This window comes from Tachyglossus aculeatus, chromosome 15, assembly GCF_015852505.1.
Source record: "Tachyglossus aculeatus isolate mTacAcu1 chromosome 15, mTacAcu1.pri, whole genome shotgun sequence".
Taxonomy (NCBI): Eukaryota; Metazoa; Chordata; class Mammalia; order Monotremata; family Tachyglossidae; genus Tachyglossus; species Tachyglossus aculeatus.
Genome location: NC_052080.1, coordinates 7,369,267 through 7,486,310, shown reverse-complemented (window position 1 = coordinate 7,486,310; position 117,044 = coordinate 7,369,267). Strand labels below are relative to the sequence as shown.

The 117,044-nt window shown below is 44.5% G+C and overlaps 1 long non-coding RNA gene across 1 annotated transcript; it reads left to right on the top strand.

The window, feature by feature from the left end:
* Positions 1 to 3,920: 3,920 nt before the first annotated feature.
* LOC119937823 lies at positions 3,921 to 106,611 on the top strand. The gene is made up of 3 exons (XR_005454222.1): positions 3,921 to 4,170; positions 55,126 to 55,299; positions 106,547 to 106,611. It is a non-coding gene; the product is annotated as an uncharacterized LOC119937823 (long non-coding RNA).
* The last annotated feature ends 10,433 nt before the right edge of the window (positions 106,612 to 117,044 follow it).

Here is a 117,044-nt window from a genome sequence, read left to right as displayed (position 1 = left end):
AGAAACGGCTCCATCTTCTGCAGTCTCTAACCAGCTCTCCAATGGAGACATGGCCTGCTTCTAGACTGTGAGCCCACTGTTGGGTAGAGACCGTCTCTAGATGTTGTCAACTTGGACTTCCCAAGCGCTTAGTACAGTGCTCTGCACACAGTAAGCGCTCAATACGATTGAATGAATGGCCCAGGGCAGGCCCGAGCTGCTGCTTCTTTCTATCTGGCTTGCATTGACTCCTGCTGCTGCTCCCAAACAGGGCCCTTGGGACTTTCAGAGTTCTGGACTGTGTATTTCAAGAGGTCCGAACCCCTTAGTTCTGGCTTTAGTTGTTGTAGCATGAACTGGAGGCAAGCAAGTTGCTGTAACATCTGCCGCAGTGTATGGAAGGAATTGACTGGGAACGTGGTGGACCTCATCGAGCTTGAGAAAGGTTGCATTGCAGTGGCGGGAGAACTTCAGCCGGAGTGAGCAGAAGGTATTGCATTTAGAAAAAATGAGCCAAGCTAGATAATAATAATAATGGCATTTATTAAACACTTACTTTGTGCAAAGCACTGTTCTAAGCACTGGGGAGGTTACAAGGTGATCAGGCTGCCCCCCCCGGGGGGCTCACAGTCTTAATCCCCATTTTACAGATGAGGGAACTGAGGCCCAGAGAAGTTAAGCGAGTTGCCCAAAGTCACACAGCTGACAATTGGCCGAGCTGGGATTTGAACCCATGACCTCTGACTCCAAAGCCCGGGCTCTTTCCGCTGAGCCACGCTGCTTCTCAGCCACCACTTAGGCAAGACCTTGTTTTTATTGTTAGCTATGATTTAAAATCGGGAGTTAAGTAGACAGCTCCTGTCAAGTCAGAAATAATAATGGTATTTGTTAAGCGCTTACTATGTGCAAAGCACTGTTCTAAGTGCTGGGGGGGGATACAAGGTGATCAGGTTGTCCCACATGGGGCTCACAGTCATAATCCCTGTTGTCCACCCTAGCCGAGTACTCCAGCAGAATAATAATAATGATGGCATTTATTAAGCGCTTACTATGTGCAAAGCACGGTTCTAAGTGCTGGGGAGGTTACAAGGTGATCAGGTTGTCCCACGGGGGCTCACAGTCTTAGTCCCCATTTTACAGATGAGGTAATTGAGGTCCCGAGAAGTGAAGTGATTTGCCCAAAGTCACACAGCTGACAAGTGGTGGAGCAGGGATTTGAACCCATGACCTCTGATTCCAAAGAGAAGTGAAGTCACGTGCTCCAAGTCACACAGCTGACAGTGGGCGGAGAGGGATTTGAACCCATGACCTCTGACTCCAAAGAGAAGTGACGTCACTTGCCGAAAGTCACACAGCTGACAGTGGTCGGAGAGGGATTTGAACCCATGACTTCTGACTCCAAAGCCCGTGCTCTTTCCATTGAAAGAGCTGCTTCTCAAGCAGAAGTGGCATTGACTGCATTTTCCTTAAAGGCTTAGCATGACCGACTTCATTGTATGCAGGGCTCAACGGCAAGGTATGTGAGGAATAGGCGCCGGCCTGAAGGAAGATTCAGTAACGGAGGAGGGCTGACACTTGAGCAAAGCTGCCTGAGACGACCCCATCCTGTGTGGATGATGTCTCCTGCTAACAACTCCTCACAACAAGGTGCCAGAGTTTCCCTAGCCTGGGAATTCTTTGTGTAGCCCGGATGGGGAACCAGAGAAAAGAAGAGAAGCGGCTGGAATCGGGGCTGTTCGTCACTTGTACCTCTTGGGAGGGGAACTGAACGGGCCAACAGTCAGCTTTTCTATCTCTACTGCTCTGTCTGAACTCAGGTCTCGGAGTCATCATCATCATCAATCGTATTTATTGAGCGCTTACTGTGTGCAGAGCACTGTACTAAGTGGTTGGGAAGTACAAGAGTCATTCTTCCTATCTGCATCACCACCTTGGGTTCTCCAACCCTGCAGCCGATTTACACTGGTTAACTTATTTTTCCCCCTACTTGTCGATAACAGGTCCTTTCAAGTCAGTAATAATAATAATAATGGCATTTGTTAAGCACTTACTATGTGCAAAGCACTGTTCTAAGCGCTGCGGGGGATACAAGGTAATCCCCTTTTAGACCCCCTTTTAGACTGTGAGCCCGCTGTTGGGTAGGGACTGTCTCTATACGTTGCCAACTTGTACTTCCCAAGCGCTTAGTACAGTGCTCTGCACACAGTAAGCGCTCAATAAATACGATTGATGATGATGATACAAGGTAATCAGGTTGTCCCACCTGGGGCTCACAGTCTTAATCCCCCGTTTACAGGTGAGGTAACTGAGGCCCAGTGAAGTGATTTGCCCAAAGTGACACAGCTGACAAGTGGCGGAGCTGGGATTAGAATCCATGACCTCTGGCTTCCAAGCCCGTGCTCTTTCCACTGAGCCAAGCTGCTTCTCTCAGTAACCTGAGGATGTTCAGGAAGGGTGCAGAAAATCTAGAAATAGTTTTGCCACTTGAGTATATAGAATCCAGGTATGTTCCTTCTGATAATACCTGCAGTAGCTGTGGTCATCATCATAGTTAATAATAAGTTAATATGTTATCATCATAGTTAATAATAACAATAATTCTGGTATTTGTTAAGTGCCTACTATGTGCCAACCACAATAAGAGAACTGGAGGAGGTTGTTGCCCACTAGCGGACTTGACATGACTGACTCCATTTTGTGCCTACTGACAGTAATCCTCCATTTTGTGCGGGCCGAGAGAACAACTCCTTTTTGTATTTTAGGCAGGGCTCAACAACAGAGGGTCTTCAGGCCAGTAACAAGTAACACCTGTCTATGCAAGGTCCTAGGGTCGATAACAGATAACTCCCATCTGTACAAGGCTGTGAGAACAGAGGCTAATGAAAACTCACAACCAACCAGTCGGTCCTAATTGGTTCTAATTGGTTCCCTAATCGTATTGCTGTAACTCAATAAAAGAAACAGTGGGAATGGGATGGGGGCTGCTTGTCACTCTACCTCTCTGGGGAGGTGAATGGGCAGGTAGCCACCTTCCTCCTTTCCTGCTCCATCTGAACTCACGTCTCCGAGTCATTTTTCCTATCTGTGTCACCACATTGGGTTCTCAAACCTGCTGCCGATTTACACCGGCGGTTCGGGGCGTTGCAGTCACTCGTACCCCATCGGGGTGAACGGGCTGCTCGCCACTTTCCTACTGCTCTGATCTGTGACTCGTTCTCTCGGAGTCACTCGTCTCTTCATCGACTCAACGAACCCATATGTTAACACTTTTTGTCGATAACAAGGTATAGAGGAGGAAACCAAAATGATCCCAGGAAGCAGCTTTCGTATCGGGGTGGAGTGAAAGGATTGGAATTTTTCAGTTGGTAAAGATGAATGCTGGAAAGGGATATGATTGAAATCAATCACGAAGCCTATGGGTGGGCTGAACGCAGAAAAGTTATTCACCAAGTTCCACAACGGGATGAGAGAAGATACCCACTGAAGCTTGAAGGTGGGAGGCGATAAACCAAAAAAGGGAAGTATCTTGCCTGGGAGTTGCATGATGGTTATTATATTTGTTTAAGTGCTTTCTATATGTCAAACATTGTTCTGAGCCCTGGGGTAGATACAAGTTAATCCAGTTGGACGCATGACCTGTCCTACAGGGGACTCTCAGTCTAAGTAGGAGGGAGATCAGGCTGAGGGAAAAGTTAGAGAATAAATTCACAACCAGGAATTTGCCTACCTGGACCAATGCTCTGACCTGGGATACCATTTCTCCTGCTTTGATATTGTAATCCTAAATGTATTTATTAATCGCATAGTCTTACTTTTTGTCTTCCCAGGAAAGAAATTCCCACTGACCATCTATAAACGGCTCTCATTGTCAGGAAGTGCTTTTAAGGCTTCACCTTACTGTCTTCCTCTAGTCAAAATTCCTTTCTGTTTCTTCAGTGACGACGGAGAACATCAGATTACCTCCACCTGCGTAAGGGAAAAGGAGCAGGTGTTGTCCCTTCAACCTGTTGTTGAAGGGACTCGATTGGGAGGAGCACTGTGCTTCCGTGAGTCTCAAACCTGATGGATCACTGGACCGATGAACAGGCCGTCCTCAGACTCAGCTCACACTTGGGTTCTGAAAACTGCACCTCTTCAAAATATGTCAGAACCAATTTTCCCTGAAGAACAATCTTTCATTCCTGGAATGAGGTCAGTTACCTTACTTCCACCAAAATTGTTTAGAACCCTGGACTTATCAATTAGAGATGGGTAATTTAATTAATTTATTAATTAAATATATTGTCATTTATAGCATCAGAATGTTCACAGAAGGTAAGTGACCATTATTTCATTGAAAGTACAACATATAGAAGTACAACACAAGGACATATTAACCTTTCTTGGTTGAACTTCAAGAAACGTATTCTCCTCACTCCTTCCTTGTCTCCCCCACCCTTCTCTCACTTTCCCTTTTCTCCCCATATTGTGGCTTTAAAAATTGTTTCCAAATTTCTCCTTGGCTCCAATGCCTTGCCCTCACCACTCAAGGCCCCTAGAACTATTGCCCTCATAGGGATTATCGACGAGGCCACTGTGTTGTAAAGCTAAACCAACAGGATGTTCCTTTCGAAACTAGGACTATCCAGCGTTACTTGCTGCGTCTCAAGCCCAGGACTGCCTGTAACTATGTACCAAACCGATGGACATTTTATAGAAAATATGGGGATTTACCTAGTCAGTTTGAAAACTCGACTCCAAGTCACTTAACTTCTCTGTGCCTTAGTTACCTAATCTATAAAATGGGGATGAAGGCTGTAAGCCCCCATGGGACAACCTGATCACCTTGTAACCTTCCCAGTGCTTAGAACAGTGCTTTGCACATAGTAAGTGCTTAATAAATGCCATCATTATTATTAGGTCTGGAATCGCTAATCAAAGAGGTGGCCATTCTTTTCCCACGCCACACACCTCGCCCTTCCCCTCTCTCCGATTTCCTAATTGTGTTTGCTCCCTGCCAAGCCTGAGATCTGGGTATTCAAGTGCTGGCATCTTTCTGGTTGAAGGTTTGAGCCCGGGCAGAGAAAGAGCAAAAAGCGGCATCTCTTTCAGTTCCCTTGGCAGCTCGCTGTGCCAGGAACATCTTAGAAACTTCCTGAAAGGATTCCTGGGGCCCGAAACTGTTGACCTAGTTCCCAGTAAAATGGTCGACTTAGAAGAACTCCTTTCCTAGGCCTTTCAATCCATCCTGTTTTTCATTTGAAACTGGTAAGATGTGGAGAAAATCTACCTTCCTCTCTGACTCTCAGTAGACTGTGCCCACACAGAAGCACCCAGATGAACAGTCGCCCGCCATTCTGACGCAAAAGCTCTAATTCCACTTCTTCGGGGAGGCGGCCTGGCCTAGTTGAAAGAACATGGGCCTGGGAGCAGGAGACTTGGGGTCTAGTCTCAGCTTTGTCACTAGCCTGCTGGGTGATCTCTGAGGCTGTTTCGTCTAAAATGAGGATAAGATATCTGCTGTCCCCTCTTAAACTGTGAGTCTTGTGAGGAACAGGGAATGGGACTGATCTGTATGTCTGGCCCAACAGGGAGCCTATTGCTTTGGTGTCCAGGAAGCACTCAGTAACATAATCAATGGTATTTACTGAGTGCTTACTGTGTGCAGAGCACTGCGACACTTGGGAGAGTATAACACAACAGAGTTGCTAGACACGGTCCCTGCCCACAAGGAGCTTAGTCTAGAAGGAGGGGAAGACGTAAATATAAATGAATAAATTGCAGATATTACAGATAAGTGCTGTGGGACTGAAGGAGGTGTGAATATCAAGATTTTGAAGGCTGCAGATTCAAGTGCATAGGTGATGGAGAAAGGAGAGGGAATAATAATTATAATAATGGTATTTGTTAAGCACGTACTATGTGCCAAGCACTGTTCTAAGCAGTGGGGTAGATATAAAGTCATCAAGGTGTACCACGTGGGGTTCACAGATTTAATCTCCATTTTTACAGATGAAGTAACTGAGGCACAGAGATATTGTGACTTGCCCAAGGTAATACAGCAGACAAGAGGCAGAGTGGGGATTAGAACCCATGTCTTCTGACTCCCAAGCCTGGGCTGTTTCCACTTAGCCACACTGAATTGAGGGCTTAGTTGGGGAAGCCTCTTAGAGGAGATGTGATTTTAATAAGCCCTCTTTGCCTTTTCTTTCTCTCCTTTTTGCGTCACCCTGACTCTCTCCTTTTATTCACCCCCCCCCCAAACACTTACGTACATATACGTAATTTGTTTCTACTAATATCTGTTGCCCACTGTAGACTATAAGCTTGCTGTGGGCGGGTAATGTGTCTGTTACATTGTCCTCTCCCAAGTGCTTAGTACAGTGTTCCGCATGCGGTAAACAAGCGCTCAATAAATACGATTGTTCGATCGATGGCATAAGGCTTGGAAGGTCATCTGTGGGCGGGGAGGGAGTTCCTGGCCAGAGGGAGGATATGGACAAGGGGAGCAAGACAAGATAGGGGAATGGGTAGGTTGTGGTGTTAGCGGAATGAACTGAGCCAGATGGGTTGCATTAGGAAATCAGCAACGTAAAATAAGAGGGGGGGCAAGGGGATTTAGTATTTTCAAGCTGATGGTAAGGAGTTTCTGTTTTTGGGCAACCATTGGAAGTTCTTGAGTGTGAGAGAGAGATGGACGACAATATGAATAGTAGTAATAATGTTAATAAAAAATAACTTTCTCCAAGGCTTGGGAGAGACGTTTGCAGTGTGGCTCATGACAGGTGGAGTTGAGACTTAGAGAAGCAGCTTGACTCAGTGAAAAGAGCCCTGGATTGGGAGTCAGAGGTCATGGGTTCTGATCCTGGCTCCGCCACTTGTCAGCTGTGTGACTTTGGGCAAGGCACTTAACTTCTCTGGGCCTCAATTACTTCATCTTTAAAATGGGAATGAAGATTGTGAGCCCCACGTGGGACAACCTGATCACCTTGTATCCCCCCAGCGCATAGAACAGTGCTTTGCACATAGAACAGTGCTTTGCACATAGAACAGTGCTTTGCACATAGTAAGCACTTAACAAATACCATCATCATTATTATTACTAAGTGCTTAGTACAGTGCTCTGCACACAGTAAGCGCTCAATAAATACGATTGATTTATTATTATTATTGAAGTAAGCGCTCAATAAATACGATTGATTGATTGAGGTTCTGAGTTGGATTGTGTCCTGGCTCCATCTAGTGGAAATTAGCTAATATTGCAAGCTCCTTGATTATTTCACCTCCCAACTTGTATTTTCCTTTTTCCCTCCCCCAGTAAAATGAAGCTCAGTTTAAAGAAAACTTCCTAAATACATCACCGACATTTCCAACGATACACCAATGGGCTGGAGGCAAAATGTGAACATGCCCTCTGGACAGCATAATTCATTCATTCGCTAGTAAGCCCGGTGTGGGCAAGGATTGTCTCTTACTATTACAAAATTCTACTTTCCATTCATTCAATTGTATTTATTGAGGGTTCACTGTGGGCAGAGCACTGTACTAAGCGCTTGGGAAGTACAATTTGGCAATATATAGAGACGGTCCCTACCCAACAGTGGGCTCACAGTCTAAAAGGGGGAGACAGAGAACAAAACCAAACATACTAACAAAATAAAATAAATAGAATAGATATGTACAAGTAAAATAAATAAATAAAAAGAGTAATAAATATGTACAAACATATATACATATATACAGGTGCCGTGGGGAAGGGAAGGAGGTAAGATGAGGGGGATGGAGAGGGGGATGACAGGGAGAAGCTGCTTCATGAAGCAGAAGCCATCATGAGGCCAAAATGAAAGGGTTCCGCTGAAGCAGTAGCAAGCCGAGACTAGATGGTTACAGCTTCATGCCTCCTAAAGATGATTTCTTCCTTTGTCATTGGCAGGCATTGACTGAAAACGTTTGTCTGTGGTGTGTGATGAAACCAATCCAATAATCTCATTTGAACGCCCAACTCCTCCTCTAAACTCCTTGTGGGCAGGGGTCCCATCTACCGACTCTGTTGGCGTGTACCCTCCCGAGCGTTTGGTACGGGGCTCTCTGCATAGCAAGCGAGCGCTAAGTACATAGCAGAGGTGAATCGATAACCATTGCTAGATAAGCAGTGTGGCATGGGGATCGGGCACGGGCCTGGGAGTCACAAGGTTTGCTGCACAGGGATAGAGCATGGGCCAGGGAGTCACAAGCTTTGTTGCCATTTGTCTGCTGCATGGGGACAGGGCATGGGCCTGGGAGTCACAAGCTTTGCTGCCATTTGTCTGATGCATAGGGACAGGGCACGGGCCTGGGAGTCACAAGGTGCTGCCATTTGTCTGCTGCATAGGGACAGGGCATGGGCCTGGGAGTCACAAAAGGTTTGCTGCCATTTGTCTGCTGCATAGGGTTAGGGCACGGGCCTGGGAGTCACAAGGTTTGCTGCCATTTGCCTGCTGCATGGGGTTAGGACACGGGCCTGGGAGTCACAAGGTTTGCTGCATAGGGACAGGGCACGGGCCTGGGAGTCACAAGGTTTGCTGCCATTTGTCTGCTGCATAGGGACAGGGCATGGGTCTGGGAGTAACAAAGCTTTGCTGCCATTTGTCTGCTGCACAGGGATAGAGCATGGGCTGGGGAGTCACAAGGTTTGCTGCCATTTGCCTGCTGCATGGGGTTAGGGCACGGGCCTGGGAGTCACAAGGTTTGCTGCATAGGGACAGGGCACGGGCCTGGGAGTCACAAGGTTTGCTGCCAGTCGTATGCTGCATAGGGACAGGGCATGGGCCTGGGAGTAACAAAGGTTTGCTGCCATTTGTCCAGTGCTCTGCACGTAATAAGTGCTTAATAAATGCCATTATTATCGTCGTTATTCCACCCGGGATCAGCGCCCGTCCCGATGCCTCCCTGTCGGCCCCGGCGCTTGGCACAGAGTGAGCGCTGAACAAACCCCGGGATGATTTGGCGGCGCAGTAAGCGCTTAATAAACACCATTGATTGATTAGCCCCTTCCTTCCTCTCCCCCTCTCCATCCCCCCATCTTACCTCCTTCCCTTCCCCACAGCACCTGTATATATGGATATATGGTTGTACATATTTATTACTCTATTTATTTTACTTGTACATATCTATCCTATTTATTTTATTTTGTTGGTATGTATGGTTTTGTTCTCTGTCTCCCCCTTTTAGACTGTGAGCCCACTGTCGGGTAGGGACTGTCTCTATGTGTTGCCAATTTGTACTTCCCAAGCGCTTAGTACAGTGCTCTGCACATAGTAAGCGCTCAATAAATACGATTGATTGATTGATTGATCTGTCTGCTGCAAAGGGATAGAGCATGGGCCGGGGAGTCACAAGGTTTGCTGCCATTTGTCTGCTGCATAGGGTTAGGACACGGGCTTGGGAGTCACAAGGTTTGCTGCCATTTGCCTGCTGCATAGGGACAGGGCATGGGCCTGGGAGTCACAAAAGGTTTGCTGCCATTTGTCTGCTGCATAGGGACAGGGCACGGGCCTGGGAGTCACAAGGTTTGCTGCCATTTGTCTGCTGCATAGGGACAGGGCACGGGCCTGGGAGTCACAAGGTTTGCTGCCATTTGTATGCTTCATAGGGTTAGGGCACGGGCCTGGGAGTCACAAGGTTTGCTGCCATTTGTCTGCTGCATCGGGACAGGGCACGGGCCTGGGAGTCACAACATTTGCTGCATAGGGACAGGGCACGGGCCTGGGAGTCACAAGGTTTGCTGCCATTTGTCTGCTGCATAGGGACAGGGCAGGGGCCTGGGAGTCACAAGGTTTGCTGCCATTTGTCTGCTGCATAGGGATAGGGCATGGGCCTGGGAGTCATAAGGTTTGCTGCCATTTGCTGCATAGGGACAGGGCACGGGCTTGGGAGTCACAAAAGCTTTGCTGCCATTTGTCTGCTGCATAGGGATAGAGCACGGGCCGGGGAGTCACAAGGTTTGCTGCCATTTGTCTGCTGCATAGGGTTAGGGCATGGGCCTGGGAGTCACAAGGTTTGCTGCCATTTGTCTGCTGCATAGGGACAGGGCACGGGCCTGGGAGTCACAAGGTTTGCTGCCATTTGTGTGCTGCATAGGGACAGGGCAGGGGCCTGGGAGTCACAGAAGGTTTGCTGCCATTTGTCTGCTGCGTAGGGTTAGAGCATGGGCCTGGGAGTCACAAAAGGTTTGCTGCCATTTGTCTGCTGCGTAGGGTTAGAGCACGGGCCTGGGAGTCACAAGGTTTACTGCCATTTGTTCATTTATTCATTCATTCAATCGTGTTTATTGAGCACTGACTGTGCAGAGCACTGTACTAGGCGCTTGGGAAGTATTTGTCCCCTTCCTTCCTGTCCCCCTCGTCCCCCTCTCCATCCCCCACATCTCACATCCTTCCCTTCCCCCCAGCACCTGTATATATGTATATATGTTTGTACATGTTTATTACTCTATTTATTTTACTTGTACATATCTATTCTATTTATTTTATTTTGTTAGTATGTTTGGTTTTGTTCTCTGTCTCCCCCTTTTAGACTGTGAGCCCACTGTTGGGTAGGGACTGTCTCTATATGTTGCCAATTTGTACTTCCCAAGCACTTAGCACAGTACTCTGCACATAGTATGCACTCAATAAATACGATTGATGATGATGATGGGAGTCACAAGGTTTGCTGCCATTTGTCTGCTGCATGGGGTTAGGGCACGGGCCTGGGAGTCACAAGGTTTGCTGCCATTTGTCTGCTGCATAGGGTTAGGGCACAGACCTGGGAGTCACAAGGTTTGCTGCCATTTGTTCATTCATTCAATCGTATTTATTGAGCGCTGACTGTGCAGAGCACTGTACTAGGCGCTTGAGAAGTATTTGTCTGCTGCATAGGGATAGGGAATGGGCTGGGGAGTCACAAGGCTTGCTGCCATTTGTCTGCTGCATGGGGACAGGGCACAGGCCTGGGAGTCACAAGGTTTGCTGCCATTTGCCTGCTGCATGGGGTTAGGACACGGGCCTGGGAGTCACAAGGTTTGCTGCATAGGGACAGGGCACGGGCCTGGGAGTAACAAGGTTTGCTGCCATTTGTCTGCTGCATAGGGTTAGGGCATGGGCCTGGGAGTCACAAGGTTTGCTGCCATTTGTTCATTCATTCAATCGTATTTATTGAGCGCTGACTGTGTGCAGAGCACTTTACTAGGTGCTTGGGAAGTATTTGTCTGCTGCATAGGGATAGGGAATGGGCCTAGGAGTCACAAGGTTTGCTGCCATTTGTTTGCTGCATGGGGACGGCACAGGCCTGGGAGTCACAAGGTTTGCTGCCATTTGTCTGCTGCATGGGGTTAGGGCACGGGCCTGGGAGTCACAAGGTTTGCTGCCATTTGTCTGCTGCATAGGGACAGGGCACGGGCTTGGGAGTCACAAAAGGTTTGCTGCCATTTGTCTGCTGCATAGGGATAGAGCACGGGCCGGGGCGTCAGAAGGTTTGCTGCCATTTGTCTGCTGCATGGGGTTAGGACACGGGCCTGGGAGTCACAAGGTTTGCTGCCATTTGTCTGCTGCATAGGTACAGGGCACGGGCCTGGGAGTCACAAAAGGTTTTATGCCATTTGTCTGCTGCATAGGGATAGAGCACGGGCCGTGGAGTCACAAGGTTTGCTGCCATTTGTCTGCTGCATGGGGTTAGGGCACAGGCTTGGGAGTCACAAAAGGTTTGCTGCCATTTGTCTGCTGCATAGGGACAGGGCACGGGCCTGGGAGTCACAAGGTTTGCTGCCATTTGTCTGCTGCATAGGGACAGGGCAGGGGTCTTGGGGTCACAAGGTTTGCTGCCATTTGTCTGCTGCATAGGGACAGGGCACGGGCCTGGGTGTCACAAAAGGTTTGCTGCCATTTGTCTGCTGCATAGGGTTAGGGCACGGGCCTGGGAGTCACAAGGTTTGCTGCCATTTGTTCTTTTATTCATTCATTCAGTCGTATTTATTGAGCGCTGACTGTGTGCAGAGCACTGTACTAGGCGCTTGGGAAGTATTTGTCCCCTTCCTTCCTCTCCCCCTCGTCCCCCTCTCCATCCCCCACATCTTACATCCTTCCCTTCCCCACAGCACCTGTATATATGTATATATGTTTGTACATATTTATTACTCTATTTATTTATTTTACTTGTACATATCTATTCTATTTATTTTATTTTGTTAGTATGTTTGGTTTTGTTCTCTGTCTCCCCCTTTTAGGCTGTGAGCCCACTGTTGGGTAGGGACTGTCTCTATATGTTGCCAATTTGTACTTCCCAAGCGCTTAGCACAGTGCTCTGCACATAGTATGCGCTCAATAAATATGATTGATGGGAGTCACAAGGTTTGCTGCCATGTGTCTGCTGCATGGGGTTAGGGCACGGGCCTGGGAGTCACAAGGTTTGCTGCCATTTGTCTGCTGCATAGGGATAGGGCACGGGCCTGGGAGTCACAAGGTTTGCTGCCATTTGTCTGCTGCATAGGGTTAGGGCACGGGCCTGGGATTCGCAAGGTTTGCTTCCATTTGTCTGCTGCATAGGGACAGGGTACGGGACTGGGAGTCACAAGGTTTGCTGCCACTTGCCTGCTGCATGGGGTTAGGACACGGGCCTGGGAGTTACAAGGTTTGCTGCATAGGGACAGGGCATGGGCCTGGGAGTCGCAAGGTTTGCTGCCATTTGCTGCATAGGGACAGGGCATGGGCCTGGGAGTCACAAGGTTTGCTGCCATTTGTCTGCTGCATAGGTTAGGGCACGGGCTTGGGAGTCACAAGGTTTGCTGCCATTTGTCTGCTGCATGGGGTTAGGGCAAGGGCCTGGGAGTCACAAGGTTTGCTGCCATTTGTCTGCTGCATGGGGTTAGGACACAGGCTGGGGAGTCACAAGGTTTGCTGCCATTTGTCTGCTGCATAGGGTTAGGGCACAGGCCTGGGAGTCACAAGGTTTGCTGCCATTTGTCTGCTGCATAGGGACAGGGCACAGGCTTGGGAGTCACAGCATTTGCTGCATAGGGACAGGGCACGGGCCTGGGAGTCACAAAAGGTTTCCTGCCATTTGTCTGCTGCATAGGTTAGGGCACGGGCCTGGGAGTCACAAGGTTTGCTGCCATTTGTCTGCTGCATGGGGTTAGGGCACAGGCCTGGGAGTCACAAGGTTTGCTGCCATTTGTCTGCTGCATAGGGACAGGGCACGGGCCCGGGAGTCGCAAGGTTTGCTGCCACTTGTCTGCTGCATGGGGTTAGGACACGGGCCTTGGAGTCACAAGGTTTGCTGCCATTTGTCTGCTGCATGGGGTTAGGACACGGGCTGGGGAGTCACAAGGTTTGCTTCCATTTGTCTGCTTCATAGGTTTAGGGCAGGGGCCTGGGCGTCACAAAGTTTGCTGCCATTTGTCTGCTGCATGGGGTTAGGGCATGGGCCTGGGAGTCACAAGGTTTGCTGCCATTTGTCTGCTGCATAGGGATAAGGCATGGGCCTGGGAGTCACAAGGTTTGCTGCCATTTGTCTGCTGTATTGGGTTAGGGCATGGGCCTGGGAGTCGCAAGGTTTGCTGCCATTTGTCTGCTGCATAGGGACAGGGTATGGGCCTGGGAGTCACAAGGTTTGCTGCCACTTGCCTGCTGCATGGGGTTAGGACACGGGCCTGGGAGTCACAAGGTTTGCTGCATAGGGACAGGGCATGGGCCTGGGAGTCACAAGGTTTGTTGCCATTTGCTGCATAGGGACAGGGCACGGGCCTGGGAGTCACAAAGTTTGCTGCCATTTGTCTGCTGCATAGGGACAGGGCACGGGCACGGGAGTCACAAGGTTTGCTGCCATTTGTCTGCTGCATAGGTTAGGGCACGGGCTTGGGAGTCACAAGGTTTGCTGCCATTTGTCTGCTGCATAGGGATAAGGCACGGGCCTGGGAGTCACAAGGTTTGCTGCCATTTGTCTGCTGTATTGGGTTAGGGCATGGGCCTGGGAGTCGCAAGGTTTGCTGCCATTTGTCTGCTGCATAGGGACAGGGTATGGGCCTGGGAGTCACAAGGTTTGCTGCCACTTGCCTGCTGCATGGGGTTAGGACACGGGCCTGGGAGTCACAAGGTTTGCTGCATAGGGACAGGGCATGGGCCTGGGAGTCACAAGGTTTGCTGCCATTTGCTGCATAGGGACAGGGCACGGGCCTGGGAGTCACAAGGTTTGCTGCCATTTGTCTGCTGCATAGGGACAGGGCACGGGCACGGGAGTCACAAGGTTTGCTGCCATTTGTCTGCTGCATAGGTTAGGGCACGGGCTTGGGAGTCACAAGGTTTGCTGCCATTTGTCTGCTGCATGGGGTTAGGACACGGGCCTGGGAGTCACAAGGTTTGCTGCCATTTGTCTGCTGCATGGGGTTAGGACACGGGCTGGGGAGTCACAAGGTTTGCTGCCATTTGTCTGCTGCATAGGGACAGGGCACGTGCTTGGGAGTCACAACATTTGCTGCATAGGGACAGGGCACGTGCCTGGGAGTCACAAAAGGTTTCCTGCCATTTGTCTGCTGCATAGGTTAGGGCACGGGCCTGGGAGTCACAGGGTTTGCTGCCATTTGTCTGCTGCATGGGGTTAGGGCACAGGCCTGGGAGTCACAAGGTTTGCTGCCATTTGTCTGCTGCATAGGGTTAGGGCAAGGGCCTGGGAGTCACAAGGTTTGCTGCCATTTGTATGCTTCATAGGGTTAGGGCACGGGCCTGGGAGTCACAAGGTTTGCTGCCATTTGTCTGCTGCATCGGGACAGGGCACGGGCCTGGGAGTCACAACATTTGCTGCATAGGGACAGGGCACGGGCCTGGGAGTCACAAGGTTTGCTGCCATTTGTCTGCTGCATAGGGACAGGGCACGGGCCTGGGAGTCACAAGGTTTGCTGCCATTTGTCTGCTGCATAGGGACAGGGCAGGGGCCTGGGAGTCACAAGGTTTGCTGCCATTTGTCTGCTGCATAGGGACAGGGCACGGGCCTGGGAGTCACAACATTTGCTGCATAGGGACAGGGCACAGGCCTGGGAGTCACAAAAGGTTTCCTGCCATTTGTCTGCTGCATAGGGATAGAGCACGGGCCGGGGAGTCACAAGGTTTGCTGCCATTTGTCTGCTGAATGGGGTTAGGAGACGGGCCTGGGAGTCACAACGTTTGCTGCATAGGGACAGGGCACGGGCCTGGGAGTCACAAGGTTTGCTGCCATTTGTCTGCTGCATGGGGACAGGGAAGGGGCCTGGGAGTCACAAGGTTTGCTGCCATTTGTCTGCTACATAGGGTTAGGGCACGGGCCTGGGAGTCACAAGGTTTGCTGCCATTTGCCTGCTGCATAAGGTTAGGGCACAGGCCTGGTAGTCACAAGGTTTGCTGCCATTTGTCTGCTGCATGGGGTTAGGGCACAGGCCTGGGAGTCACAAGGTTTGCTGCCATTTGTTCATTCATTCATTCATTCAATCGTATTTATTGAGCGCTGACTGTGTGCAGAGCACTGTACTAGGCGCTTGGGAAGTATTTATCTGCTGCATAGGGATAGGGCAGGGGCCGGGGAGTCACAAGGTTTGCTGCCATTTGTCTGCTGCATGGGGCTAGGGCACGGGCCTGGGAGTCACAAGGTTTGCTGCCATTTGTCTGCTGCACGGGGTTAGGGCACGGGCCTGGGAGTCACAAAAGGTTTGCTGCCATTTGCCTGCTGCATAGGGTTAGGGCACAGGCCTGGGAGTCACAAGGTTTACTGCCATTTGTTCATTCATTCATTCATTCATTCATTCAATCGTATTTATTGAGCACTGACTGTAGAGCACTGTACTAGGCGCTTGGGAAGTATTTGTCTGCTGCATAGGGACAGGGAACGGGCCGGGGAGTCACAAGGTTTGCTGCCATTTGTCTGCTGCATAGGGACAGGGTACGGGCCTGGGAGTCACAAGGTTTGCTGCCATTTGTCTGCTGCATAGGGATAGGGCACAGGCCTGGGAGTCACAAGGTTTGCTGCCATTTGTCTGCTGCATAGGGACAGGGCACGGGCCGGGTAGTCACAAGGTTTGCTGCCATTTGTCTGCTGCATGGGGTTAGGGCACGGGCCTGGGAGTCACAAGGTTTGCTGCCATTTGTTCATTCATTCAATCGTATTTATTGAGCACTGACTGTGTGCAGAGCACTGTACTTGGCGCTTGGGAAATATTTGTCTGCTGCATAGGGATAGGGCACGGGCCTGGGAGTCACAAGGTTTGCTGCCATTTGTCTGCTGCATAGGGACAGGGCACAGGCCTAGGAGTCACAAAAGGTTTGCTGCCATTTGTCTGCTGCATAGGGATAGAGCACGGGCCGGGGAGTAACAAGGTTTGCTGCCATTTGTCTGCTGCATAGGGACAGGGCACGGGCCTGGGAGTCACAAGGTTTGCTGCCATTTGTCTGCTGCATAGGGACAGGGCACGGGCCTGGGAGTCACAAGGTTTGCTGCCATTTGTCTGCTGCATAGGGACAGGGCAGGGGTCTTGGGGTCACAAGGTTTGCTGCCATTTGTCTGCTGCATAGGGACAGGGCACGGGCCTGGGAGTCACAAAAGGTTTGCTGCCATTTGTCTGCTGCATAGGGACAGGGCACGGGCCTGGGAGTCACAAGGTTTGCTGCCATTTGTCTGCTGCATGGGGTTAGGGCACAGGCCTGGGAGTCACAAGGTTTGCTGCCATTTGTCTGCTGCATAGGGACAGGGCACGGGCCTGGGAGTCACAAAAGGTTTGCTGCCATTTGTCTGCTGCATGGGGTTAGGACACGGGCCTGGGAGTCACAAGGTTTGCTGCCATTTGTCTGCCGCATAGGGATAGGGCACGGGCCTGGGAGTCACAAGGTTTGCTGTCATTTGTTCATTTATTTATTCATTCAATCGTATTTATTGAGCGCTGACTGTGTGCAGAGCACTGTACTAGGCGCTTGGGAAGTATTTGTCCCCTTCCTTCCTCTCCCCCTTGTCCCCCTCTCCATCCCCCCATCTTACCTCCTTCCCTTCCCCACAGCACCTGTATGTATGTATATATGTTTGTACATATTTATCGCTCTATTTATTTATTTATTTTACTTGTACATATCTATTCTATTTATTTTATTTTGTTAGTATGTTTGGTTTTGTTCTCTGTCTCCCCCTTTTAGACTGAGCCCACTGTTGGGTAGGGATTGTCTCTATATGTTGCCAATTTGTACTTCCCAAGCGCTTAGTACAGTGCTCTGAACATAGTATGCGCTCAATAAATACGATTGATGATGATGGGAGTCACAAGGTTTGCTGCCATTTGTCTGCTGCATCGGGTTAGGGCATGGGCCTGGGAGTCACAGGGTTTGCTGCCATTTGTTCATTCATTCATTCAATCGTATTTATTGAGCTCTGACTGTGTGCAGAGCACTGTACTAGGCGCTTGGGAAGTATTTTTCTGCTGCATTAGGGATAGGGCACGGGCCAGGGAGTCACAAGGTTTGCTGCCATTTGTCCGCTGCATGGGGACAGGGCATGGGCCTGGGAGTCACAAGGTTTGCTGCCATTTGTCTGCTGCATAGGGACAGGGCATGGGCCTGGGAGTCACAAGGTTTGCTGCCATTTGTCTGCTGCATAGGGCTAGGGCACGGGCCTGGGAGTCACAAGGTTTGCTGCCATTTGTCAGCTGCATAGGGTTAGGGCACAGGCCTGGGAGTCACAAGGTTTACTGCCATTTGTTCATTCATTCATTCATTCAGTCGTATTTATTGAGCGCTGACTGTCTGCAGAGCACTGTACTAGGCGCTGGGGAAGTATTTGTCTTCTGCATAGTGATAGGGCACAGGCCGGGGAGTCACAAGGTTTGCTGCCATTTGTCTGCTGGGTAGGGACAGGGCACAGGGCTGGGAGTCACAAGGTTTGCTGCCATTTGTCTGCTGCATAGGGTCAGGGCATGGGCCTGGGAGTCACAAAAGGTTTGCTCCCATTTGTCTGCTGCATAGGGATAGAGCATGGGCCGGGGAGTCACAAGGTTTGCTGCCATTTGTCTGCTGCGTAGGGACAGGGCACAGGGCTGGGAGTCACAAGGTTTGCTGCCATTTGTCTGCTGCATAGGGTCAGGGCATGGGCCTGGGAGTCACAAAAGGTTTGCTGCCATTTGTCTGCTGCATAGGGATAGAGCATGGGCCGGGGAGTCACAAGGTTTGCTGCCATTTGTCTGCTGCGTAGGGACAGGGCACAGGGCTGGGAGTCACAAGGTTTGCTGCCATTTGTCTGCTGCATAGGGTCAGGGCATGGGCCTGGGAGTCACAAAAGGTTTGCTGCCATTTGTCTGCTGCATAGGGATAGAGCATGGGCCGGGGAGTCACTAGGTTTGCTGCCATTTGTCTGCTGCGTGGGGTTAGGACACGGGCCTGGAAGTCACAAGGTTTGCTGACATTTGTCTGCTGCGTAGGGACAGGGCAGGGGTCTGGGAGTCACAAGGTTTGCTGCCATTTGTCTGCTGCATAGGGATAGGGCACGGGCCTGGGAGTCACAAGGTTTGCTGCCATTTGTCTGCTGCATGGGGTTAGGGCACAGGCCTAGGAGTCACAAGGTTTGCTGCCATTTGTCTGCTGCATGGGGTTAGGGCACGGGCCTGGTAGTCACAAGGTTTGCTGCCATTTGTCTGCTGCATAGGGTTAGGGCACGGGCCTGGGAGTCTCAAGGTTTGCTGCCATTTGTCTGCTGCATAGGGATAGGGCACGGGCCTGGGAGTCACAAAAGGTTTGCTGCCATTTGCTTGCTGCATAGGGTTAGGGCACAGGCCTGGGAGTCGCAGGGTTTACTGCCATTTGTTCATTCATTCATTCATTCAATCGTTTTGAGCGCTGACTGTGTGCAGAGCACCGTACTAGGCGCTTGGGAAGTATTTGTCTGCTGCATAGGGATAGGGAACGGGCCGGGGAGTCACAAGGTTTGCTGCCATTTGTCTGCTGCATAGGGACAGGGTATGGGCCTGGGAGTCACAAGGTTTGCTGCCATTTGTCTGCTGCATAGGGATAGGGAACGGGCCGGGGAGTCACAAGGTTTGCTGCCATTTGTCTGCTGCATGGGGACAGGGCACAGGCCTGGGAGTCACAAGGTTTGCTGCCATTTGTCTGCTGCATAGGGACAGGGCACAGGCTTGGCAGTCACAAAAGGTTTGCTGCCATTTGTCTGCTGCATAGGGATAGAGCATGGGCTGGGGAGTCACAAGGTTTGCTGCCATTTGTCTGCTGCATAGGGACAGGGCACGGGCCTGGGAGTCACAAGGTTTGCTGCCATTTGTCTGCTGCATAGGGTTAGGGCACGGGCCTGGGAGTTACAATGTTTGCTGCCATTTGTTTGCTGCGTGACCCTGGGCCAGTCACTCTACTCCCCTGTGCCCCAGTTCCCTCACCTGCAAAATGGCACAGAGAAGTGACTTGCCCAAAGTCACACAGCTGACAAGTGGGGGAGATGTGATCAGAACCCACAACCTCTGACTCCCAAGCCCAGGCTCTTTCCACTGATCCACACTGCTTCACCTGCAAAATGGCACAGAGAAGTGACTTGCCCAAAGTCACATAGCTGACGAGTGGTGGAGATGTGATTAGAACCCACGACCTCTGACTCCCAAGCCCAGGCTCTCTCCACTGAGCCACACTGCTTCCCTACTAAACAATAGGAATTGTTTAAAATAACCGTACCATCACCCCGATTTTTTTATTGATATTAAACTTAGTTTGTTCTGCATTTTTAGAAAATAGACATGTTCCTCTGCCTTTTAAGAGTTTATGTTTTTGGATGACTTAATAATAATAATGACATTTATTAAGCGCTTACTAGTGCAAAGCACTGTTCTAAGTGCTGAGGAGGTTACAAGGTGATCAGGTTGTCCCACGGAGGGCTCACAGTCTTCACCCCCATATGACTTATCACACACAAACTGTTTTACATGGAAAGTTACATAATCATGCTTTTAGAACTCCCCCATTTTTCAGAGAGCTTGGATTTATACTGTGGATTTCATATATTTTGTCCTATAAGAAGAGTCTAGTCCTTTCTGTTAGAAGACAGGAATTACATTTTTGATGAACCCCAGATTGGGGAAAACTCATATTAAGATATTCATGCCATATTCCATACGACATTCACGTGCAAGACCGTTCCTTCTGATGCTACGTCATGATGAGTTCAGGAAGATGTACATTGTCAGAGGACTGGCACATTCTAAGAGGACAGACTGAACTGATTTTAAAATGGACTTCCATGTTAATGATTTCATTCAGTCATTCATTCAACTGTATTGAGCGCTTACTGTGTGCAGAGCACTGTACTAAGCGCTTGAAGTACAAGTCGGCAACATATGGAGACGGTCCCTACCCAACAACGGGCTCACAGACAATGAAACAAAACATGTAGACAGGTGTCAATCATCAGAACAAATAGAATTATGGCTATATGTACATCATTAACAAAATAAATAGAATAGTAAATATGTACAAATAAAATAGAGTAATAAATCTATACAAATATATACAAGTGCTGGGGGGAGGGGAAGGAGGTAGGGCAGAGGAGGGGGGATGGGGGGAGGAGGAGAGGAAAAAGGGGGTTCAGTCTGGGAAGGCCTCCTGGAAGAGGTGAGCTCTCAGCCTTGAAGCCGAGGGTGAGGAGTGTTCGCTTGATTTGTAGGTTGACAGCTTTAATGATGGTATTAAGCGCTTGCTATATGCCAACCACTGTGCTAAATGCTGGGGTCAACTCACAATAATCAGATTGGAGAGAGACCTCATCCTACGTGAAGCTCACAGTCTGAGAGGGAGGGAGAACAGGTATTTCAATACCCATTTTACAGATGGGGAAACAAAGGCACAGAGAGGTTAGGTGACTCGTCCCAGGTCACACAGCACAGAGCGGAGAAGCAGAGACTAGAACCTGGGTCTCCCGACACCCAGTCTGGTGCTCTTTCCACTAGGTCACGTTGCTTCCCAGGTTGTGATTGAACCAGCCAAAAGAAAATTAAGAATTGTGTCAATACAGTACAGTGGGGGGCAGCAGCTTGTCATTGTTTAGCTGCTATTCATTCATTCATTCAATTGTATTTATTGAGTGCTTACTGTGTGCAGAGCACTGTACTAAGCGCTTGGGAAGTACAAGTTGGCAACATATAGAGACGGTCCCTACACAACAGTGGGCTCTGCTACTCCAACTTCTTCATTAAGTTCAAATGCAGTTCCGTATGCAGAGCAAGAAAGAGGAATGCAGCCTAATCAATCATATTTATTGAGCACTTATTGTGTGCAGAGCACTGTAGTAAGCACTTGGGAGAATACAATGTAGCAGGGTTGTTAGACACATCCATTGCCCCACAAGGGTTGAATATGTTGCAACTGCTCACTAGATAAGGAAATCTCCTTCCAAACCGGTATTGGTTTGTATACAAACCTGTACACAGATGATAAACTCCTCAAGGCACTCCATAAAACTTGATTGATTGATGTGATAACACACCTCACTGGTAAAAAATTCAGTTATGTTTCATAGTCAAAGTAAATATCCTGTTGCCTAAGACAGAATACAGTCTAAGTACACTGGTATTTGTCATCATATCTTAAATAAGCAGAGTGAATAGTTTTAAAAGCAGGTAGTGTTTCAATATAATTCCATTTTAGTCGCTCCTGGCTGGGGTTCAGGCAGCCTACTAGAGAAGCAGCGTGGCTCAGTGGAAAGAGCACGAACCTGGGAGTCAGAGGTTATGGATTCGAATCCCTGCTCCACCACTTGTCAGCTGTGTGACCTTGCGCAAGCCACTTCTCTTGGCCTCAGTTCCCTTATCTGTAAAATGGGGGTTAAGACTCTGAGCCCCACGTGAGACAACCTGATCACCTTCTATCTCTCCCAGCGCTTAGAACAGTGCTTTGCACATAGTAAGCGCTTAAATACCATTATTATTATTACTGGCACCTTGGGAAGGAGAAAGTACAATCTGGGCCGTCATTCCACCGATTTGTTTAATACTAGAGTAATGACTAGATCGTTGGGGAAACCTTGGCGTAGTTTTAACTCTTGTTCTAAGACTGTGAGTCCCTTTTGGTACAGGGGCTGTGTCTGACCTGATTATCTTGTACTGACCCGAGCAGTTAGAAAAGTGCTTGACACATAGCATGTGCTTAACAAATACCATAATAAAATCAAACAAGATAAACTTTAAACAAGATCGGGAGAGATTATCTAGATGCGGGTGTCATACAAGGGAATGAGTGGGAGATCAGGGTACAAGCCATCAATCCATGGCATTTAACAAATACCATAATAAAATCAAACAAGATAAACTCTAAACAAGATCGGGAGGTATTATCTAGATGCGGGTGTCATACAAGGGAATGAATGGGAGATCAGGGTACAAGCCATCAATCCATGGCATTTATTGAGCACTTTCTGTGTGCAGAGCGCTGTACTAAGCGTTTGGGAGAGTACAGTAGAACAGATTTGGTAGACACATTCCCTGCTCCTGTGATAAATTACACCCATTCAGGATATCCCTTGAAGTGTGGGGTTGCTGCTTGGATGAAACTGGCAGGGGCATCTGGTCACAAGGGTTTCATGAGTACAGGCTGGGAGACAAATTAATTTTCTAATTTACCAAGAGCTTGAATGGGGGAGAAGAGAGCTCAGGTGCATGGAGCAAAGATAATCCCAGCTCCATTTCTAAAAGCCCTTTGTAGAATGATAATCCAAGAGCCACTGCAGCCTATATCTACATCATTTTATGGAGCTTTTTTTCTTATGCATTTCGTTCAACTGCCTTATTCTCTTCAGTGGCTAAAAAACATGCCTAAGGTATAAAAAGAGATTTTTCTCTTTCAGAAAACCAAATAGCCTCTTGTATTAAGCAACACCTCGGCTGGGATCGGGGCTGTTTGTCACTCATACCTCTCAGGAGGTGAATGGGCGAGCAGTCAGCCTTCCTACCTCTACTGCTGTATCTGAACGCATGTCTCCGAGTCATTTTTCCTATCTGTATCACCACCTTGGGTTCTCAAACCTTGTGGGGTGATTTACACTGGTTAACATATTTTGCCCCCTACTAGTCAATAACAACCTGAATATAAACCTGTCAGACCGGAGAACTAACTTGTGAAAGCTTTATCAAGAACTTGCTTGGCCAAATACTGTGACATGTTTGGAAACCGCATAATTGGCCTAGAGGAAAGAACATCGGCCATCCCGTGTGATCCGATAATATTATATGTACCCCCAATGCTTGGCGCTGTACTTAAGCACCTAGGGAAGCAGCGATGCTTAGTGGGGAAAAAAAACCTGGGCTTGGCTTGGCTAGAGGACCTGGGCTCTAATTCTGGCTCTACCTCTTGTCTGCTGGCTGATCTTGGGCAAGTCAGTTATTTCTCTGTGCCTCAGTTTCCACAGCTGTAAAATGGGGATTCAATACCTGGTCTCCCTTCTACTTAAACTGTGAGCTTACATGTGGGACAGAAACTGTGTCCAACAGGATTAATTTGTATCTACCCCAGCGCTCAGAACAGTGCTCGACACATAGTAAATGCTTTACGAATGTTGAAATAATAATAATAATAGAAATAATAGTTATTGGTATGATTATCAAATAATACGTGTGGTCTAGTGGCAAGAGCCCGGGCTTGGGAGTCAGAGGACATGGGTTCTAATCCCGGCTCCGCTTGTCTGCTGCGTGACCTTGAGCAAGTCACTTAACTTCTCTGTGCCTGTTACTTCATCTGTAAAATGGGGTTTAAGAACTGTGAGCCCCATCTGGGACAACCTGATTAACTTGCATCTATCCCAGTGCTTAGAACAGTGCTTGGCACCTAGTAAGCATCTAATAAATACCATCATCATCATTGTCATTATTATTGTTTTGTTCCAATGATGGTGAGAACTGAAAATTCCAGTGTCTTAGGACAAGGGACAACCATTGAATCATGAAGGAGTTAGGGTCAAAAGAAAAAAGGAAAACGTTTTTTACAGAACAGATGAGAAATAAATGGAATTTGTTACCAAAGGAAGTTTTGCAGGCCAAACATATTAATGCATTCTTGGAGAAATGGGCTGGAAAGTGACCATCAACTCTTATATTCTCCCAAGTGCTTAGTACAGTGCTGTGCACACAGGAAGTGTTCAAAAAATACCACTGATGATGATGATAACTTCTAGGGATCCATAGTAGCATAATGGAGGGAAAAATTAGAGGTTTTAGAGAAACCTGAACACTTAATTGTTAGACAAGATACTAGGCGGAAGTGACCACTGGTTTGATTCAGTATATTGTTACTTTGTTCTTATGAGATGTGGATTGCAATCAGTCAGTCACTGGCATTTATTGAGCACTTATTGTTTGCAAGTGCAATAGAGTTGGTAGGCGCAGTCCCCTCCCACAAGGAGCTTACAGACTAGAGGTGGAGACAGACATTGAAATAAATCCACATAAGGGCAGTGGCAGGGTATAAGGATATGTACAGAAGTACTCGGGGCTGATGTGACTATCGAGGGTGGAACGGATCTAGGTGCATAGGTGATGCAGGAGGGAGAGGAAGTAGGAGAAATGGGGGCTTCACTGCGGAAGGCCTCAGGAATGAAATGTGATTTTTAGGAAGACATTGAAGGTGGGGAGCGGGGAAGTCTGTTGTATAGGAAAGGGGAGGGAGTTTCTGGCCAGAGGGAGGACCTGGCCAAGAGGTCAGTGACAAGATAGACAAGACTGAGTTACAGCAAATAGGTTGGCATTAGAGGAACGAAACGTGTATCCCGACTGCAACCTTGCTGCAAGGAAGGTTAGTGCTGGGATGTGGATTTTGAAGGTCAGGAAAACACAACCAGGAAATTTAGTACCTTCCCCTCCCTCCCAGAAGGTATTTGGAATTAGCTGGCAGAGTTGGAACTAAATTTTCAGTTCACTGTTAGGTCCTCCCTGCCCCTCTTGCTTGATTTATCCAGTTTCAGTCCCTTGTTATATAAAGCCAGGTTTTTCTGCAAAGGCCAGGTTCTCTCAGTGTACAAACAGTACACTTCCCGTCTGTAAATTATGCTCCCTAGCAAGGGGTAGCAATTTTTCCAGACTCCCTGGTCTGTTTATTACTGCCTCCGGTGATATAAAGCCCCATTGGTCTGAAATAATTAATGCAACCTTCAAAGGTTGCTAGCTTTCAACCATGGAGAATCTGTCACAATTTGCTCTTGAAAATTGTTTATTACTGTTGGTGAGTAATCTCAAGCAAACTTCCAGGATTACCCGTGATTCCTCGGAATGTTTGGTTCACTCTGCCAGGGTCTGATCTTTGGCCATCCCTTATCTTGAGTGGGTCATGTGACTGGGATTGGATCTGGGAACCTGCAGCTGTGATACCAGTGAGAGAGCCCACCCTTTTGCCCTCATCCGGGCAGAATTGGTAGATGTGATTTATTTATTTTACTCGTACATATCTATTCTATATATTTTATTTTGTTAGTATGTTTGGTTTTGTTCTCTGTCTCCCCCTTTTAGACTGTGAGCCCACTGTTGGGTAGGGACTGTCTCTATATGTTGCCAACTTGTACTTCCCAAGTGCTTAGTACAGTGCTCTGCACACAGTAAGCGCTCAATAAATTTGACTGATTGATGTGATCCCTACCCACAAGGAGTTACCAAGGGGCGACAGACATTAAAATAGATTACAGGTACTTCCTTTGACTCCGTGGTTCCTCTCTGAAAAAAATGGCTATAGAAGACCCGAGATTTTGTTTGGTAAAACAAAAGCTTTCCCAAATGGAATTTTAAAAAGTGAACATAAATAGGTGGAATAATTCTCTCATCCATCTTGAGCAGGAACTCTGCAGAGCACTGCACTAAACTTTCGGAAGAGTACCACAGAGTTGATAGACATGATCCTTGCCCTCAAGGAGATTGGAAAACTAGCAGATAAGACAGACACTGAAAGGTACTCATCATATGCAAACAATAATAATAATGATGATGATGGTATTAAGCACTTACTATGTGCCAAGCACTGTTCTAAGCACTGTGAGGGATACATGGATATCAGGTTGTCCCATGGGGGGCATACAGTCTTAATTCCCATTTTATAGATGAGGGACTGAGGCCCAGAGAAGTTAAGTGACTTGCCCAAAGTCACACAGCTGACAAGTGGCAGAGGCGGGATTAGAACCTATGATGCCCATGCTCTTTCCATTGAGCCATTGTGCTTCTTTTAAGCATGTAAGCCATGCTTACAATAATCAACTGTAAGAGGGAACTGTAGGTAATTTTCACATTACCCACAGTTCTCAATTATTCAGGGCCGATTGTCCATCTACCTTGTTGTGATGAGATGTTATTTTGCTCGAGTTGCCCGTTCATTTGTTGAGGAGAGATCATGCTTGTTTGATTCTTTCTGAGTCTCTTTTTCCCCCCTCTGTCTAGGCGGGAGTGTTTCCTCTTTATATCCATCATGTTTGTGCGCGTACTGTTCGCTGGTTGTGACACGATCTTCATTTGGCCTTTAATTAGCTTGGTAGTTGCAGCAGCATTTTAGAATGTAATAGGCTGATCCTCAGCTACTCTTGAGAAGTTCCTTGTGTGCAAACACAGCTGCTGAATAGAGCCTGAGGAGAATAGAATTCATCAGTTTAAAATCGCAGTCATCCCCATGGATCTGAACTGAGAACCTGGACATTTGTTAAAAAAAAAAAAAAAAAGTATCCAAATGAGAAAGCGAGACTTCAGTACTCATGCAGATGCTGATGCGTGTCTGTGAACAAATCAGGCCCATATCAGTACGTTGACTTTTAATTCAATCACTGCTTAGCTGGATTGTGTTTAATTTGATCAAAACCATGAAACCGAATCCTTTGTAATAAGGACCACACAGCTCCTCCTTTATTTTGATGGATTTTAATTACTTTCAGCAGGAGCTATTGGGTAATCCAATTACTGGCTGTAATAAATTTTTCATTTAATTAATAAATCATGCCCAACATGTGAATGAGAGAAGAAAATAGAGGCCCTAGAAGCTTAGAATTTAACTAAAGTACTGCAATTGAAACTAAAGAACTGTCTTCCGGGGTCATGTTGAAAGTGAGTTGCTGATGAGAATCAGGGCTGGAGAAAGCTGGAGACAGGCGAGGGGTGGGGTAACTGGGGTTGACACCTACCCTGGGCTCTAAATTTGGGGATTCCAGGAGGCACTGGAGCCATCTCTCTGGCACTGCCACTGCCACTTTCGTCACCATAAGCCTCCCTAAGTGGATAGGTGTCGGGAAAACCGAGGGAATCTAGAGCCTGGATTCTCATTCATCTTCCCATGCTTGCTGTAGAAAATATCAATAAATTCAAGCAGGGTTTGATTAAATGCATGGACAAGTGGTCTTAAAAAAGAGATGAGAAGCAAACTACTCTTCAGTTGCTTAGCAGACTTTTCGTATTGCTTCACCCTTTTCACATACCAGAAATTTTCCTGTTGTCACTTCCAACTTGGAGTCTTTGTGTAAACAATGCACTCTGAATTTTACCAGTCCTCAGCACAGGATGTCTGGAGAAGCTCTCCTAGTAATTGAGGGGGTGGGGAATTTGCTTAGCCCGACCAAACAGCTTAACAACTTCAACTTTTGCTTGCTTTTTCTCTTCTGAAGAGAAGCTCTGAAAATAGTACTAGCATTAAAGGTCTTTTCCAGGATCTTTGGAAAGTCAAAGGGAGGCTCAGAAACAGTGGAAACAGAGAGTGGCTTAGAAGTGTTAATTCTCAAAGATGCCAAAGTTAGCATTGTTCTTTTTCAGTTTCTATTTCTATTAACGGTGGGTCCAGTTTCACTAGGATGTGACTTTACCCCTAGTCAGTATTAATGCACTAAACAGTCCCCTAGGGATCAGAAAGAGTTAATGCTTATACCAGAGGATCTATTGGAGGGAAAGTTAAGCCCTGGGATAATGAAGCTTAGTAATACTGTGGGTGGGCGTGTATATGTGTAATTATCCTTTTTTTTTTTTTTTTTTTGAAGTTGACAGCACTGGTGATGAGATCCCATCTCGGCTTACAAGGGTGGCTGAAAACACTTGCATCTCTTCCCAAAAGTTTTTGAGATGATAATAATAATGATGATGGCATTTGTTAAGCGCTTACTATGTGCCAAGCACTGTTCTAAGCGCTATGGTAGATACAAGGTAATCAGATTGTCCCATGTGGAGTTAAGCCCTGGGATAATGAAGCTTAGTAATACTGTGGGTGGGTGTGTTTATGTGTAATTATCCTTTTTTTTTTTTTTTTTGGAAGTTGACAGCACTGGTGATGAGATCCCATCTCTGCTTACAAGTGTGGCTGAAAACACTTGCATCTCTTCCCAGAAGTTTTTGAGATAATAATAATAATAATAATGATGATGATGATGATGGCATTTGTTAAGCGCTTACTATGTGCCAAGCACTGTTCTAAGCGCTGGGGTAGATACAAGGTAATCAGATTGTCCCATGTGGAGTTCACCATCTTCATCCCCATTTTACAGATGAGGGAACTGAGGCCCAGAGAAGTTAAGTGACTTGCCAAAGTCACACAGCTGACAAGCGGCGGAGCCGGGATTAGAACCCATGACCTCTGACTCCCAAGTCCGGGCTCTTTCCACTGAGCCACGCTGCTTCTTAGACGTTAAAGCTCCTCTGCATTGTATTGTTCTCTCCCAAGCACTTAGAACAGTGCTCTGCGCACACTAAACACACAATAAATACCATTCATTGAGAGAGTGGGAGAGTTCGTTATGAGTGAATGAGGAGGCAAATTTCAAGGCCTAACCGTCCAGCGGTCTGCTTCTCGCAGGGCTCAGAGTAGAACTCAAGGGAAACAAAAAGTCTCTAGACTGTGAGCTCGTCTCTAGACGGGAGCTCGTTGTGGACAGGAAATGTGTCCATTTATTATTATATTGTACTCTCCCAAGCACTCGGGTCAGTGCTCTGCACTTAGTAAGTGCTCCATAAATACGACTGAAGGAATGAATGAATGAAAGACTTTGAGGGATATAGTGTTCTCAGCTCCTGGGTGTGGATTCCGTTCAGGTTTTCTTCTCTGGCTTGTCAGTCAAACTCATCGATTAAGTAAGAAGTATCATGCACGAGATAACTGGGAAACGATCGCTTGGTGGTTGTTGCGTGTTGATATTTTGAGCTTCAAGGAAATGCCAACTGCTATTGTCTGCTTCTACTGGGCAATCTGGGTTTTCTGCTATTTAAAGTGTTTTTTAACATTTGTGAATATGTTAGCTTAATGATGTAATGCCCTTCCCTTACCCTCCCCAAACTGTTTTTAATTGTAGTCTTATCTCTGATCCTGAATAGAACTCTTTGGGGCAAAACTCTAGTGATCGCAAGCCTCCCTTGAGGTGCTTTGAAAACTTGAATTAGGTACATGCTCTTATGATCCAAAGCCAACCACTAAATGAGCCATCTTCTGAAGTATGAATATGAAGTAGAAACCACTCTACAAAGCAATACAGCTTCACTATGAAAATAGTTCAAAAGCTGAATATGCTGAAGACACTTGGAGATAACCTTTCCTCGAGCTCACATATTCTGTTCTTAATACACCTAAAAACAAATTGACACCAAGGTTGTTCAGAAAAAATCTGAGATGAACTTAGGAGCTGGATGCATTTCTGATTTTAAAGCGTGTCATATGTGACTCTTTGAAGTCCAGTGAGGGGCAGGGCAGTGGCTGATCCTTTGAGTTTGTGCCTTTTATAATTTGCTGTTGTAGGAACACAAGGTTATTTTTTCAAGGTGTCATTAAATCTGTGGCACATAACCTGAAATGACCTGGACTAAAAAGCAATTACCTAACCAGGAGCAAAAGGCATTGATAGGCCCTGGCCCTTACACTGAAAAGGTTTCAGAATGTCATAGGGCATGTGCTTAAAAATAACATATCTATTTTAGAGCTATCTGAAAGCTGGACTTTTCCTGTATTAAAATTTTCTCCCTCATGAAGCCTTTGAATGTGATTCAAGAATAGCACAACAAAAGGGACACTTTGTCCTTTTCTTTGCTAGTTTATTTTGGGCCTTGGTTTGACTGTTCTGCAGTCCTTGGCAACCAGTGTGAATTGATGAACCAGTCAAAATGGAGGAGAGAGAAGAAAAACATTTCATTCGATTAGTGACCAGTCACATTCTTTGGGGGTTGAGATTTGAATTCAATTTGTATTTTGAACAGTCAGGAGTCACTGCAACAAAATACATAGATTTATTGGCCAGTAGGCCACTTTTGATTATGTATGGCCTGATGGTTTAGTTTGTGTATTATCCAGGGCCTTATCCCAGTGCTACTCTACAGATAAAGAGAAAAGAGTTTGAACTCAAATGCCTAATTTTCATGCTGCTTTAATAAGCGGTTTGGAAGGGGAGTCGGTTTAAACTTTGGGCAAAAACGAGATTTTCAGATTATCAGTGGATTGCACAGAACTGCTGTCCCACGTCCGATTAGCCAGATAACCGGATGCTGACAGGCTGCCACCTTCCAGACAAATTCTCCTAGTCTCAGTCTTTTCTTTTAAACAATTTCAACGTCCAGTTGTGCTACCGAAGGAGGCCAGTCCAACTGGGATTCAGTGATCTGAAATGGCCAGTTTCCCAAACGGAGCTAGGACCTCCAAAGCCGAGGGAGTGTCCGTCTCATCTAGCCAAGTTTGGTTTGTTTATCTGAACTTCCGATTATGTGAGCTACCCCAGGACTCAGTTTGGATAATCAAGCCATGTGCCTTGCTTCTGTTGCCTCACTACTCTTGCCACCACACAGTTCGCTGGAGAAGGAGGGAAAGGCCACAGTAGCAACTGCCCCATCTGCAATTGGGAGTGCTCACGCAAGCCCTTAAGGTCGATTCAGGGTGGCCACTCATCCGGTCTTATCCAGGATCATCAGGTTTTAACTGCTCTGTCCCCTGCCCAGTGTTGACGTGCACCTAATCCCTTTGTGTCTGGTATGTTTTTATTTTTTTAAACACCCAGAAGCTATATTTTGCAGTGAATTCCTGCAAAAGAACCTTTTCAAGTGTGTCTTCCTAATAATAATAATAATAATAATTGTAGTGTTTAAGTGCTTAGTGTCTGCCAAACACTCTACTAAGATCTGGGGTAGATACTAGATATTCTGATTCCACATTGGGCTCACAGTCTCAGTAGGAGGGAGAACAGGTATTGAGGGAGAACAGGTATTGAATCCCCATTTTGCAGATGAGAGAACTGAGGCATAGAGAAGTTAAATGACTTGCCTAAGGTCAGTCAGCAGGAAAGTGGCAAAGTCAGGATTAGAACCCAGGGCCTCCAACTCCCAGGACCATGCTCTTTCCATGCTACTTCCTTATGATGTCCCTACTTAAGTCATGTACTTGATGTCACATCTATTGCTTGTGGTGCAAGGACAGGGGAATGCCAGGGATTGAGAGAAGCCCCTTTCTCATTCACCCCAGGCCCCTCACTTTTCAGGGACGAGGACGACAGGAGAGTGAACCTCAGTATTCCCAGGAACTCAGAGTTTCTCAAGACATTTTCTGTCACCTGTGAACTGGATGTTGTGGCTTTATTCTCAGATATCTTGGCAGCCACTGCTAAATAGCTCCCAGTTTTAATTCAAATCCTATTCATATTTTCTCACCTTATGCTAATAAAGATCACTCGTTCCATGTTAAAATAGAACCTGGCCTTTTAGTTCTAATCAAGCTTTGTTGTCAGTTTCCTCCCTCTTTCATTTTCTCAGAATATTACTTGACTTGACCCCAGCTCAGCCCCAAAACCTGATAGGAATTTTGATTTCCATTCCAAAAACCAAACTGCAGACCTGCTTCCCAGCTTTTATTTTTCATCATTCTTTCCTAGCAATTACTAGGAACCTACAATGTGTTTAATGTTGTAGCAGTGTATATGAGGGCCTACACTTCTATAAAGATGCGGTAAATTAAAGAGCATCGCTGTCCTCATGGACACAGAAATCACTGATAACATAAGCAGCATTGGAGAGAATGTTATCAGAACAACATTTTGAAATTACTCGTATCTACGATTTTCCTCCTCCTCCAGCTTTTTGAACTTAATTTTGTCAGCCTGTCTGCCTCGCTAGCTTGTAAGCTCCTTGAAGGCAGGAACCATGTGTTTTTCCCTCTATTACACTCTCCCAGATCCTTAGTTTGGGGCTCTGATTATAACAATAATAATAACAGCAATAATTCTAGTGAAATAACTTGAATTCATCTAATATGTGTGTGGGGAGGTGTCCCTAAATGTTATGTTGCTCATTTTGTCCTCACAACATCCCTGTGAAAAAAGAATAATCAGATATCCCCAGTTTTACAAGTTAGGTAGCTGAAGCACAGAGAGGCCAATATTATTAATTGATTAAGTAATTAGCTTGCGGTCACCCAGTAGGCCAGTGGCAGAACTGGTTCAAGAACCTAGGTCCTCTAACTCCCAGATCCTTGCCTTTTCCTTTAAAATGTATCATCTCATTAGGTGCAGTAAGTACGATCGGGGGAGTGAATGCCTCACTCCCTTCTGTCTCCCCTTCTTCTATTCATCTACCCTTCGATCCCCTCCACACCCTCTGCCATCACTGGGTGTCATGAAGATGGAAGGCACATTTGGGGACTCAGAGCCAATGAGCAGCTTTTGCTGTTCATCCCACCCCAAAACCCACAACGCTTACGTACCTAGCCTGAGACTCTTCCATTTCCTCGATCAGAAATATATTTTAATGTCAGTCTCCCCCATCTCCTCCTAGTCCACCAACTCTGTTGCCGTATACTCTCCCAGGCACTTCGTGCAATGCTCTGCACATAGTAAATGTTCAGTCAGTTGATTGATTGATTTTGTGCTAAGTATGTTATGCTAATTTGTATACATGATGCCCTCTTGGTAAGCAGTGAATGCATCCCATTAATTAGATGATGTATAAAACAGCACAAAATAGAAACCACTGTACTTTGCTCCCAGGGTCAATTAATTAGTGCATATTGTTGGCTGGGCTTTTCCAAAAGTGAACTGTGAGTCATAACTCTCTTCCTGAAGAGTAGACATTAATCGTCCCTCAGCCACAGAAACACTTGGCTAAGCACTATAATAGTCAAACAGACAATAAAGTTCTGTAGCCTAGTAATTATATAGATGAAATTCTGATAAAAGGAGCAGGGCCAATGAGAGGACCCTACTGTGGTGAGAGAGCACAAAGGCACCATCCAATTGCTAAATTACATATGCGGGAAAAGCGTGGTTAGAGAAAGAGCTACTTTGTTTACCATCACTGTGCAAGAGAGGAGTGACATCATCTTTCCATTCAGGAATTTCTCTGTCTTTCCTAATACCTGAGATCACTGGGATCCCACTTCAGGGGAGAAAAATTTCCCTAGTGGTAAAAAAGAAAGTCGGGGGGAGGAAAGCAAGATTTTTAGTGGTTCTCATTTTGTCCTCAGAACATCCCTGTGAAGAAAGAATAATCAGATATCCCCAGTTTTACAAGTGAGGAAGCTGAAGCACAGAGAGGCCAATATTATTAATTGATTAAGTAATTAATCCCCCCGGCCCCACCTCCAACTTTAACGATTTTGACCTCTTCCTCACCTTCCTTCTCTCCTTTTCCATGCCCACTCTGATCCTCGGAGACTTCAACATCCACATGGATATCCCTGGTGACTCCTCTGCCGCCTGCCTTCTATCTCTCCTTGATGCTGCCAACCTCTTGCTTCACCCCACCTCGCCCACTCACCAACTTGGTCACACTCTCGACCTCATCATCTCCTACCGCTGCACTGTCTCCACCCTCACCAACTCTGAAATCCCTCTCTCTGATCATAACCTTCTCACCTGCCTCCTCACTCACAGTCCTTTCCCCTGTAAATCTATATTACTTCCTCACAGAGACCTCCGCTCTCTTGACCCCATCCATCTTTCTGAGCGCCTCACACCCCACCTCGGCTCCCTTTCCTCTCTACCCAATCTTGATGATCAGATTACTGCTCTCAACTCTACCCTCTCTACTCAGCTCGACTCGCTTGCCCTCCTTTCCCTTTAGTGGTTCCATTGCTGGGAGTGCTTAAGCCTAACCTTCATACATGAGCAGGATCTGTAAGTTGAATAGTCATAGGTCTACACACTAGAGGCAAGATGCATACAGATGATGATAATAATTGTAGTTTAGTGCTTGCTATCAATGTGCCAAGCACTCCACTAAGCATTGGGGTAGATAGGGTGTATGCAGGTGGACACAGTCCCTGCCCCACATGGGGCTCACAGGCTAAGTAGAAGGGAGAACAGGTATTTAATTTCTAGTTTACAGATGAGGACACTGAGGCACAGAGAAGTGAATTGATTGCCCATGGTCACACAGCAGGCAAATGGCAGATCTGGGATTAGTTCCTGTAACTCCCAAGCCCGTGCTCTTTCCACTAGGCTCTGCTGCTTCTCCGTTTCTACAGAACGTGTGCTTTCACCAGGCAGCAGCATGGCGTAGTGGCTACAGCCACGGGGAGTCAGAAGGTCATGGGTTCTAATCGCAGCTCTGCCACTTGTCTGCTGTGTGGCCTTGGGTGAGTCACTTCACTTCTCTGGGCCTGTTACCTCATCTTTAAAATGGGGATTGAGTCTGTGAGCCCCATGTGGGACAGGGACTGTGTCCAATTCAATTTGTTTGGATCCACCCCAGTGCTTAGTTTAGTGCTTGACACATAGGAAGTGCTTAACAAATGCTATTATTATTGTTGTTTTTAGGCTTTTTGGGTAGTATACGATTAGGGAACATTCTTCCAATGAGGTTAGCTTGTTTGGACTCGTCATTAAAGAGAATGCGTATTTTTGTCTGCTTATACGTGACACCGGAATGGATGAGAACTGTAGCGTGACTTTTCCTTACCATGACCTTTCCCGAGAGGACAGTACTCACGTTCCAAGAGAACTGGGTGAATCTTCTTCTTTACCTGGGCTTCTACATCATTTCCGTCTCTCTGCTGTTCCTTCAAGAGAACCATCGCCGTCTTTGTTTCCCCTCCGCACAGCTTCCAGATGGTGTGGATGTTGGTTCCCCCTTTGCCAGCCAGATGCTCGCCTACTGTACCGCCTTCCATTGTACATGTCTGGGTGGCACCTGCCTGAAATGGACAGCACCCATCATCAATCGTATTTATTGAGCGCTTACTATGTGCAGAGCACTGTACTAAGCGCTTGTAGTCTTTTATTATGACACCCATGCCATTCAGCCTCTGTTTTGATTATAAATCTTGGTTACTAACTCTAAAGGACATGGTCTAAACGTAGAATCTTAGCTGTCGAAGTAATCATTCTCCAGTCCAGGTAGGGCTGTAGCTAATTTCCCAGATCTCTCAATAATACCACCATACCTAATAATATCATGCCAAAGCAATGGTGAATGAAGGGTCCATGTGAGGTACAGTGAGGAGGTTAGCAGCAGAGGGTGCGGGCTGGGCTGTAGAAGGAGAGAAGGGAGGTGAGGTAGGAGGGGGCGAGGTGATGGAGAGCCTTGAAGCTGAGAGTGAGGAGTTTTTGCTTGATTCGTAGGTTGACAGGCAGCCACTGGAGATTTTTGAGGAGAGGAGTAACATGCCCAGAGCATTTCTTCACAAAGATGATCCGGGCAGCAGCGTGAAGTAAAGACTGAAGTACGGAAAGACAGAAGGATGGGAGCTCAGAGAGGAGGCTGATGCAGTAATCCATTCGTGATAGGATGAGAGATTGAACCAGCAGGGTAGCGGTTTGGATGGAGAGGAAAGGGCGGATCTTGGCGATGTTGCGGAAGTGAGACCAGCAGGTTTTGGTGACGGATTGGATATGTGGGGTGAATGAGAGAACGACACACAGCGCTCAATAAATACGATTGAATGAATGGAAATCCACCCCTTCTATTAGCCTCAAATAGACAAAGGGTTCCCTAGGCCTGGATTTGGTACCAAATTCAGGAAAGCCCGTATGTATGTACGCGCTTTAAGGAATGTCTCTGAATGACTGGCAAAATTTTTCCAATCAGTCAAAGAAAGCTTACCGAGTATAGTTTCATCTAGTTGAAATACTTGTGAACATACAATAGACACAGCCTCCAAGATTGTAGCACTTTCAAGGACAAAGATAAGCAGCCAGGCAGAGTCGTGACTTCTGAGTGGATAGGCCTGTCACAAGAATTTCATTTTGTGGGAGAAGGGGACAAAAATAGATTATCTTTATGACGGACTGAGTTGACCACTGAAAGATTTGTAGGGACAATGGAGAGCAGACGTAACATTTCTGGTTACAGCATAACGCTATTCCATCCCCTTCTAAACTTTAAACTCCTTGAGGGCAAGGATTGTGTCTGCCGTTTCTTATTCCTTTGCACACAGTAAGCGCTCAATAAATGCAACTGTTTGGTTGATTCAGTAGTAGCTTCTAGCACTAGATTCACTTCTGAGGTGGCACTTAGATGCTTGGAAGTCCATCACTACTGAATGGTTTATGTTGCTGGCTCTGGCTTTCATCTGTAAGTACCCTTTCCATAAAGTCATAGTGTTACTTTTACAGTACCTGCTACGCTTACATTTTTTCTGTATCATCATCATCCATTACAGTGGAGGCACCTGCCGTACGGTTGTTACAACATATGGTGTGGTTTGAGCGCAACATAAGTGGTAGTAAAAAAAAGCTATGAAATGTTGATGTAGTCCCTGAGTAAATGATCTTTTGCATATTTGGATCATACAGCCTTCTTCCCTACTAATAAACTGTCAAGCGGAAGCTTGCAAGATTCACATTTGCTCATTTATTTTCCTCTTATTTTTTTTTCCTAATAAAAGACGCTTTCTCTGCTCCCTGGATTACGTTCAGGTTTTCACTTAGGTTGTGGTAGTTTATAACAGTTTGAATCCTTTCCTTTGAGTAAAGCAAAAGGCCACTTTAACCCTCACACCATCTGGAAGCCCATTATTTCAACTTGGGGAATCAAGTGGGCAAGGCCCTTCAGAAAATCACAGTGCTTCTAAGCCTAGTGGGTAGTCTAATTGGACTGTAAGTGGGGCAGAGGGCAGGCAGGCTGCATTGTACAGTCTTCTGAGTCCTGAATGTCCCCCCCATGAGGCCCTGTGTTATTCTAACTCTGGTCCTGGATACTCAAGCTTATTGTTGGGGATCATTCCCTCAGGTTCCCCGAGCAAGAGTGACATGTGGAGTCAGAGGTCATAGGTTCAAATCCCAGCTCTGCCAGTTGTCAGCTGTGTGATTTTGGGCAAGTCACTTCTCTGTGCCTGTTTCCTCATCTGTAAAATGGGGATGAAGACTGTGAGCCCCCAGTGGGACAACCTGATCACCTTGTAACCTCCCCAGCGCTTAGAACAGTGCTTTGTGCATAGTAAGCACTTAATAAATGCCATCATCATTTATTTATTATATGGGCTACAAGTTACCATGCTCAGAAGGGTCACATTTAATTAATCGGTCATATTTATTGAAAGCTTACTCTGTGCAGAACAGTGTACTAAGTGCTCGGGAACGTGCAGTATGACTGAGTTGGTAGACATGTTTCCTGCCCACAACAAGCATGACTCCCCTTGCGGCCTTTATAGCCAACAAAACCTCCTCTTTGCTCTGGCCGGCCTTTGTCATTTTTAGCATGTGTTGGAGATTTCTTCTTGGGATGATTTCCTTTTCCTCCCATAAAAGATTTCTGTTACTTTCCTTTTCTTGGGGCAAGGAGCCCACCTTGCAGCATGGACTAGTGGATTGAGTCCAGGCCTGGAATCAATCGTATTTATTGAGCGCTTACTGTGTGCAAAGCACTGTACTAAGCGCTTGGGAAGTACAAGTTGGCAACATATAGAGACAGTCCCTACCCAACAAGTCAGAAGGACCTGTGTTCTAATCCCGGTTCCGCCACTTGTCTGCCGTGTGACCTTGGGCAAGTCACTCAACCTCTCTGTGCCTCAGCTACCTCAACTGTAAAATGGGGATTAAGACGGTGAACCTCATGTGGGACTGGGACCATGGCCAACCCGACTGGCATGTATCTGTTGGCTTAAGTTTCGGTGCTGGGCAGATAGTAAACACTTAACAAATACCACAATTAGTAATATTATTATTGTTGTTATTTGGCCTCTCATTATTACCCAAAGGCCTTAGCAAGAGAGTAGTGTGTAGATCCCTGAGTATGTTCGGCATGTCTGTGAGCCCCATGTGGAAAACAGACTGTGTCCAACCCGATTACCTTGTATCTACCACAGTGCTTAAAGCACTGTCTGGAACATAGTAAGCACTTAACAAATACCATAAAAAAGCAAAAAAACCCACCCTAAAACAAAGCAGGTTAAGGATGCAGTAAGAGGAAAACTCAGTTCAGTTGCTAGGTGGTGACGAAATAAAATTTGGCAAGGCTTCCTATGGTGTACCTAAAAACTGCGGGGGTCAACAGCTCTTATACGTATCTGTAACTTAATTTTTATACTGATTGTCTCCCCCTCTAGACTGCAAACTCGTGGGCAGGGAATATGTCTCTTTATTGTTATATTGTACTCTCCCAAGTACTTAGTACAGTGCTCTGCACACAGTAAGTGCTCAATAAATATGATTGGGGTTGAATTTTAAATATTAGTCATGAAGGAGAAAAGGGGCATGAGCACGGGCTGAAATGACTTTGAAATTAATTGGTGCCATTTGATCATCATAATCTGTTGAGATAGCATTAGGAAGTGTCGTTCCTAGAAAAACAACCAAAGTGTTGATGAAGATGCTCGAGGATGATACTCTGTCAGGGGAAATAGTCTGCTCTACCTTCTTTGAACATTCATCCTTAACAGCAATTTTTTTTTTCCAAATGTTATTTTGAAATGCATTTCAGGAGAAGGATGTTTGGCCAGGGCGTTTGAATGTGGATTTATGATTCTGTGGGCCACACGGTTAATTTGGCACACATAGCTCATTGCACACAGCAATTAAAAGATTGAGAGTTTTCTGAAAACGTGACCCTGAGGAGTTAAAAGTCTTTCCCAATCTGTAAACATTGTTATTAATATAGGCTTGTTTTCAAAGTATACTTAAGCAATAAGAGAAATAGCCCTTAGTCCTGGTGAAGGCTGCATTTGAAAGGTAACTTGAGTTCTTGGGGAGAAAATTTAATGACTTTATAAGCCTAATTTACAGACATTTACTTGTGTCACAGATTTCATTTCCTGCCCCTTTTCAATAGAGCTCATCTATCCTTTTATCTTGTCAGTTTCCTAACAGATAATCAAAACCCATCATAACATTTAGTCTTAAAACACATATTATTATTATTTTTTATTACACCAAAGTTTTTAGTGGGACCCATTGATCCCCATTCCTACTCTGTCCAGATATACTCATTATCTATACAAAATGTAAATAAGGGCTCTGGACTATGAATAGCTGACCTTTTTACTCTACTCCAAGAATATACGTGGTTAATTCTAAAATGAATGATGAAATAGGGCAGTGAAAATAACTCCATAGGCAGACTAAACTAGTACAGGTTGTTTTGTGATTAATACACAAAAATCCATAGTTTGCCTGTGCAGCAGCATATTTTCCCATCTCAGGACACCCTCTGTGCTTGAGCAAACAGACATTAGATTTTGAAGACTGCTTGAAGCCGATGTGTCTTATTTGTTCACTTCTGAACCACAGTTTTGCCGGAGGCAACGTTTGCAAAGATATCTGGTATGCCAAGGCTTAATCGTTCCTGACCTTACTGCATACGTTCTCAGGCTACCCACTGTTCTACCACTGTTGCCCAATCTCAGGATGAGAGCATTTTAAAATGTAAGCCCAGCTCCTCAGAAATGCACTCTGATTAATCTACCGGGGAGCTCTTCATTTTGCTTTCTCCCTTCAGCCTGTTATGGAATGACTAGTTCAGCAAGGTGATAGGAGGAGACGGCCTTTGGCATCCTGATCGAATATGGGATCCAAGTCGGTGATTAAAAATTGACAAATGGAGGAGGTCAGATTGGAAGAAGCCTCGCAAGTGGTTGGCATGCCAACTTCTCTGTAAATCGTCAGCGGGAAACAACAGGACGTTGTCCCTGTAGGTTTTTTTACTAAAATCACTCATTTTTAAAGCCACAGAAAATGAAGGATTAGTCCAGCCAACTCTCAGTTATTCAGGGACGGATGATCTAGGCCTTAGCTCCTCCTCTTCACTCCTGCTGACTGGTTTTTTACTCAAACCACTATTCACCAGTGCCTTCGCCACACTGTCGGCAGAGGAAATGAAGGAAGGTAAAATTCAAATGGCCACTAAAGTTTTATAGTCCTTCAGTATGGCATGATGCTCAGTGCCCCATTCTGGACAAACTCTTGTCAGTCTCCCCAAAGGCAGGCTGACCTTTTGGATTCCATTCTCCTTCTTTGTTCCTGGATAGTACATTGCCTAAAGTAGCTGAATTCAGTGACAGCATCAAGTCTGTGTGGCTGATTTTTCAGATTGGTTGTTAGGCCATAGTGCTATGCTGACACCAAATCCTGTGAATGTCTCCTTGTGTATGTATCTTGAGAGCACAGTTATCAGCCTATAGCGGTTCCCCAGTGTTTCTCAAAGACTTCTGATGATGCTCCCAACCTATCGAGTTGGAAGAGTTTCCCCGTGGATCAGAAATGAATTCTCACCCCACCTTCTAGATCCCTGATTCTGACCTCAAACCTGATGACATTGGATAGGTTGGGCAGAGTTGGACCTTCCCCCCAGACTTGCTACACTGCAGTGGTGATGAGAAAAGGTTAGACCTTCAACTCCGACTCAGCCAACCATCCCCCATGGAGTAGACGCTTAGGCTGTTGAGGAACTTCTCATGGCTATGTGTTGGCTAAACTGTAATCTCGCAGTGAGCAGGGAATGTGTACGTTTATTGTTTTATGGTATTCTCCCAAGCGCTTAGTATGGTCCTGTGCACACAGTAAGTGCTCAATAAATACGACTGACTGACTGATTGGTCTGTTGATGGGCTCAGCTTCCTTTGTATGGCCTGTGAAAACCGTCAGGTGTGGGCATAGCTCTTTGCTCTTCCCCTGCATCTGTTGTTCTGCAAAGGTCTGATCTGCGGTGCAGGTTTGAAACCTCTTGGTTGTGTTCTTCAGTAGACTAGCCAGAAGGATGGGGAACTGGAAATGAACACGTGGAAGCCAGGGGGGTGGGCAGAATAAATTATCTAAGGACATTGCGAAGCACGGTTTCAGGAAATCGATTTTTGGAGATGACTGCAGCAGACATGCGTGGTAGGTAGCAGGTGGGAGAGAGAAGTGTTTTATGTATTTAGGTCTATGTTAACTTTTATGTTTTCCCCCCTCCCTATGTCAGGAAGAGTGATTTTCACAGCCCACACCTTCACTTCAGCATAGGATCTCTCTATCACTAATGCCATCTTCAGAAATGAAGGATAGTGTGCTCTCTCTTTTTCTCTCATTTTTTATTTTAGGGGCATTTGTTTAGTGCTTATTATGTGCCAGGCACTGTACTAAATCCCAAGTTAGATACAAGCTAATCCAGTTGGATACAGTCCATGACCCACATGGGGCTTATAGTATTCATCTCCATTTTACAGATGAGGTAACTGCAGGGAAATTGTGATTTGCCCAAGGTCACACAGCAAGGTCTAACCCTGGTTGAGCCAGGGTTAGAACACAGGTTCTTATGATTCCCAGGCCGATGCTCTATCCACTAGGCTGTGATTTCTATCTCCATATTTCTCTGGAATTTTGACATTAGGACTTCAGATTCTGTCAGGATTGAATTTTCTGGCTTATTAATGATTTTCAGAGAAACCCAAACCACTGATTTGTATGTTGCAATGATTCTAAATAACGAACCTAAAGATAAGCCATTTATCTTGCCTGAAAAATAACTTTGGTTTGCTAAAGCATTGCGGCAATAAGTGAAGCTCATTTTATTTATTGCATAAGCCATCAGTATAAGTCCTCCGTGCCCTGTAGAATTGTCTGAAGTGAAATTTGGTGCCGAACAAATAGAGCTGCTTTAAAGACTGGGCAAATGCACCAGATCCATCCCACCCCTTCCCCTCTCCTCCCGCTGCAGTATGGCAGTGCTGGGGAAGGAAATGTGCCTCTAACCCCCCTCCAGAAAACAGTACCACCAGTACCTTTAGCTAACCCAGCTTACAAAACCTGGTCACACTGATCTTCTCTCTGAAAAACGATTATCTGTGTGGCTGAGGTAAGAGAAGAAGTAATGTCTGATAGTGACAGGTCGAGGCTGTGGGATCAGGCTGGAGGCTGAAAGCGAAAGAGGGGCCGGGGCAGGAGAGAGAGAATGTTAACTGGGGGACTTGTATGTGGCTAGATTATTAGCCTGTTTGTCTTCCCTCAGAAGGAGAGTAGGGTGGGCCCTGAGATGGGTCCATTACCTCAGAAGGCATAAGCTAGTGTTAGCCTCTTCTTATTATGTTTATCTTATACTACCCACCCAGACTCACTGGGAAAGGGGGAGTTGGCTTCCCTCTTGCTCCAAAATGCTGCTTTCACACCATTGCACTTCCCCATCCCTTTCTTTTAAGTCCATATCATCTGCCTCTTCCACCTACTCCAGATTCTAGTAAGTCATCTATTGCCCCCCAACTCCTTACCATTGGCTTTAAAGCACTCAGTCCCCTTGCCCCCTCCTACTTCACCTTGCTACTCTCCTACAACAACGCAGCTAACATGCTTTGCTCCTCTAATGGCAACCTACTCACTGTTCCCCCATCTTGTGTGTCTCACCACTGACCTCTAACCCACGGCCTGCCTCTGGCCTGGAATACCCTCCAGGCAATTACTCTCCCCACCTTCAAAGCCTTCTTGAAGACACATCTCCTCCAAGAAGCCTTCCCTGACTAAGCCCTCATTTCCTCTTTTCTACTCCCTTCTGCCTCACTCCCTTTATTCACCCCTCCCTCAGCCCTGCAGCACTTCTGTACATATCCGTAATTTATATTTATGTTTGTCTTCTGCTTTGGAATTGAGCTTGTTGTGAGCAGGGAATGTGTCTACTGTCTCCTGTACTCTCCCAAGTGCGTAGTACAGTGTTCTGCAGTAAGCGCTAAGTAAATACGATTGATTGATGTTTATTTAACTGGAGGTGGCCAGGAATGAGTGTCCTTGAGCTCCCAGGAGTTCACCTTCCACTCCAATGACTGTCAGCTGAAGGCAGCTGCTGAGGCCCAGCTTTCCCCCTCAGTGACCTGAGCTGCCTGACTTGGGAGGTGCTTGGAAGTTGCCATGGGAACATGGCTCAAGGTGTGTTGGAGAACAGCAGCTCAACACAACAACCTCCACCTTGGTGTGATGCCTAGCTTGGTGGGGATGGCGGGAAGAGAGGGTGAAGAGGTGGGGGTCTCAGGCCTTATTTTCTTGGTACCGTCAGATTGTGTCCCTTCCCCCGGCATCCAGCTGCAGATTAGGGACTAAATCTATTTGTTCTAGAGAGCCCTCGCATTTGACATCCTCATCCATTCATTCATTCAATTGTATTTATTCAGCACTTACTGTGTGCAGAGCTCTGTACTAAGTGCTTGGGAAGTACAAGTCGGCAACATAGATGATCGCTACCCAACAACGGGCTCACAGTCTAGAAGGGGGAAACAGACAACAAAACAAAGCAAGTGGACAGGTGTCAAGTCATCAGAATAAATAGAAATAAAGCTAGATGCACATCATTAACAAAATAAATAGAATAGTAAATATGTACATCCTCACCACCCTCCTCTTCCAAATTCCTAGGGCCCAAAGGACAACTGTGGGAAAAGCCTTTCACCGGGATCGTGGCCATTAAAGCTGATGAAGTTGATTCTCTGGTGAGACCACATCTTTCCTCTTGAATTCAAATCGCTGACCCCCCTTTTCATGTTCTCTGTTGGCGTTTAAAATTCATTCATTGTAAGAGAGCCAGTAATAGTTCTAGAGAGGCATTTCCATTCACATTTTAATGAATTATAAAGCTCTTTTAAGTCAAGGGTCTGAACTCCCCAGAAAACGCGACATGGGATTTTTCACTTACTGTAATTTTTTTTGAGCTCTGATTATTCAGTTCTGTTTCTTCAAACACACATGTAGAGTGCTGCTTTCTGACACAGTTGGCAGGGATAGTCTCACTTGTAGGATAATTTTCTGTCAAGTGGACATCTTGACACAACTTCAGTGGCAGAATACAGCAGAGAGGATGGCTTTGGTATTGATCTTCTCTAAAGAAAAGTCCTGTAACCATAGAATCATCAGAGATATGTTTGAAAGGCTGAAGGCAACAAGTACTCTACCCTTAACAGGAGGACAAAATGCACAGAATAAAAACATCAAAAAAAAAGGGGGGGGGGAGAGAAAGAGACCTAGCTATAGAGCAACAAAAGTTGTCCTGGTCCAGAGGCTTCCTGTTTACTGTCTTCTCTCTCCCTAATATTGAAAACTTGGAGGTAATGTTGCTCAAATTAAATAAGTATTTCCCTTTTACCATTGGTGGAGAGAAGAACAGTGTTGCCTAGTGGAAAGAGCACAGGCCTGGGAGCCAGAGAACCTGTGTTCTAATCCTGGCTCTTCCAGTTGTCTGCTGTGTGACCTTGGGCAAGTTCCTTGACTTCTCTGTGCCTGTTTCGTCATCTGTAGAATGGGGATTAAATACCTTTCCTCCTTCCTACTTAGACTGCAAGCCTCATGTAGGCTAGGGACTGTGTTCAATTTGATTGACTTGTACCTATCCCAAAGCTTAGAACGGTGCTTGATACACAGTAAGTGCTTAACAAATACCATAATATTAGTGAAAATAATTCTGGGAGTTGATTATTACCATTTTCATGATCACTGGTAAAGGGAGACAGTTGCCCTTTATGTTTGAAGATAGTGCTATGAAGGGTGAAAATTTTAACTGGGGTACATTAATCAGTCAAGCAGTGGTACTTATTGAAGTCCTACTGAGTGCTAAGCATTATACTAAGCACCCTGGAGAGTAGAGCAGAAACAAAGCACACAATCCCTGCTCTTAAGGAGTTTACCAACTAATGGGGAAGGCAGACAAAATGTATAGCAATAATGGGGAAGCAGCGTGGCTCAGTGGAAAGAGCACGGGCTTTGGAGTCAGAGGTCAGGGGTTTAAATCCTGGCTCTGCCAATTGCCAGCTGTGTGACTTCAGGCAAGTCACTCAAATTCTCTGTGCCTCAGTTACCTCATCTGGAAAATGGGGATTAAGACTGTGAGCCCCCTGTGGGACAACATGATCACCTTGTAACCTCCCCAGCGCTTAGAACAGTGCTTTGCACATAGTAAGCGCTTAATAAAAAAAGCACTTGAATGAAGAACAATAGAAGACACGAAAGATTTGCTCAAGGAGCTTACAATAAATCTTTCAGAGAAAGTGGGAGTGGAGTAAATATTGCATTTACAAAATTTCCATTTTAAAGAATGAAAAATAATGAAGGAACTCAAAAAAATAATATCTAAGCAGAGAGTGTCTAAGTGCCTATTGAGCTAATAGGCAAGAGCTGGAAACAGAACTTGGAGCAAGTGTTGTTCCAAGATTTATCTACTAGACTTCTGTAATTATTTAGACTTTTAGATAATTGGCTTACATCCATTCATTGTCATATTTATTGAGCACTTTGTGCAGAGCACTGTACTAAGAGCTTGGGAGAGTGCAATAAAACAATAGGCGGACATAGTCCCTGTGCCCCCAATGAGCCCACAGTCTAGAGGGGGAATCAGACACTAATATAAATAAATTACAAATATGCTGTGGGGCTGGGAGGGGGGATGAATAAAGGGAACAAGTCAGGGTGGCATAGAAGGGAGTGGGAGAGGAGAAGCAGTTCGTGAGATGAGAAACAACTAATTGGGTGGTTTGGAGGGTGGATTCCGAAGGGCTGGGTGATCTGAAAAGATGGTGAGAAAAACCCAATTGATAATAAAGTCTAATAAGAGATAAAGAAAGAGGGGCCAAGCACGCATAAAGTATCTAAATTAATTCATTCATTCAGTCATATTTATTGAGCGCTTATTGTGTGCAGAGCACTGTACTAAGTTGGCAAGATATAGAGATGGTCCCTACCCAACAATGGGCTCACATTTTAGAAGGGGGAGACAGACAACAAAACAAAACATGTGGACAGGTGTCAAGTCATCAGAACAAATAGAAATAAAGCTATATGCACATCATTAACAAAATAAATAGAATAGTAAATGTGTACAAGTGAAATAGTGATAAATCTGTACAAACATATATACAGGTGCTGTGGGGAGGGGAAGGAGGTAGGGCGAGGGGGATGGGGAGGAGGAGAGGAAAAAGGGGGCTCAGTCTGGGATCTAAATGATCAGGTTGATTGATTTTAGGTAATACCAGGGAAACCAAAGAATATTCCATCAAGCATTTCTCCCTTGAAAAATCACATTACAATGTGTAATTAGTTGAAGTTGTGGAGCTGATTTTACTAATCCAAAAGAGCTATTTTTATCCCCTATATAATTCATGATTATATATGAGAAAGACATTAAACTTATATACATGAAGGACCATTCATATTATTTGAAGCAGTCTGCCTATTTTCTTATTAGTCAAACAAATATTTTATTGATTCTTTTGATAGATTTAGCTGACACTGATAATGGGAAGGAAGATGATAAACTAAATCAAATATTGTAAATATAAATTGTATTATCCTCCCATTGTGTGTTACTGGGATATTTATGGCTGACGGTCAAAGAATAACCAGTTCAGTAGGAGAGATAAATTTTATTCCTTAGGCAAAGGAATTCTGAAATAATGAGAATAAATATTGCAATCTTATTTATGCTCATATTCACTAATATTCATTACTTGGAAATATCAGTCCTCAATCTTGGAATCCGGAGCCATTTGCCTGGATTATCTCTTAATGATGAGAGTCCTGGACCTTTTATAGCAGTCACATACAGCATCTTCTGCAGTTTCACCAGCCCCCCTCTTTGAACCAAACTTTACATCAAATGATAGGACAAGAATATCAGTCAAACAAATCAATAAATGGCGTTTACTGAAGTACGCCAACCTACCTGTTTGTCTATCTAGGTGTACACTCCATTCTCCTTCTCCTTATCTCCTTGTAGTTAGATTTGTCAGATTTCAGTTTTCATTGTGTAGGACCGTCGTTCCAGTCTGGACCCACTGAACCAGCATTTGAGCAGAAAGGCAAGGCTTGTGCCATTCAAATGTGGCACTGTTGTATTTCTTCTTTCTTCTTTTTCAACTCCTACCTCTGGCCTATGTTCTGCTGCTCTCTCCAGATAACACCATTGTAGGTTGCTCACACTTGGGATTGGTGTGTGTTTGCAACTGTGCTTGTGTGTATGTGTTTCTGTGTCTGTCTGTGAGAAGCTGACTGCCTTTTGTTTGAGTAATTTTTTGGTAAGTTATTTAAGTCCTTTGCTATGTGCCAGGCATTGTACTAAGCTCTAGGGTAAATACAAGCGAATCAAGATGGACACAGTTCGTGTCCCACATGGGGCTCACAGGATTAATCCCCATTTTATAGATGAGGTAACTGAGTCAGAGAGAAGTGATTTGCCCAAGGTCACATAGCAGACAAGTAGCAGAGCAGGATTAGAACCCAGGTCCTTCTGATTCCAGACCCGTGCTCTATCCACTAGACCGTGTGAAAGAGATAAACCGACGAACATCCTAGCCACTATGGATCCCGAAATCCAGCACAAAACACCCAACAGAGCCCTGTTAGCACTTGGCAAAGCACAGAGTAGGTCAGCCTGGGGGAAGAGTGCCAGAAAAGAGGCTCATCGGAGGGTGAGATCATCCCACTGAAATTGACAAGCAAGTCTCAGTCCAGCAGTGAAGACTTTGGGACTGCTTGCTAATGCCTGAGCCAAGAAATATATTACTCTGCTAGTGGTTTGCACAGTGCCCCTGATCTCTCTCTCGTCCCTGCCAGTTTCGTTCCCGCCAGGTCCCTGGGTGCAGCAAGATAATAGGTGGTAGGGGTGCAGATTTCGTACCCATTTCTGGCCCATATGACCACAGAAAAATGCCAAAGCTGTGCCATAGCATTGCTGACCAATAGCTGGTTTTCTGGGCAACCATCTTCATAGCCACTGTTCTTCACTGCCCATTTTAGCCCGCCTACCACGTAACATGCCTTAGGTGGCTCTTCAGTCAGAAATCTTCATCCCGGAAGCCTCAGCAGTCTTTCCCCTGCACCTTGCTTTTTTTTTGCCCCTCTCCCCCTTCCTCCCCCAAATGGATGCCATTTTGAGAGAGGAAGCAGGATGATTGATAGGCACTATTTAGCCCTCTAAAGATTATGGCCTTTTTGAGTTTGTAATTCATTCAATCATATTTGAGTGCTTACTGTGTGCAGAACACTGTACTAAGCGTTTGGGAAGTACAAGTCGGCAACACATAGAGACGGTCCGTACCCAAAAACGGGCTCACAGAATGTAATCAGATCAGTCAAAGACCCTGTCCCACTTAGGAGTCACAGTGTATCAGGTAGGTAGACCTGGGACTTTATTCTCTTTTTACAGTTGAGGAAACTGAGTCACAGAGGTTAAGTGACTTGCCCAAGATCACACAACAGGCCAGTGACAGGACTAGAACCCAGATGTCCCGACTCTCAATCCTAACCTCTTTCCACTAGGTCACGCTGCCTGTACGTTAAATTTAATGTTTTTTCTTTTTTGAGAAGGAATTTTGGAATATGCAAAAAAAGGCCTCCAGAGTATAACTTAAGGGAGATGCCTTGCAGATTAATAGGATAAAATGATATTTACAGCAAGGTTTTGCTCTTTAGGGAATTTTTAGTAGGTACATAAACACAGAAGCAGAAACAGCTTCTAAGCTGTCTTGGAAACAGATGTAGCAGGTTGTTTTATTTTGATGTTGTCCTAAATATTGAAATGTATTCACGACTTCTACCTTGGATTCTCCAACGAATATTGTGAGGAAGTGATATAGAAGTTCAAAGATTTCCATTCAAATATGCAGTGGCTTTTGTCCCTGAGTAGTGACATTCTCTCTGCTGTCTTTTTCACATCAGCTTCTCCAGGGAAGCAATCTAAAGTAGTAACGAAACAAAGCTTTTTCTCCAGAAGACAAAGGTTTTTTCTCTAGTTTGCAATTTTAAGAAGTAAAGTCTCCTTTTTCAAAACCACACATATCCCACTGTTCTTTTCAGGCTGCAGAATTTCCCTAAATTTCACCTCCTTGGGCACATCTCTTTCACTGCAGTGTTTTTATTACTGGTATTAATAAGCATCCATTCATTCATTCAGTCGTATTTATTGAACACTTACTGTGTGCAGAGCACTGTACTAAGGGCTCGGGAAGTACAAATTGGCAACATATAGAGACGGTCCGTACCCAACAGCGGGATCACAGTCTAGAAGGGGGAGACAGACAACAAAACAAAACATATTAACAAAATAAAATAAATAGAATAAATATGTACAAGTAAAATAGAGTAATAAATACGTACAAACATGTATACATATATACAGGTGCTGTGGGGAAGGGAAGGAGGTAAGGCGGGGGGATGGGGAGGGGAGGAGGGGTAGAGGAAGGAGGGGGCTCAGTCTGGGAAGGCCTCCTGGAGGAGGTGAGCTCTCAGTAGGGCTTTGAAGGGAGGAAGAGAGCTAGCTTGGCAGATATGCGGAGGGAGGGCATTCCAGGCCAGGGGGATGACATGGGCCAGGGGTCGACGGCGGGACAGGCGAGAATGAGGCACAGTGAGGAGAGCCCTAACAATGAACTAAATGGAATTCCCAACCCAAACTGGGCCTGGGAACAGTCTTCATCTCCCTGACTGCAGGATGAATGAAGAAAATCCTGTTATCGACTAGCCAACACTCCACTAAAGAGATTAATCGGGGATTTTCATCTTCAGCACAGTTGAGCCTCTTTCTCTGGCTACTTATACAGAGAGGAGATTGGCTCACTGCCCGAGAGAGGACCTGGGCCTTGCTTGGTTGGTTTACAGTCAAAAGAGGTGACAGGGGAATAACTAACCTAAAGGGAGAGGGAGGGAAGCTTTCCTCAGCCAGGCAGGGCTCTGACCCTCCAGTCAGGAGAGCCCCAGGTCCCACATTCCCACAGATTGGGGCCACAGAGGGGTTTGTTGCAGCCCCAAAAGTTCCATGCTCCTTTTAGAACTGTATTTAATGCCATCTCACCTAAATCACAGTAGCCACTCTCTGAAGTCTTCCGTCCCCTACACTCCACCGAAACTGCCCTCTCATAGGTCACCAATGACCTCCTTCTTGCCAAATCCAACGGCTCCTACTCTATCCTAATCCTCCTCGACCTCTCAGCTGCCTTCGACACTGGGGATCACCCCCTTCTCCTCAACATGCTATCCGACCTTGGCCTCACGGACTCCGTCCTCTCCTGGTTCTCTTATCTCTCCGGCCATTCATTTTCAGTCTCCTTTGTGGGATCCTCCTACTCCTCCCATCCCCTTACTGTAGGGGTTCCTCAAGGGTCAGTTCTTGGTCCCCTTTTGTTCTCTACACTCACTCCCTTGGTGAACTAATTTTCTCCCACAGCTTCAACTATCATCTCTACGCTGATGACACCCAAATCTACATCTCTGTCCCTGCTCTCTCTCCCTCCCTCCAGGCTCGTATCTCCTCCTGCCTTCAGGACATCTCCATCTGGATATCTGCCCACCATCTAAAGCTCAGTATGTCTAAGACTGAACTCCTTATCTTCCCTCCCAAACCCTGCCCTCTCCCTGACTTTCCCATTACTGTAGATAGCACTACCATCCTTCCCGTATCACAAGCCCACAACCTTGGTGTCATTCTCGACTCCGCTCTCTCGTTCACCCCACACATCCAACCCATCACCAAAACCTGCTGGTTTCACCTCCGCAACATCGCCAAGATCTGCCCTTTCCTCTCCATCCAAACTGCTACCTTGCTGGTTCAATCTCTCATCCTATCCCGACTGGATTACGGCATCAGCCTCCTCTCTGATCTCCCATCTTTCTGTCTCTCCCCACTTCAGTCTATACTTCGCTCTGCAGCCCGGATCATCTTTGTGCAGAAACGCTCTGGGCATGTTACTCCCCTCTTCAGAAATCTCCAGTGGCTGCCTGTCAACCTACGAATCAAGCAAAAACTCCTCACTCTCAGCTTCAAGGCTGTCCATCACCTCTCCACCTCCTACCTCACCTCCCTTCTCTCCTTCTACAGCCCAGCTCGCACCCTCCGCTACTCTGCCCCTAACCTCCTCACTTTACCTAGTTCTCGCCTGCCCCGCCGTCGACCCCCAGCCCACGTCCTCCCCCTGGCCTGGAATGCCCTCCCTCCACACATCCGCCAAGCTAGCTCTCTTCCTCCCTTCAAAGCCCTACTGAGAGCTCACCTCCTCCAGGAGGCCTTCCCAGACTGAACCCCCTTTTTCCTCTCCTTCTCCCCATCCCCCCCGCCCTACCTCCTTCCTCTCCCCACAGCACTTGTATATATTTTCTGCAGGTTTATTACTCTATTTTACTTGTACGTATTTGCTATTCTATTTATTTTGTTACTGTTGTGCATATAGCTTAAATTCTATTTGTTCTGACGATTTTGACACCTGTCTACATGTTTTGTTGTCTGTTTCCCCCTTCTAGACTGTGAGCCCATTGTTGGGTAGGGACTGTCTCTATATGTTGCCAACTTGTACTTCCCAAGCGCTTAGTACAGTGCTCTGCACACAGTAAGCGCTCAATAAATACGATTGAATGAATGAACGAATGAAAGAAAGTCCAGTTCCACAGTGAGGTACTAACCTCAACTTATTCTGGCCTAAGAGATATTGATTGGAATATACTGAAGAGTTTTACAGAAATCTAGTTGGATTTCTGCAGCTGGAAGTCTTCAAGTTGCTTGGTTATTCAATCTGCAAAGTATGTGGGGTTCTGGTTCTGTCTTTTCTGGAATTCATAAGGAAAGCTCAAATTTGGTAGATGTCGGAGTTGAGATCTGTACGTGGGCTCTTAATCTGACAATTTGTTTCTCTCATGAAACACTTGTAGTTGTACCATACCAACTCTTAAGATTTGATTCTGCTGTTGAGGTATTTCAAGCCCTGAAACTCCACGACCAGTTAATTTACCCCTCCGAAAAATGTTCAGAAGCAGACAACAAGCACCTCCTTGGCAGAGCCTTGAACTTCACCCAAGACGAAGCCCATCCTGAGTTCTCTGCTTCTTCCATCCCATCGGGCAGAATTCAGTGGGCCCCAGGTGATCTTCTAGCCCTGTAGGCCAGAGTCCTCAAGGCTGGAAAGTAAAAGAAAACTGAAGGGTGGAAAAAGGAACTTGGAAACAGAATAAAGGCACCGAAAACTGATGAAGAGGAGAGAAACTCCTTAGAGTTTTCACTTTTCTGTGGAGGGTGAGGTGGTAGTCGCCACTATTTTATTTCTGAATTTGCTTCTGACAAATGCTTTTTCCAGTGCCTTTGGGACTACTAAATCTAGGTCCTTGGCACATAGTTGAAATAGCACTTCTTGTACATTTCCTACTCTTTACATCATTTTCACGGAATCCATTTTATGCTGACCTGGAAATTTTATGGAGCCTAGATAATTAGAATGATTTTCTGGCCTTTCTCTCCTACCACTAGGAGACTAAGCATTCACAGGGTTAAATGTGAGGGATTTGAAAGATATTTAAGTATCATCTGATTTTCATCTAAGAAGCTGGTGGTTTCAATATTTGATATTTAACACTTGAAAAGATTAGTTTCTTTAAGGATAGAGATACAGACTGTCAGAGGTTGAGAGGTTAGGAGAAAAAGTCAGGGAGGTTGTACTTGTGGTGATATATGCTTTTGGAAGCATATATCTTGTATATATGTGCTTGTGGATCTATGCTTATATATGTGATATATGCTTGTGGAAGCATGATTACTACACGTTGAAAATTTTGGTTTTTTTTAATGGCATTTATTAAGCGCTTACTATGTGCAAAGCACTGTTCTAAGCGCTGGGGAGGTTACCAGGTGATCAGGTTGTCCCACGGGGGGCTCACAGTCTTAATCCCCATTTTACAGATGAGGTAGCTGAGGCACAGAGAAGTTAAGTGACTTGCCCAAAGTCACACAGCCGACAATTGGTGGAGCCGGGATTAGAACCCCTAACTCTCACTCCAAAGCCCGTGCTCTTTCCACTGAGCCACGCTGCTTCTCGGCGTGTTAAAAATTAACACGCTTGTTAAAAATTAACCCGTGTAATTTGTGTCAAACCAATTTGAAGTCATGGAGCCTTTTAGCATTTTATAGAATGGAGCAATAAAATAGAACATAATTGTGATTTGCTTGTGTTTACAGTACTTTTGCTCTTTGCCGTGCCATGGAGTGTAATTTGACTGTTCTCCTAAATATGAGAGAATCCAATTCATTATTATCAGCGAAAGGATTCGGCAGGATTGGGAATTTTAAATTTTGTTTAGATTATTAAGGAAGTGAATTCTCTAAACGGAGAATCACTCAGCAGAGTGCAAAGGGACCGAAGAGTTGGGGAAATCCTGATGTGGCAAAACCCAGGGAAATGACCTCGCCATCCACAATCTCTCACTCAATCCCCTATGCCCAAAGGTACACATTGCAAGGTGCTTAGTTAGAATGGCTGCAATCCGCACTGAAGAGGCAGGATATCCCTGAGTCCTCATCAGCATTCTGAAAGTGACCTCTGAATGTGGAATTTAGAGTAGCTTAACTGATTAGGAATGAGTGGAGGGCTGGGGGTGGCATTTCCACTTGTGAAAATCATAGGAAAAGCCAAAGCAAGATATGAAAAACAGAAGAAAGAACAACAGCAACCACAAAAATATACAGCTCTTGTTGCGCAACTAGGCAGACCCGAGCCAGAAAATGAGTACTGGAAAAAGGCTTGTGCAGCCAAGGATGGTTTTTTTTAGGTGACAGGACCAGATGGTCACTTCTACCTTTGGGCCGATTAAGAAGGACTGACCCCCAACATATGCGTAGCCGGACTAGCAGGCAGAATAGCATGGCGCTGTGATTAGGAAATTCCATTTTAGACAAGATCAAGGACGGAGAAGTTGGTAGTGGTATTTATTTTCCCCTCAGATGGCCATAATAGCTCTCACGTTGAACTGGGGCCTCTCCCCAGGTATAGGCCACCCTCGGGCGGTGGTGATAAATTGCTCTATCATGCTGGTGGAGGAGTGTGGACTGTGCTGAGTATATATTTTTCAAACATCTACAGAATGTATGTTGGTCAAAACATAAATGCCTGGGAACCCCATGTGGGATGGGGATTGTGTCCAATCTGCTTCTCTTGTACCTAGTCCAGGGATTAGAATAGTGTTTGGCATATAATGCTCGTTGTGGGAATATGTCTGGCATATTGTTTTTTGTCCTCTCCCAAGCACAGTGTACTTGCACACCGTACTTGTACAGTGCCCTGCACACAGTAAGCACTTAATAAATATGATTAATTATAAGTGCTTAACAGGTAGTACGACCACTACATATATTTTATGCCTAATGTAGGACTCTGGCAATAAATTCTTGTTGAGGGACTGCCTGTGTCCTCATGGCATTATGGTTAAGTGGTATGCAGAAGTTTTTCTGAAATAATACAGTCCTGATCTACCAGAGCTTTGTGATCCTTTCTCCAAAGGTCCATCCTGAAAGAAAGGTTCGCAGCAATTGTATTCACTTTGGCGATCTGGAAGGCACTTCTTGCATAGTACCTGACGGGCTCGGGAGTTTTCTGGGTAGATTTGCTGTGGAATGTCTGGCTGGGGTGCTCAGGGGATGAAATGTACTCCCCAGATCTTATCCACTCTCCTGTGTGCCTGCCGTTTAGTGTGGAACTAGGAAAAAGTACATGCACTTGTCTGGTTTTCAGAAACAGCTAGCCGTGAAAAAGCCAGAAGGCCTAAATTAATCTGTCTCCTGGTAATGTGAGAGCAGAGGACTGACAGATTAGTATTTAATCAGCAGGCTCTTTGAACTGGCCCTGAAATGTCAGATCATATCCTCTTCCATGAGAAATGAAGATGTGAAATAGGCAGCTGTATGGTGTATGTCTACCTTTGATAAAGAGCCTAAATCTAACTAACTTAAAGGTATTTTGTTACCAATCGTGGGGAATTTTGGCATTTTAATGAATGGAAAATCGGCTTCCAATGCTTCAGAAGTAGGGTTTTTTCCAGCCACTCAATTTGCCACCAATTTTCTTCTCTTTTCAGAGGTTTGATGAAATGCCGTAGTTGAAGCTGAGAGTCTTCTGATTCATGCTCTTCCAGATGAGAGCTCCTCCAGAGGCTTTTCTGAACATCTGACAGGGAGCCGAGCACATGACTAATTGCCCTCTGAAAATCAAGCTGACGCTATTGAAGACTGAAGCCAAACTGGACTCTTAGGTGAGTGTATACACTTGGGAAAATATATTACTGTTTTATTCTTTTTAATAATAACCATCATGCACTCGAACCATAGTAAACACCGTTTTAAGTGCCAGAGTAATTCCAAGAAAATCACATAAGAAACAGCCCCTCAGCCCACAAGGGGACTTAAAACTAAGTAGGGGAAGAGGGACCCATAGAACAGTAAGAATGTAATCTAAAACTAATGAAAACAGATTAAAATGAAGCAGCCCAAACTGTCAGGATTGATATATGAAAATCTAACCCTACTTTGGAGGGGTCATTTTACGGTTCTTCATTGTCTCTGGGGAACAATCCTTGGTGAGAAATCGCCATGGGTTTTGGACTATTTCAAAAATTCTCAGGGTGGCTTTGGCTCACCCTCTCTTTCTTCCTCCCTCACCCTGTGTGTGGAGAGAGGGAGGGAGAGGAAGAGGGGGAAGTAGGAAGGGAAGAGAATGGCCAGGTGTCCACGTTGTCCTTTGGGTTCAAAGATGACCTTACTCATGTGAGATTTATTAGCACATAAGAAGGTGGAAAGATTGATTCTTTACTGACAACCCTTTCCCCATCGTGTGCAGGTAAAGCTTGCCCCTTGCATTTATTCCTGATAGCGCCTTCCATGATTTTCTGTCTGTCTCTTTGTGTTGGATTTTCTTAAAGCATCTGTTCCCAGCATCTGTTTCTGAGGGCTGATTCATCTCCTGCTGTTGTCTCCCAACTGTCCCTGGCCACGCCATATCGTCAGAGGTCATGCTTCAGGCGGTCTCTAAAATGTTTCATCTGCCCATCTTAACGTCCAATGGAAATCAAAACAAATTTTGAAACCCAAAACGTTACAAACCTGATGGCTGGGAGACCAGTGTGTAAATTAAATATTTCAACAAGCCCCGTTGCATAAATTGTCATGTGAAGTGGAGAACCTGAAAATTTTTCTCTCGGCATTTTCACTCAGGCATTCTCGGCCTGAGTATTTTTGCTTCTCTCTTTTGCAATTAAGGACTTCCCTATCAGGGCCAAATTTATGCTTCCACATTCAACACAGTCACGGTTGAATAGCTTTAATCAACTACCAATTAGTCCAAATCTATAACTCATTTAATCCAGGGTCCTCCCAGAAATGCGGTTTCTCTTTTCAAACTGGAAAGCAAATGTCAAATAGTTAAGCAAATGATTTCAGCCCCCGATGAGTAGTTCTTAGAGTGTTATTTCTGTAACCTGCTCAAGAGATTGGTTATAGTAAACTCATTTTTTAGCAGATTTTATTCAGTTAAACATTGCTCCAGATGGTTGCTGTCAAAATGTTTCTTTTAATTAGTGTCAGCAAACTTCTCCTGGGCCTTTAAAATTCATTTTAAATCGCATGTTGTCTATATTCATAATAAGATTGGAAATGTTACTAATAACCAGCTCCCTGGACTTTCACCTATATCCATTTTTACAGATTCCAAATGGAGTAATAGAACCATCTTTACTACATAATCATTAAAGGAGAAATGCTGTCTTTGGAAGATTTTCATGTTTTCAGGGTGGATTTTCAGATCTGTAGTACTGACCCTAAAGTTCTCCATTCATTAGCGATGAGAATAAACCCCAGTTAGCCACAGATGTCTGATTTGCAGTAGGGTTACTGTCTTGAAAAGTCATCATCATCAACTGATATTTGCTCAGGGTGCTGGGAACACTTCACGGGGCATTTTCCGTTCAAGGAAATTGAGTTGAAGTCCACACCCAGTGGGTCACAAAGTGAACACTTTTGGGTATTTTTAATGATATGGTGTGAAGCAGCATGGCCAACTGGGTAGATCACGGGACTGGGAGTCAGAAGGACCTGGATTCTAATCTGCCACTTGTCTGCTGTGTGACCTTGGGTAACTCACTTAACTTCTCTGGGCCTCAGTTACTTCATCTGTAAAATGGGGATAAAGGCTGTGAGCCCCAAGAGGGACAGAGACTGTGTCCAACCTGATTAGGTTGAATCGAACCCAGCGTTTAGAACAGTGCTTGACACATAGTAAGCACTTAACAAATACCATCATTAGTAGTATTGTTATCATTATTACAGTGCTCTGCACACAATAAGCGCTCATTAAGTACCATTGATTGACTTATCCTCATTGGGCCTCAGGTTCCTCTACTGTTGAATGAGGATAGATCCCTCTAAGACTGTGAGTTCGGGATCCCCAGTATTTTCCCTAATTTTTTTTTAGCTCACCTGTGAAATAATTTGAAGGGTGCCTGCAAGAGAATAACAGGCTGTAGAGGTGGCAAATCAATTATGAGAAATTAGCCTGACAGAGGGCATATTTCATTAGCAAACTAGGTTCATTGCTGTTCTTGTCCAGAGCCAGCCTCAGTCTTGTTGACTCAAGAGGTTCAGTTCAGCCAGCAAATTTATACTTCTTGGTTGTTATAAGTAGAGTACAAGAAAGTGTTTCCTTTTGTCCAGTAACAGGTTGGGAGAAGTTAGTGGAAGGGCATATGGCTGATTTGGATAAGTAGTTCAATTTGCTAGGATTGTGAAGTTCAGCATGGCAGTGGAGTGTGATATACCTATCAGCCTTCTCTTGCTGCCCAGAGATAAGAGTTTACAATCCAGGATATAATAGGCTGAGGCACATTTCTGGGTCACGGCTCCAAGTTTGAAGACCGCTTCGGTAGATATTTAGGTTCTGATTGAGAGAATGAACTCTCTCCTCCTTCTCAGTGCATTTAGACACACTGCAATGTGATGAGAGGGAAATGACAACAGTATAGATCGTTGTTCATACCCCTTTAACAGGCTTTACTTCACTCATCAATGGAAAACTAATGGTTTGCTTGAAATACATCATCACACTGAGGTAATTATAAATTTTCAGACTTGTTTTAGAGCACCTAGAGATACTATTGAATCACTCACCATAATGACACTGTTCACAAATGAGAATGACGTTCAGAATTTGCATATCAATCTCATTCCAAGATGTTTCACAATAACGGGCAATAATATATTTGAATCCATTCTCCTGCATGATTAATCCTGAAAGTGTTGGACGTAATCTATTACTGCCTCTGTGGGTAGCCTTGATAGAAAACATAGAGTAAAAGGGTTATGAAGGAAATTCCTCACAGGGAAACTGGTACAGTAATAACACACGTTACCACATTCAAACCCTGAATGAAATTCTGCCCTTGGGCCAGAATTATATTCCTGAATTTTTTCAGTGAATCAAAAAGGACACGCTCTTGAAATGACAAAGTATATCACAGTCCACTGAAAATATTATTAGACTGTAAACTCCTTGAGGGCAGAAGCCATATACCTGCAAACACTCATTACAGCAAGAGGACATTCAATATCAACTGACTGTTAGTCTGGTTATTATTTCCATTGAGGATTTTAAGCATATATATGTAAAATGAATGAATGCACATAATACAGTTGTTAGTGAATCACCACTCATCTGTAAAATGGGGTTGAAGACTGGGAGCCCCTTGTGGGACAAGGACTGTGTCCAACCTGATTAGCTTGTATCCATCCCAGCACTTGGTAATAATAATAATAAGAAGAAGAAGAAGAAGAAGAAGAAAAAGAAGAAGAAGAAGAAAAAGAAGAAGAAGAAGAAGAATGGTATTTGTTAAGCGCTTACTATGTGCCAGCACTGTTCTAAGTGCTGGAGCAGATACAAAATTATCGGGTTGTCCCACGTGGGGCTCACAGTCTTCATCTCCATTTTACAGATGAGATAACTGAGACACAGGGAAGTTAAGTGACTTGCCCAAAGTCACACAGCTGACGAGTGGCGGAGCCGGGATTAGAACCCATGACCTCTGACTTCTAAGACAGAGATATTTCCACTAAGCCATGCTCCTTCTCATAGCTCACATGTACAGTGTCTTGCACATAGAACATGCTTAACAAATGTTGTTGTTGTCATTATTACTATTATTTGTTCAGGTGGGAATGGCTGAAGGGATCATTCTGCCCCCAAACTATAGAAAGTTTAGACCCAAATGGGACTCTGCTAGCCCATCACAACACTGAGGACCTTCATCCCCTTTGGATATCCTGAATCCCAGAGCGGGCTCAAGCCTGAATCCTCAAAGTACGCCAAGCTGCTCCGGAGCTCAAAGGAGCTGCGTACATAAAGTGAAAATCTGGTGTAGATTTGGGGGAAAGTGCTGCTTGTAATGAGAAAGGGGAAGACAGATGCCCTTATAATTTTTTTCTGTATTGTGTATTGATCCTGAAGGTATCTCACTGCCAGGATACACAAGGACAAATTACCTCATTAATTTTAGCGAGTCTGCAATTTTTCTTCACACAGACAAGAGAACCTACAATCAAGAACAACCTACAGTCAGGCTATTTACCTGGGCTGAATGTTTGGAAAGCAGTATTGGGGTGACGTGAGAGTGGGGGAACGCACAGGCTTCTTCCTTTTAAATTAGGCAGACCTCGAGAGCCCCCCTGGAACTGTTTGACTTCCACCGCAGTAACTCAGAGACCTGTGGGGAAGAGGGGATCCTTTGAGTGTGGGACCATTGAGGGGAGTCGTTGAAACTTTCATGGGGAGATTGGAGGCTTCACTAGTCCCTGCAGCTGCCTGTAGTTAAAGGAAGCAAAGAGACCAGCAGAAGGAGGAGTTAAGTTCCCTCTCCGAGACACAAACCAGCAGGAGCCACTGAAAGATCTTAGCCTCCCTGTTGCTTCAGAAAGCTACGATGTGGAAGAAGGGGCTGGGATCTCTCCACTCTGCTCTATCCCTTAAAGGAGAATCCAGGAACCATCCACTGTCAGTCAATCAATCAGTCGTATTTATTGAGTGCTTACTGTGTGTAAAGCACTGTACTAAATGCTTGGAAGAGTACAGCATAGCAATAAAACAGACACATTCCTTGCCCACAGTGACCTTCTAGTTTAGAGGGGAGACAGTAATATAAATAAATTATGGATAGGTACCAGTGCACTCAGCCTCAGTCCCCCCCGGCCCCCCATCTCCTTTTCCATGTGCTGTCTATAATCAGTTAAATGCAACTTGAACTCCTGCACATTAGAGACAGTGTAGGTAAATGGCCACTTTTAGTTTTGGCATGTGCAGATATCATTTTGTAGAACAGTGGGCCTGCTTGAACTGTCTTGGGATGCTGTGGTAATGTGGCTACATAGACCAAAGCTCTCTTCTTGTCTAAATTTCCACTTAGCCCCTCCCCACCAAAGTGCTTCAGATTGGAAAAAATCTCAAGTAGTAAAAATGATTTTTGCTGGATCTGCTTTCCTAAAAAATTATAAAAAGCTACAGAAAACTTTTGAATGATTGCAGATGCGGGATTTCCCCTGTTGAACTTCATCTCACAGTGAGATGGAAATGTTTCCCACGCTAGAACTCAGCCTCCATTTTTCCCCCTGAAACTCAAAATATTTTGTGAGTTTTTAAGTGGGAAAATTATTCTCTTTCTAAGAACAAAAGATATCACTCAAAGTGAGAGAATCATCTGAAAAATCTAGATATTCAAGGATAGAAAAGGCCAGGCAGAGATGAACACACTTTCAACTTGCCCCACCAGTCTTCCGAGAGATTTCATTTGCTGGTCCTGGCAGCTGCAAGTGACTCTGCTAAGGTAATTACTCTCCTTCAAGCCTTAATGAGTAATTACTGCAACAACTGTGTGTCACCGATCGCTTGCAAATACCATCAATAAAGCAAATCTGTACCCTTTTCATGTGTATGAAAGGTGCAAATTGAGAACCATAACAGTACAAGGGACACCATCCAATTCTGTGCCCCTCATAACCACATACTGAACTCCCATTAACCTCCAATTATTTTTCCATTTTAACGACAAGTCGACGGAAGTTCGGCTCAGGTTAGGGCCGTAGCGACTAGAACAGAAGTCGGTATACCATTCTTAGCCAGAAACCCTGGGTGTTTTTCTGATGATACACAGTCATTGAAAGGAAACCACACCTATGCTTTTCTGTAGACCTAATCAACCGCAGTCACAAACAGCCTCAGAATAGTTAATCGTGTGCTTCGTTTCATTACGTTCTGCACTGAAAAGATGTAGAAAGGAAAACGTTCCCTGTCCGATGGTATTATTATCTTCAAATGGCGTAAATATTTTCTGTGGAGACCGTGGCTGTATAAATAAAGCAAAGAAGAGGGTAGAGCTCATTGTCTAGTCAATCCTTGGAAACATTGTTTTTTTCTTTGACCAAATGCTACAGTTTGGCCATCTGCGATGTTGATATAGCCAGGTTAGAAGGCCAAAGCTAAAACAGAGCCAGGCGCTAGAAACTTGAAACATGACAACACAACCGGGGGTGGTCTTTTTGTGTGCACAATCCGATGGAGGCTGCTTGTCCACTATTGCCTTGTTAGTCGCACTTGGTGAATTTGACCATCAGTGCTGTTTTCTCCCAATACAATGGACAGCTATTTATATATAGATTGGTAGAACCAGGTAATCGAGTTAGCGTTACTCTCATTTTCTAAAAAAAAGTCATGGAATTATTTTATTGTTGACTGTTTGTGCCACATTTAGATGCAGTGTAAATATACTTCCACTGTACATGAATTGACAGAGCTTTTGATTAGTGTCTTGTCTGTCACCCAGTGGGACACAATTTCATGGAACCACCCCAGCCATCCAAATATTAGCACGTGGTCCATACAAAAGCCTAGAAACTTCTTTGGTCATAGGAGATCTGCTAGAGAAATTTTACTTGATGTGAAAAACCCTTAATTTCATTTGACAACCCAGAAATAATGCAGTATTTTCCCTGCAGTAAACAGTGTGTCACCTCAGAGCTGCACAACATGCATATTTCAGAAGCTCTGAGCTTTGGTCGAAACGAATATTGGATGTGAAGATTGGATACTTTCTCCCAGAAATATCTTGGGGGATACTCTTAAGTCATATTCTGGACAGAATATAAGTCATGTTCATGCCTCTGCAGTATTGACAGAAGAATGAAATAGTTATATGGATACACACTCTGATTCGGTAATACACAGGGAAGGCACACAAGAGTTTTAAAGATCACCTGTTTGTGCTCTAGGCTTCATTTTGGTTTGGAAAAATGCACAGTGGAAATAAGTTGGATAATTAACAGGGGAAATAATTGAAAGTTCTTACCGGGGAAAGAAGTAGGGCATCTTTAGAGAGGAGGAAGAAGCTAAGACTAAGGGATGACAGTAGTAAATCTCTTCTCCTCCTCCTTCCAAGCTATCCTTAGGCTCCCACTGCCAAACCTTTGCTCGTACCTCATCCCCTAGCCTGAAAATCACTCCCCAGGCAAATCCACTGGGTCACAGCCTTCCCCATCTTCAAAGCCTTCCTGAAAACCCACCCCTCCAGGAGATGTTCCCAATTGATTTCAATAATAATAGTAATAATAATGATAATAGTATGTTAAGTGCTTACTGTCCTTAGTGCTACGGGAGATGCCATCCAAGCAGATTGAACACAGTCCTTGTCCAACATCGAATGGGGAGAGGAAGAACAGGTATTCATCCCCAATTTATAGATGAGGAAACTGAGGCACAGAGAAGTTAAGTGAGTTCCCCAAGGCCACACAGCAGGATTAGGAGCCAGGTCCTCTGGCTCCCAGACTTTTTCCATTTGGCCCAGTTGTTTCTCCACTCTGATGGGGTCCCATGGGCACTTGGTCATTCAATGTTTTCCTCACACTGATATGACATACGGAGAGGGGGATTAATCTCCCCTTTTACAGATGGGGGAAACTGAGGCTCCTTCAGGATGTGTCAACCCAACATTCATCTACCTCGCCGCCAACCTCTAGCCCACATTCCTACCTCTCTTCTGGAACCCCCCCCCCCGCCTTATATCAGAAAGATAATTGCTCTCCCCAACTTGAAAACCTTATTGAAGGCACATCTCCTCCAAGAAGCCTTCCTTGACTAAGCCCGCCTCTCCTCTTCTCCCACTCCTTTCTGTGCCACTCTTACTTGCTCCTTCATTCATCCTCCCTCCCATCTCCTCAGCACATCTGTACATATCTGTAGTTATTCATTTATCTATTTATTTGTATATATTAATGTCTGTCTCCCCTTCTAGACTGTGAGCTCGTTGTGGGCAGAAGTGTGTCTGTTTGTTTTTATGTTGTACTCTCCCAAGCACGATAGTTTGTTTGCCTATTGTCCACATTATATTGTAAAATCCTTGAGGTAAGGAACCAAGTTTCTTGTTTGATTATAGTACAGGACTTCACACTCAGAAGGTATTTGATAAGTAGTATTAAATGCCTTCTAGCAGTAGTAGTAGTAATGTTTATTAAAAACTATGTATGCAGAGCACTATACTAAGTGCTGGGAAAGAGAGCACATGTGGGATTTAAGCACAGACAGTGTCCTTCAGGGGACTCACAATTCTCTAGTATTTCACTTTTTCCCTTCTCTAGACTGCAAGCTTCTCGTGGGTAGGGATTGTGTTTGCCAACTCTGTTATGTTATATTCTCTCAAGTGCTTAGTACAGTGCTCTCTGCACAAAGTAAGCACTCAACAATTACGACTGATTAAAAGCCAACAGAACGGTGAGAGGCTTGTAGTTCTCATGGGCAGCTGAACTGAAGCTTCAGAGATGATGGATGGTAGTTAATGGGGAAGGTGGAGCTCCTGCTGCATTGGGGTCTTGCTGAGATAATAATTGTAGTATTTGTTAAGTGCTTACAGAGTGCCAGCACTGTATTAAGCACCGGGGTTATACAAGAAAATTAGGATGGACACAGTCCCTGCCCTACATGGAGCTCACAGTCTCAATCCCCATTTTACATATGAGATAACTGAGGCACTGAGAAGTGAAGTGACTCGCCCAGGGTCACACAGCAGACAAGTGGCAGAGCCGGGATGAGAACCCATGACTTTCGCTCCCAGGCCTGTGCGTGTTCTGTCCAATATGCCATACTGTTTCTCTTACATGGTAGGGTAGGTCCAAAGATGGGTTGACCGATTCCTTTTCTGTTCCTCTTCTCTAGTAGTTTCTTTTTCCAGTGTCTAACCACAAAATTATTCAGTGTATCAAAACCCATGGGTTTGTCTCTTGGAAGCACTGCGGGGAAGATTGAAGCTTGTTTAGGAGCTATTGTGCGGGGGCCCTGAAAATGTGGCATTGGTTATGAAGGGCAGGACTTAGCCAGAGCTGGGGAGGGGAAGGGCTATGGATGGCGCAGGGGTAAGGGTAGCCAGGGACCGAGCGTCGTGGGCCAGAGGGTGGAGTGGAGATGCAGATGTGGGACTGAAGGTGGTGGGATTGGCTGAAAGCATCTCCAGAAGCAACGGTTGCTAAAGGGAGGCAGAAAAAAATGACCTCGTTGTAGACAAAGAAACAACAACAAAATCACAAAATAGATTGTTCATAGATTTCTTTTTCTCATCTAAGGAGAGATAATAAGCCCCATGATTCTGAGACAGGTGGTAGTGATAACTAGGCCAGCCATCCATTCGCACAAGCCAACACAAACCACTTGGATGCATTTTCAGCCCCAAAATGTGTGCTCTGAAACCTATTAAGATTTGACAGATGGCTTGATAAAATGTCATCGAGCGCTAATCAGATCCTTTTCTACAGCTGTTTCCCTATGCATTCCTTGTGCTTCTGCTGGCTCCTCAAGGAAGCTTAATCGGGTTCTTGGGTTCCACCAATGAGTACAAAGTAGGTAAAATTCATCTCATGCGGCTGGGCCAATAATAAAAAAAATCAAGTGCTCATAAAGTTTTCCTTCTGGCCCCAGCTTGCATACTGCAAACGGGGCTTCTGTTTTCTTGACAAAAACAGAAAGGTCTGTGCTTCACCTGGATAGGACAGAGGTGGAGGGAGCCAGATAGAGAGAGACGGAGGGAGAGGGAGCCAGAGCCAGATGGAAACAGAGATGGACATTGTCTCCATCCAGCCCCAGTGCACGGTAGGAGCCTGGGCTGAGCCTGTAGCGGTGGCCAGGTAGAGGAGGAGGAGACGAAAGAGCAGTGATCGGTTGCCCTGGCCCGCTCCTATGGCTACAGCAGTGGCCAAGGGGTGGAAAGGGGCAGGTTGATGGCTGCCTCTTCCTCAGGGCTATTTCCACTGTGCTTGAAACCCTTCTAGCACGCCACTCCTGGGGACTGTAATGTACGTACGTAGCTGTAATTTATTTATTTATGCATATCAATGTCTGTCTCCCCCTCTACATTTTCTGATCACTGTGGGCAGAGAATGTGTCTCTTATACTGTACTCTCCCAAATGCTTACTACAGTGCTGTGCACACAGTAAAGCACTCAGTAAATGCAATTGACGGTCTCCGACCTGGGATGGCAGTAGCTTTCATTACATCTATCAATCCGTTCTAGTCTTTCCTCTTCAGTTCCTCTTGGTCAGGGATCATGTCTGCAACTATGTTGTGCTCTCCCAAGCACTTAGCACAGTGCTCTGTCCACAGTAGGCGGTCAATGAATGCCATTGATTGATTTAGGCGGGGGAGGAGGTCTGATGCTCCTAAAAGGTTCCTTTCTCTTTTTCTCCACCATTTAGGCTTTAAAGAAGTTCCAATTCGCCACTGCAGGTTTTTTCAAGGGCAGGTCTGGATAGCAGTCGGCAGGATAGGGGGTGGTGAAGGGCAGGGACAGAGCTTCATTGGTCCTGGGAGAGGCATGGGCGCTGAATACTGGCTCCTCTCCTAGTCTCGGTGGCTGAAAGAAATCTCTCCTGGCCCGGGGGTCGGAGCAAGTGAAGGGAGGGGTATGGAGAGACAGGAGCAGGAGGAGGAGGAGAAACACAGTGCCCAGGGAGATTTCAGGCAGTGCTTAGACAATCATTCAGTGCCAGACAAAGTTTCCCCAAATGCCCACTTGTTAAGGTTCTGCATACGGGAGCTGGAGCTGATATCTGGGCAACCCTGGCGAGCTCTGACATCACTTGAGCTCTGGGCAAGGAGGGCAGTAGCCCCAGGGTGACTGTGGAGAGTGCTCCAGAGCATGGCTGGATGTCCTAGGCTAGGGTAATGCTCAGGTGGAGAGGTGTGCCCTGGGGTTTCCAACACTATTCAGCTTCTTCGGATCCCAGGGCAAAACCGATGCCCCACACAGTAGACCTCTCTGGCCTGGCCTGGGGTGCCTTCAGGGCAGCTGGCATGCTCTGGCCCAGCCTATTATAGTTGCATCTACTAATTTTTATTATATTGTACTTTCCCAAGTGCTTAGTCGATGAATGCCATTGATTGATTGATTTTTGTGACTCTTGCCCCAGGACAGTGCTGCCTCAGTCAATCAGTTGCATTTATTGAACGCCTATTGTGTGCAAAGCACTGTACTAAGACTCGAGAGCATACAGTTGAATTAGAAGACATGATCCCTGCTCTCAAGGATCTTAAAATCTCACGGGAGAGGTGTATGCTAAAATAAATAACAAATACAATAAGTTGCAGATTTATACAGTAAGACTATAAGCGTACAGTACAGTTGGTGTGTGTTTGTGTGTGTGTCTGTGCACACGTGCACCCCAAATGTGGTTTGGGACAGAAATCCTGAAGTGGTTGTGGAAATGTAAAATTAGCAGTTAATAGAGGAAGGCCACCTGGAAGAGATGTGATTTCAGAAAGGCTTTTAAGGTGGCGAAAGCACTAGTCTGCCAAATGCGACTTGAAAGATCTGGTGAGATGTCTGAGGATCTCAGAGGGTGCGCGTTTAAAAATACATAAGGGCCATTCTAATGGGGCAGAGAGAGAAGTGGCTAAAAACATTTTTTATTTGGAAGGAGACAGAGTGGGATGTAGTACGTTTAAAGTTTTTTAGTTTAAAGAAAAACTCTCTGCATTAACATGTCTCTAATTAGACAGAAATTTAGACTACATAGAAACAGAAGTTTAAGGGGAAAAGAGAGAGATGGTCAGCCAGCTCATCCCCAAGAAGGTGGTGGGAGACCTACATGCCAGCTGAATCCTGGCTAAGTTCTTGCAATGACTCCTATGCAAATGTGGCTCTCATCACATTCTCTCTCATTCTGAGCACACCCAGTTTCAGTTCTGATTGACCTCAAAAGGCTGTTCTAGGCCCAGAGAAAGAGATGTGTGATGGGGGATTTAAAGGAATAAAAAAGGGGGAGACTTTATCTTTGTTAAAAAGCCAAGGGAGAAATATTAAATAAGGAATGAAAAAGTGGAGAAAGAAAAGCCAAGCCTCCTGAACTTCATAAATAATAATAATAATAATAATAATGGCATTTATTAAGCACTTACTATGTGCAAAGCACTGGGGAGGTTACAAGGTGATCAGGTTGTCCCAAAGGGGGCTCACAGTCTTAATCCCCATTTTACAGATGAGGTAACTGAGGCACAGAGAAGTTAAGTGACTTGCCCAAAGTCACACAGCTGACAATTGGCAGAGCTGGGATTTGAACCCATGACCTCTGATTCCAAAGCCCTTGCTCTTTCCACTGAGCCACGCTGCTTCTCCTAAAATAAATCTGATTGGAGCAAAGAAATGGCCTGAAGGGTGGATCTAGGAGAGGGAAGAAATCTGGGAGAGGAGCAAGCTAGGCATTGATTGGATATTGTACAGATGCTCCACAGAAAGATGACTAAGTTTGTGGCCAGGGGAGAGGAGGTGTGGACAGATTTCTACTCCATTTGCTTTATTTTTTGGAAGTGTTTGTTTAGCATTCACTTATGTGCCAAGCCCTCTACTAAGCTTTGGGGGAAACACAAGGTAATCAGGTTGGACACAAGTCCCTGACCCACATAAGACTCTTAGTCTAAGTAGAGGGGAGAACAGCTATTTCATCCCCATTTTACCGATGAGGAGTTGAGTTGTGAGTTAATATTAATAATAATAATAATAGTATCTGTTAAGCACTTACTATGTGCCAAGGGCTGTTCTAAGCACCAGGGTAGATACAAGGTAATCGGGCTGTCTCACGTGGGGCTCACAGTCGTCATTCCCATTTTACAGATGAGGGAACTGAGACACAGAGAAGGTAAGGGGCTTGCCCAAGGTCACATAGCAGATGAGTGGCGGAGCCGGGATTAGAACCCAGGTCCTCTGACTTCCAAGCCCATGCTCTTTCCCTAGGTCATGCTACTCCTCAGTGGTTCTGTTTTCTTGTCATTAATCAAAGGATTTAGTTATTTCATTTTCCTAGTAAGTGAAATTAGTGATGAGGATTAGTGCCACTCTTTTAATGGATTGTCTGACAAAAAATGCTACCAACTGTGCCTTTTGAACTTACTTGGTTTGCTTCTCCAGAATGTCTCAAAAATAATTGCTGCTGTACAAATGTCCTCCTGAGTATTAAGCTAGACTGATTTGTCTCAGTCCCAGAGACCATTGTTGGGAAATTGACACTGTCAGCGAAAAGATTTGTGAATTTAATTTACAAAGATTGAATACATTCTAGCAGTTAATTTACTAGAGAACTGAACAACTCAAGTCTATTTCCTGCTGCTCCCAACTCTGTTTGATTATCATATTTAAATGCTAGAGAGTTTGGCCGCATCTTATTTTACAGCTGGATGATTTGTCACTGGGCAGGTTCCAGTTGTCAATAGCCAAGAAGTCCTGGCGACTGGACACTTGACCAGCGGAATCATTTTTGCTCTCCCGCAACAGAAAAAACAGGAGCAGAAGTGATGGCACACTGAAAGACGTCTTAAAATATGGCCTCATTAGTAGCAATTAGTACTCAGTCATGGCTCAACTAACCATCCCCATAAAGCAGGTCAGATCAATTACATCATGCCACATTCACGAAAGGGGAAGACCATTTCACATAATTATGTACTAGTCTGCGCTTCAGTATCCATCATGTAGACCGATGTGGTTATCGCATTAAGAACCTCCAAATCGGGCTCTCATTTTTAACATGCTCATTCTGCATTTAAAGGCCAAACACCAAACCTGAGCACACAGGGTAGGAGGTGAAACTAATCTCAGTCTACCATGGGTCGTCAGTGTCGCCAGAATTGTCGCCATGGGGAATAACTCCGGGAGGTTTGAAGTTTTGCGCATCAGTTGATCAGTGGTATTTATGCAGAGTACTGTACTAAAATCTTGGGAGAGGATAATGCAACAGAGTTGGGAAATGAATAGGTGAGATGGCAGGGAATGCGGTTTCGAGAAGGGGATGCAGCAGATTATAAGTGAATGGGAATAGCATGTGGTTTACGTTCTGGTTTCTGACCTTGAAAAATCTGATCAAGTTAGATTGAAAGTAGATGATTTGGTTCATTTCACTGTATGAATATTTTGGTGACAGCTTGGTCTTTCTATGGGGACGGAGAAAGATCACTTCAGGTGCTTCAGTGGTTTCTGTGGAAAAGAGATTTCACATGGACTTTGTGGTTTACTTCTTAACAGCTGGGAAACGTGCCTTAGAGCACTTTGTTTTCCTCTACTCTTTGGATCGCAGAAAACCGAGAACAGGTTTCGACTTGGTTTACTATATCGAGTGGTGCCATTCTCTGCACTCTGACAGTAATAGCTGGAATAAGTTTCATTTGGTATTCCTGGTAAAGTGCCCTCAAATAATAAGACTTTGCATTTATTTATTTTCTTGCAGTTGAAGCTCATCATGTTTTTACAAGGGTAAGAGCTGCTTTCCAAAAGTCAGATTACACACTTAGGGTAATGTAAGATTTTGCTTCAAATCCTCTTCTGCATCAAGCAGGAAGCTGTTTTCACCCATTCCACTCCCCCAAGCAATTTCTACTGGATTATTAGATATTTCCCTGCTCTCCTGTGCCAGGAAGTTTCTAACCAGAATCCTCCGGGAGAGGTTCCTGAAGATTATAGTTAATTATGTCCTCCTTGAATAGGCAGCATGGCTGCAGCACAAAACACAATTCTGCTGATGCCAACATCGCATCTAAATGGATGCAGGAGAAAAGAACCCATCCATCAGTGGTATTAAGAGCTCACTGTGTGCAGAGCACTGAACTAAGTGCTTGGGAAGGTGTGATGCTTAGAATGGGTAGATGTGATCCCTGCCTGCAAGGAGCCTTCATTCTTCTGGAGGGACCAAGAATTGTATGCTGCATTTGTTTCAAGGAATTGACTGTTTTTAGAGATGAAATATTTGCCTGGCATCACTGAAATAATCCTCCCCAGAAGTCAACAATCAGTTACCACCCTTGAACTGGATTTTTCCCATCTCTGAGTTTAGTCCCTATTTTTAGTGCTTTCTTGTCTCCAGTGCCCTTTTTCAGGTTCTGTGACATTGATGCTCGTAGTGACGCTTAGTGGTAGTGACAGGCTGCCATGCCCCGGCAGGCTTTTCTCCTCTGGAGGTCCTCTCTGGATCCACCTCTGTTTGGGCTTAATGTGTTTTAGAAAACTTTCCTGCGCAGGTGCATGCAGATCCCTGCACCGGCATATTCTGCTTAGGTTCGGGTCAGAGGTCGCCGCTCCTGAACCAATGTTTCTGCCTCATTATCATCATCAATCATGGTGTGAGGCAACTGAGGACCTGAAGGTAGATGTAATTCATAACCTTCCCGATGGTAGATGTGATACATAACCTTCCAAACCTCCCCCTCCCCTTCATCTAACATGTGGGGGACCGGATGGATTTGCCAGTTTTATTGTCGTGCCATAGAGCGCAGAATATGACAAATGACCCAGAGTTATTCTTTTATTCAATGGAGCTTCTATGTAGGGCGATGGGACACGCTGTTCTAGTCAAAGGGGATTTGGGAATGAACTCCTTCCAGACGTTGCACTCGGCAACCAGGTACTGACTGAAGACTCACTAGTTTCTAAGGGGAGGCAGTGAATACATGGAAAATGGGCAGTTTCTCTGTGCCTCTACTGCCTCTGTGCCTCAGTTTCCAGTACTCTACCACATAGAGAAGCAGCGTGGCTCAGTGGAAAGAGCACAGGCTTTGGAGTCAGAGGTCATGGGTTCAAATCCCTGCTCCGCTACTTGTCAGCTGTGTGACTTGGGGCAAGTCACTTCACTTCTCTGTGCCTCAGTTACCTCATCTGTAAAATGGGGATTAAGACTGTGAGCCCCACGTGGGACAACCTAATCACCTTGGAACCTCCCCAGCACTTAGAACAGTACTTGGCACATAGTAAGCACTTAATAAATGCCGTTATTATTATTATTATTATTATTATTATTATTGTTATTACCGATCGACTATGGGAGGGAGAGTCAAGAAGAGGCATATCTATTCCATTCCTAGCTTGTGCAGTGGCTAGCGAGCAGAAGGCACTCGGCTACAAAACAGAACTCACCTGTACTGGGCAGCAGCGGCATAGGAGAGAGTCGAGAGCAGAGACTCAAGTTAACTGTGTGGAAGGAGGCGATGGTGAACCACTTCTGTATTTTTACCAAGAAGCTCTATGGATCCACTACCAGAACGATTGCAGATGGAGGTGGGGTGTTCTGGGAGAGATGTGTCCACGGTGTCGCTATGTGTCAGAGATGACTCAGCAGCATAAGACAACGACAAGGTTATACCGGACAAAGATATATTTTTATCATCTTCTTATAACAGTCACTCAGAGGAGATATCAGCTGATCAGCCCATTATGTTTAGCACTAGCCTCAGGCCACTACTTGTGTGTGTGTTCTACGTGAACGTAGGCTGCACAATATACAGGTCACACAGCACATGTCTCTCCACTCCTCAAGAATCTCCGAGGGCTCCCCATTTCCCTCCGTATCCTACAAAACTTCTTTACTGTTGGCTTCCAGACTTCCCTCCTTTTCTTCTTCCATATCAACTCTCTTCCCTGCTACTTCCCAGCTTGCACTCTTGGCTTCTCCCAAGCTTACTTTGTACTGTACCTTGCCCTCGATTCTCCCATCTCCAAATACCCTTTCTCACACCCTTCCTTTGTACAGGAAACCTCTCTCCATCTAAATCTTCTGCACTGTATCTTCCAAATTGTCCTAAAAACAATTAAAAACTCTGTGTCCTCCAAGAAGCCTAGCCTGTTTAATTCCCAACACACCAAATCGTATCAATCCAGTAGATTCCCTTAGCACTCATGTATTTATTCCCATTTTCAGCACTTATGCATAAACATATTTAGTTGCATTTTCAGTGATTTATTGTAATATTACAACCTGATCTATTCATCTGACATCTATTTTATTCTTATTTTTCTTCCTGCTCTTGCTACTTCTAAGTAACATTTTGTCTGTCTTCCCCAAATAGATGGTAAGCTCTTTATGGACAGGGATCATGTGTTTGGCATCTAATGAACACTCCCAAGCGCTTGAGTGCTCTACACTCAGTAGGTGCTCAATAAATACCATTGACTGTATGCCTCTTTCCTCCCTGTGCTGCCACTTCTCAGCGGGCAGTCTGCTGCCACCATGGCCACAACCACAGTGGCCACAACCACCATGACTGGCATGGCCAAAGGTGGTAGTTTTGTGGGTCCTGCCAGTCTGCACTCAGGTAGTAGCTCCAGAGGGCAAAATCCAATGCACATGTCCACAGTCAATCAGTGGAATTTGAGTGCTTATTGGGTGCAGAGAACTGTACCAAGCTCTTGGGAGAGTACTACACAATAGAGTTGGTAGACAAGATCCCTACCCTCAAGGAGCTGACAATCGATTTCACAGATAGTAATTGACAGGACATTGGGTTACTGCAGAGACATTCGAAATTCACTTTCCGTGGCTAGAAACTCTTATTGTCTCTTTAAAAAAGAAACCCACCCACTAGAGGCTTCTAACCTCAGGCAGTGCAATTTTACTCTTTCCTTTTTAAGCCAGTCTTGAGCGTGCTGGAAAGAGAGAGGCCTGGACCTACAGTTGCCTTTTTGTAAGCCTGAAGGCACTGAATCATTGGCAAAAAAAAGCTCACGTCACCCAGTTCGACTTCGGAGACGGCTGATCGGCTTTTGAAAGCGTGTCTTAGTGGGACACAGAAGGAGGAAAAGTAAAAGATAAGGGAAACCAGAAGCTAGTGGCACGATTTGACAGAAGAAGTGACCCACTGTTTGCTTGAGCTTTTGTAGTCGCAGAATTTGGGTCTTACCTGTTCACAGGGATGCCAGGGCTGCGCACTTGCCCACGTGCACACTTCATTCAGGAAGTGGCTGTTGGCACTTTAAGGTTTCCCCACTTGATCCAAGATGTGAAATGGGCAGGTGCCCGTGTGAAACTGGCCCCATGCCTTGGGTTCTCACCATTTATAGACAAGCAGCATGGCCCTGTGAAGAGAGCACGTGACTGGGAGTCAGGAGACCTGGGTTCTAATCTGGGTTGCCACTTGCCTGCTGTGTGACCTTGGGCAACTTCTGAACTTCAGTTTCCTCATCTGTAAAGTCGGGATCAAATATTCCTTCTCCCTCCGTCTTAAACTGTGAGCCCCATGTGAGACGGGAACAGGGTCTTGTCTGCTTTGCAAATACTAGGCACTTAACTATTATTATTATTATTATTATTATTATTATTATTAATGACATTTGCTTTCCCTGGACCTTTGGGGGAAGATACAACAAGGTTTTATTTTGCCCTCCTGGCCAGGAAGCTCCTCAGAGCAAGGACACTGTGACCAAATTTCACGGCTTTTCCACTTGATGATGCTAATCATACTTCATTTGCTGCTTTTTGGGAAATGCAAATAAACACAGTACTGGACAAGAGAAGCTGGGGACGTATGACTTTGCAGCAGTTATTGGGTCACAGTAGAAGCACGCTCCAGGAAAGGGCACCCAGGGGGTTATTAAAAATGGAAAATCTACAGTCAGAACCGTGCAGCCACAATGAAGTGGCATATTATGCATTTCTCCAGTGAAGTCAGGTCAGCTGAAGCCAACGCCGTCCCAATTGGCCGGTTCTAAATCCAACAGAAAATGGCCCCAGTGCTGCTCAAACGTACCAAGTTAAAGGGACCATTAATTGAGAAATTTTTGATTCCTGTAAACTCCCAAGTGCTTAGAAATATAGTGCTCTGCTCATAGGAAGTGCTCAATAATCATTAATTGATTGATTTAATCAGACTGAGTCCCCTCCTTCCTCTCCCCTTCCTCCCCCTCCCCATCCCCCCGCCTTACCTCCTTCCCCTCCCCACAGCACCTGTATATATGTTTGTATGTATTTATTACTCTATTTCACTTGTACATATTTACTATTCTATTTATTTTATTTTGTTAATATGTTTTGTTTTGTTGTCTGTCTCCCCCTTCTAGACTGTGAGCCCGCTGTTGGGTAGGACCGTCTCTATGTGTTGCTAACTTGTACTTCCCAAGCGCTTAGTACAGTGCTCTGCACACAGTAAGCGCTCAATAAATATGACAATGAATGAATTAATTTAACTGATATCATTAGAGTGTAAGTTCCTTGTGGGCAAGAGAATATATCACTTTTTTGCTGTATGCTTCCCCAGCACTTAGTCCAGTGTTCTGCATCCAGAGGGTGCTCAGCAAATGCTGCTGCTGCTGTTATATATATATAATGGCATTTATTAAGCGCTTGCTATGTGCAAAGCACTGTTCTAAGCGCTGACAGAACGCTAAGCGCTATTACTACTACAATTGCAGAATTCCCCAGAAGCCTGACCCAATTCAGAAAAAAAAAAGACAGTCATTTAACACCATTCAGAACGTGTTCTGGAGAAGGAAGGAAAGCCATGGACCTCTCTTTTTTCTTTTCATAGGTAGCACTAGAAGGCAAACTCATTAATTTGACCCATCATGGAGAACTCAGCATAAATAATGGGCTTTATTTCTGGGCCCTTGATCCAAGTCTCCCCATTTTTCCCAGTACATAGGGGAAGAAAGAACTACACTGTCCTTAATCCAATTTACCACTGCAGGTCTTTAGGCCCCACGTAGGCACTTTAATTCTCCTGCTATTTGCAGTCATATATGTATGGACTACAAATAGCCGTGGTGATTTGTGTCTTGCTGGGGTTTCCATGGAAACTGTTTTTATGTTATTGCTGTGTTATCTGAGGGGAAAAAAAAGGGAGGGGTTATAAATAATAAAGAAGGTAATGTTGTTTCCCTTGGTCTTGTTGAACTGCTCCAGGCTCAGAGACAGATGAATTGGACAGTAATGGGAAATAGCAGCTGTAACTGCGATGCTTAATATATTCTCTGTTTTATTACTGGAAAGCCAGGATTGCCCCTAAAGCTTTAGATTGTAACGGTACCAAATTACCATTTATTAAGTATCGTAAACACTAACAACAAACCCCTTATAGAGGTAACTGGCACTCTAGTAATTTGCAGATTTTTGCACATTTTAAAAATAATTAGGATTCTGTTCTCTTCTTTTTTAATTAGTGTTTCTCTTTTTTTCTCATTAAACATCACTTAAAAATACTTCTCAACCATTAAACCTGGTAGTTTTCCCCTACCCACTCTTCTGTATTTATTGCAGGGCAATAAAATCAATGTCACATAATGTGTATGTATCTGACATTGTACAAATATAACCTCCTGCAAATGTATGTGAGTGAAAGTGTTAGTAAGCAGTTCTTTTTTGAGTAATTTGTTCTCTCACTCTTCTCAATCTATTTGTAAATATTTTTCTGTCTCCTCTGTAAAAGTGGAAGCTTCTAGTGGGCAGGCAGCATCTCTTGTGCCTCAGTTGTACTTTCCCATGTGCTTAGTACAGTGTATTGCACCCAGTGACTGCTCAGAGGATACTCAGCAGCCACCAATCTGGTGCATTGAACTTGTTTATTTGATCATCATCATCATCAATCATATTTATTGAGTGCTTACTGTGTGCAGAGCACTGTACTAAGCGCTTGGGAAGTACAAGTTGGCAACATATAGAGACAGTCCCTATCCAACAGTGGGCTCACAGTCTAAAAGGGGGAGACAGAGAACAAAACCAAACATACTAACAAAAAAAAATAAATAGAATTTTTTTATTCTATATTCTATAGAATATCTCTATAGAATATTCTATAGAATATTTGATCTCCTGGTTGCATTGACTACCTATGACATGGATTGGCCATAAGCATTTAATAGACCTTAAAGGAAATCCGGGTTCATTTGCTGCTTTTAGTAGAATGAACAACCAAAAAAAAAAAAATGAATGCCGTCATTACCCTTGCCACTTCTGGAGATCTTATTCATTTAATAATTTATACTTATTCATCACTTATTAACCTCTCTCTCTCTCTCTCAGTTTCCTTACCTGTAAAGTGGTCTTCCTATATATGAAGACTGTAACTCCCATGTGGGACAGGGTTTGAATATGCTCTTTTACTTAGTAGTCATTCAGTCGTATTTATTGAGCGCTTACTGTTTGCAGAGCACCGTACTAAGTGCTTGGAATAGTACAATATAACTATAAACAGTCACATTCCCTGCCCGCTACGAGCTTACAGTCTAAAGGATGAGCTTGCTACAAAGTGAGGCCTCAGTAATTGCCATTGTTAATATTTCTCCCCTCAGATGACAGGAATTTTTCCAGTTTTAGAGGTTTCCAGAGAAGGAATTGGAATTCCCACATCTTTTCTTCATAAAAACCTTCCCCTTCAGAAAGCCCATCCTTCGGTCTTAAACTCTCTTATTCCATTTTCAACAGATTCATTTTTTGTTCTCTTAGTAGGGGATGGAGAAAAGCTGGAATATAATAACTCTACTTTTACTTGAAAACTGAAGATTACTTCAAGGTTCAATCAAAACCAGTTCCTTTAACCTTTCAGACTCAATGATGCCAATTTCTTTAACATATCATCATAGGTTCTGTCATCTTTCAAAACTTGTGAACTTATTTTTGTGTCACCAAATACATCTGGAATTTTAACCTATTGTATCAGAGTGCTCGAACTTGAAATTACCTTTCCAGTCGCTTTTTCCCACTCTACCAAATACCTCTCAGGAGCTGCAGAGGGTGTGACCATATAAGATCTCAGTCCCTAATACAAAATGTCAATTTGCTGGAATGTTTAGAAATTCTTCAACAACAAACATGAAAAGAGCACAGATATTATCCTTTCCCGAACCCCCTTTTCCACCTCTTTGCTTTAAAACTATGGTGGCTGGAAAGAATCCCTAGTTGCAGATTCTGAATGGGAGGGACACAGACAGAGGCAGAGACATTGTAGAATTCACTACAACCTCATTCCTGGTGCAAAAATGATAATATTATTTGTAAACCCCTTCCTATTTGCCAAGCACTGAATTAAACACTGGGGTGGATACAATACAATCAGGTCAGGGGCATAGTCCCTGCCCCACATGGGGCTCACACTCTATGACGCAGGGTAAACAGGTATTGAATCCCCATTTTGCAGATAAGGAAAGTGAGGTACAGAGAAGTTATGATTTGCCCAAGATCACACAATAGGCAAGTGCCAGAGCTAGAATTAGAACCCAGGTCCTCTAACTTCCAGGCGTCTGCTCCTTCCACTAGGGCACACTGCTTCTCACACATAGTGCCAGCTGTTAGTCTCAACTATTACCTTTACCCAAAAGGATGTTTCTGCTGAACAGTGCAGTACTGGAGTTGTTAGAGGTGCCTTTTTTCTGGATTTCAGGCCACCTGTTTCTTGCCCAGTACTGTCCTGGCACCAGCTACCGTTCTGTAGAGCATTTTTATTTTCAGCGCTCAGTCTCCGTCTGCCTCAGCTCCATGACATGGAAGCAGTGTGTATGCCTAGAGGGACTCGGGTGTTGGGGAATGCAGAAGTTCTGGAGTAGGGAAGGAGGACTGGGATTCTCCTGGAAAAGTGGCCCAGGCCCTGGAAAATGTGGCGTTGGATGCCATCACGTGACTCTGCAGGGCTGTCATAATGCATGCAGCCCCCGTACCTCTCAGGGTCCAGTATCCAGGAGGACCATCAGTGGCCATTGCTGAACTGTCCTTAGTTCTGAAGATGACATTGTCGACCCTGAGACTGCATGCGTGAGTGTGGGCTTAATTGCTGCACAGTATAGAAGTAGACTTTATCAACTTTTGAGAGCTTAGCTGAACATCCAAGTCCTTGAAAAGCAACAAAAGACCAAAGAAGAATTACAGAATAGACTTGGTCTGCACGGGTGACTCACCACTCCAAACAATGAACAGTGACTGAGGTGATACATTTTTCTGAGCAAGGAACGTTTCGTATTTATATGCAGAGTTCACAAATCAAATCTGTGATTAGAGTAACATGGGCAATAAAGAAACTGAAAAGATTTGAAAATAGAACAGAAAGATGAAGAAGCAGTGGGAAAAACAGACTATTTCATCAGCAGTGGACACTGCGGTGTCCGAACCAGATTCACCTGTGGTGGGCAAACTTAGTCATTAATAACCTCACTATGACTTTTCTAGGTGCTGTGATGCCCTCCGCGGTATCATAATGATACTGATAACAGTATCTGTATCCACTAAGCATTGCCATGTGCCAAGCACTGTGCTCATGCTGGGTGTGGTGCAGTATAATCAGATGGTACATAATCCCTGTCCCACATGGAGCTCACAGTCTAAGAAGGAGGGAATACAGGTATTTTATAATACAGATGTAAAAATTGAGGAACAGAGAGGTTAATCACAAAGCAGGCAAGTGGCAGGCAGCTACTAGAGTTTCTTGACTCCCAACCAGTGTCTATTCCGCTCCCCTTTAGGGGTTCCATTCAAAGAGGAAAAGAAGCTATGAATACCAAAGGAAGGGTTTGAGACTTTCTCAGGCAAAGTGAACTGCCAGGGATAAAGACCCTTTGACTTAGGTTTTCCAGGTTTGAATGACTGGAAAGAGGAGGGTAATCGGAGGAAGCATTGGAGGCAGTTTAACCTCCTCCTGCTCATATTTTATTTTCAGGTTTCTCCTTCTTGAGGTAGGGGGTATGCTTATTTGTTAGTTAAATGGCATAACTTAGAAGCCCCAATGGTAGTCACTGATATTTCCCTGTGGTATATTTAAATATGCCCCAGGGGCTTAGGTGAGATGTGTGAAGGCACTGATTAGAATGGCCATACCTTGTCTAGCACAGGTGATGCCATGTAATGAGTCAGTGTATGTGTGTGTGGGGGGTGGGTATGAAACTCCAGGACTTCAGAGAGGTGTATTTTTTCATTGTTGACCAGAGCAGAAGGGAATGCTTGATGAGAAAAAATTGAAAGATGCAGTTCAGTAACTTTAAATCATCTATTCAAATATATTATTTCCCCTCTTTGGGCAGTTAACTTGCGCTTTAAAAGCTTTTATACAATCAAGAGCAGTATTTCAGCCACTGGCTTAAAATTTAAAGGTGGCCCACTTTAATCCTCTCCTGTTTCTGGAAATGCTGAGGAAATTTATTCTGGTTTGAAGTCACTTTTTAAAAAGTTCAGCACTAGACAATTTGTTTTGTAAGCTCTTCACAACTTCTTGTCATCTTCTGCATTTTCTTATCTCCCTTCTCCCTGTTCTTAAAGGAGGGAGAGGACAGAACCAGCTTTTAAATTCAGAGACTTTAGAAGGGAAAATGGACTGCTCATGGCCTGAGATTTTCAACTGGGGCCAAGAAATTTTGTTCCAAGTGTGTCTGGGAGGATGTGTGGCTTCGTGTATTGTGATTCTTTCCAGTCTCAAATGGATGGGATTGTAAATGACTTCAGTATGGAGAAGATAAATTCCATTAAAAAAAAATTGCCTTTTGGCTAGGCCGATGGGATTTCTAGCTGATGTAAGTAGGGCAATTGTTTCTTTCCAGAAAGACATAGGGGCAGATTTCTTTACCACCTTGAGATATGTACATATATAATATTGGGGATTTTTCATTTCTCTTAAAAGCTTAGGAACACCTGGCAAAATGGGAGACTTAGGCAATACCACATTCTGGAGTGTTTGCCAGCCTTGACTGCAACTAATTACGAAAAGTCTATTTTGGGGGTCCCTTTTTCTCCTTTTCAGCCTTTTTCTGCAATATGAATAGCTTCAAGTGTGAATAAGGCTTGACTGCGGTTTTACCATCATTATTTTCCTTAATTAAATAGCATTCTCTGAGGCATGAGATAGTAATTATTTCCTACCCATAGTCTTTCTTATTAATTTAATCTGTAGATGTATTTATAAAAGTGTGGACCAGAGAGGATAAGTATTTGAAAATGAATTCCTCACCTTTTTTTTGTAGCGAATACTTTTTGTGGTTCGTTTTTGTTTTTCTGAAATAGAATTTAATCTACATAACTTTGCCAAAAAATACAGTGGAAAGAGCCCAGGCCTGCAAGTTGGTGGCTCTTCAACTTGCCTACTGTGTGACTGTGGGCAAGTTCCTTAACTCCTCTGTGCCTCATCCTGCATTTTTAGAGAGAGGGATGAAATATTCATTCAATCGTATTTATTGAGCGCTTACTGTGTGCAGAGCACTGTACTAAATATCCCTGGAGCTCTGAAGCTGTGGTGAAGGGTGAAGGCCTCCCTGTAAACTATAATGGCCCGAAGCCTTCTTGGCAACAGGTTTCTCACTACCCATTTAACTTTTTTGTGCCTCAGTTTCCTCAGCTGTAAAATGGGGATAGAATACCTGTTCTCCCTCCCCTTTAGTACTGTTGAGTCCCAGATTTTGTCTGATCTGATTATCCTGTATCTGTTTCAGGGCTAAGCATAATGTAATTGCTTAACAAATACTATTATTATCATCCAAATGGTGATGGCATGCAGTTGAACGTCACAGCAGCTAGACAGTTTCTGTAGGCCAGTGAGGTACAATGTATATTATTTTGAGGGAAACAAATGAATTCTTGCCAATTCACTTGAAGTCATTTATCAGAAAATGAAAGGTAACTCTTAGCTCTTTTCTGAGAGGCATATGGTAAAAAAAAAAATTCAACTGCCCAGCTGTCTTGGTGGAAGTAGCTTGGCTCCCCATGAGGATTAGAGATGCCAGGGGCCTGCCAAATGAGCGCACGCGCGCACGCACACACACACACACACATATCTATATATATAAATATAAATATATAGATACAGATATATATATCTATGTATACAGTGTATATATATATGTATATATATATATGTAGGGGATGACCATGACATGCAGATGGGATTTTGATTACAAAAAGTTGCAGATCATGAGTACTTTAAATATAAATCGCTCTGCCTTTCACTTCTCATATAACTCAGAATAGGCTGAGGATCATGGTACTTTCCATGTCTTGTAGTTCATACTGATCTTTTTTCCCCCCTACACATGAGAACCCACCCTTCTAAATCTTTGGTTTTTTTGGTCTGGAATCAACACTGCTTTGTGTAAAACAGACCTCACTGTGCATGAATTCACTTAACACTGCTTTGTAAGATTATTGAGGGTAGGAATTGTCTTTTACTTCTATTGCGTTTTCCCAAGAATTTAGTAGAATGCCCTACCCACAGATACTCTAGAAATACTATTGACTTTTACATATCACAGGTCAACTGAGATCTGTGCATCTTCCAGCCCTGAGCAACTCAGTGCTCTGCAAGCGTATGAAAGCCGGAAATTCAGCCTTTCCATCTCTAACCTTTTATTAAAATTCCTTTCAGATCATGTAGAAATTGTTCACTTGAACAGATTTATTGGTGTATGATTTTTCTCAGACTACATCTCTAGGGAAATAGAAGGCACCACTTACTCACCATTCATTTTGACCTCCAAGAGATTCTACTTGGGAAGCAAGAGACAGGCAGACTAATCAGAAAGTGAATCAAGAAAAGTTGCCACTAAAGCATGGGATTGCGGTAGATGACCCAATATGGCAAATGGAAACCAAAGTTTATTGTGTCACTGATATCAAGCTTGACCTAGAGATGAAAAATTGAGCAGGAGATTAGGTCCCAGAAGTTAGAGCCAGAACTAGGGAGTTTGTGCTGATAGAGAGGTCAAGCTAAAATGAACCTGGTTTACTTCCAGATAAGCCTAGCCACTCTAAAAATTCAATTATGATAGTTTATGGAATATGATACAGCAAGGTTTTTAGAGTTCAGATTTTTGCTGTTGAATAGCTATGAACACGCCCAAAGGGTTGATTATGTATTTGAGTAGAGGAATGTGAAATGCCCTAATGTGAATCTTTTCACCAACTGTAGTTTTATTTATTTTCATATAATTTTATTTTCTGTGTATATGTTTTGCCAAGTGGAAGAAATCTCTCAAATTTAGCAGATTCTAGTAATGTTTACAGGGCATTAGTCATCTGCAAGGTTCTCTTCAAAATAGGAGTACACCCAGGTCTCCTTTAATATGTGTTTTCATCACATAGAAACCTGATAGGAAATTAAGGAACATTTATCCAACAACACATGTCTGGGTAAATATACAATTTAATGATGTTGTCAGCAGAATTTACTGACCACTCATTGTGGGGAAGTGCTGAACAAAGCATTGTGAATTTCCAGTCTCTTGGAGGAGATAGGATAAATATAAAAGACAACAGACATGTTTTGTTTTTGTTTTTTTTAAAAACCATAACTAGAGTCTGAGATTCACCAGTTCCCTCAAGGACTTTGTAAATTTCATTCCGAAGTAATAAATGGGGCCTGATACTCCTGATGGGCCTCTTTTGCTACTCACCTCCTTGATCTTTGTACCAAACTATTTTCCAGTTATCTTTCCAAAACAGAAGTCAGAGAGGAACTTTGTGGGAAGAGCATGGGCCTAGAGATCAAAGGACCTGGGTTCTAATTCTGGCTTGGCCAAATGCTTGCTGTGTGACCTTGGGCAAGTCACTTAACTTCTCTGTGCCTCAGGTCTCCTTTTCTCCCTCCTACTTAGCGTGAGCCCCATGAGGGCCAGAACTATGTCCAACATAATTAACTTGCATCTACCCCAGGACTTAGAGCAGTGTTTGACATAGTGAGTGTTTAGCAAATACCTTTTTTAAAAAAAAAATCCTCCAGAGGGGCTTTTTTTGTAGTCCAGGAAATTGGAGCAAGCAAATGGACAAGCCCGTTGGAAAGTCAGAAACAAAAAAGTTTCCATTGATTCATCTCATCATCTTAGCTGACCTATTTCAATCTCATATTTTCTTTCCAAAGCAGTGGTCTCTCAAATCTGAAATCATTAGAGAAGCAGCGTGGCTCAGTGGAAAGAGCACGGGGTTTGGAGTCAGAGGTCTTGTGTTCAAATCCCGGCTCCGCCAATTGTCAGCTGTGTGACTTTGGGCAAATCACTTAACTTCTCTGTGACTGTTACCTCATCTGTAAAATGGGGATTAAGACTGCGAGCCCCATGTGGGACAACCTGATCACCTTGTAACCTCCCCAGCACTTAGAACAGTGCTTTGCACATAGTAAGCGCTTAATAAATGCCATTATTATTATTATTATTATTATTATTACTCAGATGACTGGGATGCCACTGCATTATTTCACAAATCCCTCCCTCCCAGTCTCTCATAATTGTAACTGTTGTTCCTTGAATTTCTGCCTAGGATCAGGCTGGCTTTGAGGTTTCCAGAAGTAGATACAGTATTCAGTGTACAGTCCCTTTCCTGGGGCAGTGAAGCAGATGATTAGCAGCACTTGGTTTCCTGATGAAGTGGCTCTCCCTGTTTCCACCTCAGTCACGCTGACCGCTTTATTTGCCATCTTATCACACTCCAAACTCATTTTCAAGTAACTATTGACTTTTGTTAATAGGGTCTCTGTCTCACTTTTTAATTTATCTTCCTCTTCTTCTAACTGCTTTCCAAACATCCTCTAACCTCATAGCAAGTGATGACTTCTCTCCTCCAAACATAAGAATGTAAGTATTTTCAGTTGAATATTGCTCTATTCTGTAGACTGCGCTCTACTTTTTTTGGTTCCATCTGGAATTAACTCCTCCTACCTTAGTGCAAGATTTCATTTTAAATGCCAGACCAGTTCCTCAACACACTTCTTTAATTTAACTTTTTTTTCCGTAGGAAATCGGTGGTCTCAGAGCTCAACGATCTGATTTTTTTTTTAAGGGTGTTTAACCATTTACTTTGTGCCAGGCACTGTACTAAGTGTTGGGGCAGATTGATGGTATTTGTTGAGTGCTTACCATGTGCAGAGCACTGTACTAAGTACTTGGGCAAATGCAATGGAATAGAGTTGGAAGATACATTCTCTGCCCACAATGGACTTTCAGTTTTTAGATATAAGATGATCAGGTTGGGCACAGTTTGTGTCCCGCATGGAGCTCACCATCTTAATTCCTATTTTACAGATAAGGTAACCAAAGCACAGAGAAGTTATGCGACTTGCCCAGTGTCACACAGCAGACAAGTGGTAGACCCAGGATTGGACCCCAGGTCCTGTGACTCCCAGCCCATTAGGCCATGCTGCGTCTCATTGGGGTGGTGGTGGTGGTGGTGGTATAGATGGATCGGAAAAAAGTGTGAGGTTGTCTCACCCAAGCCATCACAACTTCTGCAAAAGCCACTCAGGTCAGTGTCCTGCTGGAGGTAGGACATTCCTTTCCCCACTTCTTAACCACTGATGGCTAAACAATGCTCACCCCGAATGGTAAGAGTTCAGAAAGACTAGACCATAAGCTCCATGTGGGAAGGAAACATGTCTGCCAACTCTGTTGTATTGTACTCTTCTAAGAGCCAAATACAGTGCTCTGCACATAGTGCTCAAAAAATGCCACTGATGAATAATTTCTTATTGTTGAATCTCTAGAAGACAGTGGCATGCAAGGGTGCAGAGTATTTCAAATTGAAGGAAAACTACTATATTCTGTATAACAATATATAATTATTATATGGTGTTCCCGTATAATAACAAATACCACTATTTTTGTTGAGTGTTTGCGCTGGGATGCATACTAAATATAGTTGGAAACAGCCTCTACCCAACACAGGCTCCCAGTTTAAGGGGGAGGGAGACCAGGTATTTCACCTTCATTTGCCAAGAGAGGGGCCTGAGGCACAGTATGGTTAATTGACTTGTTCCAGGTCACACAGCAGGCAAGCGCTTAGTACAGTGCTAAGCACTTAGTACAGTGCTCTGCACACAGTAAGCACTCAATAAATACGATTGATGATGATGAAGCAGCAGGGCTGGGATTAGAACCCAGGTCCCCAACGCCTGTACTTTTTCCTGTAGACCATGCTGCTTTCCCTGTGATGTATGTTACCTTTCATACTCCCAATATTGTTCGTCCCTTAAAACGACTTCCTGTACATCATGTAACAGGAATGGGAATCACACATGATGTGTATTCAGTAAAATATTAGCCTTTAATCATTGCCCTTCATTTGTCATCTTTCCCACTTACCAAGCTTTCTCCTCTCTGCCCGCAACGGCATGTTTTTGTGTTCAATCTAAGTGCCCCACTTCTCTTTGGAGAGAGAAGCTCACTGAGCAATTTAACTCCAGGAGCCAGTGTAGATTAGAAATTAAATATCGATGTCAAGCTTATAAAAAGCGAAGAAACCACTAGCGGTTAATTTGAAATAAATGCTGAAGTGCTAAATAAAATGATCGAATTGATACAACTACATCAAATTAGAGTTGTTAATAGAGCAATTGCTTATGCTGCTTGCAAAATACTTAATAAAAACTTTTTTTAAAAATGGTATCTGTTAAGCCCTTACTCTGTGCCAGAAAGTACTGAGATAGATACAGGCTAATCAGGTTGGACACAGTCCATGTTCCACCTGGGGCTCACAACCTCAATCCCCATTTTACAGATGAGGTAGCAGAGGCACAGAGAAGTGAAGTGGCTTGGCCAAGATGACACAGCAGAGAAGGGGCAGAGCCAGGATTAGAACCCAGGTCCTATGACTGCCAGATCTGTTCTCTTTCCACTAGGCCATGCTGCTTCTCATAGGAGCTGTGTTTAAATGGGAACTCAGCCTGTTCCTTCCCCCAGCCCACTCTTCCCCACCACTCTTTTCATACGGGTATGCATGGTCTCAAAACCCCTCTTAATATACTTTCATTTCAGAAGCTCTAATCGCAGCTGTTCCACGAGGAGCAGTTATAGTGGAGGCCAAATTTCACACACATTTCCCTTTCAACTGGAGCAGTGTGCACCTGTAGGTCTCTGTGGAGGAACAGTAGGAAAACTTCTCTTTTCCCTGCCTGGAGAATACCCAGACAACTTTGGGAATCCCGATGCTTCCCCTATTGAAAGGGAAGCAATTGATTGTTCTCCAACCAAGGCTTCTCCCCGAGCCGTTCCTTTGTTGCCCTTTCTGTTTAAAGGTATTTCAGAAGGTGTTGCCTACTTTTCAATCAATCAATCGTATTTATTGAGCACTTACTTTGTGCAGAGCACTGTACTAAGCGCTTGGGAAGTACAAGTTGGCAACATATAGAGACAGTCCCTACTCAACAGTGGGCTCACAGTCTAAAAGGGGGAGACAAAGTGTTGGGTAGGGGCTGTTTCCAACTATATTTAGTATGCATCCCAGCACAATCTCCACCCCATGCCCATAAACAGAGGTTGAAGCGAAGTGTTAAGAAAGCAGGGGATCAGCAGAATGGCTGAGTTTTCCCCAAGGTGCTGCTCTGTGGACCTGAGTGCAGCAATAGTCATGGGTCTCTGATGCTGCTTGGTGCAGAACAAACAGGGAACACAGGCCCAGATGCATTCGTGGGGCCCACATAGAAGATGGCAATTGGCCCTTTTTCCTGGCCACTCGCACACTCGGGGCCTGGAGTGGCAATAGGTCTTGCGTCCGCTAGTCAGCCTTAGCCACCCCTAGCCCTCCCACTTGTCCATCTCCTTCCTGTGCCCTGGACTAATTGGCTTCCCCACACATAGCCCCTCCTTAGGAATGAGGGGGAAACAGAAACGTTTGAACTGTGCTGGCCCTCACGCTTCCTCTCAACTTCTCCCTCCAGTCCTCTTAGTCTCCCTTGAGCCTGGAAACAATCATTCGTGTTTATTGAGTGCTTTACTGTGTGCAGAGCACCGAACAAAGCACTTGAGGGAGTACACTAGAACATTATAACAGAGTTGGTAGACAACGTTGCAATTCAGCTTCCTCTCTGTCATCTAGAAGCAGCGTGGCTCAGTGGAAAGAGCCCTGGCTTTGGAGTCAGAGGTCCTGGGTTCAAATCCCAGCTCTGCCAATTGTCAGCTGTGTGACTTTGGGCAAGTCACTTTATTTCTCTGGGCCTCAGTTCCCTCATCTGTAAAGTGGGGATGAAGACTGTGAGCCCGCTGTGGGGCAACCTGATCACCTTCTAACCTCCCCAGTGCTTAGAACAGTGCTTTGCACACAGTAAGTGCATAATAAATGCCATTATTATTATTATTATTACAGATCTCCAAAACCTGGCGTGCTCCATTTGAGCTGGTTTCCATCCTTCTTTCCAGGGTTCTCCCTCTCAGGGATCTCACTTGGGTAGTTGGCTTTTCCCCATCCCAAACCCTCTCTCCATTAGTGAAATCCATTTACCTCTGTGACTGAATCGCAAGTAGCTTTCCCAGGGTCTGCACTCTATCCCTCTTGGTCTAGCAAAGTGGTAACTGAGGTTGTGGGTAATAATAATAATAATAATAATGACATTTATTAAGCGCTTACTATGTGCAAAGCACTGTTCTAAGCGCTGGGGAGGTTACAAGGTGATCAGGTTGTCCCACGGGGGGCGAAGGGGGGGGGGTGTCTCACAGTCTTAATCCCCATTTTACAGATGAGGTAACTGAGGCCCAGAGAACTTAAGTGACTTGCCCAAAGTCACACAGCTGACAATTGATGGAGCCAGGATTTGAACCCCTGACCTCGGACTCCAAAGCCCGTACTCTTTCCACTGAGCCACGCTAGTGTCAAAGGAGAAGGGCACTCTCACCAAGGGAAAGCGTCTGCCCTCAGTCAAGCTCTGGCCAACTGGAACTTCCCAGGTTATAATTGTGGTATAATATATGGTTGTACATATTTATTACTCTGTTTATTTATTTATTTATTTATTTTACTTGTACATTTCTATCCTACTTATTTTATTTTGTTGGTATGTTTGGTTCTGTTCTCTGTCTCCCCCTTTTAGACTGTGAGCCCACTATCGGGTAGGGACTGTCTCTATGTGATGCCAATTTGTACTTCCCAAGCGCTTAGTACAGTGCTCTGCACATAGTAAGCGCTCAATAAATACGATTGATTGATTGATTGATTGATTGATTGATTGGTATTTGATAAGCACTTATTATATGCCAAGCACTATTCTAAGCGCTGTGATACAGAAAAGATAATCAGGTTGGACACAGTGCCTGCCTCATAAGGGCCTCCTCCCTCCCTCCATCATTAAAAACAAAGGAGATGCAGAGTTGATCCAGTATTTTAGGTTTTCTTCAGGTTTTTTTAGGCCTCCCCTGATTATTTCGGTGGTGGTTCTGTTTAAGGAAGGTTTACTTCAGAGAGTACAGTGGTTAATAAATGTGGGTCTCTTGTCCATAAGGAATTTCCAGTGCTACTGGGGAGACAGACACTAAAATTAGATATGAGGAAGAAGAAAAAGGGGCTGATCAGTGTTATTTTGAGTGCTCACTGTGTGCGAGCACTGTACTAATGTCTTGGGAAATAAAATATAAAAGAATTGGTAGACATGATCCCTGCCCACAAGGAGTTTACAGTCTACAGGGGTAGTCAGACATAAAAATTAAATTTGTGTATGAATATGTGTGTGTACACACAGACATATATATATGTAAATGTTTATGTAAATATGAGTTTGTGCTTAAGTAATGGGTGTATAAAATATGTACATGATTACTTCAGGAGGTTGCAAGTAAAGAATTGCCTGGGTGGATCAGAAGTAGCAGTTAGAGAGAGATAATCTGGGAAGATTAGAAATTAGTGTAGGATTTACTAAAGTAGAATGTTGGTTGTCTTGTTTTCTAAGAATTACCTAAAGGTGAGTTCCTTTTAGTCTCATAAACTGCTGGGAGCTCTTCCAAAAAGCCCCAAGCAGAGTATCCCATCATTAAAGGAACTCTCTATAATTAACCAATAGCAATTACTAGTTTTATATTCTGGAGTTTTCCAAGTCACTTCACACATGGAAATTGGTGATTTCTATCAGAAGACAGGACAGATCCTAGCTATTTATCTTTTCTAGGCTCCACAGGATGAAGAAAATACAAAACCCAAACAAATCCTGATTGAACCCATCAAATTCTACTTCTCTGTCCTTTTACATTAAAAATTAAATTAAAAATTTTACATTAAAAATTATTGGATGGCACATGCTGTTAGGACCTCCTCCAAGAATGAATTTGGGAAGAATCTGTCCAAGCAAGAGTCCCCCGAGAAAAAATATGGGCTCAATATTCATTCATTCACTCAACATAGGCTGATGGCAAAGGAAACTCACTCACAACAAGCACTTTGTCGTACCAGACCTGAGAGTGAATGAATACATCAGGATGTTAAGTCACGATCTAGCAACCGTCCTTAAAGGAAACATGAGTTGAATATAAATTGTCCACAATGAATCAGCATAATGGCACTCTGGAAAAAAAAATCTCTGCAATGCCAGCAATTTATTGAAAAACACCATTCTAGCTGCCATGAAGACAGTCAGTCATAGTAATTGAGCACTTACGGTGTGCACAACACTGTACTAAGCATTTGGGAGACGACAGTTGGTAGACATGTTCCCTCCCACTAAGTTAAATTTCTGGAGAAGGAAGACACCCCTGTCCCCTGCTTCAGGGAATTCCATGACATCACCTAGGTTTTTCCAAATCCTCTATACCCATGGATAAGCTCTCCTCTTATAACAGGAAGGATAGTTGTTCAGTAGTAGTAGTAGTAGTAGTAGTAGTAGTAATGATAACTGTATTTAATGAGCATCCAGTGGGTGCAGTGCATTATACTAATGCCAGGAAAAGTAAATGAGATGCATCCCTTGGCCATGAGGAGTTTATACTCAAACAGGAGAGGCAGAAATATATCATTTTATTATTTTTGTAGTTCTACCCATAGGAAATACAATGGCCGTGGACTGTTCGAAGCAACAGCCTGCCAACTAGCCTTTCCACAGAAGGGTGGTCTTCAGAGCTCTGCCTTACGGACGTTAGCTGAATACGTCAGAATTATTTTGAGACGGCTTTGGCGGAGTCAGCAGCCAGTACAGATGGGTCTGAGAAGCTTGGCTGGGGAAGGAAGGCAGAGCTAGAGAGGATTACAAAGTCTGGCAAGAAAGCTGTATCTAGGGCTCCTTTTGCGGGCAGGCAGACGGATAGGCAGACAGTAAGGGTGGATCCCTGCTGGGGCCCTTGTTGTCATATTTTTCTGACAAGGCAGGCGTACTTATAGCACACAGTAGGCCAGAAGGATTTCCCTTCTTTCCCTCCCTTTCAGATCTGCTGGAGAGGCGACAGGGTCCCAGTCTCATGCGTAGTTTTCCCAGGGCGAGCGCATCCACAGGCTGCCAATATTTTTCCTGGCATGAGAGTGCAGAACAGATGTCTCTTCAAACCGCTCAGGCCCCTCTGCAGCTTGTGCACTGCCAGTGTCCCCATCCGGCACGTTTTCTTTTCTGAACCACCACGTCGACCCCCTCAGGCTTGCTCTTCCCCTCCACCTTCTCGTGCCCGAAGGCTGAACGACCCCCCTGCCCCATCCCTTGGGTCCCATGCCTGGTGGCCCCTGAAAGCCTGCTGGAACTTGTCCAGCCATCCGACTCAATTCAATACTCCCCGCTTTGGGGTCCCATATGGTTATTCACACTTCAGCAGAATGCTCAGAGAAATTATGTTCACTAAAAGGGCCAGTTGGTGGTCATTGTGAGGCTGCCTCCTCCAGGAAACCTTCCCGGTTGGATCCATAGCATTGCAAAAAGCGTCAACCCAATAGCCTCCTTAAGCCATTTTGTACAAATGTATATTTCGTTTAACCTAATGGAAAGAGCGTGGACTGGGAGGCAGGAAACCCACGTTGGAGTCCCAGATCTCCCAGTGGTCTGCACTGGGTTGTGGGACAATTCATCTACTCTTTCTGGGCCTCAGTTTCCTCATATATAAAATGGGGTATGACCCTCTTGTGGTACAGGAACTGTTTCCATCTCATAACCTTGTATCTTAGCACACCGCAAATGTTTAATAAATGCCATCATCACTGTGGTTATATGGTTGTATTATGACATTCATACAATAGCCTGCGTTCTCCTCCTACATCACCTACTTGTAAGTAATTTTTTGTCCACCACCCGTTAGATTGTAAGCTCCTTGATGGCAGGGGATGGGTGTTTTACTTTTTTGGTGCTCTTCCAAGAGCTCAGTCCAGTGATGTTTACACAAATGCTCAATAAATCCCATGGAGTGACTGGTGGAGGCACTTTCCTCAGTAAAACAAGCATCTTGAATTGCATTTTCCATTTGGCATGGACTTTCCCATTGCTCATATCCACTCCCTATCCTACCCACTCTCCTCCCTCCACCCACAGCCAGGAGAATTGATCTAGGCACCAGAAGAACCTAGCCTGGTAAATGGTGGACTCATTTGACTGGTATCATTCATTCAGTCGTATTGTGCTCTGTATTGTGCTGTGTGCAGAGCACCGTACTAAGCGCTTGGGAAGTACAAGTTGGCAACATATAGAGACGGTCCCTATCCAACAAGGGGCTCACAGTCTAGAAGGGGGAGACAGACAACAAAACAAAACATGTGGACAGGTGTCATCAGAATAAATAGAAGTAAAGCTAGATAATAATAATAATAATAATGGTATTTGTTAAGCGCTTACTATATGCAAAGCACTGTTCTAAGCGCTGGGGGATACAAGGTGATCAGGTTGTCCCACGTGGGGCTCACAGTCTTAATCCCCATTTTACAGATGAGGGAACTGAAGCACAGAGAAGTTAAGTGACTTGCCCAAAGTCACACAGCTGACAATTGGCAGAGCCAGCATTTGAACCTATGACCTCTAACTCCAAAGCCCGTGCTCTTGCCACTGAGCCATGCTGCTTCTGCACATCATTAACAAAATAAATAGAATAGTAAATATGTAGAAGTAAAATAGAGCAATAAATCTGTACAAACATATATACAGGTGCTTTGGGGAGGGGAAGGAGGTAGGGCAGGGGGGTGGGGAGGAGGAGAGGAAAAAGGGGGCTCAGTCTGGGAAGGCTTCCTGGAGGAGGTGAGCTCTCAGTAGGGCTTTGAAGGGAGGAAGAGAGCTAGCTTGGCGGTTGTGCGGGGGCATTTCAGGCCGGGGGAGGACGTGGGCCGGGGGTCGACGGCAGGACAGACCCGCCGTCCAGTATCCAGTCCAGATATCCAGTCATGAAGTCCCATCCTCCCTGCCCCACAACTCTGCCTCCTGGGCCAGAGTCACTGCAAATTAGCAAATGATCCAAACCAAAGCTGCTGGCCTGGATTAGCTTTCATTGTCAAGGCTTCATCTTCAAGTGCTCTGCATATAGCACTCAATAAATACGATTGATGATGATGATGATGATCTTCAAACACCTCAGACATTAATAAACATAACAACTGTGAAGGCATAGATGCAGCTTAGAGTCAAGGGAAACTTACTAGACAAAAATTTCCTGAAAATCAATAATGGACTAAGTTTCTAGTCTGTCACCCCTTTTCTAATTTAATGTAGACAAGCTCCACTGGGGTTGCTGGGGCGGCAGGGAGGGAGTGACAGTGAATCGATCACTAGTATATACAGAGCAGTTACTCTGTAGAGAGCCCTGTAGTAAGTGCTTGGGTGAGAACAGTAGGGTTAGTAGTCGTGATCTTTGCCCTCAAGAAGCTTACAATTACAAATACACTAAAATAAATTTCAGGTAGGGGAAACAAACAAATTTAGATCTATATAAATTCCGTGAGGGGAGGGGTGGGGTGAGTAAGTGCTTAGGGGCTGTGGGTTCAAGTGTGAAGGCAACACAGTAAGTGTGGAGAAAAGGTGGGGAAGGAAGGGATTAATCAGGGAAGGCCTCCTGGAGGAGATATCAATTTAGAAGGGCTTTGAAGATGGGGAGTGCAGTGATCTGTTGGGTACTAAGAGGGAGAGAGCAATTGTGAGAGGTGAAAGTAAGGCACAATGAGTAGGTTGGCATGAGAGGAGTGAATCACTGGAATTGGGGTTCTAGCAGAAGAAGAGCAGGGAGAGCTGATCCTTTTAAAAATCACTCACCCCTGTAAAGCCATCTGATGGCATGGTTTCAAAGAGACGTTGGAATTTGGTGGGATGTTATGACTTAGTTTTTCCTCTAATCCAACCAGCAGTTGGAGGGAAATATATCTTGGGCATCAGCATGTTTATCACTGTGCTCCTTTCAGCTGGAGAAACTCTTGCTATATTTTGCCATCAGGTTTGGAAACTTCATTCCATTAAACAAAGGGGAAAATGAGCATCACTCCATCCAAGAAGATAAACAATAGTGAATCTAGATGATGTATTGTAATTGGGAATCTGAATAAAAGTTTCAGATAAAGCAAATTAAATGCTGGGATAGTAATGTTCAAACAGATGAGTTAGAGGCAAATCAGATTCTGACGTATCACGCGCTGCCTGCTGCCAGAAAGATTTAGCCCCGGCTGCATTTTGTCTGGGTCGAAAAGGATATTGGGCTTTTTAGCTCTAACTTACTCCTGTCGATTTCTCCAAGGGCCATCTTTTCTAATAAGCATGCTGGAGCATCCTTTCTATCCACAGATTGCAATCTGAATTTGAATCGGTTTCAGATAAAGCGGCATTAGGCAAACAGGAAAGCAATTAAGGCTGCAGAGGCGTTTAAAAATACCTCCAGGTCTGAACCTGAGAAGGCCTTTGATTTTAAAGGAAGTCCTGGCCCGAGGTTGCATGTTTCAGCTAGTGCTGATGAGACTCCTCATTGAGAGTCCCTACCATCTCTCCCCTTCTCCCCGCCTCCTTGTCCTTGCTCTTCAGTAGCTATAAATAGCATACTGACGATGCATCAATCTTTGAAATTATAACGGAGGAGCGTGTTCCAAGCACACGTACACCCTTCTGCAAGGACTTTTGATTGGGTGGCGTAATACAGAGTCAGGAGACACATATTTTGCATGGCCACCTGATAATTAAAGGGGAGAAGCGGACTACTGATTTTTGGCTCCGGTTTATCGGTAAGTCAGTGGAAGAGCTTGAAGCGAAGGATGGCAGAAACCTCGGAGAGCCTCCACTCTCTGAGGGCGAGATCCTTGGAGGCTGAAACCTCCTCCTTTCTTAGCAGCAGATCGGTGAGGAAGTGATTGACCTAGAGGGAGATGTTTCTATTCTTCTCCCTTGGTGCAGATGGGGGTTGATAATAATAATAATAATGGCATTTGTTAAGCGCTTACTATGTGCAAAGCACTGTACTAAGCGCTGGAGAAGATACAAGGTGATCAGGTTGTCCCACATGGGGCTCACAGTCTTAATCCCCATTTTCCAGATGAGGGAAGTGAGGCCCAGAGAAGTGAAGTGACTTGCCCAAAGTCACACAGCTGACAAGTGGCGGAGCCGGGATTAAAACCCATGACCTCTGACTCCCAAGCCCGGGCTCTTTCCACTGAGCCATGCTGCTTCGTCGTGCCTACAGCCCGCGCCTGGGAGTCAGAAGGTCATGGGTTCTAATCCCAGCTCTGCCACTTGTCTGCTGTGTGACCTTAGGCAAGACACTGCACGTCTCTGGGCCTCAGTTCCCTCATCTATAAAATGGGGATTGAGGCTGTGAGCCTCATGTGGAACAGGGGTCGTGTCCAACTCGATTTGCTTGTACCCACCCCAGTTCTTAGTACAGTATTCATTCAGTCAGTCAGTCATTCAATCGTATTTATTGAGCACTTACTGTTTGCAGAGCACTCTATTAAGCGCTTGGGAAGTACAAGTTGACAACATATAGAGGCGGTCCCTACCCAACAATGGGCTCACAGTCTAGAATGAGGAGACAGACAACAAAACAAAACATGTGGACAGGTGTCAAGTCGTCAGAATTAATAGAAATAAAGCTAGATGCACATCATTAACAAAATAAATAGAATAGTAAATATGTACGAATAAGATAAATCGAGTAATAAATCTGTACAAACATATATACAGGTGCTGTGGGGAGGGGAAGGAGGTAGTGCGGGAGGATGGGGAGGAGGAGAGGAAAAAGGGGGCTCAGTCTGGGGAGGCATCCTGGAGGGGAGGGGAGCTCTCAGTAGGGCTTTGAAGGGAAGAAGAGAGCTCTCCTCTCCTTCCATTCCTGGACCGCTCATCAGGAAGGTCCTTCCACTTTAAACCCACTCAGTGGAACTGGGTCTCTGAGCTCTAGCCATTCACGGAGTTCTCACTGTTGTGCCCCGGCCAGGATCAGGAGAAGGGAAGGAAACACCTGGAAAAAACATCAGCACCCTCTCTAAAAGGGGTCAGCCAGCATGGCGGAGAGGTCAGAGAAATGCACAGGACTCCTGGTTCATTTATTGTCCAAAGCATTCCCTAAGGGCAAGATCTTGGAAGGAACCTTTTCCGTCATCGATAAAGCTATTGCTTTTTCTGCGGGCCCCACTTGACCACCTGTACTGCATCTTGGAAGACTGAAGGAACTAAGCAAAGGAAAACACAAGAAAAAAGGAGGCTGTAACTGGATCTGTGGATCTGTGGAGGGAGGGCAGTCCAGGCCAGGGAGAGGACCCCCTGGCAGATAGTAAGCGCATAACAAATACCATCATCATTATTATTATGATTATTGATGCCATGGAATCACTGGGCAGCTAGCCCGTCTTCTAGACTGTGAGCCCATTGTTGGGTAGGGCCCTTCTCTATATGTTGCCAACTTGTACTTCCCAAGCACTTAGTACAGTGCTCTGCACACAGTAAGCGCTCAATAAATACGATTGAATGAATGAATGGATGAACCTGCTACAGAGCAAAGCACCAAGATCAGCTCACTGAGACTGCGCTTTGTGAAGCCCACCCCGCAGCCTGCACAGTTTCTTTCCTCCCCTGGGAAGGATTTGGAGGTGCAGAGCTCGGGGCTAATGTTGACTAGTATAGCCCTACCGGGCAGTGTGCTGAGATGAAGGTGTAAGAGAGCAACAGGAATTTCAGACTCTGGGGCACGTCCCCTGCAGCTCATGGCCTGAGATCAGCATCTGACAGGAGGGGAAGAAGAGAGGCTTATCAGAGAAATCCACTGGCTGCCAGCCCTGGCTGAGTACATGCTGTCTGGTGCATAAATTGGCTATTCATTTGCTTTTTGGTATTGTCATCGGTGGTGCATAAAGATAAAAGAATGTTGGAGAGTTCTGTGAGGGGCAGAAGAGAAGTCAGAAAGAGGAAATCAAGAGGCAAGAGATAGAGGGAAGAGAGTCAACCATGGCTAAGTTGGAAGGCGTTGTTTCCTCCGTACCTTTGGGAGCTCCCATTAATCAGTCAGTGGTACTGATTAACAGACTGGAGAACTGTCAGTTCATTTTGGGCAGGGAGCATGCCTACCAACTCTCCTGTACTCTCCTAAGAGCTTAGTACAATGCTTTATACTCACTAAGCACTAAATTAATGCCATTGATTAATGTGAGTGCTTATTGTGTGCAGAACAGAGACCCAGGAATCAGGAGGCCCGAATTCTATTCCCAGCTGCCACTCATTCACTTACTGTGGTCGTGTAACTTCTCCCAGCCTCAGTTCCTTCAGATGTGACATGGAAATTAATACACCTGCCAATATTCCCTGCATCCCAGAAATTTTGAGAGGAAAAAATGGGCTTATTAATATAAGATGCCTTGAAAAACAAAAGGGATGTACGCATTCAAGAGGCAGTAGTAGTAACATTTGTTGGGTGCCCACTGAATTCAAGGCACTGTACTTAGCACCTGAGACAGTATATCAGAAGCCCAAGAAATGTTCTTTATCTACCAGAAGCTTTATTTTCTAAGGGGAGGACAGTCATAAAAGATTTACAGATTGTGTTATCAGAACAAATAATTTAATATGTGATTAAAAATGTATTTGCTCAAAAGTTCTGAGCATGGGTGTTAATAAATGCATAAATGCTAGCAGTGGTTGTTGGGTTGATAGGGCTCACAGTGTGTGGAATTAATCACGGAAGGCGTGTTGGGGGAGGCATATATTGTGATGTTGAAAAAAGAACTAATTACATTGTCAGAAATGCCACCGTAGACACTAAATCTTCGTACGGGCACAATTTGTTTTTTGAAATCTTGATTCTTAAAACAAGGCCTGTGCAAATGGAACACTGATTGTAAAAACAGCCCAGAACCATTTAATCAAGGCTGCAGTTGTTATAAGATCATTAGCAGGAATGAAAACTTTCCCACTTGAAATAGAATGAACCCCTTCAAGCCCTCCATTTATTTTCCATCAGAGACAATTTCCAATTGGCCTTGCGCTGTCCATGACCCTTAATAAATCACAGGGACAAATTGCGAAAAAGTAGACTTTATTAAGATTTTGTTACTATTTCCAGTTACAGCCTCCTTTTTTCTTGTGTTTTCCTTTGCGTAGTTCCTTCAGTCTTCCAAGATGAAGTATAGGTGGTCAAGTGGGGCCCGCCGAAAAAGCAATAGCTTTATCGATGACAGAAAAGGTTCCTTCCAAAACCTTGCCCTTAGGGAACGCTTTGGACAATAAGTGAACCAGGAGCCCTGTGCATTTCTCTGACCTCTCTGCCATGCTGGCTGACCCCTTTTAGAGAGGGTGCTGATGTTTTTTCCAGGTGTTTCCTTCCCTTCTCCTGATCCTGGCCCATCAGCGAGAACTCCGGGAATGGCTAGAGTTCAGGGAGCCAGTTCCACTGAGTGGGTTTAAAGTGGAAGGAGCTTCCTGATGAGCGGTCCAGGAATGGGAGGAGAGGAGAGCATCAGGAACCTGACCACTGAGTGGGGACCTCCTGGGCCTGTCTGAGGATGCCCAGTGCTTAGTCAGGAACACCCTGGAGGAGCTGATGACCGGGCTTGGGACCCTGGAGGCTGAGGGTGTAGAGAGCCCAACCCTGGGAGGGTGTGAAGGACATATAATCCCAGCTCCGCCAATTGTCAGCTGTGTGACTTTGGGCAAGTCACTTAACTTCTCTGTGCGTCAGTTACCTCATCTGTAAAATGGGGAATAAGACTGTGAGCCCCCCGTGGGACAGCCTGATGACCTTCTAACCTCTCCAGTGCTTAGAACAGTGCTTTGCACATAGTAAGCGCTTAATAAATGCCATTAAAAAAACAGGGTCTCTTGCTCTCCAGATCGCAAAATGATCTTCTAGTCCTTCTGCTCTCCACTTTTTCTGCCTCCAGTCCATTGCCCAAGCCATCCACTCCCTGGAGAAGTAACAATAATTGGGATATTTGTTAAGGGCTTTCTGTGGGCCAAGCACCATACTAAGCATTGTGGTAGATGCAAGATAATCATGTCCAAGTAGGAGGGTGATACATTTAATCCCTGTTTTTTTAAATGGGGAAACAGAGGCCCACAGCATTTAAGTGAGTTGCCTAGGGCCATGCAGCTGGCCAGTGACAGAGCCGGAACTGGAACCCAGGTCCTCTGACTTCCAGTCCACAGTGCTTCGCCCACTCAACTTTACCAAATCACATCCCTTTCCTGTTCCTACAAAGCTCTTCTTTTAAGGCACCTCCTCCCTGAAGGTTATTCTCCGGTTAATGCCCCTCCTTCCAGATCATGCCACGTGCTCTGTTCTCATGAATCTTGTTAGCTAGGTATATATTTAGATTTACAATTTTGATCTACTCTTCTTCACTTTTAACTCCTGGGTGTTCGTCAGTTTGTCCTGCTCTTTCTTTGGAGTGGAGCAATTTGAGGGCAGGACAGTATCTTGTATGGCTTCCGTGCATTCTCCAAATGCTTGGTTCATTGCTCGGTGCACTGGAGATGCGCAGTGAGAACCGTAGATGATTTGGCAGCGGGGCGTTAATAAGTATTATTTCTGGAGAAGAAAAATGAATGTGTTTCTCATCATGTAATTTATATTTAATGATAAATTAGACTTTGCTAGCCTGATTCTGTTATTAGCAGTTTCATTTCCTTCTAGACATTTTCTTGGGGATAACCCAAAATGGCACTTCGATTTTCATGGTGTTTATTTCCTAAATACTTTCATGATGCCAAAAAACGAGCAAATCGTTGATTTGTGTCGAGCTGTTCTTCTCCCAAATTCATTTTGAAAAACTGAAATGTGCAAATCACTGCCAGTTGGCTTAAATCTACTCTTAAGAAATACACAATTCCCTGCCACTGTGTCTTCTATGGCTCTGTCTCTAGTGGCAGCGTGGTCCTGATGCCAAACTCCCAACCTCCGATGTCCTCAGTGCTCCCAGATACTGTACTACAGGTATGTAACTTAAGGAATGACAGTCATCTGTCTTTATCGACAGATAAAGTACCAGTGAGAACCATAAAATTAAATTTAAGCACAGTACTTTAATTTAAGCACAGTAGGCAGATTGCTAAGGAATATAAAGTGGTTTCTGGGTGAAGGTGAAGGTTAAAGCTTGATTTTTACCTTGATTATTTGTTCTTTTTGAAGAACTGATTATGTGCCAGTCCTCTAGACTGAAAGTTTCTCTCCACTGGAAGCTCACTGTGGGCAAGGAATGTGTGTACCAACTCTGTTATATTGTACTCTCCCAAGGTCTGTTCACAGTAAGTGCTCAATAATTACGATAGATTAATTGATCCGTGTGCTAAGTACTGGTGTAGAGATGAGAAGCAGTACGGTCTAGTGGATAGAGCACGGGCCTGGGAATCCGAAGGCCTTAAATTCTAATCTCAGCTCTGCCACTCGTCTGTTGTATGACCTTGGGCAAGTCACTTAACTCCCCGTGCCTCATTTACCTATCATCTGTAAAATGGGGATTAAAACTGTGAGCCCTGTGTGTATCATGGACTGTGTCCAACTTGATTACTGGTATCTACCTCAGCGCATAGTAAGTGCTTAACAAATGCCATTCGTTAAAAAATAAAAAGAAAGATAGATTAATCCTGTCATATGCAATCCCTGACCCACCCAGGGCTCACAGTCTTAGACAAAGGGAAAGCAGAGCTCCCTTCAGTGGTATTTATTGAGCGCTTACTGTGTGCAGAGCCCTTACTGACTCCAGACTTGAAGTGATTTACTGACCAGAGGACACATAGCAGATAAGTGGCCGACCTGGGATTAGAAGCTGGATCTCCTGACTCCTTGTCCTGGGCTGTTACTTCTAAGGCCTGCAGCCCGCTTCCAGTTTTGGGATGGGGCAGCAACCCACTCCCCAGTACCACAGCGAGGAGAGAAGCCTCCCTACGTGTGTCTTTCCAAAGTTGTCTGAGGTGACCAGATGGATGCTTGGTCACTCTAAGGTGGCCAGAAAGATCCTTGATCACTCCTGTGGAAACCCATTCTGCCCGCCACACTTAAAAGCAATAGTGATGTCTGTTAATAATAATAATAATAATAATAATAATAATAATTAAAGCATTTATTAAGCACTTACTACATGCAAAGCACTGTTCTAAGCACTGGGGAGGTTACAAGGTGATCAAGTTGTCCCATGGGGGGCTCACAGTCTTAATCCCCATTTTCCAGATGAGGTAACTGAGTCACAGAGAAGTTAAGTGACTTGCACAGCTGACAACTGGCAGAGCCAGCGTTTGAACCCATGACCTCTGACTCCAAAGCCCATGCTCTTTCCACTGAGCCGAGCTGCTTCAGTTACTGTGTATTTACTGGTGATCGAGGGCCACCTGAATTTCACCTCTATCTGTGTGGTGTTTGAGGAAAGTTTCTACTGAATTTGAGGCTCTCCCTGGAGGCTACTGGTCCACTGTAGCTTTTGGCTTTTTTTCAATTGTATTTATCGAGCACTTACTGTGTGCAGAGCACTGTACTAAGAACTTGGGAGAGTACACTATAACAGTTCTGACCCTCCCCATGCACCTTTAGTTAGGATAGAGTCAGGAACAAACGCACAGAAATGTGGGTAGAAGAGACATTGTCCTCTTATGAAGAAATTAATGCAGGCATTTATTCTAGCCTGTCCTCCCCCACCGACTCATGGAGAATTTGTCTCAGGGAGCTTCTCTGAGCCCCATTTCTGATCAGATTCTATTGTGCTTGGCACACAGTAAGTGCTTAACAAATGCCACAGTTCTTATTATTACTAGCTCTCTTATTTCTGCAGACACGAATAACTCAAGCTGGGTTTTGTTTTGTTTTGTGGTGGTGTCAGCGTCTTTTGTAGTGCACCAACAGTAGTTTATTCAAAAACATTTTATAAATAGATGTGAACTAATTTGATTAATGTTGTATGCGTAGATTTGGTGATAAAATATTTAGTACAGTGTTTACTAAGCAAAGGACTCAGCAGCTCCAAAGTCCATAATTCATAGCGGGCAATCAAAACATCAGATTCAGTGTGCTATAGAGCAAATTAAGAGAGATAAATTGGAACTTGAGTGCCTGAATGAAAAATCTGGTCGTAAAGGTCTTGGGGGTGCTGTGCTCTGGAAGTGACAATCATGCAAACAGATGCAGGATGTTCCGGACCAGTGTTCTTCAAACTTGCAGATAAATAGCAAGTTACTCGCATCAGAGCCCCCTGCCTTTTCCTGGAGGCTTGAAAAGGAGAACTGTCTGGAGTTGGAGGATTGGACTTCAGTTTGCCCGTTGCTCCCACTAGGGATTTGGGTTGAAGCTAAATTGCTTCTGGGAGAAGAGGCTGTTTCCGCTATGGGAAATCCTCCGGGGGCCCACAGCCTCCAGTGCACTGACAGGCTCAGAGAGTTCTGGATCTTCTAGAGCCTTCTAGGCCCAATCAGAATCTGCTAGAAGCCAGCAAACTGCTTTTGCAGTTGCTTGTTCCCTTTTGGGAAGCAGCATGGCTTAACGGAAAGAGCACGAGTCTGGAAGTCAGAGGACCTGGGTTCTAATCCCGGCTCTGCCACTTATCAGCTGTGTGACTTTGGGCAAGTCACTTAACTTCTCTGTGCCTCAGTCACCTCATCTGTAAAATGGGGATTAAGACCGTGAGCCCCACGTGGGACAACCTGATTACCTTGTATCTACCCTAGCACTTAGAACAGTGCTTGGCACATAGTAAGTGCTTAACAAACACCATCATTATTAGTAGTAGTAGTAATCCCGGCTCTGCCTCTTACTTGCTGTGTGACCATGGCCAAGTCATTGTTGCCAATTTGTACTTCCCAAGCGCTTAGTACAGTGCTCTGCACATAGTAAGCGCTCAATAAATATGATTGATGATGATGATGATTTGACTTCTCTGTGCCTCGTTTCCCTCAACTGTAAAATGAGGATTCAATTCCTATTCTCCCTCTTCCTTAGACTGTGAGCCTTTATGTGGGACAGGGACTCTGTCCAACCTGATGATCTATCCCAGCATTTAGAACAGTGCTAGACACATAGTGTGCATTTAATAAATACCACTGTTATTATTGTTATTATTTAGCATTGATCCACTGTGCAGGTGAAGAGCGTTCAAAGTAAATGGGAAGAAGCCATGAACCATGGAGGTTCATCTCTGCAGCTGAAAAAACCTGAAGCAAGAACAGGATGCCGACCACTTTTCTTCCATTGTTTCTGTAGAGGAAAGCATCATGGTTGTCCATGTCTACCACACACCCAGGAGAGGGACTGTTACATGTATGCTCCTGGCTCACACTCTGACTTTATCCTACCATCGATCTTTGTAGCTATCTAAAGCCTCAAAAGTTTCCCCTTGCTCAAGTGCAGATACTTGACCATCAGTCAATCAGTTGTGCGTATTGAGTACTGTGTGCTGAGCACTCTTTGAAATGCTTGGGAGGGTACAGTACAGTACATACTTCCTGCCCATAACAGACTTACAGAGAGAGGAGAGATTTCAACGTGGGAAAGATGAACTTAAAACTAAAGCTTCCTTACAGTCAAACCTATACAAAAAAAGTCGACCACGTGGCACATGCTTCCTACAGAGACCTATATTGGGGTTGGAGCTTGTCTGGGGGCCTTAGGGAACCTCTGCCTTTCAAAGCAGAGATCAAAAGGAGCCAAGGAGAGCTGTATCCTATTTCTGTCAATCAATCAATCAATCAATCAATCGTATTTATTGAGCGCTTACTATGTGCAGAGCACTGTACTAAGTGCTTGGGAAGTACAAATTGGCAACACATAGAGACAGTCCCTACCCAACAGTGGGCTCACAGTCTAAAAGGGGGAGACAGAGAACAGAACCAAACATACCAACAAAATAAAATAAATAGGATAGAAATGTACAAGTAAAATAAATAAATAAATAGAGTAATAAATATGTACAACCAAATATACATATTTCTAGACTGTGAGCCCATTGTTGGGTGGTGACCGTCTCTATATGCTGCCGACTTGCACTTCCCAAGCATTTAGTACAGGGCTCTGCACGCAGTAAGCGCTCAATAAATACGAGTGAATGAATGAATCCAGGGTCACATAAAATACTCTAGGTCAGTGTTTCCTTGTGTGGCAAGCCCTGCAGTTGCTGGCTTGCTTTCTGGAGAAGACCCACAAAAGGAACTGCTGAAATAGTTGCGTGTGTTTGTAATTGGCTGGCACTCTTGCAGGAAAATTGTCTGTCTTGCATTGTTACTGTGGCATTTGTGAAGTAGTTACTATGTGTCAAGCAGTTTTCTAAGCATTGGAGAAGATACAAGCCAACCAGGTTGGACACAGTCCCTATCCCACATGGGACTCTGAGTATAAGTAGGAGGAAGAACAGGCACTGGACCCTATTTAAAAATCAGGAAGCTGAGGCGCAGAGCAGTGACTTGGCCAAGGTCTCAATTCAGGCAACTGGCAGAGGTGGGATTAGAACCCAGGTCCTGTCACTCCCAGGCCCGTGCCCTTTCCCCGCTGCACCTTGTGTGTTTGTCTGAGTCACGGTCCCCCAATTAGAGTACAAGCTGGCTTAGGGGCTCAGGGTACGGGGGCAGATGGAGTTGAGTCGACTCCTGCATAGGTGGCCGTTTGCCCGGTTTTTACCAATCTGGGCTACAGCTGGCCTGTCAGCTGCCTACAGTGGACATGGTATCGGCCGCCGTTATGACCTGCTCCCTCGGCTTCTGCCCCCAAGTCCTGGAGCTCAGAAAGCAGTTCCCATGTTTACAGGGACCTGGAGGGGAGTACAATGACTGAGGAGCACGGATGGCTGACAGGCCTCCCCGGAGAAGTGCACTAATCAATCAGTCAACCGTATTTATTGAGCACTTCCTATGTGCTCTGCATGATACTAAGCTTTTGGGAGAGGACAATATGACAGAATTGGTAGATGCATTCCCTGACCACAAGGAGCTTACAGTATGGCAGGATATTGATAGAAATAAATTAGGGATGTGTACATAATAATAATAATGATGGTATTTGTTGAGTGCTTACTAAGTGCAAAGCACTGTTCTAAGTGCTGGGGAGTTTATAAGGTGATCAGGTTGTCCCATGGGGGGCTCACAGTCTTAATCCCCATTTTACAGATGAGGTAACTGAGGCGCAGAGAAGTGAGTGACTTGCCCAAAGTCACACAGCTGACAAGTGATGGAGCCGGGATTTGAACCCATGACATTTGACTCCAAAGCCCGAGCTCTTTCCACTGAGCCGCGCTGCTTCCCCATGCTTCCCCATAGTGCTATGGGGCCGAGGGAGGGGTGAACAAAAGGAGCAAATCTAAGTGCAAGGGCGATGTGGGAAGGAGACTATGTGTTAAAATGGAACGCTAAATTCAGACGAAGTTGGATGGACTCTCACAATGTGTCACACACGATGGCCCTGGAGGCCCAGGGTGATGGCCAAAACCTCGTGCTCGTGGCACTCCCAGCCAGCAAAGGTGTGTGCCTTCTATGTATCTACCTCTTTGTTGTATTGTGCTCTCCCGAGCGCTTAGTTCAGTGCTCTGTATGCGGTGAGTGCTCCATTAATACCACTGATAGATTGTGTGTCCTGTGAAAGCCCGAGGGAGAAGAAGGCGGAGAATGTAGCCGGAGGTGGAATTTGCGAGCTACCAAATAAGGCAGGTGGGCTATTCTGATGGTTTATTGTGGTGACATAAGTTTCTTCCAGAATTGTCCCGCATCCGGGCAGCAGAATACACAAGGCTGAACTGTTGGGTATTACCCAAGAGCATTTGTTCTGGTTTATTCTTTTCCCCAAACATTTTCCTGTCTCATGTAGATATGGGCCGATTCCTGTGTTTATAAAGGAGGGCTCGAGGAGAACCGGGATGTGTCAATCCAGCTCTGCGACTACAACAATGCCAAGCGTGTTCCCCAATCTGGTTGGCAGTTTTTCAAACAGAAAGTAATAGTTTGAAAAGAATATTTTGAAATCGCCCTCCGCTCTTCTGATTTGTTGAACTCTGAAATATGAACTAGAACAAATTAAGAATAGCATGTCCTAGATCTGGAAATCAACATTAGGCTTTAGAAAATGTGCCCTGGATATCTGTCAAGGGGAGAAACCGCTACCTGGTAAGAAATTATAGAGAGATCCTAACTGTGTGTGATGTTTGATAGAGGAAGGTTTGTTTTTAGGTGATGGTAACGGGCATATGCAAGGGGAAAATGGAAAAGTCATGTATCTTCCTTGCAACTTCATTCATTCATTGTCGTATTTATTGAGCGCTTTCTGTTCATAATTACATGTCAAAGGCTCTCTCCTTTTTTCTTTTAAATATCTCTTTGCTTTCCTTTGCCCATTTTCTCCAGAGCTATTCTGAGCTACTAATTATTGCTTTTCTGGAAATGGATGCTGTAGCAGGGGGATTAGCGACCATAAGTCCAGGCGCATAGGTCAGAATGAATTAGGTGAAATGGGAGCACCAATGGATGAAATTAGGTGAAATGGGAGCAGACTTGGGTCTGGTGTAGCCAACCAATTGCTTTGACTGCCGTAGTGGTACCCAACAGAGTAACAAGTGCTTATAATTGGTTTTTGATGAGAACTACCTCATTTCTCCACTTCACTTGACTAATGTAGTGACGTTTTAGAAAGCTGTAGATGTTTGTCCCACGAAAAGACTATGTAGGGTGATTGAGAAATACGAAGTTATTGGAAAAATGAAATATTCTGTTGGAACTAAATGGAGGCATCTAAAGGACTTTGGCAATAGGAATTTCCCCATCTAAGTAATTAAATAGTGCTTGGAGAATTCTAGGCCAGTTAGAGCTAAAGCAATGGACTGTTTGAAAAACTCTTCCGATATTAAAACTCCCCATTGTCTCTAAAGTTAACACTGGCAGAGTTGTGTCAATAATTGATTTTACTCATAATAAAGTCAAATTGAAGCTGGGGCCCTGGATCATCTTTCTGAATCCTTGGTTAATAGCACAAACTGCTTCTTGTCACCCTTTCCTGAAACAATGAAATATGCATTTGTTAGCTGGCCCCAAAATAGAGTTTTCCTTCTCAGGCTCATCAGAATGAAAATTAGGATCAGAATTCCTGGGCGATGAGAATAATCCAGGATAGAACATACAGTCTGCAGCACAATCCTATCTACAAATTCTCTTTTAGGGGTGATGCCTTGATGCAGAGGAGTTTGAGATCCAAGCAGACGTGAAAAGAGAATTGAAAAAGCAGCTTTTAGGAGATTGCATTCCATCAAATGAAAACGCTAGAAGGAGGTAAGGTTTTTGCAAAAGAAAAAAAAAACATGAGTCATCTCTTTCTTTTGGGTAATTCTCTAAGAAGCAACATTCTAAAAAGACAAAAGGCACACTTCCTTTCAGCCCCGCAAATCACAAAATCTTTTTTTTTTTAACAGGTATTTGTGCAGGGTATGCCAGGCACTGTATTAAGCGCTGGGGTAGATACAAGTTAATCAGGTGGGATGCAGTCCATGTCCCACATGGGGCCCACAGTCTTAATCCCCATTTTACAGATGAGGTAACTGAGGCACAGAGAAGTGAATTGACTTGACCAAGGTCACACAGCAGACAAGTGGCCGAGTTCCTTTATTCTCTCCCAAGCGCTTAGCACAGTACGCTGTAGGTGCTTGGTAAACGTTGGTGATGATGATACTACTATATTTTCTTTTATCATGGTACTGCCTCTCCTTTATTTGCGTTCTCCTACCAGAAGCCCTTAAGTGACTTTTTTTGTTTTTTGAGAGGAGTGAGTGGAAGACACTGAGTATTCTTGCTTCCCTTCATGGCGTTCAGTTAAATGCTTTGAGTATATGCTCAGGGGCTGTTACAAGTATTCGACGTGTGATATTCTCAGAGCAAATTCCAAGGAAAAGCCTTGGACCTTAAAACCATTCCGATAATGATTTTTCATAATAGCAAGATAAGACTGCTCAATTGTAGGCCAGGTTCTTCGTGTATCAATCTCATGAAACTACTGGAGTGTCTACTGTTCTTTGGCAGAAGACTCAAACCTTAGCCAAATTCACTATTGTGACAGTGAATCTCAAATGAAACTGTATGCAAAGTAGCCTGGGGAATCCCAGGTATGGTTACAGTATGGATGTTGCTTCTAAACAGTTGGGCAACTTCTTTAAAAGGAATAAATAACTTGTTCATCATTAGTATTTATTGAGCACCTATTGTGTGCAGACCAATCAATCCAGTGGTATTTACGGAGTGTTTTCTGTGTTACAGAGCACTGTTTTAAGTGCTTGGGAGGGTACAGAGTTGGTAGACACTTTCGCTGCAGAGCACTATGCTAGGCATTCGGGAGCATACACCAAAGCAGATGACAAGGAGCTTCAACCCAGGTAGAGGGGGAACTACACTACACAGTCATTAACAGAAGCATTAGGATATATGATTAGTGGCCTTTTTTCTCACTTTTGTTCGATAATCTTAGTACTAACATTTTAAAGAATTTTCAGTATAATGAGCACTATTCTAAGTGTTGGGGAGAAGAACAGGAACAATTAATTCCGAAACAGTTCCTGGACTATAGGTGATGAAAAATGTAGACTGGGGAAGGACAGACACACAGGGAAAGAATAACAGAGTAAGTTCATTAAGATTCAATTCAATTCAGTCCTATTTATTCAGTGCTTACTGTACTAAGTGCTTAAGAACACGTTAATAAATCAATGAGTAACTGTACAACATAACTGGGAGATGAGAGTCTCCATCAGGGAAGTCTTTGTTAGGCACAGCCAGGAATTTCCCAAAGTTTTTCTCACTTTGCCCGTGTCTTGGAGTCAGGCTCTGTGCTGTGATGACGGGTGATCAGCATGACAAAGGCAGGCCCAGGCTGTGGAATAAGTTAATTAATAAATGAACTGCAGGAAAGTTGATATTGGTGTGACTTTCCAAAGTAACTCCAGATGAAAACCCAATACTTTGCTACAAAACCTGAATGGCAAAAGAGAATTTAGACATCTTTACAGTGCTCTGCCTTGAGATCCCCAGTTCCAGAAGTGAAAGATGACTGCTCTCACTGAGGTTTCATATTTACTAAAGAGGTGATGCCTTTTGCAATAGAATAGAAAGGCACAGGTGCCAGTATGTTTTTGGGTTACTGAGTTCCCTGGTGATTCCAGACATTTTGATACTGGCTGTGAGGATGAAAGATATGTAACTGGGACTTTAACTGAGAGACCTCAGTCCTTTTGTAACTCTGCTTTTGATTCACTCTCTGACCTTAATTTAGCAAGTCGCTTCATCTCTCTGTACTTTTGTTTCCACTTGGATGTTATACAGAACCTTTGTTGATCACTCCGAGGCCTTTTAATAAAGGCAATAATAATAATAATAATAGTAATTGAGTATCTGAGTGCAAGATGGAGATGTGGGTTTCTATTTGCATGTGGGATGTGTTAGTAATAGCCCTGGAAAATACTGGAGTTTGTGTATTTCATTAATAAAAAGCTAAATATAAAAGTGACAATCCCTGAGAGTTGATGAGATGAGATTTTTTTCTATTTTCATAACAGCCAACTGAAAGGCAGTTAGAATTTGTCCATTTAATATTAAAATACCCAAAGATACAGTTTTCAATGGGTAAATGTGCCGTACAGTCCTGGAGCAGTGTGAGTGTTCATTTATGAAGCACTAAATTGGGCTCATTTCCAAAGTGGTGAGTTCTCTTCTGTGGAGAAGATCAGCCTTTACAGTGTCCATTTGAATTTCTAAACTGGGACCCAGGGCTTTTAAAGCTTTCCCCGGAGGAGGATGAAGAAAACAGCACAGACAGACAACCTTAGTACTTAGTACTAAGCGCTTAGTACAGTGCTCTGCACACAGTAAGTGCTCAATAAATACGATTGAACGAATGAACCGGCCTTTCCTTCCTTGTACCTAGAATACTACAAGGAACTGTGTTTGCTCCTAACCACTAGTCTCCTCGGCCGATCCATTACTACTACTGCTACTACTAATAATTGTGGTATTTACTAAGCACTTACTATGTGCCAGGCACTGTTACTAAGTGCTGGAGTGGATACAAGCAGACGGGGTTGTACACAGTCCCTGTCCCATTTGGGGTTCACATTGTCAATCCCCATTTTACAGATGAGGTAACTGAGGCCCAGAGAAGTGAAGTGACTTGCCCAACGTCACACAACAGAGAAGTGGCAGAGCTGGGATTCGAATCCATGACCTTCTGACCCCCAGGCCCGTGCTCTAGCCACTACGCCATGCTGCTTCTCATGTTTCTCATACTACTACTAGCACTACTCCTACTCCCACCTTGGATGGAGAGTGTGGAGGAAGAAAAGGAGGTATAAGACTGGAACTGACAGAAGTATTCTGGGTAGGACAGTGGTAGGGTGGTGCAGTGTAAAGAAGCAGCTGGAAAACCTTGGACTCAGGAGTTGGATTGGGAGTGAGTACCCTCCTCTTTCCCACTCATGACTGACACCCACATATTTGGCGGTGTAAATGTGGAGGAGTCACTGTTTTCCAAAGGGATATAGCTACTTGCCAAAAGGTCCACTTCCAAGTCAATGATTTGGATCTAAGAGTCGGGAATTAGCATCCGCTTGGTCTTAAACTACCAAGAGCATCCTCAGGGCTACCAGAAGTTAGGATAGTTGAGAGAGAGAAACCTTAGCAAGTAGAGGGGACCTAAAAAATATATCATTTTGAGGGAGAGGCTCTGTTGTTCATTTTTATTAGATTACAAAGCACTGTGCTTCTGAAGCATTAAAGACTGGAAGTTGGGTTGTTTGTTATTAGTGTCAGAGCCAACTAGGCCCGGGCCAAGTCCCAGAGGTGTGGGGCTCCCATCTAACCACAGTTTGGCTCCAGACCAGGCTAAAATATACTGCAGTACCACAGTTCGCATCTTTAATTGTTTCCCTGACAGTTGGGTTAAATCAAAGAGCGCTAAAAGAAACTTGCTGTCACATAGGAAATAATGTAAAGTGCATGCGTAATAAATGCATTCCCCAGATTCCAAAAATTAATACATGCAATATATGTTTTAAAATGGCTCAATAACAAGTAATGCTGTTTATTAATGTATATGATCAGATAGCAATGTAATTATGTCTCAGTGATAAAAATGAGCTGAAACAGTCATATGTTAAACATGTTTATTTCAAAGTTTCCCTCAGCCAAAGCTTTGCACACAGTGATTTCGTGCTCATCTGAGCCCAGGTGAAAAGTTGAAGGACCATTCCTCCATTCTTGCTGGGGGCGGGAATTTTGGACTGAGTGGAAAGTTGAAATGTCTGATCAGAGTTAAAAGCCTTAGGCTCCTTAGGAGCATATACCAATTTCCATGTGAGGGACAACTGGCTTTATGCAAAATAAATTCGTGCTCTCAAAAGTTGGCTCTCAAACAAAGGCCTGAATTCAAATACTCTAGAAGCCTGGAGCCAACGATTGGCCTTTATTTTTCCATAAAATGCCCCCTTTTCATAAGTGTGCTTGTCGTTTTAGGTAGGTAAAGGATATTCAGAGAATAGGCTGAATGATCATAAGCCGGTGTCAGTTTACGATGAAACCCCATGGATATCAGCGAGTTCAATAAGAGTAAAATGTAGGTTAGGGCCTTCTGTGAAATATCAGGCTTTAAGTGTCTGTGGGTGAATAAAATCGTGAGGGGAGAAGCATATTTTAGAAACCATTGGAGGGTTGATTGATTTCCGTGAGCCCTGAGATCTGTAATACATGAAAAGAATATTTGCTGTGGAGAAAAGGCTAAACCCCAAACGTTCTTCTGAAATTCCAATGCTCACGAAGAAAGCTTATTTTATGCAAACACTAGCTAGAAAGTGTATAGCGAGTGTTTCCTATTCCACTCCTTGAGAATTCGTTGGGGTAAATTGAACTGCAGGAAAAATTAGTCAAGACTTGGTTTCTATTGTCTAGGGTTGGGATTGTATTTAGCAATTTATGGAAGTGAATATAGGCTGTTGACTCAGATGAAATTAAGTGGAGAATGGGGCAATTATCCAGTAAAATTAAAAAATGTGGACTGCCAATCTGGATCACTCAGACAAAAATTGCCCCCTTTTTGGGGGCAATGCTTTAAAAGAAAAACTCATGAAACTCCACCTCCTCTAATAAGCCTTTTTCTTGATTAATTCCCCAAACCCAACCACTAGCACTTGGGTTATTTATTTATGCCCTCCCTCAGCACTTAGGTGTATATGATTGCACAAGTGTGTTTATTCAGATTACTCTATTTGTAATAATGTTTATGTTTCCCTTATTCAAAAGCAAGGTTCTTGAGGGCAGGGACTGTATTTCATACTTTCTGTTGTACAGTGAATTGCAAACAGCGGGTGTGCAATAAATAATAATAATTAGAATAGTCATAATAATAATCATTGTGGTATTTGTTGAGTGCTTACAATGTGCAGGCACTGTACTAAGCACTGGGGTGGGTACAAGCAAATCGGGTTTGACACATCCCTGTCCCATTTGGGGGCTCACAATTTCAATCCCCATTTTACAGATGAGGTAACTGAGGCCCAGAAGAAGTCGAGTGACTTGCTCAGGGTCACACAGCAGACAATCACCACCACTATTTCTACCACTACTACTACTGCTACTACCACTTCCCAGATAGGAGAAACTCTCAAAGGCAGTTACCATAACTTCATCTTCATTTGCGCATTTAAATAAACTTGAACAGTAGGATAACTTGGTCATTGGTTGAATTTTGTATCCTCCTCCTTTTTTTAATCTGCCCTCTTTCTGCCCTTTTCTGATATGGTATTTTTGGTATTTCCTGGTAAATGAAACATGGAGAAATATAGACTATCACTTCTCACTTTTAGCTGTATATTCAGTCAGTATTGATAGTTAACAATTGTGATCACGGAATCTCCTTTCATTCATTCAATCGTATTTATTGAGCGCTTACTGTGTGCCGAGCATTGTACTAAGTGCTTTCAGGAATGACGAATGAGTCCCAGCCCTAAAACTTTATAAATAATTAGCTCCATTCAAGTAGGAATCTCCTAAAAGAGAATTGGGTTTTGTGTAACCAATTACCACCTTCACTGAGTGATCCTTTAAAAATAAGTCACAGTTTTCCCAGTATAGTAAAGTTTAATATTTTCAAGACACCCTTTTCTATGGGTAGCCACAATAAAGGGAGTCTTGTACCACATCTTTAATGTGAAGTTGAGATGTTAAAGATGGATCATTGAAGAAGCATGCCAAATTTACCAGAAATTAAACTTATTAGGCATAGGGAGTGGTTTCTTAAAGAGAAACCTCTGCTTTTTGTGCTCTTGATCTACTAAAAAAAGTATGTTTTTATTGTCTGTTTTATGTACATTGAGAAGGTATGATGATTTGAATGTTCATGGCAAAGCCTGTGTGCAGATGGAAAACTTATTACAAATGGCCCAGTTTTCTGTACTTCAAGTCGTTATTTTCTGTGCAAGGCATTTTATGGGCAGTGTTATTGGGAGGATATTCAAAGACAGCAAGTAGAAAATGAAGCCACACTAGTGGTTAAGAATTCATTATCTAAAAATATCATATATCAAGACATCCTTCTTCTTTTTGAAATCTTCATACCTGTGACACATCAGAGGGCACAGCCTGATTGCGATTTCAGTGACTTCTGCTCATTATTTTCGTAAATGAACATGTCCTCTTGCCACCAATTAAAACTTTTTGTGATGAGTAATTTGTGGCATTCAGCAAGAGGAAGGAGAAGCGGAGATAATGGTAGTGCAGGCCCCAATGTTCAAAGAAAGAGAAATGTTCAGTTTCAGGCTTTATGAGGACTTTGGGGGGTTTTTTTAGCTTTAAAAAATGGTGTCCATTATTGAAATTAAGAGCCCTGATTCCTTGGGTTCTTTTTTGGAATTAGTCTAGCTAGTTTGAGAGCTCAGTATTGATGGTGCCTTATAGCGTAACTGTCTGACTTGTAAAATGTAAGGTCTTTACAAAGACTTATCCTGTGTTTTTCCTGTTCTTCCTCAGAGAAATGGGTCTTCTTGCTACTATTAGATTTGGTTGTTTGCAATCTCTAACAATTCTATTTATAACAATTATGCTCAGCATGTATGTAATAGAAAAAGCAGAGCTTTTTTAGCTAATTGCAAACAATTTTTATCATAGTGATTAATAGTTACAATAAATGGAAGCTGTGTCATGGATGGCTGGCTCTAGACCTCATTTTAAATCCTGCAACAGCCTGAAACCACTTGCGGTTTGAATAGCCAAGGATAGGTGTAAGTATAGAAGATTGGAAAGGAATCAGTCAATCACTGGGATTTACTGAGTGCTTACTGTATGTACAGCACAGTACAAAGAGCTTGGGAGCGTAAAGTCTAACAGATTTGATAGACATGTTCCTGCCTTCTTGGAGTTTACAGGCTAGAGGAGCTTACAGCTGAGGAGAGGAGTTTATAGTTTAGAGAATCATAAAGAAAAGTAATTCCCGGGTGAGATAAGAGGTTCATTTAGGCCCCCTTTTTTTCCAACAGTGGTATCACTTGTAATGGGCAGAGAATATGTTCGCTAATTTTGTTGTATTCTCCCAAGCGCTTAATACAGTGCTCTGCACATACATAGTAAGCACCCAATGAATACTGTTGATTGATTGATGAGGATGGTAGAATAACTGTGTGAGGGCTCCCATCATACACCCATCCTCCTGGGTAGAGCTGTAACATGCAACACCCGTAATTGTCCCTCTTGAGGCTCTTCGTGTCCCTTTCATCCATGAATAAATCCTAACTGCACTTGAACCTGCTGATATTTTCAGCCTGCACAGGACCCTAAGATGCTGGTGACTTTGGCAGGGATCAGGGTAGGGGAAATTGGTGGGCGCTGGGAACTGTGGGATTCATTCATTCATTCAATTGTATTTATTGAGCGCTTACTGTGTGCAGAGCACTGTACTAAGCACTTGGGAAGTACAAGTTGGCAACATATAGAGACGGTCTCTACCCAACAGCGGGCTCACAGTCTAGAAGTGGGCCATGTCTCCATTGGAGAGCTGGTTAGAGACTGCAGAAGATGGAGCCGTTTCTCCTTTTCCCTTTCTCGTCTTCTAATCCGGCCCCCTGTTTCTAGGCCCATCTGGGCTCAGGGAAAGGGCTTCATCCAGTAGTGCTTACTAGTCTAGAAGGGGGAGGCAGACAAAAAAACAGAACAAGGAGACAGAGAAGGGGGAGACAGAAAACCAAACCAAACAAGTGGAGAGTCCTGCCCTACTTGGAAAACAAGCAGGAACTGCCAGGATGGATTTCAACCCATCCACTGCCCCCATTGCCTGGAGGCACGTTTCTTCTGTAATTTGTCGGGAAAAGGAACATTTCCAAGCACTCAGTCTGGTGCTCTGCACACAGTAAGTGCTCAATAAAAGGTCTGGAATAACTGGGAGGGGCATTGGGCAAGGGAGTCGACAATGGAGGAGGATGAGTATTGCTGAGCAGAAGAGAGGGCAGAGCAGATGGTGGTGGAGGAAGTAACATACTCTCTACTTCTGCATCTGGAAGGTGAAAAAACTTCCTCCCAAGAATGAAGAGAGAACTGTCTTGTTTTCACCGCCCCCAACCAGGACTGTGTCCGGTCTGATTATCTTATATCTACCCAAGTATAGTACTTGGCACAGAGTAAGTGCTTAATGCAGTCATTATTATTAGACAGTGCTTGGCACATAGTAAATGCTTAACAAATACCATACTAATATTAACATTCTTCTTATTATTACATTGTTTGTCCAGAGCAATGCAGGCAACATCCAGTGCATCCCACTATCTGATATCTTGGGGAGCTTCTGGGGCCACCCCGTGGCCAAGACTCCAGACCCAGAATGGATCCCAAACAGTGAAAACTTGAAAGTTTTCAAACTCGCCCATGAAACCTTTGGGGTAGAAAGATATAGCAACTAGATTTTATAATTTCTCTTGCTACTGCACACTGTTACAGGGTATCAACGAAGTAAATAATTGTCACACATCCCGCCACCCCCCCCCCCCCGCAACACACACACAAAGGGAGTTGATGCAGAATGCTAGTCTGCGGGTTTGGTGCAATGTGGAATTCCACTTCAGTAAGCCATCTTAGTTCCTTTTGTAAGCTGCCAGTCTTTAACAGTAAAACTCAGGGACTTATTGGTCCCTAAATGTGCCCTCCCCATGCTGTCCTAAAATAATAATAATAATAATGTTGGTATTTGTGAGGCGCTTACTATGTGCCAAGCACTGCTCTAAGCACTGGGGTAGATACAAGGTAATCAGGTTGTCCCACGTGGGGCTCACTGTCTTCATCTCCAATTTACAGATGAGGTAACTAAGGCACAGAGAAGTTAAGTGACTTGCCCAAGGTCACACAGCTGACAAGCGGCGGAGTTGGGGATTGGAACCCACGACCTCTGACTCCCAAGCCCGCGCTCTTTCCACTAAGCCACGCTGCTTCTCTTAAGCTTGCAGACAACCTTCTTGCAAAATCAACAGGATAGACTGTTTTGGTTTTGAGTATTCATGACTATTATCTCCTTGTTTCTTTGGAGAGTTTTAACGTTTGCTGAAGTAATTACTGTCACTTTCAAACAACTGACCATATTTTTATCCTTTGGAAAACCTTCAGTATTACTTATGCCTTTGTTTCATCTTGGCTCTTTGAGCGAGACTTTATCAGACTTGCCAGGTGTGCTGCACAAACATTCCGAATTAATCTTCCCAGCCCGTCGGAGTGTAGCAAAGTTCATTTAATCGCGGAGAAGGGGGTCGTCCGGCAAACAAGGGCATGCTGTCAGCGTCCAAGCTGGATTGCCATCACACTTTCCTCTGGCTTTCTGGAAGAATGCCACTTTGGGCTCAAACAGCCTCAGCCAGCCTCACCGGAATTCTCCTTGCGAGTGGATTTTTGATAGCTCCAGGCCAACCTTTCACCTCAGAGCAGGTAGCTGGCCCATCCTTCTTGCCTTCCGCTAGCTGTCGTGTAGGGGAGGCACACAGTGGGTTTGGGCAAGATACCTGATAAATGTCCTGTCTGTCTTAGGGTGAAGGAGGACTTACACTTCTGATTAAGGAACTGTGAGAATTTATTAAAAATCTGTTCGTGTTCCATAAAAATTGTTCCTGGGGAGAGCATTTAATTGTTTCTGGGTCTTAGTACCTTTGAACTTGAAGTCATTTTCAAACTTTAAAATTAAAGACAGTCCGGGCTGAATAAGTTACTGTATTATTAAGGCAGATGCAGGAATCTGATATGCCAACATCCCTTCTGCACTCCCGTAGCAGATTAAATGCACTGTAGCTCCAGGCAGACTTGTGTGTTGGCACAAAACAGGGAATCCTTTTTCCTCCATTTGCAAATCCTGCTGGACATTTTTTTGAAGAGCCAGCTACTTTCCACATAGATGGGTTTTTCAGCTTTTGCAAATTGTAAAGATCCTCAGGTTTGGTCCATAACCTGTGGAATTTGGGAGGAAGGAAGTCTGACATCGGGATTGCTTCTGTGTGCTGGTCGATAGCACTTTCCCCTACAGTGAGCCTTAATGCAGTTGGTTCTACCAAGTGTTCAGTGCCTTCAATGATGATGTTTAAAGTCTCTCCCTGGGGAGGGAAATCTACTGTGACACCCACCAGAAGGAATTCTCTCACCTTTCCCCAAATATCAGTTTTCTC